Source organism: Budorcas taxicolor, chromosome 20 (assembly GCF_023091745.1).
Source record: "Budorcas taxicolor isolate Tak-1 chromosome 20, Takin1.1, whole genome shotgun sequence".
NCBI classification, from domain to species: domain Eukaryota; kingdom Metazoa; phylum Chordata; class Mammalia; order Artiodactyla; family Bovidae; genus Budorcas; species Budorcas taxicolor.
The window spans coordinates 18425611-18569789 of record NC_068929.1 but is presented as its reverse complement, the minus strand read 5'-3'; the positions used below and the strand labels follow the sequence as shown (position 1 = coordinate 18569789).

Sequence of the window (144179 nt, the reverse complement as noted above, 5' to 3'; positions counted from 1 at the left end):
AGATTAAATGAATATATCCAGAAGAATACAAAGTGATAAATTTGATAAAATAAAAATAAAACTTGAAAAACATAAGCGAACATTAAATAAATTGAAATGGTGGCCAAAGAAATCTCCTTCCAAAAAGATACAAGCCAAGAATATTTAACAGCTAAGTTATACAAAGGTGCTCAGCTAATTGCCTGAAGCTACTGTAATCATGATTCCATAACCAGGTAACAGTAGAAAAAGATAAACTTGTATACTATTCATATTATTTGTGAATGTGGATCTAAAATTACTTCAAGAAATAACTAACTCCAAAACTACATTTCAAAAAGACATCATTTTGATTTTATCCTAAGAATGCAAGGATGGTTTAGCATCAGCAAAATCTATTAGTGTAATTTACCACATTAATATATTAAAATATAAAACTGACATGTTCATGGCAAAAGATACAAAAAAAAAGTATTTGATAAAGTTAAGTCATATTTATTGTTAAAAGTTTAAGCAATAAAGGGACCTATCTCTGCTTGGTGAACCAACAGCAAAAAAGTGGTAAGCCAACTTTAAAAGTTTCCTGTAAGGTCATAAATAAGATAAAGCTGACTCTTATCACCACTACTAATTAACAGATTATTAAAGTTCCCAGAAAACACTATAAGAAAAATAAAAAGAGAAAGGAGCAAGAGAAGAAAGAGTGCAATGGAGAAAATAATGAATGTATTGTAATACGGTAGATTAGATGAATAAAGACAAAACTCACATGATCACCCCAGTTGACACAGAAAAAGCATTTTACAAAGTCCATTGCCCATTCTCAACAAATGAGAAATAGAAAAAAACTTCCTTAACTTGATAAAGGGAAACACTGTAAAGCTTACAGTTATTATTGTACTTCATGGTAAAAGTATAAATGCTTTCCCTGTAAGATTAGGAAAAGGCAAGATTATCTACTTTCATCATTTCTCTCCAACATTAAATTGAATGTTTTAGCCAGTACAAGCAAGTACAAAATATATATATATATATATATATCCAGATTGTAAGGAAAGAAATAAAACTCTCTTTATCGCAAATGAAACGATCCTGTATGTAGAAAATTCTCAAGCATCTATATACCAAAAAAAAATCATTTGAACTATTAAAGGCATTCTGCAAAATCATAGGTTCCAAGATCAATTTACAAAAATCAATCTTACATACTACCAATAATCAGTCTGAAATGAAATGAATACAGCTCCACTTGTAATAATATCAAAAGAAAAAAACATTTAGGGATAAATTTAACAGAAGTGGGAGCCTTGTACAGTAAAAATTACAAAACATTTTTGAGAAAAATTAAAGACCTTAATATAGGCATCTCCCAGTGTTTTCAAGAGATTGGTTCTAGGGCCTGGTTTCAGATACCAAAACTGGGTATACTCAAATCCCATATACAAAATGGTATAGTATTTGCATGTTCCCTTCTCCATGGGATCTTCCCTACCCAGGAATCGAACCTGGGTCTGCTACACTGCAGTTGGATTCATTAACAGCTGAGCCACCAGGGAAGCTCATAACCTACACACATCATCCCACATTCTTTAAATCATCTCTAGATTATTTATAATACCTAATACTATAAAAGCCTTTGTAAATAGTTGTAATCCAATTTAAAGACAATGTGAACAGTTACAGTTCCTGACAAATTCAAGTCTTGATTTTTAGAACTTTCTGAATTTTCTTTCATATATTTTCAAACCCCAGCTGGTTGAATTCATAGGTGCAGAACTCAAAGATTCAGAAGCACAAGTGTGAATGGAACGGGACATCCCATGTTCATAGATTTGAAGACTCAAAATTGATATCAAATTGATCTACAGTTTTTGTATAATTCCTATCAAAAAAACCTACAAGCTTTTTTGTAGAAATTGATAAACTAATTCTAAAATTTACGTGGAAATTGAAAGGATCAAAACTGCCAAACAAACAAACAAAAATGACCAAGAACATTTATTTTTAGTTCACTGGGCATATTTTCGTTTCATTCTGTGAATATATTTATAGTAGTTGCTTTGAAGTCTTGGTCTGCTAGGCCAACATCTGGACCCACTTGGAGTTGCTTTTTGTATTGACTTCTACTTTTTCTGAGTATGGGTCACACTTTCCTGCCTCTTTGCACATCTAGTAATATTTGGTTGGAAAATAGACCCTAAATAATCTATATAATAATATGTAGTGACTTAGAATTTTGTTGTGTTCATCTGCAGATTTTTATCTCTTTTATTCTCTTGGGTAATTCACTTGCCTAAATTCATATTGAACATTTAGTATGCTCTGACTTATTTAGCAATTGATATATCAGTTCTAGTCTTGTGGTGGTTCACAGTTACTCCTATGTTAGGTTGGGGCACACTCTGTGCCTGTATCACTTCAGTTCATCCAAGGATTTGGATAGATATTAGCCTTATATTTGAGGACTCACTCTAAAGTTTTCTTGTTTCCAGGAAACTCACACCCCCCCATTTCAAAATAATCTACAGTTCTCAGACTCTGTTCTCTAACATTTCAAATCCTAAATTTTCAACTTTATCTTGCCCAAACTGCACACAGTTGGGAAATGCATTTGATTAAAAAAAAAAAAAAGGGAAAAAAAAGACAGAAATTCACAACTCTTTTACCCTGTTAAGCTCTATTTTTTCAAGTTTCCCCCCCCCCCCCTTTTTTTTTTTTTTTTTTTGCTGTGTCCCCTGAACACCATACATGGGTTTAAGTCTCACCCAGGAATTTAGGGCTTCCCAGGTGGCATTAGCAGTAAAGAACTCACGTGCTAATGCAGGAGACGTGAGACCCATGTAAGAGACCCACATAAGAGATGCAGATTCAGTCTCCGGGTTGGGAGGATCCCTTAGAGGAGGGCATGGCAACACACTCCAGTATTCTTTCTTGGAGAATCCCATGGACAGAGGAGCCTAGTGGGCTACCGTCTGTAGGATCAGAGAGTTGGACATAACTGAAGCTACTTAGCACACACATAGGAATTTAGATTTGGGCTTTTACTCTTTATTATTGTCCCACTCAGACTATCTCCTTATATTTCCAGCTGCTTTTTCAACTCTGAAGTCTGATCTGGCACTTCAACTAGTAAGGCTGTGGTTTACATCTGTGATTTCCCAGCTCTATTGCTTTGGGGTTTAGGAGGAACCTTCAGGTTCTTTTAATTATGATACTTTATTTGTAGATTATATTTTAGGTTTTCTTCATACATAGAACAATTCCTTTCCAACCGTTGTATCTTTGGTTTCTTCTTACATTACCTTGCTGGCTGGGGTCTCTAATCCAGTGTTGAACACAAGCGGTGATGGCTGGCACTTTGTAGATTTTCTAATCTTAAAGGGACTGTTTTCAGGGCTTCCATAATTTTCCATTTCATAGATTGCTTGAGGACTGTTTATGTTGAATGACTGTGAAATTTTATCAAATAGTTTGATTTGTTAAAATCATGAATGATTTTTCTCCTTTAAGCTAATAATATGAAAAATTACACTTAGTGGTTTTCTTTTATTAAATCAACCTTTCATAGAAGGAATAAACCCAACTTGGTAATAATAAACTAACATTTTCATCCATAGATTTTGATAGCTACTATTTCATTTAGGGTTGTCCATATACATTAATGAGTGAGACTGACCTATAACTTTCCTTTCTTGTTCAATCCTTGTCAAAATTGTGGTAGTATCATATTATCAGGAATGATAATCTATATTCTATCTATATTCTAGAATAATTTCCTTAAGACTGGGATTATTTTTTGCTTAAATGTTTGATAAAACTTGCCTGTAAAACCATCTGGGACTTGTATTTTTCCCTTTATGAAGAGAATTTTATCTTAATTTCTTAACACAAGTTTTTCTAAGAATTTTTCTATGCCATCTAATTTTGGAGTGTGTTGGCATAAAGTTGTTCCTAAGAGCCTCTTACTGTCTTCTTCATGTCTGAAACATCTGTAGTAATAACCTCTTTTAAATTACTGATATTGTTTATATATGTCTCCTCTTTTATTCAAGTTGGCCAGAGGTTTGTGAAATATGTTCCTCTTTCAAAAAAACAACTTTTGTCTTGATCCTTTCTATTGTCAGTTTGTTTACCATTTCATTAATTACTATTTTTACCATTATTGTTTTCTGCCTAATATTTTCTGCGTGCTTCTTCTCTACTATTTTTTTTTTTAACACCTTGACTGGAATACTTAAGTCCCTCTTCTCTTCTAATATAAACAATTAAGGCCCTAAATCACCCTCTCGATACTACTTTAGATGAATCAAACAGTTTTAATAAATAAGACTTTCATCACCCAATGTCAACATTATTTTAAATTTCCATTATGATTTACTAGACACATTAGTTATTATAAATATTCTTTTACCAATTTCCAAACATATGGAATTTTCTAGTTATCTCGTTTGTGATTGCAAACCTAACTACAGTGTAGTCAAAGAATAAAGTCTTTCAGTCTTTAAAAGTTGTTGAAACTTGCTTTATGACCCAGTAGGGAGTTGATTTTCCTAAATGCATATATTCTGTGGTGGTAGAACCCTAGGCACATGTCACTTTACTGTCCTAAGGACCTATATTGCTACTGGATTTTTATCAGTTTGATCTATGAATTACTGAGAAAGCATCTTAAAATCTCCCATTATAGACTGTGGGTTTGATTAAGTCAAGCTTGGCTTTACATATATTGAGATTATGTTATCAGATAATTTCCTAATGAATTACAGTTTTTCCACCATGGAGTCACTCTCATTATCTCACATTCGTGCCTCTTATTTTAAAATCTACTTATTTCTGACAGCAACATATCCATTAACTTAATTTTTGTTATTATTTGCATGGACTATATTTTCTCAGCCTTTAACTTTTAGACTTTTCACTTTTCTATATATTTAAATGTCTCCAATAAGCAGCAACTTTTAAAGATTTTTACTTTGAAATTATTATAGATTTACAAAAAGTTTGAAAGGTATAGGCAGAATTGTGGATTTACAGAAAGTTGGAAAATTTCCTTTCACTCAGTCTCCCACAGTTCATTTACGTTTTAAATAACCATAGTACAGTAGCAAAACCAGGAAACTGACATTGGCACAATGAGTGTGCATAGATCCATCATTTTATCACATGAGTAGTTTTGTGAAACTACCACTGCAATCAAAACACAGAACTATCCCTTCATCACAAAGATGGAAACAACCAAAAGTGGCTCAGCCAGTTAGCGTTAGGCAGCCTTTGTCAGCGCTCCCCCACTCAACCCACCTCCGCAGTGTGATCAGGTCAGTTCAGTTCAGTCACTCAGTTGTGTCCAACTCTTTGCGACCCCATGGACTGCAGCGCACCAAGCTTCCCTGTCCATCACTAACTCCCGGAGCCTACTCAAACTCATGTCCATCGTGTCAGTGATGCCATCTAACCATCTTATCCTCTTTTGTCCCCTTCTCCTCCTGCCTTCAATCTTTCCCAGCATCAGGGTCTTTTCCAATGAGTCGGTTCCTCGCATCAGGTGGCCAAAGTATTGGAGTTTCAGCTTCAGCATCAGTATTCCAACATTGAATATTCCAATGAATACTCAGGACTGATTTCCTTTAGGATTGACTGCTTGGATTTCCTTGCAGTCCAAGGGACTCTCAAGAGTCTACTCCAACACCACAGTTCAAAAGCACCCATTCTTCGGCACTCAGCTTTGCTTATAGTCCAGCTCTCACATCCATACGTGACTACTGGAAAAACCATAGCTTCGACTAGACAGACCTCTGTTGGTGAAGCAATGGCTCTGCTTTTTCATAGCTGCCTAGGTTGGTCACAGCTTTTCTTCCAAGGAGCAAGCATCTTTTAATTTCATGGCTGCAATCACCATCTGCAGTGATTTTGGAGCTCAAAAAAACAAAGTCTCTCACTGTTTCCATTGTTTCTCCATCTATTTGCCATGGAGTGGTGGGACCAGTGGTGGGATTAGTTTTCTGAATGTTAAGCTTTAAGCTAACTTTTTCACTCTCCTTTTTCACTTTCATCAGGAGGCTCTTTAGTTCTTCTTCACTTTCTACCATAAGGGTGGTGTCATCTGCATATCTGAGGTTATTGATATTTCTCCCGGCAATCTTGATTCCAGCTTGGGCTTCATCCAGCCCAGCATCTCACATGATGTACTCTGCGTATAAGTTAATAAGCAGGGTAACAACATACAGCCTTGAAGTACTCCTTTCCTGATTTGGAACCAGTCTGTGGTTCCATGTCCAGTTCTAACTGTTGCTTCTTGACCTGCATACAGATTTCTCAGGAGGCAGGTAGGTGGTCTGATAATCCCATCTCTTGAAGAATTTTCCAGTTTGCTGTGATCCACACAGTCAAAGGCTTTGGCATAGTCAATAAAGCAGAAATAGATGTTTTTCTGGAACTCTCTTGCTTTTTCAATGATCTAACAGATGTTGGCAATTTGATCTCTGGTTCCTCTGCCTTTTCCAAATCCAGCTTGACCATCTGGAAGTTCACAGTTCATGTACTGTTGAAGCCTGGCTTGGAGAATTTTGAGCGTTACTTTGCTAGCATGTGAGATGAGTGCAATTTTGTGGTAGTTTGAACACTCTTTGGCATTGCCTTTCTTTGGGATTGGAATGAAAACCAACCTTTTCCAGTTCTGTGGCCACTGCTGAGTTTTCCAAATTTGCTGGCACTTTCACAGCATCATCTTTTAGGATTTGAAATATCTCAACTGGAATTTCATCACCTCCACCCGCTTTGTTCATAGTGAGACTTCCTAAGGCCCACTTGACTTCACATTCCAGGACATCTGGCTCTAGGTGAGTGATCACACCATTGTGATTATCTGGGTCATGAAGATCTTTTTTGTACAGTTCTGTGTATTCTTGCCACCTCTTCTCAATATCTTCTACTTCTGTTGGGTCCATACCATTTCTGTCCTTTATTGACCCATCTTTGCATGAAATGTTCCCTTGGTATTTCTAATTTTCTTGAAGAGATCGCTAGTCTTTCCCATTCTATTGTTTTCCTTTATTTCTTTGCATTGATCACTGAGGAAAGCTTTCTTATCTCTCCCTGCTATTCTTTGGAACTTTGCATTCAAATGGGTATATCTTTCCTTTTCTCCTTTGCCTTTAGTTTCTCTTCTTTTCACAGCTATTTGTAAGGCCTTCCCAGACAATGATTTTGCCTTTTTGCATTTTTTCTTGGGGATGGTCTTGATCCCTGCCTCCTGTACAATGTCATGAACCTCCATCCATAGTTCTTCAGGCACTCTGTCTATTAGATTTAATCCCTTGAGTCTATTTCTCAATTCCTCTGTATAATCATAAGGGATTTGTTAAGTCATACCTGAATGGTCTAGTGGTTTTTCCCTACTTGCTTCAATTTCAATCTGAATTTGGCAATAAGGAGTTCATGATCTGAGCCACAGTCAGCTCCCAGTCTTGTTTTTGCTGACTGTATAGAGCTTCTCCATTTTGGCTGCAAAGAACATAATCAATCTGATATTGGTATTGACCATCTAGCGATGTCCATGTATAGAGTCTTCTCTTGTGTTGTTGGAAGAGGTTGTTTGATATGACCAATGCGTTCTGTTGCAAAACTCTGTTAGCCTTTGCCCTGCTTCATTTTGTACTCCAAGGCCAAATTTGCCTGTTACTCCAGGTATCTCTTGACTTCCTACTTTTGCATTCCAGTCCCCTATAATGAAAAGGACATCTTTTTTGGGTGTTAGTTCTAGGAGGTCTTGTAGGTCTTCATAGAACCATTCAACTTCAGCTTCTTCAGCATTACTGGTCAGAGCATAGACTTGGACTATGCCCGGTGTGATATGATGGCATATAAATGAAGTGGTCATGTTAGCAGATATGTGGTAGGACTACATGCAAGAACTCCTTGTTCTAGGGATTAAAATGATGTCATTAGGACCATCTCTGCTTCCCTATGAGATGGCTTCATTGTCAGGCAGGCTTTCTTTATGTGGTGAAAGATAGGAAGCTTCTGGTCCTCATCATCCACACAGTTACAGAGAAAAGGGTCAGGCCTGCTTTGCCTTGGTCTACAGGCTAAATACTAAGAGGGCACTGGGTCATGTCCCTACCTTTGGACCAGTCACTATAATTAGAGGCTAGATGCTCTGATTGTCCATATTGGGTTGCAGGCTCTCCTTTATGATGGAGAAGATCCATCCCATAATTATCACCTTCCCCTGCCCACAAACAAAATCACAGGGAGAGAAGCAGAGACAGCTCCTAAAAGGAACAGAGGTTTTCTGTTAGCATAAGAGGGGGCAGGCAGAAACAACTGCTCCACTGCACCAGCAATTATAATGCATGGCCTGGGTGGAGAGTCAGTGTTCTACACATTTTCCTGGAGAATCATTTATCTCCAGGCTTAAACTTTCACTTCTATTAGGAGGATTCTCAGACATACAACTTAAACCATAATTTCTTTACTGAGTCTCAGGCCTGGCATTTATAATAACCTGTATTATTATCACCTCAGTTTTAACACATCTAAATCTAAGCTAAGTATTTGCACATGAAACTATCCTCTCCTCTGGAGTTTGAGGTTTCAGGTATGGTTTCATCATTATTCATCCTCCTAACTATAAAATTCTGGAGGCATTCTTAATACCTCCTATAAAGTCTTCCTTTGTAATGCCTGTTACAGCTCCTCATTCCTTTCCACCACTTCTATGGAATCCCAGGCTCCACTGTCTTAATGGCAACACTCTTTCACATTCTAACCTCTACTTTACGCATTCCATACACTGATACCAGATTAACCTTCTCAAAATATTGCTAAACTTCCACTCCAAACTGAAAAATAAAATCAATCTCCTCTATTGTTTATAGGATGCAGTCCAAAAAACTTAGCATGGTATTTCGGGTCTTTTACAATCTGGCTCCGACCCACTTTTCCAATCTACTTGATTATTATTTGCTTATACAAACCCTCTGATCCAGCCAAGCTGATGTGCTTATCATTCCCCATACATTCTATGTGCATTTGAACCCTTCTTGCGCTTTTGTTTATACCAATTCCCCTGCCTAGTATGCTTTCCCCATTTCTTCTCCCTATCTAAGCCCCATCCTTTTTCTTCAAGACTGCAAGATCTTAAATTTCATTTATTCCCCCAAATTTTCTTTACAAATTCAGCAGTCTGCTGGCTCCTTCCTCTATGGACAATTGGTCCCACTATTCTTTTAGTAATAAATTTGAGCACCCCTCTTCCCCAACTGTAGTCAAATTATGTGTGTCATGAACCAGCTCAGCTCTACTGCCAGCTTCCAAGACACTCCTGTCTAAGGCAGGTAGTACACAAGAAGTCTCCAGATCTAAAACGGTTTTGGCCCCGTACTCACTGCTATATTTAAAACAGATAACCAACAAGATCCTACTGTATAGTACAGGGAACTCAATATTACATGGCAGCCTGGATGGGAGGGGATTTTAGGGGGAAATGGATACATGTATATGTATGGCTGAGTCCCTTTGCTCTTCACTTGAAACTATTCCACAACATTGTTAATTGGCTATACTCCAATATAAAATAAAATGGTTAAAAAAGTAAAAAATAAAATCAGTCTTGGGACTTCCCTGGTGGTCCAGTGGTAAAGAATTCGTCTTCCAACGCAGGGGACTGTGTTTGACCTTTGTCTGGAAACTAAGATCCCACATGCTGTGGGGTAACTAGGCCCATGTGCTACAACTACTGAGCCCCCTGCCACAGCTGGAGAGACCAGGCACTATAACTAGAGAAGATTTCACGCCACAACAAAGAGCCTGAGCACTGCGATAAAGACCCATCACAGCCAAAAATTTAAAAATAATTTAAAAAATAAAATCAGTCTCATTGGCCAAGGCCAGATACCTGGCATCATCTGGGGGGAAAAAAATGTATAACCTAAAACTTGAGAGTTTTGTTTTACTCAGCAGACAAAACTGAAGACTTAAGCCCAGGACTCCGCATCTCCTATCACTCTGAAAGACTGTTCCAAAGAGGAAGCAGGAGGAGAGCCAGGGTATATGGGGGTTTTTACAATGAAGACCTAATACTTGGAAACAGATATCTCAAGGAATTTATCGCTTTTCTATAATATGAGAGATGCAAGAGTCTGGAATCACTGAAATCCTTCCTTTGACATGCCTCTCAGCTATCTGGGGCCAGGATCGTGTCCTTTCTCACCCTGGGCTTTCTCAGGGTGCTCTGACAGAAGTGGCTGTAGCAGACTGCCAGGTGGCAGGCATCCTACAGGGATGACTGTAATGTGATGACTTGATGGCTGCAACCTCCCTTGTTTGCTGATGCAGCAGGCAATATTTTTCATTCACCCTGGTGTGGATACTTTCATATACCAATGTGTTCATTGAATTACAGCCTTTGTCTGTGTCCAAGACTGTTGGCATCACCCATAGCACTGACCTTCTGCTACAAATTTTTCTTCAGCTCTCCAATTCCTTCTAGAAAATGGAATCTAGCTCTATATTTCAGCCCACTTCTGTATGATCTCCCAGGTTTTTGAGCTCTTGTCAGCCTCCTTCCGTGTTCCCTGTCTGCTGGGAGGCTCACTAACAACAGACTTCTTTCACAGATGGTTCTACCACCCTGTATATTATCATTTCCACTTCTGTTGTTATAAATTTCTCTTTGGCAGGGATTTGCCTTATTTGTCTTTGCATCCCCAGCAACTAGTAGGTACATCAGTCATATTTTTTAACATGACCCCCTAAAACCTCCACTAAGTTAGACCTCCATGAACACTTGGGCTAATACTAATTATACCAACTTTGTCCTGTCTCTTTGGACGCAATGTAATTAACAGATAGTTCCCCACCAAAGATCAGTTCTCCTGTTTCCAATTCCTGTCCAGACTTTCCTCTTCCTCTTCTCTGTCAGCCAATACTACCAGATTCCAGGAAGCCCTCGCTGTCAGGCATGAGATTTGATGTTTAGCACTTGCCATCTTAGATATATGTTTGGATGCCTCTGAGAGTCTAAAAACACCAGACATTCAGTAAGGTTTTGTTGATGATGCTTTCAGCTTATTGTACAAAGCTGAAATTCTCTGTTGTCTTTTAGTCTTATAATGAAGGATCATCTATCAATCATTCTCTACCAGTTTCTTCTTCCTCACTATACCCTTGACTATGCAGATTCAGACATTTCCTCCAGATGTGGAGTCCTTCCCAGTCTATTTATCTAAGAACTTTTTAGCAATTTTCATTGCAATTATAATTACAGATTCACAAGGAAGATGTGATTTATAAAAGAGAAGGAATCATTAGCTCCTTTTAATGCACATACAAAAAAAACAGTCGAACACTAAAATAAAGGTCTTTCAATATTTCTGGTTAACAACCTTTATTTCTGTCTTATCTATTTAATGCCTTTTTTTGGTGTGATTTAAAAGTCTATTGCTACAAATTTTCTCTTACTAATACCGTCATATAAGGTGAGAATGATTTCCTGTCATTTGGATCACATAGATTATTAAAGCAGTCATTTAATTTGAAAAGCAGTAGTTAGAGCCTCAATGTATTAGTTAGCTATAATATGAAGGTATAAGAAATGGCTTTTACTTTAAGCACACTATTATTAGAGGCCTTATTACAGAAATTAGTTTCAATTATTTTGAAGTTTAAAAAATGTTTGTATACATCTTTGAGGGGAGGACGCGGGGACTGAATTATTTTTGCCTGGAAGGAAAAAACCTGATAGGTGACCTGATATGACTCTTTAAGAAGGTAAGAGTTCCTGTAAAGAGGATGGCGGCCTCATCGTACCCTTGGTGGGGCAGCGAATCAGTAGAACTAGTGATGGAGTCTGCACTGGCAGCTTTGAATGAGCCAGAGGTACCGCGACTGCATATGCTGCCAGATTGGAAGTCAAACACTCTCTCCTCCTGCCAGACAATCAGAAGAGAGACATCAGATCCGTCCTTCCAACCTCCACAGAACCGGACCGAGGGCAGAACAAGCCAGGTGGGAGGGGCTGGAATCTACCCTAGTCTGATATAGAAACCTCCATCTTACCTTCCCTGGAAGCACCCTCTTATTCCCCAATTCCTTCAGGGAGGGAAAAACCCGAGATCTTCTATGCCTTGGAGTTAAGGGATGCTCTCTCAACCTAATTCTCTCCCCATTTCTGTCAGAGTCTAAAAGATTTAGCTACATCATCTCTTGGAAAAGGAGTTTTTATTTTAACTCATCCATCTTACTTCCAGTCTGGCACCAAATGCTCTGTATTTCCTATATTCACTAAGGAAATGGAATTAAATTGCTCCAGGAAAAAATTTAGAATATGCAGAAAGAACAACATCCTGACTGCAAAGTTTGTTGGTTGCTAGAACAGGGAATTGTAAGGAATTGTAGTATCTTCTTCCAGAACCAACCTTGGAGAAAAAAATACAAGTGAGATTTTGAGCTGGCCTTCCTAGTGGGAGACTCTGAATGTCCTTTACCACCCACTGATACATCAGAATTTCAGTAGTTAGATTGAAAATGCAAGAGTTCAAATGTCTCAATACTCAGAGCCATCTAATGGTGTTATTTTGTAGCCCTTTATTTATTCAAGAGATTATTTTATTAACCTATCCTAAGGACCTAAATACTTTAAACATGGATTTCATTTTCAGTGTTAAACTGAGATCAACAACACTGGAATTCCTATTAAAGACTCTAGGAAAGATTATCCACATTGTTTTCATTTGCAAAAAAACCAGTAGCTTTCCATTCCTTTGCATGGTAGACTACATTCTTCTCTCCTCTGATGCCTTTTTCTGTAATTATGTCTTTCTGTTAATGCAACTTTTATCTTTGCTTACCCACTGGTTTTACCTTTTTCTTCCAAAGTGAAAGTTGCTTAGTTGTGTCTGACTCTTTGCAACCTCATGGACTATACAGTCGATGGAATTCTCCAGGCCAGAATACTGGAGTGGGTAGCCTATCCCTTCTCCTGCAGATCTTCCCGACCCAGGAATCAAACTGGGGTCTCCTGCATTGCAGGTGAATTCTTTAACAACTGAGCTACCAGGGAAGCCTTTCCAAACATATCCTTTAAAAGGTAAGCACATACTTATCAGAATCTGCCATACTGTAACAACTGTCCTATCTCTGTCCTTCCCATTATACTTATGGTCCCTGCCTGCTTCTTCCACGTCTCACCCTCATTGCTCATTTACAATTTAGGTTTTGCTCCTTTTGTTCCTTAGATTTACACAACTTTCCACAATGACCTCTTCCAGCCAAAAAGTGTTTTTCTAAGTCCCTCTGGGACAACAGGCAGCTCACACCTTGACTCCGCCCTTCATGCTGTGACTCTGCATCCGGCGATTTCTCGCTGTCTTCCTGGCAGTCCCTTCTCCATCCCTCTGCTTTCTCTTTCCTGTATCCCGTCTCTTACCTGCTGACATGTCTTGAGATTTAATCATCCCTCTCCCTTTTTCTTTTTCTATACTTACCACTTCCTGGACACACATCATTCTCAAGACTTCCCTGACCTTTCTTTGCTTCTAACTTCTAAATTTTCATCTCTAGCCCTCATATCTTTAATTGTTCAGTTTTATCAGGAAAAGCTCCAGTTTACAGTTTCTCAGACTAGGAAATGTGAATTCATATTTTACTCTTTTCTCTCATTCCTGACCTGCCTATTTTCCCTAACAGTAAGCAATTTGGAAGCCCACCCTTCAGAGACAGACTGACCCACTCAGGGCTACTTGTGTGAGCAGGAGTCCTGGGACCATGATGGGTAGAAGGGTGATATATGAATGTGTGGAGGGAATCATAACCTGGCTATAGAGTGTCTGTCTACAGAGATTCTTTTCTAAGAGGGACTAAATCAGTGAAATCCTGGGAAGAGAGACGGAAGGTGGATAGGTAGGAATATAGCATCAAGAGAGAAAGTCAAATAGACACAAATTTAAAAGTTTAATGATATCAAACTGACCAGTTTGTGGGAAAGCAGGTACTTTAATAAATAGATAGCATAATATATAACTTGATATGGCCACTTTGGGAAGACATTTCAGAATGTCTCTTACAAATATAAATGCATATGTTCTATGACCCAGCAATTCTCTTCCTCATATAACTAATGAAATATTTACTCACACATGAAGAAGAGGGCTTGCTTACAATTTTATTGCAGCATTGTTAATATTAAAATATTAGAAATAATCTAAATGTTTCAACTAGGGAATGATTTTGTAAACTGTGATATTTCTATTATTCAGAACACCATGCAGAAGTTCAAGATTGAAGGAGAGGTGCACGAATATAGGAGCCTCTACAAAGACGTAATGTTGAATAGGAAAAAGAAAGGCATGTTGCAGAATGAGGCATACAACATATAATTTCTATAAAACACACACATATATAAACAACACTAAGATACTACAGTTTTTTCAGGCACATGTAAATATACAGTTGTGTGAAAGAAGATCTGCACAGCAAAATCATTAGAAGGATTATTTCTGGGGAGGAAGGAGAGAACTGAGGCTGGGATGGTAGACAAAGAGGACTTTATCCCTATCTGGATATGCATTATGTTTAGAAGAAGAAAAAGTCACGGTCATGTTAGTTGTGTGATTATTAGAGAGACAGGGAGAGATGGGAAGAGAGAATGAAAGAGAGAAAATGAGAGAGCAAAGAAGAACCAGAGAAGGAAGCAAAGTAGGAAATGGAATGGCCAGAAATGACCTGGGTCAAAGGACAGTTAAGGAACTGGTTCTGCAGACACAGCCTGTCCACTGCGGTGTCTCTCCAGAGCGTGTTTCAGCGTACTTGGCTGGCCCAGAAGTGTCCTTAAAAGAACCAAGTTGTGTTGGAAGGATTGGCCGCTGCAGACAAGATTGGAGGGACCAGAAACGCAGTGGCTGATTTAGCGTCTAGCTTTGGTAAGGTGCAGCTAAGATACAAGCCAGAGCCACGGAAAGAGGTCTAGTCAATGGGAAGGAGGTCCCAATAGAATCCATGGACAGTCTGGCCAGTGAGTACATGTCCTTTGTGCATGCAAAGCAGGAACAGCTCATAGAGTCACAGTTAGATACACATTTCAGGGATGACTGTCAGTGGGTTTGTTATTTCCATGAGATATTGAAATTCCTGTTTCTTTTTATGTTGAACAGATTCTATTACTTTCTAGTCAGTCCTTTTTTGAGGACTTACCTTAAAACAGTTTAAAGTTTCTTCCTGATTGTTACTGGCACACTCAGGCACCTTGTCCTTTCGTATTATGGTAATAGCCTAATAAATGGCTTCACTACCTCTTCATTCCAATGCATCCTACCGATCATTGCCAAATTAATTTTCTTAAAGCATCACTTGCCTCATATTATAATTCACATAATCAAGAAATGGCAGTGGTCCTCTTTTGTCCAAGATCTTATCCAACCAAGCATTAGGATGAAACTCCTCTTTTTTGCTCTAAAAGGTCTAAGTAATGTGAACCATTCCCTATTTAGCTAACACTAACTCCCACTCTGCCCATAATTTGCATCATCAATTCCTCAGAACAGTGGAGTTAACTTTTAAAGTCCACTCCTTTAAAAGTATAGGAAGGCAGTGGTAGGCATCAGATTTGTCCTTTGGTGTATCTGCTTCCCAACAGGGCCTCAAATCATGTACATTACTGTCATCCAAAGAAAACTGTTTGCTCTGCTTCTCACCTACCATCGTCCTTCTTCTCCTGAACTGAGTCATTTATCCTATTTCTGTAACCTCACGTATAGCACTTTTCATGTTAGCCTGTCTTCCTTCTTTTACATCCAGGTCAGGCTCTTCATGTACCTCATTCCTCTCTTGTGCCTTTCCTCTGCTACTAGCCTTGAAGAGCTCTCCCTGCTTCTTCATCTATCCAGATTCTGCTGCTGCTGCTGCTGCTGCTGCTAAGTCACTTCAGTCGTGTCCGACTCTGTGCGACCCCATAGACGGCAGCCCACCAGGCTCCCCCGTCCCTGGGATTTCTACATATCCCTAACTCAAGAAGCATCCCTATCATGTATAAGGGCCTTTGTGGCTCAGATAGTAAAGAATCTGCCCACAATGCAGGAGATCCAGGTTCAATCCCAGGGTTGGGAAGATCTCCTGGAGAAGGGAATGGCTACCCATTAGAGTATATGATAGAGATACATCCTGATGCATTACTATCAGGATGCATTTCTAACATAGAGCCTTTTCTAATAACTCCAGCCTATAGAGAGGTCGATCCCATCTCTTTATCCTATCCCTTGAAGTATTTATATACATCAGAAAATAACACTAGGCCTCTCTTGCCTTCCGAGATGGCCCACATTCTGTCTGTGGATTGTGTTTCTCTCTAAATAAATCGATTTCGATCACTTTGTCTCTCACTGAATTCTTTCTGTGCTGAGACACAAAGAACCCGAGCCTCAGTGAGTCCAGACAGGAGTAGTCCCTTGTTACCAAACCAAACTTGGATAGGCTCGCCAATCTACTGATACTGAGTTATAGTGAAGTAAGTTGACTGATTGTCAATAGCTAGAAACTGAGGGTTGGCTTCCCTTTCCAAAGGCAAAAAACACTGAAACCCACAGTGAGTGTGAGAAGTTAAGTATGCTTCCCCCAAGCACATAGAACCTAGACTGGCTGGAACCAGAATTTGATGATGCTGACTCCCACTTACCTTGCCATTAAGCAGTCAAAAGAATCCTTGAGTTGATCATGACCTCTTTGAACTATTACTATAAAATTCCGCACTACTCTCTCCAGGTTGGAATATAGTTTTTAGGGCATTATCCCACTCTGGCCTCTATCTCCGGGCAAAGCCATAAAGCTATTCTTTTCTATTTCACTCCCTCCTAAAAAGAAAACACTAATATATATCTTATTCTTCATGATTTCATGTGTGTGTGTTTAAGTACCATAGAAGGAATCATATCTTTTATTGTATTCTTTCTGGTCTTTAACATACCATCTTGCTCATAGTGAACACTAAGTATTAGATAATGAATTGATTTGATATATTTTCCACTTGTGCAAAATTATTCTTTATGTATCATATTAAGCAGGACTCTTTTGGTTGCAAATGGCAGTAACTCAAACTACCTAAATTTAAAAGGGATTTGATTCACCTAACTGAAATTGTAAGTATACTTTGACTTAAGGCAAAATCGGATCCATGCGCTGAAATAATATTGTTAAGGATCAATCTCTCTAAACTTGCATCAAAATAAAATAAATATAAATTATCTAGCAACAAATTTAACCAAAAAAGACCTGAAAGACCTATTTACACTGAAAACTGTAAAACACTGATGAAAAAAATTGAAGAAGACACAAATACATGGAAAGATATTTTGTACTCATAGATTGGAAGAATTTATATTGCTAAAGTTTTCTATTATCCAAAGCAATCTACAGATTCAATGCAATTGCTGTCAATATTCCAATGGCATTTTTCACAGAAATAGAACAGATAATCCTAAAATTTGTATAAAGCCATAAAAGACCTTGAATAACCAAAGAAACCTTGAGAAAGAAACAAAGCTGGAGGCATCATGTTCCCTGATTTCAAACTACATTGCAAAGCTGTAGTAATAAAAAAATATGGTATGGGCATAAAAACAGATGCAAAGATCAATAGAATAGAATAAAGAGCCCTGCAATAAATCTACACATTATATAGTAAATTAATTTATAAAAAAGCAGTCAAAAATACACTATGGGACCAGGACAATCTCTCTAAATTAAATATTGTTGAGAACACTGGACAGCAACATCCAAAAGAATGAAATTGGACCACTATTTTATACCATATCTAAAAATTAATTCAAAATTGATCAAAAATTTGAACTTAAGACCTGAAACCATAAAACCCCTAGAAGAAAACAAAGGCATCAATTCCTTGTTATCTATCTTGGCAATTATTTTTCAGGTTTGACAGCAAAACTGAAGCAAACGTAAATAAATAAATAGGTGCAACGATATAAGACTGAAAATCTTCTGCATGACAATGGAAACCATCAACAAAATGAAAAAGCAACCTACTGGATGGAAGAAAATATTTGTAAATGATATATCTAATAAGAGGTTAATATCCAAAATATATTAAGAAGTCATACAACTTATTAGCAAAAATAAATTGATTTTAAAAATCCAATTAAAAGTGTGAAGGAGACCTGAATAGACATTTTTCCAAAGAAGATATACAGATGGCCAGTAGTACATGGAAAGTTTTTTGGCATCATTAATCATCAGAGAAATCAAAAATGAGATAAAACCACAATGAGATATCACTTCATATCTATCAGAATGGCTGTTATGGAAATGACAAGAAATAACAAGAGACAGTGAGGATGTGGAGCAAATGGAACCTTTGTGCATTCTTGGTGAGAATGTAAACTGGTGCAGGCCTGTGGAAAACAGTATGGACGTTCCTCAAAAAATTCAAAATAGAACTACCATATGATCCAGCAATTCCACTTTTGGATATGTATCTGAAGAAAACAAAAACATTAGCTAGAAAAGATACATGCATCCCCATGCACATTGCAGCATTACTTAAGATAGTTGAGACATGGAACCTATGTATGTTCATCAATAGATGAAGGGTTAAAGAAATTGTGATATACACACACATAGACACACACACACAGGAATGCTATTCAGCCATAAAAAGGATGAAATCTTGCCATTTGCAACAACATGAGTGGACTTTGAGAGATAGATGCTAAGTGAAATAAATCAGACAGAAAAAGACAAATGCTATATAATCTCAGTTATATGTGGAATCTTAAAAAAAAAAAAAAAAGAAAGAAAAGAAAAAGCCCAGCTCATAGATATAGAGAACAGATTGGTGGTTACCAGAATTTGGGGAGTGGGGGGATGCACAAAATGGGTAAAGGAAGTCAAAAGGTCCAAATTTCCAGTAATAAGTAAGTCAAGGAGATATAATGTACAGCATGGTAGCCATACTTAATAATACTGTATTGCATATTTTAAAGTCATTAAGAGAATAAATCTTAAAAGTTTTCATCACAAGAAAAATTAATAGGTAACTATGTATGTTGATGGATGTTAACTATAGATTGTCCCTGACTTAAGATGGTTTGAAGGACAATTATTTTTTTACTCTTTCTAGGCTAGCTGATATACAGTATGATACTCACTTATGATGCCAGGCACCAGTAGCTTCTGGTTAGCCACACTACCACAAGGATAAAGAACCAGTATACTCACAACCACCCTGTACTCACACAATCATTCTGTTTTTCACTTTCAGTACAGTATGTGATAAATTACATGAGATAGTCAACAGTTTATTGTAAAATAGGCTATGTGTTAGAGGATTTTGCCCAACTGTAGGCTAATATAAGTGTTCTGAGCACATTTAAGGTAGGCTAGGCTAAGCTGTGATGTTCGGTAGGTTCAGCATATTAAATGCATTTTCACATGATATTTTCAATTGGGAGGTAACCTCATTGCAGTAAGCTGAGGAAGATCTGTAGACTTGTCAGTGATCATTTTGCAATATATATATATAAGTATTGAATCAGTATTTTGTACACGTGAAACCACTATGATGTTGGATGTCAATTATCCTCACCCACTCCCCCAGAAATCTGTCTTTCTCCATCTCTGCATTCTGATGTTCTCTGGGTTGGCTCTCCGGGAGTCTGTCGATCATAAGCAGCAAAAGCAGTCCCCAGAAGCTACAGGCTTTCATCCCATCACCCCAGCAGCCCCAGGGAAACTCTTAATATTATGTTGAAATATATAAAGTTGTCATTTACGTAGGTTGAAAATGGTTGAATAATGGTACTTTCATATGTTTCAAAATAATAGTTCTAGAAAAAGTCCCAAGATCTACAGTTCACTACTTCAGCTTAGATTTCATACCCATTGATAAACCAATTATTTGTGACCAGTAGAATGTAGTACTCTTCTTGATCAGGTTGGAGTCATATGCCCACCCAAGAGCCATGTGACAAAAAGTGAGAGAAGACTGGTTTTCTCAAAGGAAATTTAAGATGCTATTAGCAGAAAAAGGAAAATAAAATCAGACGAGGCAAAATACCAGATGCCCACTGTGCGTATAAGAAACAACAAATGTGGCAATTTACTACAAAGGGGTGTGTGTGTGCTCAGTTGCTAAGTCACATACATCTCTCTGTGACCCCATGCACTGTAGCCCTTCAGGCTTCACTTTCCATGGGATTTTCCAGGCAAGAATACTAGAGTGGATTGCCATTTCCTCCACCAGAGGATGTTCCCAACCCAGAGATCAAACCCAAGTCTCCAGCGTCTCCTGCATTGGTAGACAGATTCTTTACCACTGAGCCACCTGGGAAGCCCCTACTATGAAGGCAGCAAAGCCTAATTTCAGGGAACCTCAAATTGCACAGGCTCCTCCCAAGACCATATATCTAATTTTTATTTTTATTTTTTGAATTCCTTTTCTCAAAGAAGGCTCCCCAATTATATAAGCTTTAGGATCAATAAAACCTGGATCTGTACCTAATAAAAACACTCAAAAAATTTTGTGAAATTAGTAAATAAGTATTCCAATATATTGTACTTTCTCCTGATTTTAGTGGAAATAAACCATTTATTAAATAGTTTATTCACTGAATTCTTCAAAATAACATAATCTCTTTTGACCCTGATAGAAGATAGCTTGATCATTTCCTTCAGATCTTTTCAATTTCTCAGGGTTCAGTATTCAATATATTTTTCTTCACCTCTGTCACAGATCCACACCAAAAAGGTCCTTTTTCATCTTTGACCAGCCCAAGTTGAATGTGCATCTTTGGGTCTCAATGTGGTTTCTTTATAGCATCCATTTGAAGAAACTTACCAGTTGTTCAGGTGGTAAAGAATCCGCCTGCAATACAGGAAACCTGGGTTTGATCCCTGGGTTGGGAAGATCCCCTGGAGAAGGGAAACAGTAGAATGGAAAAGGCTATCCTCCAGTATTCTGGCCTGGAGAATTCCCTGGACTGTATAGTCCATGGGGTCGCAAAGAGTCAGACACAACTAAACGACTTTCACACACACACCAGCTGTTCATATTCACACTAACACTCATTTAAAAAAAAAATTCTCTATTCTAAATCAAAACAAATTCTGTAAAATTACCATAGAGAGAACATGAAACGTAAGATGGATCTTACATTGGAATGAATCTAGGATGTGAGTTAGATCAAAGCTAGATAGCTACTGAGGACCCATTATCAGGATTGTGCCAAAATTAGGTCTAGATAACTAGAAAATGTTCCCTTGTTTGTGGGATTTCCAACTGCACTCTACCCTTCTATCTGGCAGTCAGACAGCCCCAGGAATGTAAATTCATGCTGTTTTGAATGTGGGGGAAGGTGAGGGAACTAAGCATGCCTGCTGCTATTCTGATTACAGCATTTGTCCCCGGGAGAGACAGCTCTGGGATTGATGCTATTTTTCTTTCCTCTCAGGAAAGTGACTTGGGCTATGTATCTGAGAGGGCCAAGGGGCACCTACACATGACAATTTCTGTTAATCCCCCAGCAGGTTTTTGAATCTGTAGTCCTTCTGATGTGCCATAGAGTTTGACCCATTCATCCCTCCCCCCACCTCCAGCGAGAAAAACAGCATAGAAACAGGGCAGTGCAATTGTGTTGCCTTTTTTCTTTTAATTTGTTGAAATAGTCTCTAGGCAGAAGAAGCAGGGGGAGTAGAAACCAGATGGTTGTATCTGGAGTAGAAACCCACTATTGAGGAGCTTGGGGATGCTCTAATCTGGTGGCAGTATTTTCCTGCAGGGACAGGGAATGAAATAGCAGAGTGTGGCAAAAGATTTCCAGAAGACTCACCTCCAGTGTGCTTTTTTCTCTATCCAAGGTCCACACGCCTTAAAATGCAGTTCCTTTTTCTTTAATTCTTGAAATCACCACCAACCTTGGATTAGAATAGACTTTTCTTTAAGTTTGGGAGTGAGGAGAGAGGTAGTCAGTGGTAACACAAAGAGGAGAAAAGGAAAGATATATCCTTCTGAATGCAGAGTTCCAAAGAATAGCAAGGAGAGATAAGAAAGACTTCCTCAGTGATGAATGCAAATAAATAAAGGAAAACAATAGAATGAGAAAGACTAGAGATCTCTTCAAAAACATTCTGAGCAAAGAAGGGCACAATAAAGGACAGAAACCATATGGACCTAACAGAAGCAGAAGATATTAAGAAGAGGTGGCAAGAATACACAAAACTATATAAAAAAGATCTTAATGACCCAATTAACTATGATGGTGTGATCACTCACCTAGAGCCAGACATCCTGGAATGTGAAGCCAAGTGGGCCTTAGGAAGCATCACTGCAAACAAAGCTAGTAGAGGTGATGGAATTCCAGTTGAGTTATTCCAAATCCTAAAAGATGATGCTGTGAAAGTGCTGCACTCAATATGCCAGCAAATTTGGAAAACTCAGCAGTGGCCACAGAACTGGAAAAGGTCAGTTTTCATTCCAATCCCAAAGAAAGGCAATGCCAAAGAATATTCAAACTACTGCACAGTTGCACTCATCTCACACTAGCGAAGTAATGCTCAAAATTCTCCAAGCGAGGCTTCATTAGTATGTGAACCGAGAACTTGCAGATGTTCAAGTTGGATTTAGAAAAGGCAGAGGAGCCAGAGATCAAATTGCCAATATCCATTGGATCAAAGAAAAATCAAGAGAGTTCCAGAAAAATATCTACTTCTGCTTTGTTGACTATGCCAAAGCCTTTGACTGTGTTGTTTACTGGCTAGGTCATGTCTGACTCCAGCAATCCCATGGACTGTTTCCTGCCAGGCTCCTCTGTCCATGAGATTCTCCAGGCAAGAATACTGGAGTGGGTCGCCATTTCCTTCTCCAGGTTTGACTCTGTGGATCACAACAAACTGGAAAATTCTTCAAGAGATGGGAATACCAGGCCACCTGACCTGCCTTTGGAGAAATCTGTATGCAGGTCAAGAAGCAACAGTTAGAACTGGACATGGAACAATGGATTGGTTCCAAATTGGAAAATGAGTACATCAAGGCTGTATATTGTCACTCTGCTTATTTAACTTATATACAGAGTACATCATGTGAAATGCCGGGCTGGGTGAAGCCCAAGCTGGAACAATATTGCCGGAAGAAATATCAATAACGTCAGATATGCAGATGATACCACCCTTATGGCAGAAAGTGAAGAGGAACTAAAAAGCCTCTTGATGAAAGTCAAAGAGAAGAGTGAAAATGCTGGCTTAAAACTCAACATTCTAAAAACAAATATCATGGCATACGGTCCCATTGCTGCTGCTGCTGCTGCTAAGTCGCTTCAGTCGTGTCCGACTCTGTGCAACCCCATAGACGGCTCCCCCGTCCCTAGGATTCTCCAGCCAAGAACACTGGAGTGGGTTGCCATTTCCTTCTCCAATGCAAGAAAGTGAAAGTGAAGTCGCTCAGTGTCGGACTCTTCGCGACCCCATGGACTGCAGCCTACCAGGCTCCCCCGTCCACGGGATTTTCCAGGCAAGAGTACTGGAGTGGGGTGCCATCGCCTTCTCCATTACTTCATGACAAATAGATGAAGAAACAATGGAAACAGTGAGAGACTTTCTTTCCCTGGGCTCCCAAAACACTGCAGATAGTAGCTGCAGCCATGAAATTAAAAGACACTTGCTCCTCGGAAGAAAAGCCACGACCAACCTAGGCAGCATATTAAAAAGCAGAGACATCATTTTGCTGACAAATGTCCCTCTAGTCAAAGCTATGGTTTTTCTGATAGTCATGTATGGATGTGAGAGTTGGACCATAAAGAAAGCTGAGCACTTAAGAATTGATGTTTTTGAAGTGTAGTATTGGAGAAGACTCTTGAGAGTCCCTTGGATTGCAAGGAGATCAAATCAGTCCATCCTAAAGGAAATCAGTCCTGACTATTCATTGGAAGGACTGATGCTGAAAGCTAAAGCTCCAATACTCTGGCCACCTGATGCAAAGAACTAACTCATTGGAAAAGACCTTTATGCTGGGAAAGATTGAAGGCAGGAAGAGAAGGGGATGACAGAGGATGAGATGGTTGGATGGCATCACCAACTCGATGGACATGAGTTTGAGCAAGCTCCCAGAATTGGTGATGGACAGGGAAGCCTGGTGTGCTGCAGTCCATGGGGTCACAAAGAGTCAGACATGACCAAGCAACTGAACTGAACTAAATGAATTTACAAATGAATATTATCTATCCTTCTTTCACCTCCTTGTACCTTCCCTCAGCATCCCAACCACTCACCAGATCCCAGAAAATTTCACTAAACCCTCTAATGTGTTCTCCACTCCCTCCTCCCTACACACAGGAAAGAGAGAGAAAATTGAGACTGAGGGGCACAAGGAACAGTCAGAGTTGGCTAAAAGTTAATCTCTTTATCTTCCTATCTTTGTGGAGACTCATCCAAGAGGCGACCCCTTCACCCTGGTCTCTGGACCATCTAAACCCCTGGAAGACAGCTGCTGTACTTCAAAGTTTGGAGTGGAGGCTGGTGCTTCTCTCCTCAACTCTGCCTTAGGGAAAACTGATTTTAAATCTTTTGTGAAGACGGGAAGGACTGTTGCTAAAGCTCAATACTTTGGCCACTTAATGTGAAGTCAATTCATTGGAAAAGACTGTAATGATGGGAAAGATTGAAGACAAATTAGAGAGGGGCGGCAGAGAATAAGATGGTTAGATAGCATCACTGACTCAATGGACATGAATGTGAGCAAACTCAAGGAGAAGTGTAGGACAGAGGAGCCTGGAGTGCTGCAGTCCATGAGGTCTCAAAGAGTCGGACATGACTTAGTGACTTAATAACAATGCAAATGCAGCTGAATATCCATCCAGATATTCCCCGTGAGGGTTTTTTTCTCTCCAAACAAGTATGTGGATTCTTTTTCAACACTATTTCTCCAACTCTCCAAAAGCAACTGAGTGCTCTACAATTCAATACCCCAAGTTAGCAGCAGTTAACTTCTGTCCAACTTGGCTACTAATTCAAGAGTTCCCAAAAACCCCTCAGATTTGATAATTTGTTAGCATGACTCGCAGCACTTGGGAATGCACTTTACTTACCAGTTTATTATAAAGATCATGACTCAGAAAGAGATGTGTAGGGTAAGGTATGTAAGGTTTGGAGTGGGGAGGTGGAGATGCCATGCCCCTTCTAAGTATGCCACCCTCACAGCAACTCCATGTCTTCACCAACACAGAAGCTCCCTGAACCCCATCGTTTAGGGTTTTTAATGGACGTTTCACTATGTAGGCATAATTGATTCTCTTTGTGATTAAATCAGTCTCCAGCCTCTCTCCCTTCTGTGGAAGCTGGGAGATGGTGCTGAAAGTTCCAAATGCCTAATCAAAGCTTGGTCTTTCTGGTGACAAGGGGCTCCCATCACCCTTGCACGTATGCTAAGTCACTTCGGTCATGTCTAACTTTTTGTCGCCCTCTGGATCGTAGCCCACCAGGCTCCTTGTCCGTGGAATTCTCCAGGCAAGAATCCTGGAGTGGGTTGCCATTTCCTTCTTCAGAGGATCTTCCTGATCCAGGGATCAAACCCACGTCTTTTAGATCTCTTCTATTGCCAGGTGGATTTTTTACCACTAGTCCCACCTGGGAAGCCCCGTATCACCCTTATCATTGAGGAAATAACAAGAGTTTTAAGAGCTCTGCATCAGGAACTGAGGACAAAAAACACATATCTTTCTTATTATACTACCCTGTTATGTTTAACCATCCTGCAAAAAAAGCAATAATAATAATAATAATAATAATAATAATAATAATCTAGAAACGTCCTCTTAGGGTGTTAGCCTTTCTGGCTATTTCTGGCTCTCCCTCTCTGTATACCCTCTATAACCCCATAAAAGACTGACTAGAAACTTCCGTCTTGTTCTTCATTAGGTTTTTGAACACGTAACTAGTTCCCCTGTGACAGACTTCTTTATCTGTCCCCTCCAAACAAACCGTTCATGGGAACAAGCATTCTCAGAGCACTGGAGTTGAATGCCCACACTAGCTCTCTTCCTTCCAGAAGAATCTCAGGAAGTCAGTGGTAAGGGTGAACTTTAATGGCCAAGGAACTCGCTCCAGGGGCCCCCTTTCACGGGCCACCTCCTTTGGCCTCGGGGTCACTGAGATCCACAGAGGAGAACTGAGCCTTTCCAGTGTCCAGGGAGGCCTGTTGGCTCTTGTTCAGACCCCCACTGGGAAACTCTCAGAGCTGGGTACCCAGCCTCCGGAACGGAAGACCAGGAACTTCACTAGTTAGGATGGGATGGCATGGCTGGAGGACCAGTTTGACTGAAGGCCTCTTGCCTTCTGCTCCCGCCGCTGCTGGTTTCCCTCCCTGCATGTGCCGAACAAAGACAAAAACACAACAAAACCCAGGGAAACAAAACTATTTTAAAATACTGTTATCAAGAGATCTTCTTTCTGAGGTAAAAATCTCACTTCCTCTTCGTTGGGCTCCGCTCACCTGTGGCCCCAGAACGTCTCTGACGGCGAGGGCCTCAAGCCCAAACTGGTTGATCTGGAATTGGGTTTAGGTCCCAGCATGTGGCAATGTGCTCCACTCTGATGACACTTTTCGTTTCTAATAATAGAGCCGATGAAGTAATATTGCAATTGATGTTCCCGGGGATTTGATTGGATAAGTGCATAAGCCCTGGAGGGGGAAGGGGGTTGTATGGACGGATCACATTAGTATTCCCATCCTATCCATGCGCCGGGCCGCGAACCACGTCAGCCGGACTGATTCCCTGCGTCTGCCAGTCCCGCCACGGATTCATTTGGGATCCTCAAACAGGCGAGCCCCGTGGAGACGAGGGATCAAGACAGCGGATTAGAACCAATTGCCTGCTTGGGGACAGCCAGCCCTTCCAGGCCTGGTGTCTGGGGAGGGAGGGGAGCGCCGCCGCCGTGGGAAGACACCCGAAGCTAGAGCGACACTCTCCCTACTGCACCCCCACCCCCTGCCCCCCTCCACCTGGCAGCGCAGGCTTTTGAAAACTGTCCATCTGAATGGAAACTCGGAACCGCCGGGCGGCGTGTTCCTTCTCGCCCAGCCTTGCGATCCATGCCGAGCGGAAAGCGGTGCGAGCCCGCGCCAGCGCCCAGCTCCCGGGACAGGGCCGGCAGTGTTGCTGAGCAGAACTTGACCGAGCCCCTTCCTCGCTGCTAGTGGAAGCGATGCTGCACGGCACAGCCAGCGCTTCCCCGGCTCTCCTTCAAGCTGAAGGTTACCCACCCGCGCAGTCAGCCCCAACCCTGTGAGCGCCGCGCCTCGGTCCCAGCTCCGGCTGCTCGGCGGCGGCTCGCAGGGCAACGACCGGGCCGCCCGCGCCGGGGCGCACTGCACCAGCGGCTTCGGCTTGGTGGATGTGTATGCATGAGTTCTGCACCGAATGGGCGCAAAAAGCGCCCCAGCCGGTCCACCCGCTCCTCAATCTTCCAGATCAGCAAGCCCCCGCTGCAGAGCGGGGACTGGGAGCGCAGGGGCAGCGGCTCTGAGAGCGCCCACAAAAGCCAACGAGCCCTGGACGATTGCAAGATGGTAGGTGGAAAATGCGTCTCTTTTTTTTTCTTTCTTTTCTTTTCCCTTTGGAGATGCGGGGGAATCGTGTCCGTTAATCGTTCCCCTGAGTGCCAGCCACTCCGCCACCCTCATCTCCTCCATGCCGATCACGTGTACATGCACTATTTTTAAATCTGCAGTCCCCCAGATTCGGGGTGACACCTGGGTCGTCATGGACCCGCCAAGAATTGCCGCGGAGATTGTCTTGGGGGCAGCGGTTGTAGGTCATCCTTCTAACCCCTCGGAGCATGGCAGATACGAAAGACTCGGTGAACTGGCTGGCTCACCAGGGAGGGAGGGGTTAGGAAGGTAAGAGTGCTGAATTGTGGGGAGACAGGAGCAAACAAACCCAAACAGGACGCACAGGGCGCTGCGGAGGAGAGGAAGGTTCCAGCGCAGAGGCTGTGGCGGGTCTTCCTGTCAGACACCAGAGCCCTAACTGTTCAGTGGTCTGGCAGGAAGTGAACGGATTGCCTAATCCAACCCACCTTTGGCCTTTTGAAATCCACAGGCCAATTCAAATTCACATCCCAGCTGTAGTAGAGGGGAACATTCTATGCGAGAATTGCCAGCATTACTCTCTGGTGACCTGGGAGTGGCATGGTAGCTCTCCAAATATGCTCTTGATCGTCAGAAACTTGAGTCTGAACGGATGGGAGCAAGTAGGTCTGGAAATAGAACTCCCATGACCAGACTTAGGGATGAAAAATAAACACTTGCCTTGGACAAAGAGAACAACAATCTTTGTGTCCCAGTCTTTAAACACTCTGTAGGCTCTTTAGCAGGAGATTTGAGGTGGCTTGGGGGTCAGTGAAATCAGCCTCTGTTTACGTAGGAAAAAATAGCAAACTTTCTGTTGATAAATGTCTTATGAAAGAAACTCGCTTCTTTCCCAGCTTGTGCAAGAGTTCAACACGCAAGTGGCCCTGTACCGAGAATTGGTCATTTCCATTGGGGACGTCTCGGTCAGCTGCCCCTCTCTCCGGGCAGAAATGCACAAGACAAGAACCAAAGGCTGTGAAATGGCCCGCCAGGCACACCAAAAACTTGCTGCCATCTCGGGGTAGGAGCCTCTTGGCTTTATTTGGTAATTCATGTATATGATGTGTGAATGCTGGCACGCAATGGATATTTAGAGTGATCAAAGCCTCAGAGATGATCACTGCAAATGTGAGGTTTTAACCAATTACTCTGGGATCAGGATTGTCTAGAGAGCTATGAACAAACTATAGGCCAAGTTATAATCCAAAAGGTGTGTGATTTTTGTATATATATTGAATATTTGGGTCATTAAGTGTCTTTTTTTTTTCCCTTTCAAAATTAACTTTCAGTATGCTGGCCACATTTGGGAATTTGAGGCTTAAGGTGTTTTTGCACCAAAGTGAAGTTAAATCATCATGCCTCAAGATTATTTTGTCATCTGCTGCTAAACATGTACTGCACAAAAATCTTTGCTAAATCCCAGATTTACTATTTATACCATGAGTCAAATTCCTATGATACCATTTAAAATAAGATCCCTAAAATAAAGTCTTGGATATAAATTACTCTCTTCACTGTAGTGTATGAAAGGGAAGTTTGAACTTCAGAAAAACTTTTTCAGGATTGGGGAAATTCACAAATTTAACTAAATTTAAGCTGCTTTTGCTCCTTTCCCCAATTATTTTTAATTCTTTTTATCACATTTATGGATTCTCATGCCTATTTTAGGTGATAAGACAGTGAGTGAAAACTTCTCTCCTGAGACCACACTCACTTCCTCCTGATCTCTCAATAGTGGGAGAAAATTTAATTGTGGATTTTGTTAACAGTTCCTATTTCAGATAAGTACAAAGAGCAAGGAAACACAGGAATCTTTATGCAGGTACATTGATTTAAGTGTGATTCAGTCTGGATTTAGCCTTTATATGTTTGTCTTTATCAGTATGATTATATCACAGGAGAAGTTCTGCTTTGACTCTTGTGCTAATGTTGTAGTGAATCTGCGAGTGAATCTAGGCGTTTAAGGATTTGGGGGAGGAAATACAGCTGTGAAAAGTATCAGAGAAGAAGAGAGAAAAACAATCAGAAACATAAAAAGGAATCATGGTGGATTAAAGTCTATAAAGAAACAATGGTTCGGAAGGAAAAACAGGTTTAGAACAGAGTTTTATGCTCAGAGCTAAGGAACTGCATTTTTGTAAACTGTGTGTCTAACAGTTTATGATGGGTTTATATCCAGGATTCCTTTGAACGGGACCTCAAATTGAGATCATGTTCTAATCAGATAAGATGTACTGGAGAAATGAACAAGGAGGTCAGTTTATTATTCTGCTACACACGTGAAATTCAGTTTCTTCTAAAGGTTTAGGAAAGAAAGAGTCTGCAGCTATTGGGTGCCAGTTAAGTTTTGAGGCTTTGAGGTGAATTTTATTAACTCAGGGAATTATAGCCTTTCACTACTTGCTTACATGTTATTTGAGGAATGTTCCTGGGGCAGTTTTATAAGGATTCGTGGGAAAACGGGTTGTTCTTAGCCTTGCAAAAGTAAGGTTAACTCTATTGAATGTTCTGGTGTTGAAACATTTTCCTCCTTAAAATAATGAGATAGAGTTTAACCTTTCTGAAAAATGACAGCAAGATAATTGAGGAAAATCCCTTAAACCCATCGCCATCTGGACCCCATTAATGAAGGATGTGATTCCCTTGGGTGGAATTCTGTTCCTGATATTGCTGGTTATGCAGGCTCTCATTTCAGGCTTCCTGTGAAGGTTGGTAGGGAGGCTGAAGGATTCACTTTACAATTGGATGCAGGGGTAAGAAAAGCAATGATTCCTGGGGAATGTAGACAGAAAGACTAGATTTCTTGAGTGCCCATTGTCTGCTGGTACAATCCATTTAATTGACAGAATAATCCTCTGAGGGAAGGATTAGTATTTTTATTTGACAAATTGGTTTCAGGGAGGTTGAGCAAATTGCCCAGTCACACAACTAAAAAGTGGTACTTCAGTCTGGCCCCAGGTGTGCATGCTTCTGAAAACCATGATCTTCCCTCCGTATAATGCTGCTGTTCAAAAAGATGTCAGGGAGAAAGGAATGAAGTACTAAGACGTGCTCAAGAGATGAACTTCCAAAAGAGTACGTAAAATGAAAGAAGACAGTCAGAAAATAGCACATATGATTCTGTTTAAGTGAAATGCTCAGAGAAAGCAAATCTATAAGAAACAGAAAGCAGATAGTGGTTTCTAGGGTGGGAACAGAGAGTAAGTGCAAATGAGCTTGAGGTATCTTTGGGGGTGATGGAAATGATCCAAATTTGAATTAGGGTGATAGTTGTCAACTGTATGTTTTCTGAAAATCAATGACTTGCATACTTAGAATGAGTGAATTTTATGGTATGTAAAGGATACCGCAATAAGTGTTTTTAAAAAGGTGTGATCACTGTTACCATGATTAACACTTGCCTTTCATTGGGTTTATTCTTTTCAACATATGCAGCTTTTAGTGAGAGTGATATGAGATGGGACAAAGTAAAGCCTGGCTCTCCATGCATGCATCAAGATGCCTGCCTGATAGTGATCATCTAAGCACCAGTTTGTTTCTCTGGGGAGGAATATAGTTTGGGTTAAAAGTTAAAAAAAAAAAAAAGAATTAAGCCGCAAATGCTATATCGCTTCTACCCCTGACCAATTGAAGTCCCCAAGGAATGGTGACCACAAGAGAAGAAGATTCAGAGTGTGGTTCTCACTAGCTGGCCCTGGGTAAGCAGGCCTTCTTCACAGACACAAGGGAAACACTTTCTCAGATTGTATTTAGATCAGCAGACGTTTGGGTACCGCCTTTTCTTTCTTTACTGTACCTTCGCCATGCTGATCTCCTAGGTGTTAAAGCTAAGCGGGGCCCTGCTCGGTGTTTCTGTGTGTGTGTATGAGTGTGTGCATGCATGTATGCACAGGGGTAGCTGGCTTTCTGGGCCCTGTCTCCTTGAACTTCCTTCCAAAAATGACTTCTGAGATGCCTTTGAAGAATCCCTAGGGCTCCAAGGTACAGAGAGTACTGAGTTAGCAAAATATTCTCCCTTTATATTTGCAGAATCTGAGTTTTGGAGGATTTAAAGTGACTTTAGAAGCAACTTGGTCATACGAGTGTGTATGAGGATTTCATAGTCAGGCAGACCTGCTCTGAATACCATATTTGCTGCTCTTGATGGAATTACTTAACCCTCTGAATCTCAGTTCCCTCATTTGTAAGCTAGTTGTCATGCTTACTCCTGAGTTAGTTGAGAGGACTTAGGGAGCCAGCTGGGTGATGCCTACCCCGGCAGTGGCACTCTGCCCTTGCCAGGTTGCTCTAAGGATGCAACCCAGGCCTCATGCTCCGTGGTCTAGTGTCTGTTCCATCAACCACATTGTCTCCCGAGAGTGAAGACAGAAGAGCACGAGCTAGGAGGACCAGAGGAGACGATATCCTCTAGCAAACCCTCTAGTTCATGCTGTGGCTGGCAGGTTGGTGATTAGGAGTCCTTGTCCTATATTCTTCTATGGTGTCTATGTTGCTCTGGGTCTTCACACCACGACCTTCTGTTAGTGGCTGCTGATGAGAGTGAAAGCGAGGTTTGAGTATGCTACTATAAAAGGCAGTATAGCTGCCTTAGGAAAGAGCACTGACTCTAAATCAGATTGTATGATTAGTCACTCAGCCATGTCCGACTGTTTGCAACCCCATGGACTGTAGCCTCCCAGGCTTCTCTGTCCATGGGGGTTCTCTAGGCAAGAAGACTGGAGTGGGTTGTCATGCCCTCCTCCAGGGGATCTTCCTGACCCAGGGATCGACCCCAGGTCTCCTGATTGCAGACGGATTCTTTACCATCTGAGCCCGGATAAAATCCTGGCTTCACCACTTAACTAGGGATACATGCAAACTGATACACCAATTGCTTCACAGGGTGGTAAATGGCAGTCGGGTGTGGTGGCTAAGTACGTAGACTTTGGAGCAAGACTGCCATTGTTCAAATCTCAGCCTTACTACTCACAAATACTGTGACCTTGGGCAAAGATATTGTCTCTCTGCCTCAATTTCTTAATCAGCAAAATAGGGCTGATGAATAATGGGACCAAATCATACAGTATTTTGAGAACTGAGTAAAGTAACATACATCAAACACTTAGAAGACTGCCTGGCATCCAGCAAATGCTAGTATTAAGTTCATATTAGTGTTGCTGTAATTATTAACAAAACATTTAAAATTGAGGTAGTCAGATACATTTATATAAATATATATATTTATATATCCATCAAATAGTTTTCAAATAAATATTTCAGCTGGAATAAATTTTTGTTTACCTAGGCTTCTTACTTTATGTTCTGAAAAACTTTCTAGGCTGAAATTTCCCAGATGGTTATCGAAAGACCTCTTCTTTAATATGTTAAAAACACTATGGAGAGGTGAAGGTTCAGAAGTAGTTAGGTTTAAGATTATTTTCTTCATATAAATCAACCTAGATCCTTCATAAGTCGTAATAGTTACAAAACCTTTTAGCCTAACTCTGGTATAAGCTGTGTGACACTGGATGAGACTGTTAAATTCTCTGTACACCTCAAAAATGGAATTGAATGATTTCTGAGTCGTCTGGCTTTATCATTCTAGTGTTCTATGTTAATTCATGAAGAATCACATAGATTTTCTTTACAGAACTGAGCTATTAAAAAAAAAAAGCACATGCCAGAAGTTTGATGATTGAATTCCAGAAATAATGTTAGGATGTGAACACACTGTGATCACAAGAAGAATCTAAATCTCCTAATGGCTTCCGGGAACAATATAATGGCTATCCCAGGGGTCCATATTCACAGATTTTAGGGTTTTCCCTTCAGCGATTATTTTCCTGACCAGCCAGGCCTATGTTTTTCTCCTTGTATCTCTCCTCATGTCTTTTCTTCTTCTTTTGGTCTATTTTAGTTGTGTTTGATTCTTGTTTGACCTTCCTGCTGTTTTTTTCCAGTGTCCCGGTGGGTCCATTTCCTGTCTTGTTTGCTAGGATACTGAGATAGGAGAGGGAGAATCCACACTGCAGCTTAGTCAGGGTGCTTCCTTTCAGCACTTTGCCTGAGGGTGCAGCAATTACGTGGGGTGATGGAGAGCTGAAGGAGTGTTTGGTGAGAAAGCAGAAGGGGTGTTTGGTGACTATGGAGGCAGCTCACTCAGCTTTCTTTGATCCACATTATAGAGGAGGCCTGGGGTGAAGCCTAGTTTGTAGTCATGCCAGGTCACCCACACTGTCCTTTATGTTTTCTTCCTATTACCAATGCTGGGGTTTAAAATTTTTAACTCTCACTGGTCAGATAGTGAAACGTGAATTATTTCTGCACCAAAAGAATATGCTATCCATCTAAGATAATGACAATTCAGTGTTAGTTTTCTAGGACTATAGTAACAAAGTACCACAACCTGAGTAGCTTAAACTATGAAAAGTTCTTTTTTCACAGGACTGGAGGCCCAAGATCAAGGCAAGGCTAGTGCCCTGTGAAGACTGTTTCTTTATCTAGCTTCTAGTGATTTGCTGGCAATCTTTGGTGTTTCTTGGCTTGTTGAAATATCTCTGCCTCCGACTCCACACGATCTTCTCCATGTTTATGTACGTGTGTCCACATTTTCCTGTTTATAAGACATCAGTAATACTGAATTTGGGGCCCACTCTACTGTACTAGTATGACCTCAAGCTAACTTTACTAATTGCACCTGCACCAACATATTTCCAAATAAGGTCACATTCTGAGATCCGGGGTGTCAGGATTTCAACATATGAATTTGGGAGGAGGGGTGTGGACACAGAAGGGTAATTCAACCCACAGCAAATTTCCTTCCCCCATCTGCAGTTGAATGCATACTTTGGGTTGTTTTGCCTGGTGGGGATGGAGTTTTGGCGCAACACTATCTGCAAAGATAGTGGAGGACAGAGGAACCCGGTGTGCTGCAGTCCATGGGGTCACAGAGTCGGATCCAACTTAGTGACTGAACGACAGCAATCTGCATACTTTCTCAACACTTCTGCACTTCCCAGCACCCAGTGTTTTATCATTTGCAACACTCCAGCTCATATTGGGGTGCGATTTATGACCATGAAATAGGATACTTTTTGTATGAAATGGATGTATGTGTTCACAAAGAATTCCCAGTATGGTTAGCACTTTGCTCTAACCAATTCAATTACTGATGTCTGAAGGTGGAGCAAAATCAACTGCAGAAAAGAAAGAATATTAGGGGGAAGTAGTAATTAATACATCGAATATTAGGCACCTGACAGTCCACATATAGGATGCTCACTTTCTCAGATCTGCATGGCTGGGAGTAGGTGGTGGTCCTCAGTGGTATTGATACTGTACTCAGGAGCAAGTGCCAAAGGACTGACTCACACCCAATTAAAGAAGAGTGTTATTCTTACTAACCAAACCAAGTGTGATAGGGAATCTAGACACGTGTCTCCCATGGCCTATTGAGGTTTAGCCTTTTTATTTTTGTAATAAGTAAAAGTAAAGGTAAAGGTAAAAGTCAGATCTAATGACTTTTACCTTGTTAAAGCTTTCTAATAGATGTTTCAATTTAGAGAGAAAATTAAATCTAAAGCAAACGTTAGGAAAACTCCTCATCACTTTATTATTTATTCTGTGAAGTACAAGAGAGCAAGGCTGTGTTTAATTCATGCTTATACCAGGTGCCAAACTCATGAGGAAATGTGTACCTTGTTTGTTCCTTAAGCTTATTTGGTAGTTTTAAATCTATTCTTAAAAGACATTGTGTCACATACTTCAATTTAAAAATGAACTAAACTTTAATAAGAGGGAAGAAATTGTGTCTTGATACAGACTTTAGGAAAAAAAATGAGCAAATACATTAGCTTACATTTTATATTTCTATTATATTTGACTTTATTTTTAATGGTTTATAACTATAAAACCAATATGTTGGTTTTTAAATGAGAGGACTTGAAGAACACACTGAAGATCAATTTCTGAGGCATAGATGTTCATTCTCATAAGAAATTAGTGGGCAATGTGTATTTTAGAATTACTCAGAAGGTAATCATGTTTTAGGTTATTTGATAAATATCATCCTAACATCTATTTGGTCACTTTATGTTGAGTAGTTAAACAACCATTTTCTACTGAGATTATTTTTTAAAAACCATTTTTTAAACACTTAGCCCTTGACAGTTTAGATGTGTCTCATCCAAAAAGATACCTATATAAAGCAAACTCCGGAGCAGTAACTAAACCACCTCACAGTTCTTTCATTTCCTCTGCTCTAGAAGACATGACTTTTAAAAAAAAAGTAAAAACTTCCTGAAAAACATTTAATTGCTTGTCTATATACATATATACACATATGTATATTGCTTGTTCATACACATATTATATATACTTATAAATAAATACTAAAATGTATGAAATAGATTCCCGTTAGAATAATGTGTCTAAGCCTTTAAAAAGAAGTGCTGCTTTAACAAATAAAGTTTCTAATCCAATGGAAAACTCTAGTTACAATAGGTTAACAAAAATCAACTTAACATTTGCAGGTGTAGATAAATAGTACGCTAACAATCTACAGCTATTTAACTGAGTCTGAGCCAAAGTGTGTGTGTTGGAGGTGGGGGGATGCGTTAACCCAGAAGGCATCAAACCCCTAGCATATTCTTCAGTTACTAAAAACAAGTATCTCAAAGTCTCCCACAGTCTTATTCTGTCAGATACTAAGTCCTGTGCTGTTTTCTCTTTTCCAACATCTGTTGTATCTCTTTTTCACCCCATTTCTGTGGCCACCCACTTAGTTCAGAATCGAGTCCCCTCAGGCCATCAGCTCTTCCAGTTGGTCTCCTCACCATTAGCCTCTCACCTCTTCCTTCCAGTCTCTCACTAGGTCCAGACTAATCCTGCTAAAACTCTCCTCTGATCTTGTCACTTCTTTGCTTTAAAACTTTCAAAGATGCTCCATTGCCTAAAGCAGTGTTTCTTTAAATGGGAGTCATGCATTAACCTGTCTCAGAATCATGTGGGGTGCCCTCGGACTGACAGAACCAAAGTTCTAGGGAACGAGGCCTGGAAATCCAACTTTTTTAACAAGCACCACCCCACCCCCGAGGAGATTCTTGAACATGCTGAAAATAAGGCCTGTCAGCCTGAAGCAGTGATTTTCAACCTGGGCTGCACACTGTAGTCACCTGGGAAGCTTTAAAAAATTGCTGATGCTTGAATTCCATCCCTAGAGTTTCTGATTTAGATGATCTTGGAGGCAGCCTAGGCATTGGGATATTTTTTAAAGCTTGCTATGTGAGCATTTGTATAAAAATGGATTACATTTGGTTATACTGAACACAAAAATTCAAAGTAGCAGTTGCTTAAAGACACCAGGGTTTATTCTGCCACAGAAAAGAAGCCCTAGAATGGCCAGTTTGGAACTGGTATGCTGGCTCACAGGTGAGCATTTCTGCTGCCTGTTGTTCATGCTTCCATCAATTTCACTTTATGCTGTGAGATTGCAACCGGAGCTCCAGCCATGAGTCCCAGTTCCAGACCAGAAGAAGGGTGGAAGGCGGGTTCCCAGCTGGGTCCTCTCTTTTTCAGCAGACCCAAACAGAACTTCTTCCAGAACTGCATCATTTGGCCACATCTCACTGTGAGGGAGACAAGGAAAAAGTATTCTCTTATCCCTGCCACCTTAAATAAAAGAAGGACCTTAACACTAAGGCAAAGAGAGAGAGCAAATATGGGGAAACAACACATGACCTTTGTCCCCAGTCTGTATTCCTGGACTTAACTTTTACCATTTAACTGGTACATACTTTGCTTACTCAGACTAGTCTGCTTTTTAGTCCTTAAGGGTGTGTAGCGGGATGGCCCCATTCTATCAAGTCTACATCTATGGTTTCTAGATGAAAAATCCCATTCCATCTATTAAAAGAAATAATTTACTCTCCTAAATGTCAAGGTCTTGCTTGCAGTCTCATTGTCTGCCATGCTCCTTGCACAGAAATTCAGAGTGGATTAGAGGGTCCCAAAGTGAATAAGAATATTTTTTTCTGCCTTTAAATGGACCCATGAAAAAGATTAAAGGTTCAGGAACCACTTGGGAGGATAGGAAGTTAGGCAAGGTGCCTTTGAAAGGGTTTGAGTATAATTTTCACACAGCAGGATGTGAAATAGAATAAGGCCTACAAGGAGGATAAGTAGTGACATTCAAGAAATCAATTTTTTAAAATCTACCAGAAATGGAGTGGGTTTAAAAAAAAATAGATCTAAATTTTATGTTTTAAATTTATTCTTAATTGGAGGATCATTGCTTTACAATATTGTATTAGTTTCTGCTATACAAAAACATGAATCAGCTATAAGTATACATATATCCTCTCCCTCTTGAGCCTCCCCCACCCCCAAGCCAGCATTCTAGGTCAACATAGAGCACTGGGCTGAGTTCCCTGCACTATACAGCTGCTTCTCACAAGCTGTTTTACACATGGTAGTGTATATATGTCAGTGCGACTGTCTCAATTCATCCTACTTTCTAAACTTTATTTTAAATCAAAGAAAAAAATTCCATCACTGAGCAAAAATCTGATGAGCTATATTAGGAATAAAAGGTAGGGAGGCAGGGTTTTCTGGATATGGGTATAAGCTTCACGATGATCTATGATCAACATTGTGAGTTCTTTAAGAGAGACTGAACTTGAAACTCATTATCTCATGTAAATGGTGTTATATACAGCATTCGGGACATAAATGGTATTTAACCCATAATTTCCTAAACTGTAAACCTATTCAACACATGTGACAGTATCTTCGGTGAGGAAACATTCATTTCCAACTCTGGAAGTCATCTTCCTTTCTGGAGACCTATTCATAGAGCATCCATATGCCACGTGCTTTTCTAGGTGCCAGAAATACAGCAGTTCTGAAAAAATAGAGAAGGTCCCTGCATTCATGGTAGGGATGATCAAGAAGAGCTATAGTCTAAAATTTTGTGTCCCCACAAAATTTGTTATGTTGAAATTCTGATGCCCAGTGTGATGACACTGGTAGGTGGGTCCTTGAAAGGTACTGAAGCCATCGGATGGAGCCGTCATGTATGGGATTAGTGTGCTAATAAAGAAGGCTCCAGAAATACCCCTCACCCCTTCCACCAGTGAGAACACACGGAGAGGGCACTGGCTGTGAGCCAGGAAGAAGGCTCTCACCAAACAGGACCTTTTTGTGCCTTGATCTCATATTTCCCATCTCCAAAACTGTGAGCCAGGAAGAAGGCTCACACCAAACAAGACCTTTTTGTGCCTTGATCTCATATTTCCCATCTCCAAAACTCCAATACAGAAATGTATTTCACAGTGAAATGGCAGCCCACTCCAGTACTCTGGCCTGGAAAATCCCATGGATGGAGGTGCCTGGTGGGCTGCAGCCCATGGGGTCGCTAAGAGTTGGACAGGACTGAGCGACTTCACTTTCTTCCTTTGTTTCTAAGCCACCCAGTCTGTGGTATTTTGTTATAGCAGCCTGAATGGACGAAAACAAAAGGAAACAAGGAAAGGAGAGAGCATTTCAGAGAGTGATAAAAGCAGTGGAAAAAATAAAATAGGAAGATATTATTAAAGAATGATGGATGTGGTAACATCTGAGAAGGTGACATTCTAACTTGATATCTGACTTTGAGGAGTCATGTGATGAGCTAAGAGAAAAACATTTCAGGCAGAAGGAATAGCAAGTGTAAAGGTTCTAAAATGAACTGACCTTGGCATGTCTGAGGGAAAGAAAGACTAGATGATCAGTTTGGAATTGACTTCAGCTGCAAGTAACATAGGCTGAATTTCAGTGACTTTCATAGATACAGGTTTATTTTCTTGCATAATTATAAACCCAGTGATAGGGGATAGCACACATTGGTTCATGATTTAAAGGTATCAGGCCTGAGATTTTTATAATCCGGCCTTTTCCTCTAAGTGCCAAGATTGGTGCTTCAGCTCCAGAAATTCTCTCCATGCTTCCAAGTAGGAAGGACAGAGAGCAAAAGGCAAAGACATAGACAATTGTGTCTGTTAAAAGAGCTTTTTCAGGGGACTTCCCTGGTGGTCCAGTGTCTAAGACTCCGCACTCCCAATGCAGGGGGTCCGGGTTCAATCCAAGGTCAAGGAGCTAGATCCCACCTGCTGCAACTAAGAGTTCACAAACCACAACTAAACATTCCACTAGCCGAAACAAAAGAAAAAGATTCTATATGCTGCAACTAAAGATCCCACATGCCCAGCACAGCCAAATAAATAATTAATTAAAAATAAATAAATAAATAGCAAGCTTTGTCAAAAGTCTCACATAACAACTTCCATGAACATCCTGTTGGCCAGGAATAAATCATATGACTCTCATGCTGTGACCTATATACATCTCTGTCCATATTAGCTGTCTAGTGAGGACAAAAGTTTCCCAATCTGTAAGCCAAAGTGATGCTTCCTGAGGCCCAGGATAGGGGAACTTTAGCAAGACTAGGGAGACAGGAGGAAGGGTAGGGCGCTTGGATGTGAGAAGTGAGGAAAGGGGTGTTGGAGGGGGAGAAAGTAGTGGGAGGAGATCCCCTAGCATCTACCCCTCCTTCCTGCCCATTTCCTTCTTGGCTTATTAGTCCTTCCATTTCTTCCTTAAATATTGAACACCTACTATGGGCTGGCCACTGTTCAAGGCTCTGGAGATAAGAAAAGAAATACAACACATTCCCTGCCCTTCAAGGAGCTTATTGCCTAGCATCTGTGTAAACAAGCAGACATGTAAACAAATCATTGCAGAACAGTGGGATCACTGCTATAATAGAAATGTGTAGATAGTAGGAGAGGCACAAAGGAGGTGGCAGTCAGCTCAGCTTGGGTGGGTGTAGCCAGGAAAGACTACTTGATTAAGGGCGGGATGTCACCTGGACAGAGCTTTGGATGCAAGGAGTAAAGCCCTTCCTCTTTTCGTGTGTCTTTGAGGTTTCTGCTGTGAGTAAACTTGAAAAGACACCGTTTGTGTGTCTTGAACCAAGGAGAAACAGAAATGGGAGTTTCACTGTGCTGAGAACCAACTGTGTGCTGTACCCCTTTGCCTGTGTTATTTCATGATTAAATGAGTTCATCTGAAATAATATTTACTTAGAACCCAGTGAGATAATATCTTAAAGGGAGCTATTTTGGCTAAGAAATGCTTGTACCCATGAGTAGCAGAGACCAGCCTAATCATAGAGCCTACTGTGAATTAGGTAGGTGGGAGCTGGGATTCTTTCACAAGGTCAAGCATGTCAGAACAGTGGTCCTGGTGATTCTTGTGGTTCAAGTGACTTGGCCCTTGTGGGTCCAAGATTGTGGTCCCATTCATAGCCAATAAGACACCAAGGCTGACTCTTGAGATTAGACCAGCAGTCCCCAACATTTTTGGCACCAGGGATCTGTTCTGTGGAAGGTGATTTTTTCATGGACCCTGGGGTCAGGGGGAAGGATAGTTTCTGGATGGTTCTCATAAGGAGTTTACAACCTAGACCCCCGACATGCACGGTTCACAGTAGGGTTTGAATTCCTATAAGAAACCTAATGCTGCCACTGATCTAAAAGGAGGCGAGCTCAGGGGTGATGCGAGTGACGGGGAGTAGCTGTAAATACTGATGAAGCTTCACTTGCTCACCCACCACTCACCTGCTGCTGTGCAGCCTGGTTCCTAACACAGGAGTGGGGGACCCCTGTGCTAGAGCTTCCACACTTCATCTGGAAGCTCCCCAGAGCACCCATAATGCTAAATATTTTTAGAATTTCCTTTTGGTAGTACATTTAGTTCAACAAGTTGAGGTATTTGGTCAAGATTTGGGGCAGGGTTGGGGTTTGAACATAGGTCTTTCTAGTGCCTGAGTCTTTATTTTGACACTACATGGGGCTGTTTTGTTTCCCCAGGCAGCCCCTTTCTTTCTCCAAGTGCCCCCAGGATTGGCCGACCTTGCCTTCCTTCCCTTCCACTGTTATAAAGTGTTATTTCCACTTAGAGTCTCTCTGCTTCCCTGGACTCACTTCAGCACAAGGACCTCTTCAGCCAGCACACAGCTGACTTGAGGGTTTTTAAGGTTTCCTCAACTAGTAAGAGAAGAAAACAGGCAGGCAGGGAAAAAATAACAAAATTATGGCCTTGCTGAAGCCGCCAGTGGAATGTGAATGGATCTCAGCTCTGCATTCTCCAGGCCTCAGCATTTCTCTCTGGGCTCCAAATTTTTCAGACTTCCTCTCTCCATACTGGGTCTACCTCAAATTGCTCCATCTTTGGGCACCCCTTTTCTGGTCTGTTTCCCTACTCAAGTCCTAGAAATATTGGATCAGGTCGAGGCAGGCTGAATTCTGGATTTCAAGAAACCACCTACTTCTTCTCCGCAGAGCACACTGGAGGAGGGGACGCTCTATTATCGCAGTGACACAGGCCGCCCAGCTCCACGCCAGCACCTGAGTGAGCACAGGCGTGGGAAGAGAACTGCAGATAAGGGTGGGGAGTGGTGCCCACTCAGCACTTTGGAGGAGAGGCGCAAGAAAGAGCTTCCCACTGGGTGATGGATGATAGGACCACTCAGGAAAGTAACATGGAGGCTGGGCAAAAAGATGGGAAGGACTCATAGATGACAAGAATGGGAAGAGATTACCAGATCAGTCTCAAAACATCACTTCTTAAAATACCCAAATCCTTTGTCAATTAACCAAAAGAGCTCCTGCTTTCCCCACAAATGAAGTTTAAAATAGGAATACCCAGTAATTATCTAAATCGGCCCCTTAATGGGATTTCCAGATTTCCACCAGACTGATAACTTCTTAGAGCTTCAGGCTCTAAGTTTTAGGCCCTGTTATTCCCTTACTGGGTCTCATTTTGAAGCATCAAATTTGGCTTGGAAGTTTTCTCCCTTTTTGTATGCAGACATACCTCATTTTGGTATACTTAACAGATACTGCATTTTTTAAAGAAATTCATGATTTGTGTCAACCCTGCATGAACAAGTCCATGGCTTGGAATTCTTATTTCCGTTCTTGCCATCCACTCCCTGAGCTCAGGAATTATGTGAAACTGATAGTTTTTTCCTCTCTCAGATATTCATTATCAGTAAATAGACAATTTCTGATTTTTTAATCTTCAATATCATATTCCTATTATTCCATTACTATGAAAATTCCTACTTGTCTTAGAATCAAAGAGTGAATGATTCCCCCTCACCCTCACCAAAATATTTCTGATGTAGGAAACATTTAGGTAGAAAACAGATTAATTCCTAAAATTACCTCTGGTATATAATCATGTATAATTCATGTTTCTTAAGTCAGACATTTCAAACATTTGGGGGTTTAGTCATTATTTCTGTTCGGGGGGGGGGGGCGGTATTTGAAAAAAACCCACTGTTGTAAGAAGAAAATGTGGTAAGAAGTGAGTTTTGGGGAAGTGAGTCAAGGATAAGTCATCTTGAGACTCATGTTCTTGTTCTTACTAGTACTTTTATAAAAATCTATTGGTTTTGGTTTTGTGATGGTCCTCATTTGGGTCCTGCTCAAAAATAGGAAGACCTTCCATCTGAGGACCACAACTGAGTGTTCATTCCTGCAGGCACCAGATGAGGCAAATGGTGGTAATGGTCAGGATCTTTCTGTGGTTGTGATTTGGGGATGTGTAGCTTGGATGAGCACAAATATGCTCACAGTGGAAGAGAGAAACACTCACCCTACTGAGAAGTGAGTGCCAGATCTCTCCCTAGTGTGGGGCACATTAGGATTCTCCAGAAAACCAGAAACAATCAGGTGTGGGGCTGGGGTGGGGGTGGGAGGTAATATAAAATGAGAAATTGGCTCACACAATTATGGAGGCAGAGCAGTCCCACAGTTTTCCATCTGTAAGCTGGAGACCCAGGAAAGTGGTGGTCTAATCCACTCAGAGTCCAAAGACCCGAGAAGCAGGGGAACCAATGATGTGAGTCCTAGTCTGAGGGCAGGAGGGGACTAATATCCTAGCTCAGCATTCAGACAGACAGAGAATTCAACCTTCTTTCACCGCTTTGTTCTGTTTGGACCCTCAGGGGGTTGAATGGTGCCCACCCACTCCTGCTTTACTCTGTGCCAATGCAAATGCTAATCTCTTCCAGAAACAGGGTTTCACCACATGCCTGGGCATCCTGTGGTCGAGTCAAGTTGACACATAAAGGTCAGCATTATACTGGGTCAGCTGCCTTCACCATAGCAGAGGGCTGAAAGCCCCAGAATTCATAATTCTCCAAGAGAAGCTGTGGGCGGATCACCTGTGGACATCTGAGGAGGCTTCTCTCTGTGCACAGTCAGAGGGGCGAGTTGAGGTGGTCCCTGTCCTTCAGCACGTGGTCAGGATCAGGACCCAGCCACCCCTCACCTCAGAGTCACTACATGGAGGATGACAGGGTTTAAAGGAGATGGCTGTATCTTCCAAGCTGGGTGACTTTCATGAACGTTTTTTGCCATAAACCTTGTTTTCTTGCTATCTGAAGTTTGAGCTCAAATGGCTGCATCTGTTTGCATACTGTACCATCATTGAATAATGAGGAAACTGCTCAGATTATTTTAGGCCACAGCATGCACCATAATGCAAAATCACTCAGCAAATGTTCCCTCCAGAAAACAAGCCCTCTCAACTGTTTTTATATTCATGGATTCAATCTTTTTGTTTTCTGAGGATGAAATATGTTTTAAGCTACCAAGTCTGTTCAGAGTAGCTTTGAATGATTCTCAAAATTTTCCTATTAGGTTATTGTACAGGCACCATCGTGGATCTGATGTGAAAATGTGAAACAAGTTAAAATGTCTGTTTAGGTGTAATCTTTCCGAAAGACAAGTCATCCCAGTTCATTTGGGGAAAGTCTTGCTTTTCATGCTTCACCGTTATAAAGGCAGTCTCCAACTTCAGAGAAAGAAAGTCTGTGGGATGTGAGGGGGAAAGAGGCAAGAAAGGAGAATGATTCAGCTGGAAAAGAGGAAAGAAAATGAGGAAGGAGGAAGTAATTAGTTCTTTGGGAGCTGTGCTGATTAAGGAGCTGGCACTGCCGAGGGATAAAAGGATGAAGCTGGAGGGAAAAGAAAAGGGAACATGCAGTTGTAAGGTTGGAGGCAGTTGTGCAAATCAACTCTCCAAACTCAGATCCATCAGGGACCAGGAGGCGATGTGAAAAAGTAAAGTGGTGGGGGAAGGGGGAGGGGGCTGCTGGAGTGTCCACACCTGTGGGTCTAAGGCAGGCTGCCACCAGGCTCCACTGATAACTGATTCCCATGCAGAAAGGTGGGCCAAATGTGCCATATTTGTGGCTTTTTAAAAAGAGAATCCATGAATTCATGTTTGTGTGTGAGCTATCACAATTTTTAAATGTTGGCGAACAGAAAAGTCTGCTGAGTGAAAGTGGCCCTCAGCCATTAGTGGCTACTAGCTCAGAATATTTACAGAAGGCTGGATATGAACAATTAGAGAGATGCCAGGATGTGTGACCATTTTGTATTTGTGTTAGTAACTGTATCACCTTCTTAACTTCTTGGTTGCTTTCTGTCTGGAGTATTAAAACTCACTAATATCTGTCACCTCATTAAACAAAATGAAACGTAAAAAAAACCCTAGCAAATATAGGAAGAACAGAGATGTATATTTTGGCCTTGAATTGTTAGTTAATGAAGGTCAAACATATTTAATTAGCCTTAGGAATATGTTAAACATTTTTAGAATTCAACCTAAGGAAAGAAATTATAATATTTGTACATGTATCCTGAAGTCAAATTGCCTGAAAGATGCTCTCTCTTGCCAAGACAATTATTTACATTATCATCTAGCTCACACCATTACTCTTTTGTATCAAACAGGAGCCATTGATCTTATTAGGATCAAGATCAAGACAAATAGCCTGTCAGATATCTAGCAGACTCTGAGTTCCACATGAAAGCTAAATATAGGACATACATATTTTACTTTAGCTAAATGAGATCCTAAGGGGGGGGGGGGGATACTCTCTTAACCTGATTTCCTATTACTTATATGATTTAGTAGCTATTCGGATTTAACTGAAAAAGGATGCCATATACAAATACAGACAAATGTCAGTTTGCACGAAAGAGTCAAGGCCATTTCTAGACAGCTATTCCTGAATTCCTAGCAAAGGGTGTAATTCTCTGATCAGTTTTCTCTGCTTAAGAGTGTGGAACCTACATCAGGTATTTTCTTTTACTCAACAACATGTCCCTTCCAGACTTAAGATTTAAGGTAGCCTCGGTAGATCATCCATGCTTCTCTTGCCCTTCCCCCTACCCATCCCTCCCCTCCTTCAAGCAATTGGAAGAACAGCTAGTGGGACTTCCAAGTAGTCTTATGAAGACAGTTCCCCTCTCTACCACTGCAGGGGTTCTTTGGGCCTCTGCCTTTAGAGCTAAAGTGGGTGCTGTCTAACATTCCTTGATTTCGTGGAGCTCTAGTGGCCCCTGCGAGGTGCACTCATCCTTCACTGAATAAATAGAAGCCCTGGCAGCACGGATATCTGCTGCTTTGCAGGATGCAAAGTGCTGCCACAAATATTAAGTCACTTAATCCTTTTTATACCTTTGTGAGCTGGAAATATTATCCCTGTTTTATACATAAGGAAATTAAAGCTCTGAGAGGTGAAGTGACTGGTCGTTGACCACACAGCCTGTGAGTGCCAGGGGTAAACTGAGAAGCCGGGTCTTCTGCCTTCTAGCCCCTGATCCTGTCCACTGCCCCCAGGCACCACTCCCCAGCCATCCTGTTGTCTGTCTCTAAGGAACTTCTGGATAACCAGACCTGAGACCAGGCAGATTCCTTTCTCTTATGAACGGACCTGCATGTGCTCCATTTGCATGTCCTCCGTTCCTTTCAGTTGGTGTTCTGATGTATTAAACAGATCTGAGGAACCCACATCATAGCCAGGACAGCGGGGAGGCCCCAGGAACAAATCTACCACAAGAAAGAAGGAATCCGGCACTTTTCTGTAATTTCTAAGAGTAGTATTCTATGTATACCGTGCTCCCTGCACACTTTCCCTCCCAGGCCTTGGGACAGAACCTGTGGCTGTGAACCGAAAGCTAAATCAGTAAATGCTAGAGCTGTGCAGCTCAACTGACTTTGCTTCCAGGTGTTTCTTCGAATAAACATGAGACATAGTGAGCAGTCTTTTCCTAACTTTTCAGTCTCTGACCTGGAGGAGGGAGGTGAGCTTCACTTTCCCCAACCTCAGGTTACAGTCAGTTTCCAACTCCACTGCCACCAGGAAGAGGCAATGGCAGTGGTGGCCAGTTCTCATTCAGTTGGCACCTGTATGGGACAGTTGGGACCTGGGGCAGCAAAGTCTCAGGCCAGCTTACTATGCGAATGAATAGCTTTAATGGTGCGGTTTAAACACTCTACCAGTAGTTTCCAGAAACACCACCCCAGAGTTTCTGGAGATGCCGGGGGATGCAACCAAACAACAAGGCAGGTGAAGGAATCAGAGCCTTTGTGATCTTGGGGCTAATGCTAAAGGGCCTTGTAGCTCTGAGTGCACGTGGTAAAAAGCCAAAGACACTCAGATTTCCCTCCAGCTGCAGCTGCTCATTTGCCTTTCCCCTGTACTGGCTCTAAAACAAACATTCAAAGCCCTCTAAAATCTGAGCAGTGATAAGAGTATGCACTGGTCTTTCAGCTCTCAAGACCAAATATCCCATGAAAATTGACTAAGAAGTCACCAGAGTAACACTCGAGTGCTATTAGCTCAAGAAAGAATAATTAATCGTAGGAGTGTTCATGTTCCCCCTTTAACGGGCAGGACTGAGTGCCGAGAGGATTCCAGGACACCTGACTGTGTGCTCTTGATTCCGGAAGCCCCGTGGTTCTGAGCAGGGGATCAGACTCTGCGGCACGTTAGACTTCCTAGAGGAGTTTTCGAAAATACCGATAGCTGGATTCCACACCCCAGATTGATTACATCAGAATGTCTGGAGGTGAAGCCCAAACATAATATTTTTAAATTTTTCTGCAGGGTTGAGAACCTCTGATATAGAGGAATGAGGTCCATACTGGTAATCAATTTCAGCCAAGCTTTCAACTGAGTAATTTTGATCAATCCCTTGACTACTCCAGACTGTGGTTTTTATATCATTTCTAAGTTTCCTTTGGGCTTCCCTTGTGGCTCAGACAGTAAAGAATCCGCCTGTAATGCTGGAGAGGCAGATTCAATCCCTGGTCGGGAAGATCTCCTGGAGAAGAGGATGACAACCCACTCCCGTATTTTTGCCTAGGAAATCTCATGGACAGAGGAGCCTGGTGGGCTACAGTCCATGGGGTCTCAAAGAGTCAGACATGACTGAGAGACTAACACTTTCACTTTCTTTTTCTTTCAAGTTTCCTTTAAGCTGCAAAAATGTGTGTCTGTACATTATAGAATTACTTGTCATGGTTAAAAAATAGGAGTGATCTAAATATTCAGTAGAAGATTAATTAAATAAATAACACTATACCTAGAGGCTAGAATACTGTGCAAACCTTGAAAATGACAGTAAGTGGAAAAAACAGATTATAAAACAGTTTTACAGTATGACCCATATTTGAAAAAGAAAAGAAAATTATATAGCTAGGGACTTCCCTGGTGGTTCAGTGGCTAAGACTCTATACTCTCAATGCAGGGAGTCCAGGTTTGACCCCTGGTCAGGGAAGTATTAATAGATCCCACAGGACACAGCTGAACATCCTGCATGTTGCACCGAAGATCTCCAGTGCTACAACTAAGACCTGGAGCAGCCAAAGAAATATTTTTTAAAAATTATACAGCTAGATGTAATTGCAAAGATATGCACCAAAATTTTATAATTTTTCCTTTCTGGGTAAATTATTTTCATTTTCTTTTTTATACATATGTGTGTATTTTCTAAATATCCTGTATTAAACATTAACGGGGGAAAACTGACTCATATGTCGTCTTGAATATACACCTTGATCATACTTGTAGAATAATCTCAAAAACAAGCATATTTGTCTATGTGGTGGTTCTTCTAGTCACTGGGCAGCTAGAGGCAAAAAAAAAAAAAAAAAACACAACACCTGAAGCTTTGCTTGTCCTCTAGGTTACCTTCAAAACTGCTTTAGACTCGTTCATTTTCCTGATTTGGAACTACTGATCTAGAGAGAAAAAGTAGGAGAAAACATTTCTCCAGCAGTATTTGTTCTGTGTCCTGGCGGGACTGCCCCCGTTTCACTGGAAAGAATAATTAGAGAGGAAGCAGGGGCGAGAAAGTCGGGAGGAGAGACAGCCAGGAGGCTTTTGATCTGTGCTTCTTCCCTAGAGCATCCTGTCATATTTTTTGCCTGTATGTCAGTGGTTATAAAGATAAAATGAGAGACATCAGTGCAAGGACTTAGTGCACCTTTTGCACACAATTGCTCTATAAATTTCTGTTCATTCACACATGCCTCTGTGAAGAAAATAACTTAGGTACTTACTAAGTGTGTGATGTGACCTCACAGCATCCTCGTCCCCTGTGTGCCTCAGTTTCCACTTCTGCAAAAAGTAAGAGTTATAATATCTGTTAGAATTAAATGATGTGACGAAGGTAAAACACTAAGCAAAACGTCGAATACCTCATAAGTACCAGCTATTATTATTATTATTCCTTTTTCCAAAATCCCTTAACCAAAAACTCCTTGTGATATTGGTAGGACTTTCGTGGCAATCCAGAAAAATAGAATTGTACAAGCTTATAGCTTTAACAGTTTGGGAGGGGAATGATAAAAATAGTTTGGAAGATTATATTTTGATTAGAAAATGTATTTTTTCTGCCATTTCAGTACTAAAAAAAGAGTATTATTTCAAGCACTCAGGAATAATTCCTCTGTGATTTGACACCAAGAATAGAGTATTTCATTTCAGAAAAAAATGCCTTAGAGAAATGATGAGCCACTGATAAACGCAGTCACATTAGAAAATGACTTTGGGTTTAAGGCAAGTATTTTTCTATTATAAAAGTCATTAGGCTTTTAGAAATGTTTTCAATACAAAACAATATATATGCATAAAATGTAATGAGTGTACCTGGAGCATAAAATATAGAGTGTACCTGGACCTTTGCTGTCAGACAAGTTCACGAGAACTAAGAATAGGAGAGGAATGGGGAAAAAGAAACTTTGACATTGATGGTTGCAATTCACAAGCTTTATTAACATAAACAGGATCTGAGAACAACATAGGCCAGTGGTTCCCACACTGGATTCCAGTGTTGCCAACTGGAATCACCTGGGAAACTTCAAAATATATTAGGGATTGGGTCTCATCCTCAACGGTTCTGATTTAAGGGTAGAGGGGATGGCCTGGGCTCCAGAATTTATTAAATATCCCCAGGTGATTCAGATGCATAGGTAAGTTTGACAACCACTGGCATAGACAAAGGGTTCACCAAGCAAACAAAAGGCGTCTCCCTTCCTTTTTCCTCAAGGGGATGTTCCCAGGCTTTGGCAATGGGGGGAGCCCCAACATGGGACCCTCTCTTCTTCCCCTCTTTTTCCTGCCCTCACCTGGAAGAGTTACATCAGCGGCCCAGAAACAATTTCTGTTACATCATCTAAGACCAATGACCAGATTTCAGACTGTAATCCTTGCTAGGCCAGCATCACGCCACCTCCCTTTTTCTGCCTCAGTTTCTACAGTCTTCCTTTAGCTGTGCCTGCATTACTTGACCAGAAAGCTGGTTCAGACAGTAAAGCGTCTGTCTACAATGAGGGAGACTTGGGTTCGATCCCTGGGTCGGGAAGATCCCCTGCAGAAGGAAATGGCAATCCACTCCAGTACTATTGCCTGGAAAATCCCATGGACAGAGGAGCTTGGTAGGCTACAGTCCATGGAGTCGCAAAGAGTTGGACACGACTGACTTCACTAAGAGCTTCCATGGGCAGGACTTTAATTCTATACTAAATGACATCAAGAAACTGGGAAAACATGTTTCAGTCACAAATTTTAGGTAGAAGCCAAAGTTTGAACGGTAGCTTTGAAGGATGTGGTGATCAATAGGCAAACAAACTATGGTTTGAGCTCTGCTCTGTATGTCTTTCAGTAGGGGAGTGGCCTCAGTTGGGTCAAATATAAACTCAGCTGTTGAACTAAGAAACAAGGAAATCATCCACTCATATTTTTAACTTAGTTTACGCTTTATTGCTTACACTGGAAATAATAATATAAAGTACTTTTTGAACAAGAATTTGAAGCCAAAGAAGAAACTAGGAAATATGTAATAGATGTGGATTATGAACAGGAGTTGATGATGGGCAGGGAACCCTGGCATGCTGCAGTCCATGGGGTCACAAGGAGTCAGACACAACTGAGCAACTGAACTGAGCTGGTGGACAAGATGAGACTCTATAGAAGAGATTTTGTTGGCCTGGAGTGATAAAAATAGCTTTAAGATTTAAGACTCCTTTAATGATAAAAATAGTCTCCCATTGTCCTTAGAACATACCTCTGTGATGGATTTATTCTTGTGCTGTAGGTGAGGAAATGGAGATTCTTAGAGATTAAGTGTTTTACCCAAGATCACATAGTAAATGGCAAGGTCAGTTCTTGAACTCATGACCTCTTGGCTCACGGGCCACTAGACTTCCTCTGGTGCCACCATTGGAAGAACATAAATAATATCTGAATGTGGTTCAAATTAACTTGATAATTTATCATTTTTGCTTCCCCCTTCATTTTTTAATAACTGCCAGGAACTGTTCTGTTATTGGTCAGTAATTATATCAATTTGGGTTTTTGTTGCAAGCAAGAGCAGCTTGCTCTGGACATCATAAGCAAATAGAAGGATATTTTGGAAGGTTGATGGGGAGATCATACAATCAAATGGGGCAGTGTGAGGGAGGGCGTGGAAAATAGATGTAAACCGAGGAGACTATATGGGCTACATATCAAAAACAGGCCGGCCAGGATGTTGCCCTGGCTAATCCCACTGATGGACACTGCTGCCCCAAATGAGTCCTAATCACCCCTTCCTCTTGGGTCACACTTGAGTTTCAGAGGCCTGGAAGGATTGCCCAACTGGTCATGTGTGGCTAGCACCCTGGCTGCAGGGAGTAAAGAGAGAGTGACTGCCCTGCATCAGCTTCCATAATGGGAAGCAGGACATTGTGACCCCTCAGCACCACTGATAATGGGGAATCTCTTAATAGGTAAGACAGGCTGAATGTTGAACAGTGAAAGAAAGCACTAATGTCTCCTGCAAAACAACAGTGGTTTAAAAGATGTATCTGTATTTTTCTATTTTCCTGCAGTGTTAGGAAAAAAAACCTCATAAGACAGGTTTCTAAGGAAATTACAAGCTATTTTAAAAATACATATATTCATTTTTTTAATTTAAAAATGACTCAAAAGTCATTGGAGACATCAATTTGAGAAGAATGAGAAGAAAGCAAAACTGCACCTGGGGAGTTTGTTATCTGCCATCTCCCAAGTTTGGAGGTCTGAGGGTTTACACTCTCCTTAGTGTTCCAGTCCAGCTCCACTGCATAAAGAGTCACCCCAAGCAGCAGGGTCACAGCTGCTGTCAGCCAGACTCTGGAAATGCCCTCCTTGTTCATTCAGTTATTCTGCCTATATTTATCATGCACTTCTGTGTGTGCTAGGCACTGAGGCTTCTAGTACCCCGTTCTGGGATTTCAAAATTAAAGATTCATACACCCTTTAAAAATAGATCTTGTTTGTCCCTGTGTGTGATGGGCCTGTTCTTGCATGTATGAATTTGAGTCCCTGTGTCATAAGTATGTTTCAATGTAAGAATTAGAGATAGTCTCATTTTTCAAACCACATAAGGGATGTAGGTAATTTACAGAATCCCTGTAGTGATAACACTGGGGTAGTAAAGAGACTAATATGAGACAGTGTTTAAAATGTGCATCGTCTTGGAAATTCACCTCCTGTTCTATCCTCTGGTTTCCTACCTGCTATGTTTCTGCTCCCCCCACCACCCCTTTTCTTGCTATGTACATATCCACACAGCTAAAGTATAAAAATTCCTTACTGGTAAGTGCTGTTTTTAGAGAGAAACTTAGGTCTTGAAAAATTTTGTTTCATAAATCTTTTGGGCACACTCACTGCCTTTCAGAAAAATTAAAGAAAGGAGCTCACCCAAGACAAGTTTATACTAAAAGTCAGGCTAATTTTGATGAGAAAAATGGAGCTGGAGCCATAAATGGAAAGAGCTGTATAATGACTTAATGTTATCATTGTTAAAATCTTTATCTAAACCATGCAAGCACTACCACAATTTGTTGCAATATCCTTTTTTCCTGAAGCTGAACCTAGGTTGTATCAGCCCCATGTCTGTTTTTTATAAACCAAAACAGAAAGCACTCCCTAGAACAAGGAGGCTTCATCTGTAAAGCAGAGAGAGGCAGAATGGGCTTTATAAAGAGCATTTACTCTTAGAAGAAATTGTGTAAATACCTTTTCAAGTGTCAAAATAATAACCTTTTGTTTCAGGAAGTTGAATTGTTAGAGCATCTGTGTTTGCTTTCCTAAGTATTCAGTAGGCCATTTCCATTTAAAAACAATGAGTAAAAAGAGTGATGATCTAGTCTCCTACTTCACAAAATAAAAGCATCAGCTGCTCAAATACCTCTAGAAATAATGAAACAAAATTTCTCTATTCTTCGGTCCCAGGGGCACTGCTGTTACCTTTGGTCCACATCCGACCTTCTCTGAGGAGTCTGATCCTCCCAGGCCCTACACACTTCCTTCCCAGGCCATTCTGCTCTGGTACGTTTGGGTAGCTGGGGGTTTGTCTCACATGTGCTATTCCATCAGCGTCTGCTGCAGCCTGAATCACTGATTTTATCAGACAACCCCCCCCTCCCCCCACCCACCGCCCTTCCAGGATTGTTCTTGGCTCTCGTGTCTCTGAATCTCTTTTCTCATAGCTTCATCCTATACACATACTGATTGAAACAGAGACCACTGCTCTTATGTTGTTTCCCCAAGACACCACTAACACGATACTGCTGTTACCAGGTTATCTCTCCTCCTGCCAGAGTATCCCCTGGTTGTCATCCTTGAGAACTCTTCCATCAGTTGAAATGGTCCAAGAGATAATCATACCAATTTCTCCATTGAGCCACATATGTAACCCCTTCATTTCTTATCTTTTGAGTGGAACATCATCTCCTACCTGAATTCAGTTCTCTTCTTACTGCTTCTGAAATGCATTCAGTCTTTTTTGTTGCCTTCTCAGCTTTAGGAAGACTGCTGTCATTGGTGATACTGAAACTCAACCAGGATAAAATAGGCATTTTCTACCGTGTTTGTATTAATGAATAAGAAGCTGTGGAAACCTAACATACTAGATTCTAAGACAAACGGCTCTATTTTTCAGATTTCATGGGCTTTGGAAAAACATTTCATGAGGTCCAAAAATATCTCCTAGAACAAGGATTCTCAACTTTGGTCACGTACTAGAATCACCTGGAAAGCTTTTAATAACCACTGATACTTAGGCTACAACACACATCCATAATATCAGCATCTCTATGCGTGAGACTCAAGCCAGCCAGGTGATTCCAGCAGGCAACCAATGTTGAGAACCACAAATCTTAAAAGTGGCAGGTTAAGGAGTTACATAAGGAGATCATCACCTGAAATTTTCTTTTATAAATGAAATTATATACCTTCAAGAGGTCTGGATTTTAAGAAAAATCTCATACCCATTCAAAGCTTTATGCCTCTTTGTAATTTGACGCATTGCAGTAAAACTGCCCCAAGTAAGAGCTGGAGGTTACTCCAATCTGTTTCTCACACCTATTTCTGAACTACGGTTACTCTTTCAACAAAGATTTATTGAGCACCTGTGTATCAGGCAGTGGGGATACCTCAGGAAATAAAGTAAATGTGATACAGTGCTACACCCTCATGGAATTTATAGAGGAGACTTGTGACAAATAAGATAACAGGCAAGGTAGTTACAAAAGTGGTACCTGTACAAAGATGATAATATAAAAGGATAACAGGACAAGCGTGTCACATCCAGAGCAAGGAGAAGGCAGCTAGTTTGGGTGGTCAGGGAAGTCCTCTCTGTGGGGGTGATATTTGAGATGAGACTTGAATAGTAAGAGGAACTAGCCCTGCAAAGATCTGGGGCAGAGCGTTTCGGGCAGAAGGAGAAGAAAGTGCCAAGACCCTGAGGCAAGAACAAGCTTGGTGAGTTCTAGAATCTGACAGACTGGAGAGGGTGGAAAAGCAGGGCCAGATAAGGTCAAGGAGGGAGCTAGAAGCTAACCCAACCAGACCTCATGAGGTAACGGATAAGAGTGGATTTGATTCAAAACTGCAGTGAAAAGCCACTGGAGAATGAGATTTGTGTTTTTAAATATGTGGGAGAAGACTTTAGAGGGCGAGAGAGAAATCAGTTGCTCAAGTAGGACTGGCTTATTTTAGAGGTGAAGGCAGAAGGATTTCCAGATGGGCTGAAGGTTGGAGAGGGTGACATGGAGGTGGGAGATGAAAGACAGAGTCAAACAGGAGTCCTTTGTCTTTGGCCTGAGCATCTGACCGGACAGTAACGCCTTGACAGGAAACAAGGAGGTCTAGGTGAGGCACACTTTGGGGAATGAGAGAGCAAAAAATGAAAAGCTCTATTTGAACATAATAACTTTGAGATTTCTTTAGGCATCCATTAATATCCATTAGAAGCTAATGTCCATTGGAACAAGCCTGGAGCTCAGAGGAAAGGTCAGGGCTATAAATTTAAATTTGGAAATCATTGGCATGGAGGTGGTATTTAAAACTTTGGGACTGAATGAGTTCACTTAGAGAGCTAATGTAAATAGACAACAGAAGAGAACTCCGGGCTGAGCATGTTTAGAAAGAAAGGAGAGACCCAGGCAACACGGCTGAGGAGGAGCCAGGAATTTAGGGTTGGAGTGCCCTGGAAGTCGAGATAAAAAGTGTCTCAAAATGGAAGGTATGGGGACTTTCCTGCTGGTCCAGTGGCTAAGACTCTGCACTCTCAATGCAGGGGGCCCAGGTTCGATCCCTAGTTGGAGAAGTAGATCCCACATGCCCCAACTAAGAGTTTGCATGTTGAGACTAAAGATTCGCCTGCTGCGTCTAAGTCCCAGCACAGCCAAGTAAATACATAAATAAATATATTTTTTTAAAAAGATGGAAGATGTGATTGTTGTGTCAAATGCTACTGAAATGTCAAGTAAGAGAAGCAGGGGATTTTGTGCAAGAGAGGTTCTTGGTGACCTTGATGTGAGCAGCTGGCAGAGTGGTAGGGACAGAAGTCCAGATTGGAGAGTTGAAGAGGAAACAGGAGGTGGGGAAATGGAAACAGTAGCTATTGACACAGGTGCCAAGAAGTTTTGCTGTCCCTTAGAAGCATGTATTTATCCCCATCCTGATTTAGACCATAAAGAAACCCACTCCAGTGTGCACATTCCTCCTGTCAGGTAGGTGAGTACATCAGATGCCTGACCCCAGTCTCAGTGTCATATACTCAGTGCATCCCCTGGTGGGCACAACGCTGCGAAAAAACCTGAATGAACACTTGGGATAGGATTGATTCTGCTCTCACCCCAAGAGTGAATAACTTCTGAAGAGATGCTTCCTACCAGGCTCATCTCTCCAGCTCACCATCATAATCAAAGAGCAAAACACATGGTCAGCTTAAGAGCTATAAATAAAAGCTGATCATTAAATGACAAAAAAGCTAATATAACTTAGATATTAAATAACACAAAGTAAGACATCCTCAAATTCCTATTCATTTCCGTCTAAAACTGAACTAGATGTTTCACCCTCCTTCTCTAGCAGATAGGAATTAATGCTTCTTCTTTTATGCAGATTAAATGGTCTTGCCAACACCAATATCACTTTTTTAAAAGGTGGAAATCTAGTCTTCTGGAAGAAAGTCTCAGAATCAAAATGTATAACATGAAGAAGACCCAGAAACTTAGTTGCCTGGGGTATCCATATAGACAAGCCTTTGGGGTACAGTCGTAATTGAAAAAAATACTGTGGAGATACCAATTTAAGTCTATAATTTGCAGAAAAGGATAATGTGTAACTCTCAAAATCAAAATAGTCTTGCCCTGTGTAGCAGGCTTTCAGAATTGGAGTCCTAATATCCTCTTCATGTAGGGAATATCCTCATTAAATATCAAGGCACAGCCAAAAGGAAGCTCATAATCTTGGAACAGGGCCGCATTTAAAGACAGAAACCTATAGTCATAGCAGTAAAAACAAGGTATTTCTGATTTCTGCGGGCAAACCTCAAGTGGGAGCAGGAAGTGATGATCACAGTGAGGGAATAGAGAAATAAGAAAATTCTTGGAGGGACCTTGTGAGCGTTAGATATCTTCAGAGAGGAGAACATGAAAAAAAAAATTGTGTTAACCAGGATGATTATGTTCCTTCTGGTGTTTATTGCCATGTACATTCACAGTTGTAAAAAAAAATCCAAATAGGTTGTAGTAGTAGTATGAAAATCTTAAACCTGTTTGTACTTCTTCCTGCAATTTATCTTTGTTCAGAGAGGGGTTGATTTTTCATCAAAGCAAGGAATATATATAAGACACTTCACATTTCAAAACAAAATGTATATAAAGCATACATGTTATCTGTCAACCAACAACACAGAACATCTACATCTCAGCTACTATTGGTATCCTTTCAGCTGACCTTCACTTTCTTAAGCCTGCTGGATTAAGAGAAGCTCTCCATTTCTTCTGTAAAACCTCCTAATGCCCACACTGTTATTGTTTAGTCTCTAAGTCATGTCTGACTCTTTCGTGACCTCATGGACTGTAGCTCTGGACTGGATTGCCATGTCCTATTCCAGAGGGTCTTGAACCAGGGGTCTAAACCATGTTTCCTGTGTCTCCTGCATTGGCAGGCAGAGTCTTTACCACTGAGCCACCTGGGAAGCCCAAAATGCTCACATTGGAAACCATCTAATACATGCTATGGACTTCTGCACACCACCATCCAGTTGAGTTATATGCTTACCAAGAGTCAGTTATGTTGGTTTCCAAACATGTTTATGCTATAATTTTAACTATGTAAACTGGTGAGATAGGAGGGGCAAAAGAGACCTGTTAACATACAAATTAAGTAGTTGTATACCTTAGAAAGGGACCATAAAAGTGAGCTGGTGAGAAAAAATTACTATCACAGTAGGTGTGGACAAGATAACTGTAAAACACTAGGTGCAATAATCATAAAATTTTAGAAGGATTTTGCACTTGGTGTGAATCACAAGTATTTAAGTTCTTGCTGCACTTAAAAGAAATTGAAAGTAGAAATTGGAGATGATTATTATGGGTGTGGGGTTTTGTCAGATGGAGAACACTGATCACATTCAAAAAGAAAACCTTTGCCTTTCATCAGCAAACTGGTGGGTGACCATAAATGTATGTCTCAGCTTAAAATAACAATTTAAGATACAGAGTTAGAGCTGACTTACTGGTCCCCCAATTACCAGTCTCAGCAACTCTGGATAAGAGAGCTTCTACTGTACCTGCTAGGGATGTTCATTCTAGAGTCTCTGAGCTGTGCTTCTCACTAGAAGCTTGACTAAATTATTTATATTCAAGAGAGATATCCTAGAAGTAGGTTAGCCATGAATTTCTCTCAGTTCTATCCCTGGGTCAAGTCAAATCCCCAGAAAAGCTACCATTTTGATCTAGATTATGATGGATATTCCCTCATAGAAATATTTCAGCGTTAGACTCTTGACTTTTATCAAGAATCCATAAAAGAGATGATCATATAAATACTATCTCTGCCTGGTCTGTCAAACTGCTATTCTAAGCTTTCTGATAGACTGTTCAAAGCCTGGTATGTGAAGACCCACAGGAAAGTCTCACTCAGTGTTAAATGCCTGACGGCAGCCACATGGGAAGAGTGAGAGATGAAGGAAAGGGAGGGAAATCACAGCCTTGGACATAACTGTCTCAACTGATTAATTATAAAGCTCCTCTTTCCTTCTGCTTTAACATGTTTTCATGTCAATTTATGAATTTTAAGGGTTGATAAACCTAATTAACATGCATTATTTAACCTCAACCATACATATAGCTAATTTTAATTTATATCAGTTTTAATAAAAAAACAAATTTTTTCAGCTTCAACACTTAACATTTTCCAAACATTTCCACTTTATTGCCCTGACTTTATTTTTATCTTTTGAAAATTTATTTAGCTTCAGTTCAGTCGCTCAGTTGTGTCCGACTCTGCGACCTCATGAATCACAGTATGCCAGGCCTCCCTGTCCATCACCAACTCCCGGAGTTGACTCAAACTCATATCCATCGAGTTGGTGATCCATCCAGCCATCTCATCCTCTGTCGTCCCCTTCACCTCCTGCCCCCAATCCCTCCCAGCAAGAGGGTCTTTTCCAATGAGTCAACTCTTCACATGAGGTGGCCAAAGTATTGGAATTTCAGCTTCAGCATCAGTCCTTCCAATGAACACCCAGGACTGATCTCCTTTAGGATGGACTGGCTGGATCTCCTTGCAGCCCAAGGGACTCTCAAGAGTCTTCTCCAATACCACAGTGAGTAAAATTTGCCTTTTTGTTGCACATTTTTATAAGTTTTGACAAATGCAGACAGTTATTCAAGCACCACCACCCTCAAGATGCAGAAGAGCTGGGACTTCCCTGGTGGTCCAGTTGGCTAGGATTCTGCGTTCTCAACGCAAGGGTCCCGGGTTCGATCCCTGGTCAGGAAACTAGATCCTGCATGCTGCAACTAAGACCTGGTGCAGCCAAATAAATAAATAAAGTTTCTTTAAAGATACAGAAGCGTTCCATCACTCCAAAACATTCTCTCATGCTACCTTTCACAGTCAGTTCTTCTGGGAATCCCCAGCCCCTTGGCAAACGCTGATCTGTCCTTTGTCCCACTATTATTGCCTTCATCAAATGTCATATAAGTAGAATCACATAGCATGTAATCTTTTAACTCTGGCTTCTTTCACTCCTCTGAGATTCCACTTGATTCTACTTGAACATTGTCCATGTCATTGAATGGTCATTCGTTTTTATCACTCAGTAGTGTTCCATCGTACAGATATACCACCTTTTATTTATCAATCAACTAAGTGAAGAACATTTGGGTTATTTCCAGTTTGGGTGATTCTGAATAAAACTGCTGCAATCATTCACATACACGTTCTGGGGAAAACATAATTTTCATTTACTTGCAGTAAATACCAAGGAGTAGAGTGTCTGGGTCACATGACAATGATGTATTATGTATTTAGCTTTGTAAGACGCTGCCAAACTGTTTTCCCAAATGACTGTACTATTTTGCACTCCAGCCAGTATGAATAGGAATTTCTGTGCATCCTTGCCAGCATGTAGTACTGTTAGCTTTTATTTGTTTTAGCCATTCTAAAAGCATATAGAGGTATTTCATGTTTTCAATTTGAATTTCCCTTTGGCCACCTCATGCGAAGAGTTGACTCATTGGAAAAGACTTTGATGCTGGGAGGGATTGGGGGCAGGAGGAGAAAGGGACGACAGAGGATGAGATGGCCGGATGGCATCACTGACTCGATGGATGAGAATCTGAGTGAACTCTGGGAGTTGGTGATGGACAAGGAGGCCTGGCGTGCTGCAATTCATGGGGTCGCAAAGAGTCGGACACGACTGAACGACTGAACTGAACTGAACTGAACTGAATGACTAAGGATATTGAGCATCTTTTTATGTGTTTATTTTTCATCCATATATCATCTTCAGGGAAGTGTCTGGTTAACTGTTTTGCTTAATTTTTGTTATTTAGTCATTTGTTTTCCAAATGTTGAGTTTTGAGTTCTTTGTATTTTCTGAATAAGTGTCTCTTGTCAGGTGCATAATTTGAAAACATTTTTTCTAGTCTGAGGTTTGTATTTTCAATTTCTTAACAGTGTCTTTCTGGAGAAGGCAATGGCACCCCACTCCAGTCCTCTTGCCTGGAAAATCCTGCGGACGGAGGAGCCTGGTGGGCTGCAGTCCATGGGGTTGCGAAGAGTCAGACACAATTGAGCAACTTCACTTTCACTTTTCACTTTCATGCATTGGAGAAGGAAATGGCAACCCACTCCAGTGTTCTTGCCTGGAGAATCCCAGGGACGGGGGAGCCTGGTGGGCTACCTCTGTGGGGTTGCACAGTATTGGACATGACTGAGCGACTTAGCAGCAGCAGCAGCAATAGTGTCTTTCACAGAACAATTTAAAAAAATTATTGATGAGCTTCACTTTATCAATCTTTTATGAATCATGATGTTGCCTTGTTTAAAACCTCTTTGTCTAATCCAGAAGAACAAGGACTTTCTCCTGTGTTTTCTTTTAAAACTTTTGCAGTTTTTTGTTTTATATATAGGTCTGTGATCCATCTTGAGCTAAGTTTTGTAGAAAGTATGATGAATAGGCCCAGTTTATATTTTTGAACACAGATGTCTAATTGTTCAAGCTCCATTTTAAGTTGATTTGCATTGTTTTAAAAAATCAGTCAAATCTAATTTTAATGATGATTATTTATAATATTAGAAAATTTGAAAAATTCAGGAGAGTAAAGAAGAAATAAAATCACTCAAATATCATCAAAGAATAACTGCTAATTATATTTTAATATTCTTCTTGTTTTCTAAATGCCTATAACTGTACTATATAAGTTAAATAATAAGTATTTTTACCATAATATGTTCATTGCAGAATTTAGAAATTAAAGAAAAAAGAACAAATATATTCTTGAATATATACGTTGTTCTTTTGTCTACATATTTAATAAAATTTTACCACTTATAAATTTTTTTACATTAACAAGTCTAATAAGTTATATCCCATATCTTTAAAGTTAAGACCATGTATACCATTTTATAGGATATAATGTATCCAATCCTTTACGATTAGTTTATTTTTCCTTTTTTGCCAATTATACTGTCAAATAATCCATCATAAAATTTACAAATATATCTCTTAATTTCCTTAGTGTCAATTTCTAGAGGTGAACTGTGGGTCAAAGAGTATTACTATAATGACTTCCAGAAAGACTGTACTAATTGATTTTCTTCAGATTGTCTAGGAAGCACCTAAATGAAGTTAGATATTTATTGGCAAAGACATTTGTGAAGGGTTAAGTGTTCTTGCCTGGAGAATCCCAGGGATGGGGGAGCCTGGTGGGCTGCCATCTATGGGTCACACAGAGTCGGACACGACTGAAGTGACTTAGCAGCAGTAGCAGCAAGGGGAGTGAGGGGGTTCCCAGGTGGTGCTAGTCTGCCAATGTAGGAGACATAAGAGATGCAGTTTGATCCCTGGGTCCAGAAGACCCCCTGGAGGAAGGCATGGCAACCCACCCCAGTAGTCTTTCCTGGAGAATCCCCATGAACAAAGGAGCTTAGTTGGCTACGGTCCATGAGGTCGCAAAGAGTTGGACACGACTCAGCGACTAACACACACACACAAGGGGAGTGAGAGCAGAAATACAAAGGAAAAGATTTCAGCAGGACTGACACCTATGAAAGAAGTGTGGAGGGAAGTAGGAATGGGTGAACAGAGCCTCAGACTGCAGTGCAGCACTGGAAAAGCCTTAGCCAGGTCCATGAGCAGCCCCTGAGCGAAGGAGTCCTGCATTGGAAGGAGTGGCCAGGGTCTAGTGGCCCACTGTGCTCAGTCACCAGCAGGGAGCTCTGCAGAATGTGGCACTGGCATGCACACCTGGGCAGAACCTGTAAGTAGAGCAGCCGGAGGCCCTGAGCTTGCTGCACTGCTCACAGCACATTCTCTCCCGGGGGGCTGCCATAGTTACTTCCCACCATAAGGATGTTAACATTACTTTTAAAGCATGCCCAGTGTATCTCATTTGAAAACAGTATCTCATTTTTTTTTTTCAGTTTTCTTAGTAAGTAATATATTTGTACTTATGTTCATTAACACTTTATATTTTTACATTTGGTCATTCCTTATTTATCATCTTTGCCCTTTTCCTACAGTGGTATTAATTTTTTCAGTACTTTTAAACTCAATATACTAAATCTACATTTATTCTTTGTCTGTCAATCTTTTCTCTGCTAGTTCATCTTTTTATTTTTCTATATTTTTGCTTAGAAAGAGCTTTCCTAAGTCAAAATCAGAAATACTGTTTATTCTATTTTTAAATGATTTTTTTCCTTTTTACTTCTTGTTCTAGTATATAATCTATAGTAGGCATCCATTTATTTCTAAATGTTAGCCAATTTTCAAAGCACTATTTTTATAAACAATCTATACTCTTTCTCTCTTCTAAAATGCCACATTCATCAGCAGCTTCTTATGTCTTGTATTCACATGCTATGTTAGCCAAAGAGTTGAAAGGTCAGAGTGAAACCCCTGTGTATCACACATCTTACCCAAAGCCAAGCTTTACAAGTTATACAAAGGGTTCTGTCAAAAACCCATCACAGATGATGCCTATTCACTTTTGGAAAAGCCTGAGTCCATCAGATACAGCTTCCCAGAACTGCCCCTTTTTCCCGCATTAGGATATGTTTTGGTTTCAGATTAACAACTGAGTTCTGAACAATTTATGTGAACATGCTGTTCTTATACACACACACACACACACACACACACACACACACACACACACACACACAAAACCATTATCTTGATTTTGGGGTTCTCAGTTTTACATTTTTTTAGTTAGACAGAAAATGCTCGTATGACTACTTCCCAATCTCTAGCGAGCCATGCCTCCATCAAGACATAAACTGCTGGTTTATTTATAATACACAGTCTAGACAGCCCAGGTCTATGCTGCCAAAAAATGTTAGTATTTTAGATAGGGACTCTTGGGTGTCTTTCTACTAATAAATACCATTAGCCTGTTTATAAGTACCTCTGGCTGAGGTCAATCGCTTTCCCCTAGTAAGGAGGGCAGGAATCCCAGACCCACTGTTAACTCTTTACTTCCCATGTGAGCATCACTTGATTTACCACTAAAAGGTAATATACACAATTACTTTTGTATCCAATTTACATGTTTCTTCCAGCACCATGAATTGAATACTCTGAATTTTACCATTAGAATTCATCAGCATCTATAACATCACAGTTTCATCACAAAAAAATTAATGAGTGGGACACTATAAAAGCAGTGCTAAGAGGAAAGTTCATAGCAATACAGGCATACCTCAAGAAACAAGAAAAAAGTCAAATAAATAACCTAACTCTACAACTAAAGCAACTAGAAAAGGAAGAATTGGAGAACCCCAGAGTTAGTAGAAGGAAAGAAATCTTAAAAATTAGGGCAGAAATAAATGCAAAAGAAACAAAAGAGACCATAGCAAAAATCAACAAAGCCAAAAGCTGGTTCTTTGAAAGGATAAATAAAATTGACAAACCATTAGCCAGACTCATTAAGAAGCAAAGAGAGAAAAATCAAATCAATAAAATTAGAAATGAAAATGGAGAGATCACAACAGACAACACAGAAATACAAAGGATCATAAGAGACTACTATCAGCAGTTGTATGCCAGTAAAATGGACAACGTGGAAGAAATGGACAAATTCTTAGAAAAGTACAATTTTCCAAAACTGAACCAGGAAGAAATAGAAAATCTTAACAGACCCATCACAAGCACGGAAATTGAAACTGTAATCAGAAATCTTCCAGCAAACAAAAGCCCAGGTCCAGATGGCTTCACAGCTGAATTCTACCAAAAATTTAGAGAAGAGCTAACACCTATCCTACTCAAACTCTTCCAGAAAATTGCAGAGGAAGGTAAACTTCAAAACTCATTCTATGAGGCCACCATCACCCTAATACCCAAACCTGACAAAGATGTCACAAAAAAATAAAACTACAGGCCAATATCACTGATGAACATAGATGCAAAAATCCTCAACAAAATTCTAGCAATCAGAATCCAACAACACATTAAAAAGATCATACACCATGACCAAGTGGGCTTTATCCCAGGGATGCAAGGATTCTTCAATATCCGCAAATCAATCAATGTAATTCACCACATTAACAAATTGAAAAATAAAAACTATATGATTATCTCAATAGATGCAGAGAAGGCCTTTGACAAAATTCAACATCCATTTATGATAAAAACTCTCCAGAAAGCAGGAACAGAAGGAACATACCTCAACATAATAAAAGCTATATATGATAAACCCACAGCAAACATTATTCTCAATGGTGAAAAATTGAAAGCATTTCCCCTAAAGTCAGGAAGAAGACAAGGGTGTCCACTTTCACCGCTACTGTTCAACATAGTTCTGGAAGTGTTGGCCACAGCAATCAGAGCAGAAAAAGAAATAAAAGGAATCCAAATTGGAAAAGAAGAAGTAAAACTCTCACTGTTTGCAGATGACATGATCCTCTACATAGAAAACCCTAAAGACTCCACCAGAAAATTACTAGAGCTCATCAATGAATATAGTAAAGTTGCAGGATATAAAATCAACACACAGAAATCCCTTGCATTCCTATATACTAATAATGAGAAAGTAGAAAAAGAAATTAAGGAAACAATTCCATTCACCATTGCAACAAAAAGAATAAAATACTTAGGAATATATCTACCTAAAGAAACTAAAGACCTATATATAGAAAACTATAAAACACTGATGAAAGAAATCAAAGAGGATGCTAATAGATGGAGAAATATACCATGTTCATGGATCAGAAGAATCAATATAGTGAAAATGAGTATACTACCCAAAGCAATTTACAAATTCAATGCAATCCCTATCAAGCTACCAGCCATAGTTTTTACAGAACTAGAACAAATAATTTCAAGATTTGTATGGAAATACAAAAAACCTCGAATTGCCAAAGCAATCTTGAGAAATAAGAATGGAACTGGAGGAATCAACTTGCCTGACTTCAGGCTCTACTACAAAGCCACAGTCATCAAAACAGTATGGTACTGGCACAAAGACAGACATATAGATCAATGGAACAAACTAGAAAGCCCAGAGATAAATCCACACACATATGGACACCTTATCTTTGACAAAGGAGGCAAGATTATACAATGGAGTAAAGACAATCTCTTTAACAAGTGGTGCTGGGAAAACTGGTCAACCACTTGTAAAAGAATGAAACTAGATCACTTTCTAACACTGCACCCAAAAATAAACTCAAGGATTAAAGATCTAAATGTAAGACCAGAAACTATAAAACTCCTAGAGGAGAACATAGGCAAAACACTCTCAGACATAAATCACAGCAGGATCCTCTATGATCCACCTCCCAGAATTCTGGAAATAAAAGCAAAAATAAATAAATGGGATCTAATTAAAATTAAAAGCTTCTGCACAACAAAGGAAAATATAAGCAAGGTGAAAAGACAGCCTTGGGAATGGGAGAAAATAATAGCAAATGAAGCAACTGACAAACAACTAATCTCAAAAATATACAAGCAACTTATGCAGCTCAACTCCAGAAAAATAAATGACCCAATCAAAAAATGGGCCAAACAACTAAATAGACATTTCTCCAAAGAAGACATTCGGATGGCTAACAAACACATGAAAAGATACTCAACATCACTCATTATCAGAGAAATGCAAATCAAAACCACAATGAGGTACCACTTCACACCAGTCAGAATGGCTGCGATCCAAAAATCTGCAAGCAATAAATGCTGGAGAGGGTGTGGAGAAAAGGGAACCCTCCTACACTGTTGGTGGGAATGCAAACTAGTACAGCCACTTTGGAGAACAGTGTGGAGATTCCTTAAAAAATTGCAAATAGAACTACCTTATGACCCAGCAATCCCACTGCTGGGCATACACACCGAGGAAACCAGAATTGAAAGAGACACATGCACCCCAATGTTCATCGCAGCACTGTTTATAATAGCCAGGACATGGAAACAACCTAGATGTCTATCAGCAGATGAATGGATAAGAAAGCTGTGGTACATATACACAATGGAGTATTACTCAGCTGTTAAAAAGAATTCATTTGAATCAGTTCTGATGAGATGGATGAAACTGGAGCCGATTATACAGGGTGAGGTAAGCCAGAAAGAAAAACACCAATACAGTATACTAACACATATATATGGAATTTAGAAAGATGGCAATGACAACCCTGTATGCAAGACAGCAAAAAAGACACAGATGTGTATAATGGACTTTTGGACTCAGAGGGAGAGGGAGAGGGTGGGATGATTTTGGAGAATGGCATTCTAACATGTATACTATCATGTAAGAATTGAATTGCCAGTCTATGTCTAATGCAGGATACAGCATGCTTGGGGCTGGTGCATGGGGATGACCCAGAGAGATGTTATGGGGAGGGAGGTGGGAGGGGGGTTCATGTTTGGGAACACATGTAAGAATTAAAGATTTTAAAATTAAAAAAATAAAAAACTATAAAATTAAAAAAAAAAAAGAAAAGAAAGCACAAATGCAAAAAGGAACATGATCTTAATGGAACCTATAATACAGAGCTAATGGAAAGGATTGTATATTTAATGCCACTGAAATTGCTATTGTATTCATTTTTAATAATTTGAAAATGTGATAAAACAAGTATCCATATACATAAAAACATGGTTGTTACTTTAAAAAAAAATAAATTTAAAAAATAAATAAATAAATAAAATTTTAAAAATAAAAAACTAAAAAAAAAAAAAAAACTATGAGATATCACTTCACAACAGTCAGAATGGTCGTCATCAAAAAGCCTACAAACAATAAATGCTGGAGAGAATGTAGAGAAAAGACAGCTCTCCTACAGTGTTGGTGGGAATGTAAACTGGTGCAGCTACTATGGAGAACAGTATGGAGGTTCCTTAAGAAACTAAAAATAGAGCTACCATATCATCCAGCAATCCCACTCCTGGGCATGTACCTGGAGAAAATCATAATTCAAAAAAGATACATGCACCCTAGTGTTCATAGAAGCACTATTTACAGTAGCCAAGACATCAAGCAACCTACATGTCCATCAACAGATGAGTGGATAAAGAATATGTGGCATATATATAAATGGTATATACAATGGAACATTAGTCAGCCTTTAAAAAGGATAAAATCATGCCATTTGCAGCAAAATGGATGGACCTGAAGATTATCATCTATCAAGTGAAGAAAGTCAGACAGGGATAAACAAACCTCATATGATATCATTTATATGCAGAATCTAAAAAAAATTGTACAAATGAACTTATTTACAAAACAGAAACAGACTCACAGACTTAGAGAACAAAGTTATGGGTTACCAGGAGGGAAGGGTGGCAGGGAGGGACAGATTGGGAGTTTGGGATCGACATGTACACACTGCTATATTTAAAATATATTTAAAATAGATAAGCAACAGTTCAGTTCAGTCGATCAGTCATGTCCAACTCTTTGCGATCCCATGAAATGCAGCACTCCAGGCCTCCCTGTCCATCACCAACTCCCGGAGTTCACTCAGATTCACGTCCATTGAGTCAGTGATGCCATCCAGCCATCTCATCCTCTGTCGTCCCCTTCTCCTCCTGCCCCCAATCCCTCCCAGCATCAGAGTCTTTTCCAATGAGTCAACTCTTCACATGAGGTGGCCAAAGTACTGGAGTTTCAGCTTTAGCATCATTCCTTCAAAGAATACAGAGGACTGATCTCCTTCAGAATGGACTGGTTGGATCTCCTTGCAGTCCAAGGGACTCTCAAGAGTCTTCTCCAACACCACAGTTCAAAAGCTTCAATTCTTCGGTGCTCAGCCTTCTTCACAGTCCAACTCTCACATCTATACATGACCCCTGGAAAAACCATAGCCTTAACTAGACAGATCTTAGTCGGCAAAGTAATGTCTCTGCTTTTGAATATGCTGTCTAGGTTGGTCATAACTTTTCTTCCAAGGAGTAAGCGTCTTTTCATTTCATGGCTGCAGTCACCATCTGCAGTGATTTTGGAGCCCCCAAAATAAAGTCTGACAGGGACTGCTGCTCAGTACTCTGTGATAACTTAAATGGGAAACAAATTTGACAAAGAATAGATGCATTTATATGTATAAGTGAATCACTTTGCTGCACACCCGAAAGTAACACAACATTGTTAATAAACTATAATATAAAAAAGGAACTGAAAAAATAAACACAAATTTATTAAGCATGTGATGCTTCTCTCTTGGACATGCCCATCCCCGTATGGCCTCATACAGCTCTGAAGTCAGTGTTTGGGGAGAATTACTGTATCTCATTCCAGACATCTCCTTCCATGTGGAAGTCCTTTCACTAAGGTCCCATTTCTGATCCATAACAGGAGGTATATCCCCACATTGGAATGTCATAATAGTTAAATGGAAAATGCTTTGAGTACATATGATATATCTAGAAAAATATAACTCTTGCAAGAGAACATGTCTTAAAACATAGAAAGTCTACTTAAGTGTGGCCAAATACTCAAAGACCTTTATAAGTGTAAGCAAAGGACTTTCCATCATATTTACTTTCGTAAAAAGCTTTAGTATAAAAGTACTAGACAACTGAGGAGAATTAACATATAGCAGAAAAACACATTGAAAATAATCATCATTTTAGAGCCAAAAATAGGGCAATGACAAGAATTTTTCACAAAGGGTCATCCTCTGGACAAGTAAAATGGAGGAGGAGTCACTCTGTGGGCATGTGCACAATACAAGGTTTATTCTAGGAAAAACATCTGCTGGTAGAATAGAACCGTGTTATCTATAGTTTGTGTATTGATTACCTAGCCAGATTATGAGATGTTTGGGGAGCTTTCTTGTGGTAGTTTCATCAAAGATAGAAACATTTCACTGTAAATCAGACAAAATTCTTTCAACTACAAGGGACAGAAACCAGCACTAGACTGCTGCTGCTGCTAAGTCGCTTCAGTTGTGTCCAACTCTGTGCGACCCCATAGACGGCAGCCCACCAGACAGCTCCCCCGTCCCTGGGATTGTCCAGGCAAGAACACTGGAGTGGGTTGCCATTTCCTTCTCCAATGCATGAAAGTGAAAAGTGAAAGTGAAATTGCTCAGTCATGTCCAACTGTTGGCGACCCCATGGACTTCAGCCTACCAGGCTCCTCCATCCATGGGATTTTCCAGGGAAGAGTACTGGAGCGGGGTGCTACTGTCTTCTCTGAGCACTAGACTAGTTTAGGCCAAAAAGAAAATTAATTGGTGCAATAACTCTATGAAAGAGTTGAAGTCAGATGTAGGAAGGATAGGGAGGTCCCTCTCCATTCAAGAATAACTTTCAGAATAATTGGATCCAGAACTTAAACACCATGAGGAGTTCATCCCCTCACTCAAGACCAGCTCCCTCTAACTGGAGAGAAAGTGTAAAAGAAAAAATCCCAGAGAAAGAACAGACTTGCTCTCATCTCTCAGTTAATCAGTTGGGGGCAAGCAATGGGTTCTCTGATGAAACAACTTAAGTCTGCTGTCCACCTCTGTTAATTACTGTGTCTAGGGAAGCAGGGTCATGAAGGAAAATGCCAGATCTGTAGGATCGGCACAGGTGGAGCAAGGAGAGGAATTGTTGCCAGGAGATCTGTGCTCAACAAACATGGCGGGTGTGGAGGGTGGAGAAAAGGGTTCCCCCTCTACGCCTCCTGTCAAGAACAGAGAAGAGGGGAGGGCAGAGGCCTTTAAGTCATGGTCTTCAATCTCTATTTGTAAGTTCTGAGTTTAATTTCTGTAGACAAAGTCTTTGGTATCTCTGTACAACAAGTAGACATTGAGTATGTAAAAAAAAGTTTGAATATGGCTCCCCTTTCAGAAATGTGAAAAAGATAATGCTTCAGACACCCCTGACTCTCTACTACTTCCGTTAGTACACAATTATGTGTATACACTGATAATGTTTAATATGTAGTACTTTTTAAATGGTTGACTTATCCTTCGTTTAACAAGTACAAAGCCAATGTGTCAGGCACTATGTCAGGCACTGGGGCACAGAAGTGAACAGGTCAGAGCCCCTGCCTCCATCAGGCTTACACTGCAGTGGGAGATGGAGAGCAGCTAACAGGTGATGATATTTCAGTAACACACATGTCATCTGAGGGATAAACATAGAGTGAATTGTATCTCACAGGGATGGATAGCACTTAATGCAAGTTAGGGATTTTAGGGAGAATCTGCCAAAGAAAATTATGTTGCTATCTGAGACTTTAAGTAAGTATAGGAGTTGGAGAGGATAAATGAATTGAGAAAAGTGTGGCAGCCAGTGGAAGAGCATGTGCAAAGACCCTGAGATGGAAGAAATGATGCCTCATCTTAGAACTGAAAGTAGTTTTAACATAAGGCTGTAGTATAGTAATCGATGAGCAGAAGAGAGATTAGACTGAAAAGGTAATTTAGAACCATGTTGTAAGCCATATAAGCGGTTGAATTTTATCCTAAAGGTAATGGGGAGCCATTGAAGAGTTTTAAGTAAGGAATAATAAAATCACTGCAGATGGTGACTGCAGCCATGAAATGAAAAGACGCTTACTCCTTGGAAGAAAAGTTATGACCAACCTAGACAGCATATTCAAAAGCAGAGACATTACTTTGCCAACTAAGGTCCGTCTAGTCAAGGCTATGGTTTTTCCTGTGGTCATGTATGGATGTGAGAGTTGGACTGTGAAGAAGGCTGAGCACCGAAGAATTGATGCTTTTGAACTGTGGTGTTGGAGAAGACTCTTGAGAGTCCTTTGGACTGCAAGGAGATCCAACCAGTCCATTCTGAAGGAGATCAGCCCTGGGATTTCTTTGGAAGGAATGATGCTAAAGCTGAAACTCCAGTACTTTGGCCACCTCATGCGAAGAGTTGACTCATTGGAAAAGACTCTGATGCTGGGAGGGATTGGGGGCAGGAGGAGAAGGGGACGACAGAGGATGAGATGGCTGGATGGCATCACGGACTCAATGGACGTGAATCTGAGTGAACTCCAGGAGATGGTGATGGACAGGGAGGCCCGGCGTGCTGCGATTCATAGGGTTGCAAAGAGTCAAACACGACTGAGCAACTAAACTGAACTGAACTGAATATGATCAAGTTGGCATTTTAGAAAGTTTACTCTGGGGGTAGGGGGCTGGATCAATATGTAGAAGAATGTGGAGCTCATCCCCTCTCATGAATCTGTCAATTATATATATATATATAGAACAGTTCTCACAGAGTACCTGTGGAAAGTTCACTTTGGCCCTACTGTGGAGAATAACTCGTAAGGGGGTCTAAATTTAGGAAGATGTTAGTGTGGTTTGTGTAGCGATGTTAAACTGAACTCTGTTAATGTAGTGAAAATGGAAATAAGCAGAGGAAACTGAGTATAACTCAGAAGGTAGAATCAAAGTGGTTAACTGCATCTGAGGAAAGAAAGTGGGGTACATTAAGAATAATCCATAAAATTCTGGCTTGGTCATATGATTGATCAGGGGTATCATTCATTGAGGTAGGGAATACAGGAGGAAAAGATTTTAGGGCAGGGTAGTAACATTGAACTGGGAGCACCTTTGGGAAATCAAAATGGAAATGCCTAATGCCTGTTAGATAAGTGGACCTGGACTTCAGTAAGTGGGCTGGGCTGAAAGTAAACGTAACAAGCATAAAGGAAGGCAGTGGGAACAGGTAAGGTGGGTCATGGAGAGTGTATACATATCACAGATATAATGTATCTGAGAGTGTATACATATCACTCATATAATGTGAGGTGATGAGTGCCAGGCAGGATCTTGAGGAACATCAAAATTAAGGACAGACAGATAGGAGAGCCAGAACAAGGACTAACAAGCAAGACCCCGAGAGGCAGGAGTGAAACCAAGTAAAACAGCTTAACAGGAGCAAGGATGAGGATGTCAAGGGAAAGGAAACCAACAATGGGGAATGCTCCAGAGAGGTCATAAAATCATGAAAAATGGTCCATTCGATTTGACAGCAGGAATAATAAGGACCTTGGAAAGGGTTTCAGGGGAAAAGGAGGAGAGAGATTGAATCAAGTGGTTGAGAGAGTAGAAATAAAGTGAATACACACATCTTTGAAGGAACTTTGACTGTAAAGGGAAGGACAGAGAGAGGCAGGTACTGGAAGGGGACACAGGATGAAGGATTCTTTTAAGCTGGAAGAGCCTTCAATATATTTATTCTAACTTTCATACAGTAACAACAGATTTTTTTTCGTATGAGGTGGAACAGTGAGTTAATACACTCACGTTAAGTGTATAGTTTATGCAATTCCTACATGTGAATACACCTATGAACCACCATCTACATTGACATGTAGACATTCCCAGCACCCCAAGTATTCCCCTCATATCTTTTCTCACTCAACCTCATTCCCAAAAGCTAAATAACCACTATTATAGGTATCACCATGGATTACTTTTATCAGTTCTTAAAGTTCATGCATGAAATCATACAGCATATCTGTGATATGTATCCATGTGTTGCATGTAGGACGAATTTCTTACATTGAGTATAATATTACATGGTAGAAATGTACCACAGTTTATCCATTTTCCAGTGTGGGGCTATTATGAATAAAGCTGCTATGAATATTCTTGTATATGTTTTGGTAGACATACATTTTCCATTCTCTTAGGGAAATGCTGAGGAGTAAATGCTAGATCATAGACTAAGTGTGTATTTAGCTTGAGTAAATAGAGCCATGTATTTTTTTGCAAGAGGGTAGTACCAATTACACTCCCAAGATCAACATATAGAAATTCCTCTCACCAAAGCTAGGTATTGGCTGTCTTTTTAATTTTAGCTTTCTGGTGAGCAGATATTTGAAAGTCAGGTTTCCTGAGGTTACAAACCACAGCTTCTCAGCTGGTACTCATAAAAATTTCAAAGCATTTTATCTTAAGTATTTCCCATCATTGGCTACTGCCCTTCAGTAAACCAAATCTAATATTAAAAACATGTAAACATAAGTCAGGATGTTTCATAAGAAAAAGGTAATTTAATTCTCCTTTAAAGTTAGCTAAATTATAACATAATGATCAGGAAAATCCTGTCAGAAAGAATCTCAGCCCTAATTATGAAGATATTGGAAATATTGCCATCCAATGTACTAGTAAGAACAGAGTGGTTTATATGATGATAGAAATTATTCACTGATACATCAATTCCAATTTACATTCTGTATAAGTAGTAAGTTTGGAGATAATGGCTCTGTTTCCTCATTTTCATTTAAATGAACTGTATTTGAAATCATCACTCACTATGATCAGAATTATACACCCTGCTATTTTGAAGAATACTAGTGAGTCTTTTGGGGGGGAAATAATGAAATAGAATAAATGGTGGACATAAAATTGAATATTGATTATTTTGTAATCACAATCTTTCCCTCTCTTTGATGCAGTTTCTATTTGATTCAATATCTGAAACCTGACCAAAAAATAAGTATATGATACTAAAATAACATTACCTGTATGATTTATGGTTGCTTTACATAAAAGCTTGTTCCTGTTAATATTACACACAGGATTGGTTGTCAATATCATCACCTAATAATTTACTTAATTCTCTCAAGTGTCATGGTAAATCTATTAAGGAATCTGTTCAAAATTTTACCAAAATAAGAAGGGTTATATATTTAAGTGTAAAAATACATTTTCATATAATTGTAATGGGAAAGGCCTTTCTAAAAATGACACAAAAGCCAAGACCATACATAAAATGCTTGACACATTTAAAAATTTTAAAGTTTTAAATTTGTACATGTGAGTAAAATAATATCACATAGTAATAGATTCAGAACGTGAAACATTTTACTGGACAACTGTTCTGGTCTGTTAAAAAATGTCAGTGTCGTGGGAGAAAAAAGATAAGGGACTGTTGCAGATTAAAAAGAGATGAAAAAGACCTAACCTGTATGATGAGCCCTTACTTATTCCTGGTTTAAATTTTTTTTAAGTTTTTAAAAAACTATTGACAAAATTTGAAAACATTGTTAGATACTATTAAGAATGCTTTGTATAAAGTTAATTTCTTAATTTTTGTAGCTGTTTATTTTGCAATTAAAGGGAAAACATACTAAGAAAAATATATTGAAGAAAATATTTTCAACAAATGTTTTTGAAATAAGATAATAACTTACTTTTATGACTTTAACAAATTAGTAAAAAATATAAACACTTTGTGAATAAACTAAGCAAAGGATGCAAAACTGCAAATAGTTAAAAAAGAAATGAAGTGATCAGAACACTTACAGAAACATTTTCTAATTTCTTGGTAATCAAAGAAATGCAAATTAGATTGTTAAGATCAAAAAATTATAAATCTATATTATAAATAACTGGTAGAGAACATGAATCAATTTAAAGTTGATGGATGTCTATTTAGCAACACTTATTAAAAGCCTTAAAAGTATTCCTGCCTTTCATATAGTGCCTTTTGGCCATTTGTATGTCTCTTTTTGGGAAATGTCTCAGCATTATTTTTCATCAGAGAAAGATAAATCAGAATCATGATGAGATATCACTTTACATCTCTTACTATGGCTAGTATCAAGAGACATGGAAATAATCTAATTATCTATGGATGCATGAACAGATAAAGAAAATGTGACATGTAACATTTATTTATCATATGTACACATACGGGACTTCCCCAGTGGCTCAGACGGTAAAGAATCTGCCTACAACACGGGAGGCCTGGGTTTGATTCCTGGGTTGGAAAGATCCCCTAAAGAAGGAAATGGCAACCCACTCCAGAATTCTTGCCTGGAGAATTCCATGGACAGAGGAGCCTGGTGGGCTACAGTTCATGGGGTCACAAAGAGTCAGACATGACTGAGCAACTAACACTTAGTATACACACACACAAAAAGGAATATTATTCAGCGTCAAGAAAGAAAGAAGGAAATTCTGCCATTTGCAACAACACTGATGAACCTAGAGGACATTATGTTAAGTAAAATAAGCCGGCCAGTATTCTTGACTGGAGAATGCCATGGACACAGGAGCCTGGTGGGCTGTATAGTCCATAGGATCTGAAAGAGCCAGGCACGACTAAGTGACTAACACTTCCACTAACAGTCAGACCATAATTTGAACATTCCTCATTTTATAAAACACACACACTTTTAAATGTATTAAACATGAAGCGGTCTAAACCTATCAAAATAATATTTTCCAATGCAATTAGATGAGAGTAAAATCATATCAGCAATTTCTCAAACCAAATGCTCACTGAAATAATGTTTTATTTTGTTGAAACCCCAGTCATTACCATCTAGTCTCTGTATTGAGCTTTCCATTTGTCACTCTTATTCTAGAACGTGCTCCCTTTGGCCAAAATAGTAGTAAAATGTATTTAATCTGACATCCTCATATTAAGTTTATTACTGTGCTCAAGCAGTATCAAGTTAGCTTACCATCTCCATGTCTGATATATTACAAACGATCTTTTCTCTTGACTCAGAATCTGAATATGGACCTTTGTCAAGTATTTTGTCTTTTAGTCAAAGCATCTCTTCATCTCTTATCTACAGAATTCATTTTCCTTATTTTAAACTATGTCTTAAAGCAAATTACCTCCACACACTATAAACTATACTTTTGATGATCACAAAATATTGATATTGTGGCCTGATATAAAACGTGTACTCCCTAAATAGAAGTTCCCCAGATTATATTTTAATATATACATATCAGAAAATTTCTTTTTTATTTTTAACTCCCTTTTTTCCATCAATTCTGATTACTTTTCCTAAGCAATATTTTCTGAATAGCCTTCCAAAATTAATTCAGTTTTAAGCCTATATTAGCTATCGATATTCCTGACATTTTTGGACTATTTGGCCTTTCATGTAGAATGCATTTTACTGCATTCCAGGAGATGGGGTGGGGGTCCTTTTTCTTTTCCTTTTTTAAAAAAAATCTTCCCTCCTGCCCTTATTTTTTGTCTTTGCATTAATTTCTCAAAGAAGCGGGATTTTTCTTTGCTTTTGCAAAATGAACATTTTAAAATATAATTGGCCTAATATTCTTCATTTTTAATTTTTTCTTCACATGAAGCAGTTATGTGACCTGACTCAACATAATCAGGAATCAGAATTTCTGATTATTAAGTTTAAATTTCTTCACTATTAATTTCTTCTATGCATGAGGCAGCTATGTGACCTGATTCAACATAATTAGGAATCAGAATTTCTTCTCTGTGCTCTACATCAACTTCTTTCACTTGAGTCTGAATTTAAACTGAGGATTTTTCTAGACTTTTAAATGTTGCTTTTTTTCTTTTAAGGTGTCTGTTGACTATTTTATTTGGAGCCTTTTAATTCTGTTTTGAAGTAACATGGTAATGGTACTCAGATAATTTTAAATCAGAGTATTTTTGTTTCAAGTCTCATTATTCAAAGAGAAATAAATGATCAGGATTCACTGTTTTTACTCTCTTAATGATGGATTCCATGGAAGAATCAATGTCAAATTCAAACCTGTAAACATAACACTTTAGTGCTAGTTCTTATATTAATGACTCTCTGACACTCTATTTTTTTTTTTTTTTGGTCTTCTCTTTTTGGAGCTTCACAGTTAATCTTACAGATGACCTAGTATTAGCTGAATTTATAAACCTTCCTCCCTTCCTCTATCTTTCCCACCTTCCCTTCTTTTCTTCCTGTTTTCAAAACAGAAGCCACACAGCTTGCCTATATTCAGTGTTTCCTGTCTTAGAAAGAGCCTGGATTTTGGAGGCAGTGTTCTAGTCTGAAGTTTAGTAGTTCTGTGACCCCTGAGAAAGTAACCCAAACTTGGTTTCTTCATCTTTAAAATGTTAATAATGACAGAGAATATATATAAGATTGGGTGAGATAATTTGTGTCTTCTGTGTTAGAAAACAAAGTTTCTCACACAGGGCTAGACAACTCTAAAACTTCAGATAAGATGTTTAAAATATGACAAACACCCTTTTAAATGTCTGAGATCACAAGAAAGTCAGAGAGATCTCCAGGATCAAAAAATGAAGAAAAAATTACAAGTGGGGTGGTAGGTAGCATGGACTGATCTGATGGGTTTCCTGGGGGAGTTTGCTAGTTTCATTATCAAGGAGCTTGCACTTGGATGGTTTTATGGGGACAAGAATTAGAAATGAGATATCCACCTAGAGAGTCGTGAGCTGAAAGTCTACTCTTTGATCCTCCAGATTCACTCTTTTCCACCCTATATCACTGGGCTCCCTGGCTCTGTGTCTTCTAGTTGAGCTTAGTCAACAGGGAACCCTGGCAAAAACCTGGAGAAAGGTGAAATCAAGGTATCTATTCTCCTGTTTCTCTCCCTATGAGGTCCTTTTGAACTGGCTGTGTCCCGTAAAATCAAGTCACCTGTTCTATCCAAGGAAGCTGCACTATACCACTGTCTCCTCTCAAGTCCCAAGAGCCTCTCTCTCCTCCCATGACTTAGTGCCGATGAGCGGTGCTCTGCAGTCAGCCTTAAGTTCCCATTTACCACCCACACCTTTTTATTTTAATCAATTCTATGTAAAGAAATGCTTCTCAAACCATCCTTTTGCTTCCTATTGAGATTCTGATAAAAACCAAAATATTCGAAGGGCTACATGTTTAGTGAAAAGATAGTTCAGGGAAATTTACCACCAAAACAAGAAGATAACTGGGATGTTTACTTGACTTGTTCTCCTAAGAAATTGTAACCATATTTTATACTACTATTGTAGTCCAAAAGCAATATTTCTCAGGAATCTACAAAGTCCTGTGGAAAATGAGATCACAGGTTTCAGTCGTAAGACACAAAGACCCTCACAAAGGTGAGAGTAACATGCAAAATAAATAGTAGGATTTTAACTCTCCAAGAACTTTAGTTAATAGCATTATCTGATAATGACTTCGAGTAAGCATGTCTTAAATCATTAAAGGTACAAAAAGAAATTAAAAACATGGGACAAAAGAGGGTATGTAGAAAGACCGAGTATATTTGGAAAAAAAAAATCATTCCAGAAATGAAAAATATGATCCTCAAAATGAAAACCTAATGGATAGGTGATATACAGCTTAAAAGAGATAAGCAGAGAGGATCTAAGGAAAATGACAAGAATGCAACACAGAAAAGTACAGAAAATATAAAAAAGTGTTAAGAAGATATTAAGGCTAGAATGAGATGGCCCAATATATTTCTAGTAGAAGTAATAGGAAGAGGAAATAGATTGGAATGATAGCATAGGATCTCATGGAAAAAGGAAAACCTTAAGAGCAACCAGCAAGAGAAGACATTACCTACAGAGGAACTACAATTAAGCTGAAACAGGTTTCTCCACAACAAAAATTGAGGCCAGATGCTAATGAAATAAAATGTATAGCAGATAATAGACACTTAGCAAATAAGCAAAAAAATTTTGCTACACCTCTCAGTGGATTGTTTCCTAATGAACTGAATGAGCTTTGTATTTTATACAAACATAGTTGTCTTTTGGCTAAGTGCAATCAGTGTTTGCATCTTTCTTTGTTTTAATACTAGTTTTATACAGTCGAATCTGTTAATTTTAACTAAAGTTGTGTTAAACCTCAAACAAGAAACTGTAAGTAAAAATGCAGAAATATTTTAATGCTTATTTAAAAATATAATGGAAAAATTGTACTGAAATTCTAGGAGATACAAACTAGAAATAAAAAAAAAAAGAATATATAAATTTAGTAGGAACTGTGGCCAGAAGAATTGAAACATATTGCATGGGATTTATAGCAGAGACTTCAGCCAAAAATGGGCAAAAGGCATAAACACAAAATTGCAATAAGCAAAAACAAAGGAAAATATTCAACTCTGCTAATATAATATTTGAAAAAGCACATGGTAAAATGATATATAGAGTTTTGCACACTGTAAATTAACAAAATGTCCAAAGATGATTACATCCAGTTTTGGTAGTTCAGTGGTGAAATTGGTATGCTTATAATAATGCTGGAGGCATAGAAGTTTAGATTTACAAAATTAAAATTAAAAATTCAGGAAGGGTTGGGAGTTCGGGATTAGCAGATGTCAACTATTGTGTATAGGATGGATAAACAACAAGGTCCTAATGCATAGCACAGGGAACTGTATTCTATATCCTGTGATAAACCATAGTGGAAAAGAATATGAAAAGAATGTATATGTGGTATAATTGAATCACTTTGCTATAGAGCGGAAATTAATACAACAGTGTAAATCAATTATGCATCAATAGCATTTTTAAAAAATTCAGTTCCTGGGCCGCACTAGTCTACTTCAGGGGCTCAGCAGCTGCATGAACTGACTGGCTACCACACCATTCAGCGCAGAAGACTATTTCCATCATTGCAGGAAGTTCTACAGAACAATGCCACTCTAGAAGACAGACATAGGAGGAGAATTGATGGTTGGTTGAATATGTAACACTTTCCTTGTACTTGATGCCGAATTGTTCTCCAATGAGTCTCCCATTGCTTCTTGCTACATTGCTCCAATTCCTCTTAAACACTTGGTATTTTCAGACTTTTATTTTTCTATCCAATGGGTATAAATTAACAGAGCTCACTGATTTAAATTAGCATTTTCCTGATTACTAATGAGGTTGAGGACTTTTAAAGGATTTATTGTACTTTTGTATTTCCTCTTCTGTCCTACTCAATTTTTTCCCTCATTACTGTGTTGAAATTATTTAACATGAGAAAATATTTATGATAAAATGATAAGTTTAAAAAAAAGAAAGGAACACAAAATTGGCCTATGATTATTTTAAATGAGTAAAAGCAAAAATCTAGATAGTCAAAGTTTGAAAAATTTGTCACAAAAGTTGTTAGATACAGTAAGATGTGGGATTTGAGAATAATCTGTTTTTCATCTAAAAATGATTTTAACATTGTCATAATACTGTTTTCTCATTTTCAAAGAGCAAACAAATGTAATATTGCTTGATGCTTGGGGAAATTGCCAGACAACTTCTGACTGTTTTCTAAATTTTCGTCTTGGCTCTATGTAGACTGAGTGATTCTTTTTCTTTGTTCTTGCTATTATTTTTGACCTTGTTCCTTTCTGGTAGAACACTGCATGCCTGACCTGAAAACTCTGTGTGTGCCTGTGTGTGTGTAAGAAGCAAGGATAGAATGGTGAAAAAACATAAACATTTCAAGATTTGTATCCTTAATTAGACAACATGTTTAAACTGCAGCAGAAATTGCCTTTCATAATTCACAGTAAAAGGAGATGAATGTGTATATCACTCAGAGACTTCACATATTCATGTTTAGAAATGTAACTTAAGCACACGCTAGTCAAAGATATCAACTTGGGAAGGGAATAACATTCTTTACAAAGAGGACCAGCAGTGTCTATAAAAAGCAAAAACAAGACAGAGAGAAATGGTCATGTAAAAATTAAGTAGAAGTTAGTTCTTGTCCACCCAAACCCCTGGGAAAGAATGGACTGTATTCCATGTTTCACTGCTGCTTTAACTGCCAACACGCATAACCTTCCACCAGTGAAAGGTAGTTAAGTCTCCAAACAGAGTTGTCCCCACCGGCCCTTTCCCTCTGTCTTCATGTCAGCTAGGCTTCTATTATTCTTCCATTTCCTGCCTGGATTTCCGGTTTCCCTGTTACACTCCACTGAGGAATGTTCCCCAACCTCATGCAAGTGCTCTTTGCAGTGGGTCCAGAGAACACAACCAGGATTTTTACCTTTCGTGAGGACAGATAGGAGCTGTATTTTTACTTCCTACTGAGACTGCAGGCCCCAGTCCATGCTGCAGCTTCCTGTCTTTCAGGCAGTTTTCATCAGCCATAGGCAGGTTGGGTTTCTGTTATGAATCTCTGGGATATTAGTAATGTGAGCTGGAACGTACTTTTGTGTGTTCCCTACCTTTCCCACTAGCTTCCAAATGAGCAAGAGGCAGAGGTTATCCTCCTTGCCTTTGCTCAGAATTGTGGCACTTTCCAGTCGTCTCAGCATTTGAGTGCTTCACTAACTCATACACTAATTTGTAAAGTCGCTGCATTTCCTTTGATTTGCAATAAAATGTCAGTTCATATTAAGAGTGTTGAAACGTGAGTTCAAAGATAAGAAATGAAAGAAGGCCAAAATGAAGCCAAACTTTTAAAACAGGATGTTTTAAAAATTAGGATAAAACCTTGCCCAGTAAAACCTGGAGAGCCAACCAAATAGGATTTGCAACTTGAATGCACACCCTCCAGGAGGCCTCTCAGAAGAATCTGCCAAGCCATGTTTGGCTTCTCAGGGGTGCTTGCCATGTGGGGTGCTGTAACACTGCAGTCCTGGGACCTCCCATGGTCTTCCATCTGCTTAACTTTGAGCTAAGGTGTGGATTTGGATTCCTTAATGTGTATCTGGAATATTATCTGAAAACATTTTTCTTTCTGTGGGCTTGGAATGTACTTGGATATTTATTGAAGCTACTCTTTGGCTTAATGGAATCAGCTCCATGGCTGAGTGTTATGATTTGGGGGTACCCTATAGGGTCATCTACTTTAAATATCAGCCTTACCATTGGCCAGCATCATTACTGCTTTTCTTTGGACACTGGATACCTTCCCTAAGGAGTCAGGCTGCCTTAGGTTAACTTGTTGCTTCTCAAAGTGTGTTTCCTGGATCAGCTGGGAACTTATTAGAAATCAAGTGATCAGGCCCCAACCCAGCCTCTAGGGATGAAGCCCAGCTTTCTGTGGTTTAATAAGCCTTTCAAGTGATTCAAATGCACATTAAAGTTTGAGAACCTCTGGGCTTACCCTCTGGGCTTCAAAGTGTATGCTAGATGATCTGAAGGAAAATATTATAACTTTATATTTTATGATCTCTTTTTCTAATCTCTATTTCTTTATATTTTAATATACCCAATACATTAATATCATTATCTATGTACCATTTATCAACAAATGTATGTACAGTAAGAGTGCATGCTTAATTTTTTTATAGCTAGGGATTCATGATATGCAAAGTGTGAAGACTGCTTGTCTAAGTATAACATTTTAAATTATTATGGTCTAAGTCAACTGAGCCACTAGCCACCAACAATGTCATATATTTTCATTAATATATTTATCTCACTGCTCACTTCTGAAATGCTTTGCAAATAATTTATAGTGTTCATTTCTCCTCCTGTGCAGAGAGTTCTCACATTTCCAGTAATGTGGTAAAAAGAGGCCTCTGAGTTGCATGCTGGAGCCTTTTTCCTTCTCCATGAGCAAAATAAGAGACTAGTGATGGCCCCTGAACAGCATCAAGGGCATCTCCCACCACCCCACCCCACCCCTGCCAGTCCATCCATTTTTGTGCATCAGAAAAGAGTACAGGAATCCAGAAAGAGGATTCTATATGCAATATTTAACATGCCCTTTCCCCACTCTCATTGCTCTGCTTAGATGGAGTGACCCCTGGGGGTTAGGGGACACACAGCACTCCCTGGAGGTTTCCCCCGCTCCCCCACATATACCAGCTCGCACTAGCCTGGCTTTCCTCCTGTGTTGTACACTTAGGCTGCTATTATGTTATGCATTTCTGTGAGCAAAGCAGAAAATATCATGGTGCATTTATTATAAATGGAAAAACTGAAGAACTAGGAGTAGAACCAACTTAAGTTACAACAATTTAGGGGCCGAACAAAGAAAATGTAGGAAAAAATTATTTCACTCCTAGCATAATATTTTACATAAAGTATGATCTCTATAACAATGCGTGAGACCAGTGACAAAGATATAAATACAGTTTGGTTCCTGAGCACTCAGTGCTGGTAATATGAAGCAGTTAAAAGCATAAATATAGGTTTGAGTCTTACCACTCTGTTTACTAATTATGTGACCTTGAGCAAGTTCCTTAACCTCTCTTAAGCCTCATTTCCTTCTATTGGTAAATTAAGGATAAGGACACAGTAAATACTTCATAGACTATTGGGAGAATTCAATGAGATCTAAGTGCTTGGCATGATATCGGGCACCCAGTAACCCCCCAGTAAATATTCCATTTTACTGCACTTTGTAATCAAATGCCAAGAAATAATAAAGTGAATTCCTACCCTGTGACAGTGAAGACCACAACCCAGTGTTTTTTCCTAGCTAAAGGCTAATGATCTTATGTAATTCATACTATTTTGAAAATTAAAAGTAATGCCTCTATTGGAGAGACTGACCTAAAGATTTGTTAATCACTCTCTCCTCCTGCCCATATGTCTGTCTGCCTGGAAGAGCTATTTCTGTTCTTGAGCTAACTATTGGCAGGGGTGCAGAGTCCTTTTCTTCTGTTTCACCTAATGGCACATTATACTTCATCATTAAGAAAGAAAAAAAATTATATCTAGATCTCCGCCACGGAGCCATTAAGTTGAAAACTCGATGGCAATAAAATGATACCACATCAAGGAAGAAATAAAAGACTGCAGGTTTTCTGTCACTGTTCAGAGAAATTAATGTGTCTTAGAGGAGACTTCACAGTATGTTATCATCAAATAAAAACACCATAGGATAATAATGGGGGTTTCTATGAACTCTTTTTAAATAAGGAATCCTTTTTTTTTTCCAGATCCACCTTTTGTTAATAGAAGGAAGTGGATAAATATTATTTGAATTAATAATAGGGAAAAAGCCTGTAACAAAATTGTAAAGATGTCTAGGCAGTATGTGCAGAACTGCTTCCCTGGAATACTTCCCTTGTTTATCATTACTTGCTATGGCCGTATAACTCCCATATATTGTTTCACTTAAATCTTTTCAATAATGCTGTGGATTAGGTGTGTTAGTCGCTCTCTTGTGTCCGACTCTTTGGGACCCCATGGACTGTAGCCTGTCAGGCTCGTCTGTCCAGGTGATTTTCCAGGCAAGAACACTGGAGTGAGCTGCCATTTCCTCCTCCAGAGGATCTTCCCGACCCAGGGACTGAACCCAGGTCTCCTGCATTGCAGGCAGATTCGTTACTGTTTGAGCCACAATTAGGTATTACCGTCCTAATTCAGTTTTTGAAGCACTGAGAGGTTCAGAAAGTTGCCCAAGATCACATAGTTATAAGTAATGAAATCAGGATCTAAACCCAGAACTGTTTGATGCAGGACCACTTATGCTTTATATGGAGGCTGGATTGTGGCCTTTATGTTAATATTTTTCCTTCTTTAAAAAAACTTGAACTACTGTAATAAAGTGAACTCTACTCCTCTGACTACAGAGTCCACTTTATTACAGTAGTTTTACTACCAATATTCTCCTTCACTGACTTGACCACTCTGAAATTATTAGCCTTGCCCCTGTGAGAACACCTCAGGTAGCACATGGACTCCCATGGTCAGCCTCCAGCATTCAGTTTGATTCGTATCAACAAACATGGATTGAGAGCTGTGAATAAGCCAGGCACTCTGCTATGTGCTTACTTGTTTGTTTTGCAACCCCATGAACCATAGCCCGCCAGGATCCTCTGTCCATGGGGTTTCCCAGGCAAGAATACTGTGGTGGGTTGCCAGTATCTTCCCCAGTGAATCTTCCTGACCCAGGGATCAAGCCCGCATCTCCTGCACTGCAGGCAGAGTCTTTACCACTGAGCCACCAGGGAAGCCCATTAGGTGCTTGACAAAGGGAAATAATGGATAAGACGGCTCTTAGGGATATTAATCTGGAAGGAAATATACCAAAACATTAATAATGGATACCTCTGGTATTAGTATAAGTCATCTTTTCCTTTTTTACTTAGCTACATAAAATGTGTGTTAAAATGTATTAAAGACAGCTTAAAGGAAAAAAGAAGGCTGCAAGACAAGAAATTCTGAAGCAAATGATCTCTAATTGTGAAATGAAGCTGGTGATGGCGAATGAGTGCTGAAATTCCAGCCTTCAGCTTCTTATCATCTAGGTGCTACTTTTTGAAACTGCCTTGGGGTACTGTTTAATTGAGAACTTACTATGTTCCTGACAATCTGTTAAGTGCTGGAAGATATAAAGATAAAGAAGATAGACTTTCTGGCCTCAAGGAATTTATAGTCCAGTGGGGGAAAAACTCATAATGGAATGTGAGCTTTTTCTGTGTGTATAGATACTGGTCTCTTCTGTTTGCATAAAGCTTTTGCCTTTTTGTAGAAAATAGCTGTTACATCTGTCTTAGAGATGCACATTTCCATATTGGCATGAAGTGTCATCTTTTGAGAGTTCTGCAAAAAATACAAGTTATCATTGCGTGCCAATGGAAAGGCAGAATAACATGACAGAATCCCATTAGGTATAGTATTTAAAGAACCTCTAGCATTGGGTAGGAGTCTGAAGTTGGACAAGTAGACTGCAAAATGCTAAAAAAGTTCTAACTCTTCTCAAAATCCTTCATGCAAGCTGAAAAATGAGCCAGAGAGCTAAACTGGCAGCACCGAAGCTCTGGCACAAACAAGAAACTCTATGTATTTGCCATTGTTATTTGTATGATAAACAGACATCATCTTTCTACCCTTTTCCTAAACCTTCCCCAAAGAGTCTTCCTGGTTTAATCATTTTGCGAGACAAAAAAAAGAAGAAAAAAAAAAAAAAAAAAGGATTTCAGTCCTGTGTGGACTGTAGTTTGGACTCTCGTGACCTTTTGTCACCCCTCAGGCCATCACTCTATATAAATAGTCTCTCACACAAAGAGGAGGCCAAGCCACAATGGACTTATTAACTCTGTAGACACATTAGTATATGTAACTATGCTGAATTGTCATCATTAGATATTAAAGTATTGATTAACATTTTGTGCTGTCCAGTTAAATAAGATGGGGAGATTTCTCTTTTTTTTAATCAAAAACTCTCTTTTGGATTAACTGAATGAGGTAAACTTGCCCATCCCAGTTATCTTAGGTTGTTTTAAAGTCATATCATTGTTTTGGCGATACTCATGAAGCCTATAATTTTAGCTAAAAAGAAATGTAGCTTCACCTAGGTTAATGACCGGAGAAGGCAATGGCAGCCCACTCCAATACTCTTGCCTGGAAAATCCCATGGATGGAGGAGCCTGGTAGGCTGCAGTCCATGGGGTCGCTAAGAGTCAGACACGACTGAGTGACTTCACTTTCACTTTTCATTTTCATGCTTTGGGGAAGGAAATGGCAACCCACTCCAGTGTTCTTGCCTGGAGAATCCCAGGGATGCGGGAGCCTGGTGGGCTGCCATCTATGGGGTCGCACAGAGTCGAACACGACTGAAGTGACTTAGCAGGTTAATGACATAACTAAGAATGAAGGGCTAAATGTCATTTAGATAAACCAACAGTTTAGTATGTTGAACTCTAAAATTCCAGTGGATAAAGGCAGGAATTAACCACTTGCAGCAATTACTGACCCAGACTTTGAATATAATGAAAATTAATGAGCTGAATTCTTTCCAGTATAACACATGATCACTGAATGATAACTGACCTTTGAAGATCATTGCTATCATGTGAAAATAGTAAGCATTAAAGGTTGAAAATCTTGATTTTGATGCAAAAATAGTATTTTCTAATTAAAGTGTAAAAGCATATATATGTTTCCTTAATTTAAATATAAATGTGATTATGAGAGCCAAAATTGATGCTTTGAATTGTGGTGCTGGAGAAGATTCTTGAGAGTCCTTTGGACAGCAAGGAGATCAAAAAAGTCAATCCTAAAGGAAATCAACACTGAGTATTCATTGGAAGGACTGATGCTAAAGCTCCAATACTTTGGCCACCTGATGTAAACAGCCAACTCTTTAGAAAAGATCCTGGTTCTGGGAAAGATTGAAGGCAAAAGGAGAAGGGGGCAGCAGAGGATGAGATGGTTGAATAGCATCACTGATCCAGTGGACATGAACTTGGGCAAACTCCAGGAGATAGTGAGGGACAGAGAGGCCTGGCATGCTGCAGTCCCTGGGGTCACAGAGTCAGACATGACTTAGTGACTGACCAATAGCAAATACTATGTGTATATGTGTGTGCCTTTATTGTTCAGTCGCTAAGTTGTGTCCAACGCGCCAGGCTCCTCTGTCCATGGGCTTCCCCAGGCAAGAATACTGGAGTGGGTTGCCATTTTATTCCCCAGGACATGTGTGTGTGTGTATGTGTGTGTGTATAAAATAAACTGATCCTTGCCATAGTCAGTGGGATAGGGATGGTTGTAGCCATGTAACCCATGGTGCTGATTATCATCTCAGCAAAGATTCAAGAATCTAAAACTCAGACCCCACCAACCACAGGCTTCTATCTGGTAACTGTAAGAACCACAAGACCTGGTGAGCCAAGGCCTAAAGAGCTGTTTGCAGACCCCACATGTCTCCCAACTAGAGATCTTAAAGAAGAAAAACACTGAAAGACTCAGAGGGAAAATGGAAAGATCAAAAGACTCTCAAACCAAAAAGATAGAAGGGTGGGAAAAGAGGCCAAGACAGAATAAGATATTTTATTCTGAAAATGGAACGAACAGTGCCTTGTAAATGTCAGTTTTCTCTGATCAATAAGCATGAGTTTCAAGTATCAAGAAAAAAAAGGTATCATGTTCAGCCCATTAACTCCTTCAACCTCAGATGCCCTGGGACATGCCCAGAAAGGCCTTTCAGCATGACCACAAAGGTCACCACCTATTCCCAACTCTTCTCCGTAATGCCTTAAACAGTACCATTTAAGATAAATAAAAGATGATTTACAATTCAATAGTAGTATTTTTAGTCTTATTTCATTTTAAGTATCACAATGTCAGAAAAATGATGGCTCTCAATTTTTTTATATGTTTTTAAATATAAGTTTTATTCTTTAAATGGAAAAAATGAACAAGCTGCTTGGTAATGCTACTCACTATTTATCAATCTCTCAACTGGGTCATGGGGAGATGTCAAAGGTCCTGCCAGAGGGTAAACCAAAAACAACAGGGAGATGAAGACCAGAATACAGCGCTAAATCATAAAAAGTGCTGCCCCTCTGAAACCCGTTGCTTTGCATACAGTACTCAAAGCAGCTACCAGAAGATAATTCTGTTGCACTACAAGTTTTAACCTTGCTTTTAAAAGTCAAGTTTCCTTTCTGACTGAACCTGTATAGCTCCAGGGCAAAGTCTGATCCAGATTTGTGTTCAGTGGTGAGGAAGTCCCGGAGCCATATGTTCCCATGAAATTAACATGCTGAGAAGCAAGGGAATTACCACAATTACTTCTTCAAAGGCTTCTGGGCCGGGGGAGAACCAAACTTGCTGACTCTCTATGAAGAAAATACAGGGGATTGTCACCTAAAGCACAAGTTTCAAAAAAAAAAAAAAAAATCACTAAAGGAAGATTATGAGAAAAATGGAGACAATAGGGAGAGTCAACTATTACATATAGAGATACTTGAAAAATGTCTTGTTCCTGTTCTTCTGACTCACTGGGCTCCTCTTTCTATTGCAGGGCTTATTTTGGTGTGAAAGACTATAGTCATTTAGTAGGTACATGCCATCTGTTCTGTTGATGAACTTGCATAGATCCTATAATTATGTTTAAGAATTTGAAACCCAAACTAAAAACTAGGTCACACACACACACATATACACCAATATATATACCCTTGTGCCCTCTCTGCCCTCTGACTGTTCATTGATTATGTTAACTCATGGAGCCACCTTGAGAAGTGTCCTTCACGAAGAGAAGGAGTAAGTGTACAAAGGCTGGCCTCTGAAACCATCACTGAATTTGGCACAGCATTAGGATATATCCTTGTTAAGTGGAATCTATCTGAGAGGATACCATTGCAGGTATTTTGAGATCAGTATCCTAGGGTAAGCTAGTTAATCCCTTTCCTCCTTAATTATTTGCTCTGAAAAATAAACCGAAGATTATCATCCCTTTCCCTCATCCCATTTGGCTTCCTGAGTCTTTCCTTGCCATTTGAATTAATAGCCAACAACAAAGTTGACTCTGAGAACGACTGTGATATATTTGCTGCATCCTCCTTAATTATTTGCTCTGAAAAATAAACCGAAGATTATCATCCCTTTCCCTCATCCCATTTGGCTTCCTGAGTCTTTCCTTGCCATTTGAATTAATAGCCAACAACAAAGTTGACTCTGAGAACGACTGTGATATATTTGCTGCAACAGCAGTTCTGGTTTCCATCTCTGCTACCTGACAAACTCCAAGTGTGTATCTGTCATCACCAAAGTCTGTGAAATGCTGAGGGATTGTCAGTGGGGTCACACCTTTCTTTCTCAGCCTAATGGCATGTTTATTTAACCAAAGTCTCCTTCAGTTCCATGTTTGGGAGCTGTAAACAAAGAAAGAATGTTGTTGAATGGCAGAGAAGTTTTAATATCAAAGACTATACACAAGCATAAGACTAAGTAGACAAATTTGATGTGTTTAGATGGATTGCAGCCAACTTCTAACAGTCCTTCACAGTTTTTACTTATTTTCCCACCATGATCTCATTTGATCCTTGCACCAGCCTTAAGATACTTCAATCATAAGTAGCTATGCTTCCCTGGTGGCTCAGATGGTAAAGAATCCGTCTGCAATGCAGGAGATCTGGGTTCGATCCCTGGGCTGGGAAGATCCCCTGGAGGAGGGCATGGCAACCCACTCCAGCATTCTTACCTGGAGAATTCCATGGACAGAGGAATCTGGCAGGCTATAGTCCATGGGGCCACAAAGAGTCAGACACCGCTGAACAACTCAGCACAAGCACATATGCCTATTTCACAGCTAAGGAGACTGAGTATTGAAGAACTTAAAGTGATTTTCCTACGATCACAATTCTAAATAATGAAGTCTATATTTAGAATTGTTTTCTGACTCCAGAATCCATTTTCCTTTTATTATGTCTTGCTGCCTTCATCTATTGATAAATATATAAACCACTGAATTAGACACAGACTTTTAAAATAACAAATTTTGTTGGTTATTTAAGATGCTATTAGCAGCTGCGCAGAACACCAAAGTCTGGCAAAAGAGCAGACAGATGCAGAGTCAAGTCATTTCATAACCACAGTCCCCAGTGTGCTAACTCCTGAACTTGACCTTACTAGTTATAAAGCTTCCCAGTTGTTTTGTTCAGTTTACGCCAGGTAACTATTAGGGGAACTGTAAATCCTTGAACGTCAAGTAAATGCCCATCATCCAGATTCTACAGTTAAGTTGTACTTGTTTACCATACATCTGTCTGTATATTCATTCGTCCATCCATAATCTATATTTTTTTCTGAAGTTGCAGACATCAGAAAGCTTTACACCTAAATGCTTCAGCATGCTTACTATTAAGTGGGGTTCAATATTTGCCTATGGTTCTATTTTTTATTTCGTTTATTAACTAAGCATCAATTGAAAGGGTTGAAAAAGACAAAAGAGTAGAAGTACATGCTTCCCTTGTGGCTCAGCTGGTAAAGAATCTACCTGCAATGCGAGAGACCTGCATTCAATCCCTGGGTTGAGAAGATAACCTGGAGAAGGGAAAGACTACCCATTCCAGTATTCTGGCCTGGAGAATTCCATGGACTTTATAGTCCATGGGGTCTCAAAGAGTTGGACACGATTGAGCAACTTTCACAATGCGTAAAAGAGTGCTTATAACTTAAAGTCATCTTAATAACAACTTTTGTGTCAAATCTGTATGCAGGTCAGGAAGCAACATTTAGAACTGGACATGGAACAACAGACTGGTTCCAAATAGGAAAAGGAGTGCATCAAGGCTGTATATTGTCATCACCCTGCTTGTTTAACTCCTATGCAGAGTACATCATGAGAAATGCTGAACTGGAAGAAACACAAGTTGGAATCAAGATTGCTGAGAGAAATATCAGTCACCTCAGATATGCAGATGACACCACCCTTATGGCAGAAAGTGAAGAATAACTAAAGAGTCTCTTGATGAAAGTGAAATGTTGGCTTAAAGCTCAACATTCAGAAAACGAAGATCATGGCATCTGGTCCCATCACTTCATGGGAAATAGATGGGGAAGCAGTGGAAACAGTGTCAGACTTTATTTTTTTGGGCTCCAAAATCACTGCAGATGGTGACTGCAGCCATGAAATTAAAAGACACTTAACTCCTTGGAAGAAAAGTTATGACCAACCTAGACAGCATATTCAAAAGCAGAGATATTACTTTGCTGACTAAGTCCATCTAGTCAAGGCTATGGTTTTTCCTATGGTCATGTATGGATGTGAGAGCTGGACTGTGAAGAAGGCTGAGCGCCGAAGAATTGATGCTTTTGAACTGTGGTGTTGACGAAGACTCTTGAGAGTCCCTTGGACTGCAAGGAGATCCAACCAGTCCATTCTGAAGGAGATCAACCCTGGGATTTCTTTGGAAGGAATGATGCTAAAGCTGAAACTCCAGTACTTTGGCCACCTCATGCGAAGAGTTGACTCATTGGAAAAGATCCTCATGCTGGGAGGGATTGGGGGCAAGAGGAGAAGGGGACGACAGAGGATGAGATGGCTGGATGGCATCACGGACTTGATGGACGTGAGTCTGAGTGAACTCCGGGAGTTGGTGATGGACAGGGAGGCCTGGCGTGCTGCGATTCATGGGGTCGCAAAGAGTTGGACACGACTGAGCGACTGAACTGAACTGAACTGATGCTTTAAAACATCTTTATACACAATTAAGAAAAAAATGTTTTTTAATATACTGAAAAAATTAAGGAATAAATGTTTTCTAATATACTGAAAATCTGACTATGATTTTCTTATTCTTTACACTTAAGTCATACTTTCCATGTACATGTTACAAAAGCTTCAGGACAAATTTAAACTCATCTTTACTCTCTTTTGGAGAAGGCAGTAGCACCCCACTCCAGTACTCTTGCCTGGAAAATCCCATGGACGGAGGAGCCTAGTAGGCTGCAGTCCATGGGGTCGCGAAGAGTTGGACACAACTGAGTGACTCCACTTTCACTTTTCACTTTCATGCATTGGAGAAGGAAATGGCAAACCATTCCAGTGTTCTTGCCTGGAGAATCCCAGGGACAGGGGAGCCTGGTGGGCTGCCGTCTACGGGGTCGCACAGAGTCAGACACAACTGAAGTGACTTAGCATATTCTCTTTTATGAAATATCATTGCCTATAGTTCTTTTTAAAAATTTGCATATGATCAAATAAATGCCCAAATCTCAAGTGTACCATTCAATAAGTTTTGTCAAATGTGTTGTTGTTGTTGTTCAGTCTCTAAGTCATGCCTAACTCTTTGTGACCCCATAAACTGCAGCAGCCAGGCTCCTTTGTCCATCACTATCTCCCTGAGTTTGCTCAAACTCATGTCCTTTGAGTTAGTGATGCCATCCAACCATCTCATCCTCTGTCATCCCCTTTTCCTCTTGCCCTCAATCTTACCCAGCCTCAGGGTCTTTTCTAATGAGTCAGCTCTTCACATCAGATGGCCAAAGTATTAGAGCTTCAGCTTCAGCATCAGTCCTTCCAATGAATATTCAGGACTGATTTCCTTTAGGATGGACTGTTTGATCTTGCAGTGCAAGGGACTCTCAAGAATCTTCTTCAGCACCACAGTTCAAAAGGATCAATTCTTCAGCACTCAGCCTTCTTTATGGTCCAGCTCTCACATCCATACATGACTACTGGAAGAACCATAGCTTTGACTAGAGGGACGTTTGTCGGCAAAGTGATGTCTCTGCTTTTTAAAACACTGTCTAGATTTGATATATTTATTCTTCCAAGGAGCCAGCATCTTTTAATTTCATGGCTGCAGTCACTGTCCACATTGATTTTGGAGCCCAAGAAAATGAAATCTGACACTGTTTCTGCATTTTCCCCATCTATTTGCCATGAAGTGATAGGACCAGATGCCATGATCCTAATTTTTTGAATGTTGAGTTTTAAGCCAGCTTTTTCACTCTCTCACTTTCATCAAGAGGCTCTTTAGTTCCTCTTCATTTTCTGCAATTAAAGTGGTATCATCTTCAAATCTGGAGAAGGCAATGGCACCCCACTCCAGTATTCTTGCCTGGAAAATCCCATGGACGGAGGAGCCTGGTAGGCTGCAGTCCATGGGGTCACTAAAAGTTGGACACAGCTGAGCGACTTCACTTTCACTTTTCACTTTCATGCATTGGAGAAGGAAATGGCAACCCACTCCAGTGTTCTTGCCTGGAGAATCCCAGGGACAGGGGAGCCTGGTGGGCTGACATCCATGGGGTCGCACAGAGTCGGACACGACTAAAGCAACTTAGCAGCAGCAGCGTCTGCAAATCTGAGGTTGTTGGTATTTCTCCTGGCAGTCTTGATTCCAGCTTGTGATTCATCTAGCCCAGCATTTCACATGATGTATTCTGCACAGAAGTTAAATAAGCAGGGTGACAATATATAGCCTTGATGTGCTCCTTTCCCAATTTTGAACCAGTCCATTTTTCCATGTCAGGTTCTAACTGTTGCTTCTTGTCCTGCATAGAAGTTTCTCAGGAGGCAGGAAAAGTAGTCTGGTATTCCAGAATCTCTTCAAGAATATTCCACAGTTTGTTGTGATCCACAAAGTCAAAGGCTTTAGCAAAATCAATGAATTAAAGTAGATGTGTTTTTGGAATTCCCTTGCTTTTACTGTGATCCAGCCTATGTTGGCAATTTGATCTCTGGTTCCTCTGCCAAATGTATATACCCATATAACTCAAACTTTCATCTATATATGAAATATTACACTCACTCTAGAAAGTTCCCTCTCTTATGCCCATTCCCAGACAATATCCTCTCCACCATGGTTCTAATACCTATTACTATGGATCAGTTTTACCTGTTCTAGAACTTCATATAAATGGAGTCATGCAGTATTTACTCTTTTGTATAAGGATTTTCTCACTCAAAATTGTGTTTGACATAATTGAAAAACACACATGTACCCCAGTGTTCACTGCAACACTATTTACGATAGCTAGGACATGGAAGCAACCTAGATGTCCATGAAAAAATGAATGGATAAAGAAGCTGTGGTACATATATACTATGGAATATTACTTAGCCATAAAAAGGAACGCATTTGAGTCAGTTCTAATGTGGTAGATGAGTCTGGAGCCTATTATATAGACTGAAGTAAGACAGAAAGGGAACAGCAAATATCATATATTAACGCATATATATATATATGGAATCTAGGAAGATAGTGCTGGTGAACCTATTTGCAAGGAAGCAGTGAATATGCAGGCATAGAAAACAAACTTCTGGACACAGTCCGAGAAGGAGAGGGTGGAACGAATTGAGAGAGAAGCACAGAAACATATATATTACCATATGTAAAATAGATATCCAGTGGGAATTTGCTGTATGACACAGGAATCTCAAACCCGTGCTCTGTGGCAACCTGGAGGGGTGGGATATGGTAGAAGGCGGTAGGGAGGTTCAAGATGGAAGGGACATATGTATACCTATGGTTGATTTATGTTGACATATGGCAAAAAGCAACAAAATATTGTAAAACAGTTATCCTCCAATTAAAAATTAACATTTTTAAAGTGAAAAAACAAATTATGTGTTTGAGATTCATCTGTGTTGTTTTGTGTATCAGGAATTTACTCCTCTTAATTAGCAAGTATTAGTCTACTGTAGGAATATTCTTTTTTTTTTTTTTTAAGTGAAGTATAGTTGATGTATGAGAGTCTAGGTTCTTTATCCACTTTCCTCTTGACAGACACCCAGGCTATTTCTAGTATTTAGTTATTTTAAATAAAACTACTCTGAACACTCTTAAAAGGATCTTTTTGTGAATAGGTTTTCATTTCTCTTGGGTAAATACCTAGAAGTGGAATTATCAGGTCATAGGAAGGTATATGTTTAGTTTTTTAAGAAAATTCCATAACTCTTTTCAAAATTTTAACTCCTACTAATAATGTACGAGATTTGGTATTGTCAGTCTTAATAATTTTAACCATACAAACAGGTGTTCATCATATTACTTTTGAGTTATAAAACAAGAATATCCATAATAGAGAGCATTTCCACAATCAACGGGTGACTTAGGCAATGTCTATATTCTTGTCTGCCTATTACTACACCAGTCCAGTTCTCTTAAGTCCTAATATTAAGATGCTAAATCCTGATTCTCAAGCTGATTGAAGTTTCATAAATTGGTGGTTATTTTTAAAGTTTTTTGATTCAACTTGAGCTCTAAATCACTGAATATCATTTAAGTTCATTTTAGAGTGGTTTTCTATTAATACTTAGGCTTTCAAATTAATCAAAATAAGGTTAGTTCTTGATTTATGCTCAGTAGAAAAATAATCACACCTTATAAAATTTCTTTCACAATTAAATGTGCATCAGAGTGACTCTCATAGACTTAAACTTGAATAACCTGAGTAAATAGTTTTAGACTGAGCATCAACCACATGTGGTAAAGTTACCCGTAAGTTATGTCAGTTCCTAGAGGAAGTACGTAGGTCTAATTTTGTTTCATGTAAAGTTCTCTATGGGCCGTCTAATATATTCCTAGTGAGTTTCAAGCCTTTACATTGCTATCTTCTTGACTTTTCTTCCATTTTCAAGTTCTAATTCTTGCTCACTTGTTACAAAAATAACCTAAATACTCTTAATGTTTCCCAAAAATGAATTTCAGTCCACTGATCATATTGGACATATTATTATAACCCATTTGACAATTTTTCTTTTAATGAACTTTCATAATCAATAGCAGCAACACAGCTTAGAGCTCTAAAGTAGGAGAAATAGGGTTTCCTGGTGGCTCAGTGGTAAAGAACCCACTTGCCAATGCAGAAGACACTGGTTTAATCCCTGGTCCAGGAGGACCCATGTGCCGTGGAGCAACTAAGCCCATGTGCCACAACTATTGAGCCTGTGCTCTAGAGCCCGGGAACTGCAACTACTGAGCCCACGTGCCACAACCACTGAGGCCCGAGCATGCTAGAGCCCACGCTCTGCAACAGGACAAGCCACCATGAAGAGAAGTCTATGTGCCGCAACTAGAGAAAAGCTCCCAAAGCAACGAAGACCCAGCATATCCAAAAATAAATAAAAATAAATAGACAAAGTAGGAGAAATAAACTCTACAAGACCTGAGGCTAATGTAGTCTAGTCAAAGCATTGGGAAACACTAACATAAAAGATAAATTGTCCACTGTTCTTTGACTATTTTTTTTCTTTATACTTCAGTTATCAAGATATTAAAGGATGATCTATGAGCATACGTAAGAATTTTTAAGCAGGAAGTTTATAATGCAACTTTAGTATCAATTAATTTTTGTTAGGCTGGCTATATTTCTGGTAGCAACCATTCAGTTTCTTCCCATAACATTTAGGAAGGGCAAAATGGTTTTGAGACTCTCCATTCATTACAGAGACCATTAGGAAGCTTGCATCCAAGGAAACGATATGAATTAGGCATTTTAATCTCTATTCTGACGTCTTTTTTTTCAGAACCACTTGATACATTGTCTCTCACCATCTAGCTGTAAAATAATAAAACTTATTGGCTCTTAAGATATGCTAATACAGTAATCATTTGTTTAAATTACATAAAACATCATCTATATATGAAGTTGGCATATTTTTAGAATGAAGCCACAAAGCACATATTTTGTACTTTTTATATATAAATTTATTTATTTTAATTGGAGGTTAATTACTTTACAGTATTGTATTGGTTTTGTCATACATCAACATGAATCTGCCACAGGTATACACGTTTTCCCCATCCTGAACCTCCCTCCCACCCCCCTCCCTGTACCATCCCTCTGGGTCGTCCCAGTGCACCAGCCCCAAGCATCCAGAATCATGCATCGAAACTGGACTGGCGATTCATTTCATATATGATATTATACATGTTTCAATGCCATTCTCCCAAATCATCCCACCCTCTCCCTCTCCCACAGAGTCCAAAAGACTGTTCTATACATCTGTGTCTCTTTTGCTGTCTTGTATACAGGGTTATCGTTACCATCTTTGTAAATTCCATATATACGCGTTAGTATACTGTATTGGTGTTTTTCTTTCTGGCTTACTTCACTCTGTATAATAGGCTCCAGTTTCATCCACCTCATTAGAACTGATTCAAATGTATTCTTTTTAATGGCTGAGTAATACTCCATTGTGTATATGTACCACAGCTTTCTTATCCATTCATCTGCTGATGGACATCCAGCTTGCTTCCATATCCTGGCTATTATAAACAGTGCTGCGATGAACATTGGGGTACACTTGAAAATAACAATATTCTTTGGCTTGTAATAATACTGTACTGTTAATTTCCCCATTCATCAAGTGTATAATACATACCACACACTCATTGCAGTTTTTTTTTAAATCTACATACAAGCCACCAGGGCCAACGTTATGCATAGGTGAAAACAAGCAGCTATAATTGAAATGATGAAGCAGAACAGAAAAGACCTACCTGCCATAAAATATTTTTGCTCTAGCGTCTCTTTGGGATAAGACATTATCTTCAAATTTTTCTATCAAAATTAGTGTATTAGCAGGTAATATACCAGGATCACTTTCTATTATATGAACCTTGATGCCCATTATTCCTTCAGAGTCTAGCAGGGCCATAAGGGGAGGGGAGGGGACACAGACATTTAAAAAGGCTGGAGTTAATATGAAATAATGAGGTGGTGTGTGTGTGTGTGGGGGGTGGTGGGTGGATGGGTATGGGTGTGTGTATGTGTGTGTCGCGATGGGGGAAAGCTCCAGGAAGCAGAAGGACAGCTTGAGGGTAGAAAGCACCTGTGGGAAGAAGCTCTGCAAGAAAATCTGGGACTTTTGCCAGAAATACACTTGCTTCCAATGTTGGCCTAGGGCTGGACCCATGAGACACAAATGAGAAAGTAATGTAAGCTCATATTTTTCAGATAAAGCCAAATTTTGCATGTAAGCTTTTATGAAGTCCTTTGTTCTGACACAGGAAACACATAGAATAATTTTGCAGGCACCGTTCATACTCAGGCAAAGGATTTTGCGTTTTTCTGTGTTACATAAGCCATATAGTTAGATAAATGCTGGCTCATCTACTAAATAAATATTGAAAATGAAAACTTATTATTACGGTAAATTGCTGTATAAATACAAATTCTATTTAGTGTGATTCCAGAACTTATATAAAAATGAAGTCACCTTTTTTTTTCCTGATAATTGCCCCTGCTATTTTGCCACTGACCACTTTACAAAGGAATCAAATCCAAATGCTGCATTGCTTAGTCAGATTTCATTCATTTTAAGTGAATGGAGATAGAAGTAAAGATACCCTAGGGTATTTGACAGAGTTCACTTTTAGGCTTTACCATTTATAATCTAGCTCTAAACTGTATCCCTTTGATTTAGTTTGCTTTATTCAATACATGCTATTTTAGTAACATATAAAATAGTGTCCTATCCACAACTAGTTTCTGTCTGTCCTCTCAAAAAATAAAAGTGATCACTTCATGTTTTATCATATTCACATTTGTATATTTTACCATAGTTAATAGAGAAAGGCTCAAGGCTTCAAATAAATTTGAGAGCATAAATTTAGTATTTATTTAGAATTAGATCATGAAGCAAAATTATTAGAATTTTACTACATTTCATTTTCCATAAATTTTTCATTTTTTCCAATAAAACACTTAGCCTTTCATAAATTAACCATAGCAAACAATAAAGGGATGTCCTTTAGACTGAGACAAAAGACCTTGATAAAAATAATTTCTATCTTGGCTCTCTAACCATATTATCCTAGGGCCTTAATATTAAAGAGTTATCTTCTAACTGGTAATTGAATAGCTCTTCGTTAGTTTCTCCAAAAATAAGAGTTTTTAATCTAGTCTTACAGATTAAGATAGTCTTATGGTTTAAATATATTTTGGAAATTTGTTCCAATACTTAAATTGAAAATGTCTGATATTTTCAATTGCATAAAACATTTATGATTTTAAGCTCCTAGCAGAAATCTGCTGCTGAAGGGGAAAAATATTAAGAGCTGTTAGTCAGAAAGACACTTATGTAAGAACTGTGACATTGGTTATTGATTTGAAAGCAAAAAGTCCTATACTTTAGACTCAAGCCTTTAGAAATCTTTAGTGAGCATTTTCCCCTCTCAGAAGTGAGACAAATGGCTGATGAGTGAAATCTTGAGAATGTTCACAGCTTTTCTCCTTCATTCTGTTGCAGCCCAGAAGATGGTGAGATCCATCCAGAAATCTGTCGGCTCTACATTCAGCTGCAATGCTGCTTAGAAATGTACACAACAGAAATGCTAAAATCTATATGCCTGCTGGGGTCTCTTCAATTTCATCGAAAAGGTATCTACATTTATTATATTGCCATAAACAGTGAGAAATGTTAAACCAAAACTTCTATTTTGCAAAGACCAATGTGTACCATACGTTTGAAAAGTGGAAAGTGCAAGTGAAGTCGCTCAGTCGTGTCCTACTCTTTGCGACCCCGTGGAATGTAGCCTACCACACTCCTCCATCCTTGGGATTTTCCAGGCAAGAATACTGGAGTGGGTTGCCATTTCCTTCTCCTGGGGATCTTCCTGACCCAGGGCTTAAACCTGGGTCTCCCGCATTGTAGGCAGATGCTGCCTACACACAATTAAAATATGTTCAGGAAATAATTGAAATAAATAAAAGAAGTCTGTATCAGTACTATCAAAATGCATAACAACCCTGATTATCTTGAACAGAAATTGTGGTAGAAACAGTTCTCAGATTTATTATTTTACCACTCGTGAACATGATTTTGGCTAGAATCAGTGTGGGCAGCAAAACTATATAATGATCTTACTAGGGTGGTAAATGCTATCCAAAATTGCTGCTATGTCCCTAAATGTATTTGATTGCAAGATGACAAATCACAAATTGTGCCCCAAAGATTTAAAAATAGGGGGAACTCAATAAACAATAGAGAGGCATATTAGTGACTGAAAAATCTCATCCTGTGGTTTAAACTTATAAAGAGACTATATAGGCCTAAAGGACTGAAACCTCCAGAGACGGCAGTGGTTTCAGCATGGTTTGATCAGACTTCTGAATTCCATTCTGAGCGATGCTCTGCCTTCTCCTGGGTGTTGGTGTTAACCCTCAAGCTGCCTTCCCCCACATTCAGAAACTGATTCCAACAGTTTCAGTCATCACATATGCATAGAGAGAATTTCTCCCACTGCAGATTAGCTCCCTTCGCTTCCCATCCCATCCCTCTGGGTTGTTCCCATGTACTGGCTTTGAGTGTCCTGCTTCATACATAGAACTTGGAATATCATCTATTTCATATATGGTAACATACAAGTTTCAATGCTAGTCTCTAAAATCATCCCACCCTCGCCTTCTCCCAGAGAGTCCAAAAGTCTGTTCTTTATACCTGTGTCTCTTTTGCTGTCTTGCACGTAGGGTCGTTACCATCTTTCTAAATTCCATATATGTGTTAATATATTGTATTGGTGTTTTTCTTTCTGACTTACTTCACTCTGTATAATAGGCTCCAGTTTCATCTACCTCATTAGAACTGATTCAAATGTGTTCTTTTTAATAGCTGAGTAATATTCCATTGTGTATATGTACCACAATTTTCTTATCCATTTGTCTGCCTATGGACATCTGGGTTGCTTCCATGTCCTAACTATTGTAAACAGTGCTGTGATGAACATTGGGGTACATGTGTCTCTTTCAACTCTGGTTTCCTCAGTGTGTATGCCCAGCAGTGGGATTGCTGGATCATATGGCAGTTCTATTTCCAATTTTTTAAGGAATCTCCACACTGTTCTCGGAGAAGGAAATGGCAACCTACTCCAGTATTCTTGCCTGGAGAATCCCATAGACAGAGGTGTCTGGTGGGCTACAGTCCATGGGGTCACAAAGATTCAGACACAACTGAGCAACTAACACACTCACACACACTGTTCTCCATTGTGGCTATACTAGATTGCATTCCCACCACCAGTGTAAAAGGGTTCCCTTTTCTCCACACTCTCTCCAGGATGTATTGTTTATAGACTTTTTGATCACAGCCATTCTGACCATTGTGAGATGGTACCTCATTGTGCTTTTGATTTGCATTTCTCTGATAATGAGTAATGTTGAGCATCTTTTCATGTGTTTGTTAGCCATCTGTATGTCTTCTTTGGAGAAATGTCTGTTTAGTTCTTTGACCCATTTTTTGATTGGGTCATTTATTTTTCTGGAATTGAGCTGCATGAGCTGCTTGTATATTTTTGAGATTAATTCTTTGTCAGTTGCTTCATTTGCTATTATTTCCTCCCATTCTGAAGACTGTATTTTCACCTTGCTTATAGTTTCCTTCATTGTACAAAAGCTTTAAAGTTTAATTAGGTCTCATTTGCTTATTTTTGCTTTTATTTCCATTACTGAGAGGTGGGTCATAGAGGATCTCACTGTGATTTATGTCAGAGAGTGCTCTGCCTATGTTTTCCTCTAGGAGTTTTATAGTTTCTGGTCTTACATTTAGATCTTTAATCCATTTTGAGTTTATTTTTCTGTATGGTATTAGAAAGTGTTCTAGTTTCATTCTATACAGGTGGTTGACCAGTTTTCCCAGCACCACTTGTTAAAGAGATTATCTTTTCTCCATTGTATATTTTTGCCTCCTTTGTCAAAGATAAGGCATCCATAGGTATGTAGATTTATCTCTGGGCTTTCTATTTTGTTCCATTGATCTATTTTTCTGTCTTGTACCAGTACCATACTGTCTTGATGAGTGTAGCTTTGTAGTATAGTCTGAAGTCAGGCAGGTTGATTCCTCCAGTTCCATTCTTCTTTCTCAATATTGCTTTGGCTATTTGAGATTTTCTGTATTTCCATACAAATTGTAAAATTATTTGTTCTAGTTCTGTGAAAAATACTATTGGTAGCTTGATAGGGATTGCATTGAAGCTATAGGTTGCTTTGGGTAGTATACTCATTTTCACTATATTTATTCTCCCAATCCATGAACATGGTATATTTCTCCATCTATTTGTGTCATCTTTGATTTCTTTCATCGGTGGTTTATAGTTTTCTATATATAGGTCTCTTGTTTCTTTAGGTAGATTTATTCCTTAGTATTTTATTCTTTTCATTGAAATAGTGAATGGGATTGTTTCCTTAATTTCTCTTTCTGTTTTCTCATTGTTAATGTATGTTAATTTTATATCCTGAAACTTTACTATATTCATTGATTAGCTCTAGTAATTTTCTGGTGGTGTCTTTAGGGTTTTCTTTGTAGTAAATCATGTCATCTGCAAACAGTGAGACTCTTACTTCTTCTTTTCCAATCTGGATTCCTTTTATTTCTTTTTCTTCTGTGATTGCTGTGGCTAAAACTTCCAAAAGTGTGTTGAATAGTAGTGGTGAGAGTGGACACACCCTTGTCTTGTTCCTGATTTTAGGGGATATGCTTTCAATTTTTTCCCATTTAGGATAATGTTTGCTATGGGTTTATCACATATGGCTTTTATTATGTTAAGGTATGTTGCTTCTATGCCTGCTTTCTGGAGAGTTTTTATCATAATGGGTGTTGAAACTTGTCAAAGGCTTTTTCTGCATCTATTGAGATAATCATATGGTTTTTATCTTTCAATTTGTTATTGTGGTGTATTACATTGATTGATTTGCAGATATTAAAGAATTTCCTTGCATCCCTGGGATAAAGCCCACTTGACCGTGATGTATGATTTTTTTAATATGTTGTTGGATTCTGTTTGCTAGAATTTTGTTGAGGATTTTTACATCCATATTCATCAGTGATATTGGCCTATAGTTTCCTTTATTTGTGGGATCTTTGTGTGGTTTTGGTATTGATGGTGGCCTCATAGAATTAATTTGGGAGTTTACCTTCCTCTACAATTTTCTGGAAGAGTTTGAGTAGGATATGTGTTAGCTCTTCTCTAAATTTTTGGTAGAATTCACCTGTGAAGCCATCTGGTCCTGGGCTTTTGTTTGTTGGAAGATTTTTTATTAAAATTTCGATTTCCGTGCTTGTGATGGGTCTGTTAAGATTTTCTGTTTCTTTCTGGTTCAGGTTTGGAGGGTTATATTTTTCTAAGAATTGATCCATTTCTTCCAAGTTGTCCATTTTATTGGCATATATATGCTGATAGTAGTCTCTTATGATCCTTTGTATTTCTATTTGTCTGTTGTGATTTCTCCATTTTCATTTCTAATTTTGTTGATTTGATTCTTCTCCCTTTTTTTCTTGATGAGTCTGGCTAATGGTTTGTCTATTTTATTTATCTTCTCAAAGAACCAGATTTTAGTTTTGTTTATTTTTGTTATAGTCTCTTTTGTTTCTTTTTCACTTATTTCTGCTCTGATTTTTATTGTTTCTTTCATTCTACTAACTTTGGGGTTCTTCATTTCTCTTTTTCTAGATTCTTTATGTGTAAAGTTACATTATTTGATTTTTCTCTTGTTTCTTGAGGTAAGCTTACATTGCTATGAACCTTCCTCTTAGCACTGCTTTTACTGAATCCCATAGGTTTTGGGTTGTCATATTTTCATTTGTTACTATGCATATTTTGATTTCCTTTTTTATTTCTTCCATAATAATAAAAAACACATAGATTCTTAACTGATCATTTCATCTGACCTGTACTGCCTCCTGTCTTCACTGTCAGTCTCTGATTGGTGCCCTTCTCTGCTTCTTCCTTTAAAAATATAAGCCCCTGCTCCCTGCTCTAGCATCTTACCATCTAAGTAAAACGCTTAAAAGAGTATACCTAAGAGCATCTTTGATTTCTCCTCTTTGTAGGATTAAGTCTCCATTTGGATTTCTAAAGTAATCCTAAAGTAGTACTTTAGGAGTAGTACTACTCCTAAGTAGTACTCCTAAAGTACTACTTAGAATATAAATCCTTTGAAAATGTGCTACAAAATTATCCAGGATAAACATGGAGATGCACGGATCCTGTCCAGGACCCACTGAATCAGAATCTGGGGGCACTCCAGGTGATTCTGAAACACAGTGAAGATGGATAACCATTTAGTTACCCTTTAAAACAAAAGGAAATAACCCAATTGTATGTATAAAGATGGAAACTTCCAAACTCTTACCCGGCTATTCTTACTCATCGAAGTACATACATGTTGTATGCTTTCTTCTTTATCAACACTAGAAAGAAATTTGTCCACCAAGATTTAAGATGCCAGAAAATACACTCTTTATCCAAATAGTTATAGCTCTAGTGTGGCCTTGGGCTAGGAAGGGTCTAGGCGATCTCACAAAGTCCCTTCCTGAAATAAAATACATCCGACCCTTCCGGATTCAAACAATGGCAGATCATGCACTATGCTTACAATCTGTGGCTGTTTGAATCCATGGATGTGGAACCACAGATACAGATGACTGACTATGGGACTTGAGCATCCATGAATTTTGGTGTCCTGGGTATGTCCTGAAACCAACCACCCCATCTCCCCACACATACAGATACTGAGGGATGAGTGTAGTCCTCAGAATCTTAGGGGAATGGTGATTGCCATTCTAGTCTATAACATTCAGTCTCTTTCTGCTTAGAATCTCTTTCTGGTATGTTTCTTTTAATGCTATAGTAAAAATTTGTATTTTAACTATTAGGTTAGCTAATTTCTTCTTCCTGCTAATTTCTTATTACAGGTTGGCCACTTCTCTTATTTACTCTATTTCATAAAGGGGGGAAAAAGGGAAATTGCAATTGAGTCATTATTTTGGCTCTATATGATAGTTTCTGGTCAATTTTTTTGTTGTGATTAGATTCTGAAGCCAAATTATTTTGCAGTTATCTATACTTTTAATTTATTTTTGTTTATAATTACCTCCCTGACTGCTACCAGAAGTCCAGAAAGGACTGTATATCACATTTAGTTTTACTATTGTATTGAGTAGTCATGTGTTTACTCTTTGGAGGAAAAGGGCACACAAGGTTACTGCAGGGGTGAGGAGTACAGTTTGTTTCTGGGAAAAACAAAGCCTCAAATCATTTTAAAGTTTCTGCAGGGAGCTTGAATTTAATAATGAAGATTGTCCTTCTCTCTCAATTAAGCAAATTATAAGTATCCTTCATTAACAATATATTCAGTGGCTCTTCATGCTTTCTGCATACCCCATGTTTCTGAATTTTTGCTGTCTCATAAGTCTGATTGGTACAATCTACTTGGAAATCTTTTATACTTATAAGATCACGCTATTGCCAAAAATGAAGACAAACAGTACTAAGATGATTGTCCTATTTCATGGCCAACAAAATTAAAGTAAATTACAGAAATATGAGGTAAAAACACACATTTAATAAAGGCTATTAGATTATGCTATACAAGTGTGGTTCTGAAAAACTGTTATGAGAATATGACAAATAGTAATAATTTTAGGCCTCATATTCTAACAGTTTTAAGTTGTAGATTGCACTATTATTTGACAAAGTCTAATTTCTATGTTTATAGTGAAAAATAATTGCTCTCACTTCTTTACAGTTAATTATGTAGGAAATCTTTTCCCACAACTGAATCCATGTATCACGTTGACCATTAATGCCTGTTTCCTGACATCAGATAAAATGAGACCTCAGGATTCATTCACTCCAGTGGCAGAAAGTGAAGCCAGGTTTCTAAGAGAATTCAACAATTCTACTATTTTGCCCACAGCTTTCCTCTCTCCTGTTCTACTCCCAGTTAGTCAGTTTTTACAACATTCCCATTCTGGAAGAAGCAGAGATGAGAGAACACTCCAGTGCAAACTCCCTTTACATGTGAACTTGCTCTTTCCGTTCTTATGCTCATTTCTTCTCACTCTGTCAAGTACTTTCTCTGTCTCTGCTCCAACCCTCTGCCATCGCTTACAGTCAGATTTTCCCCAGGTCCTTTGAGGTATACCACCCTCCCTTCCTCCTCTTAAGATCTAAGATGAGATGGATTCTTCCCCTGTATTGTGCCATTAGGATATATACAGATAGAAAAAATGCAGAGGAAATGTAATCACAAAAAGGAAAAGAAGACAGAAATGTTGAAAGTTAAAAATTCTTAATTAGAAATCTAGTGGGAGTTGAGAGATCAAGATGCTCTAATAAGAAATTAATGAACAGCCATCCATCCAGCAAAAACAGGATAAGCTCAAGACAAAGCATAGCATATGAGCAACAAAGACTCCTGGGTATTCCATCTCCTATTAAGGAATGTAAAGAAAATGACCCACACCAATAAAACAAACAAGCAACATAAAGACAGAAATAGAATAGACCTGCAAGCCTTACTTTCCAATGTAATGAGGCAGTTGATACTGAAATAGAGCATTAGGTTAGAAGAAATAAAGCGGGATAAATCTTAAAATAGATTATGATTCAAATTATGGGTAGACACATGCATTTGTCCTTTGAACAAATATTTATTGAGCACCTATCATATGCAAGGTACTGGGAGACTGAAATTATCAGGACTACAGAGATAGATCTGTGTTCTTGTTGAGTATATAGTCTCGTGGAGAGAAATAGGAGGGGAAGAAAGTTCTAAAAATCCCAAACACTAATAATTACAATGTCAATAATTAAAATAGAATAGGTAATGTAATAGAAAGTGACCATGACTGGGTGACTATTGTAGAAGGGGTGATCAAAACTCTCTGAGGAGACAGAACTTAATCTGAGATTTAATGACAAGAAGGACACAATTTCATAAACATTTGTATCTAATGCAAAGGACCCAAGACCAGAACAAGTTTATACTATTTGAAGAACATAAATATAAACAACTTCTGGAATCTAAGGGCAGTCTAACACCATTTATTATTCCGTCTCCTTGTCTTAAATACCAAACAGGGAGCAGGACACCATATTCATCACCTTTAGTCAAAGTAGATGTCAGCTGAGGACTAGGAAAATAACAATGGTCACAGCTTCCGCTTGTTATGTACCTTCTACTTGCCAGGTGCTTTATCCATGCCATCTTATTTTGTACTCAAATATTGTTTTTCCCACTCTACAGATGGAGAAGCTGAGGCTCAAAGAGGTAACATGTCCAGGGTCATCTAACACATTCATCCCCTCCACAAAGTTTGTGATTGTTCTACCACACAAAACCGTTGCCCACTAAGCTACCTTGGAGAAAGGCAGGAAAACATATCAAATGGAGAAGTGAAAAATACTAGCCTAGCACCATGAGCTGAATTTATTCTCAGATCTGACTTAATGATTGGTGTGCATATTTCAAGACACGTTTAATGAACTGCTAAAATTCATTGTGCATTTTATTTCTTACCAAAAGAAGTTCAGAGAGTTACTTCTAAGATGGGAGGGAAAGTGAACTCCATCAATCACTTAATAATTTACAAAATATTTTGATTTGGGTAAAGAAGTTTAATTCTGCCTAGGAAATGCTTATATTTAGGAAAATCAAATGCAGCTTTCATGTGATACAAAGGGAGCATGATTTTAGCTATGATACTCATTCTGAGAAAGTTGAAGTCAATTAACTACACAGTTGATACCTCCTGAACATTGTTCTGCTCTACCTTAGGGGCTGGAAATGGAGCAATGAAAGCCTCACAGGGACCTCCCTCAAACATGTTTCTATTGTCTCCAGTGTCCTGTTATTCTGCTTCCTCCATGCAGCTAGGAGAACCACCAAGATGACTACTACTCTGGGGGCATTACTACTGTAGTGTCGTAAGAAGTACAGAGGACAGAGGGAAGTGGGAGGGGCTGGGAAGAGGGAGGTAGCTCTGTCTCTTCTCTCAATTGGAAAATGTTAATTTCCCAGTGTATGGGCAAGAAAAGAGCTCTGTTTATGGTATAAGTATTATTTTTCCACTATATGTTTTATGGCACTATGAATATCTCACCACAATGTAGAAGAGCCTTTGAAACTATTTTTTTAATACAGGTAAACAACTAACTGAATTAATATAACTTATTTTTATTTAAATTACATGCTTTTTGGAAATGCAAGGATAAAAGTGAATTACTTAACAGCCTACATTTCCCCACTCCTTTTCACAGTGCATGGAGTTACAAAGCTTCTACCATTTATGAAAATGCATGAGAACAAGCATAACCATGTGGATAAGCTTCCACACATTTCCTGTAAGCTGTGTTCATTTAGTTGCTCACAGTCAGTACAAAAACCATCCCAGGAGCCTTCCCTAGATACAGTATCATAGCAGATAATGTGTCTGGAGCACAGAGGACATGAGAAACTTGCCCCTGCCATCAGGGAAATGATAGTGTGGTGATATAATATTTGCTCAGAGAAGATTAGTTTGGTTTGTTTTGATTCCTAGGGACATTCATACAAATGAATAAAGTTGACTATGGTGGATATCAGAGGCCAAACTCAGGGCCTCCAAGGGGATGCTATGGCAGTGCTCTCTACTGTCACTCTAGGCTGAAGAAGGAGTGGCAGCAAGAAGGAGGGGAGGTGAAGGAAGAGAGAAAAATAGTAAGAGAAGAAAGAATGGGAGAAGTGAGATCAGCAGTAGGAAAGAGGTCTCCAGAGTGGAGGGTGAAAAAGGGGCCACCACTCTAAATAAAAGACCCCAGCCCAGTCTGCTGGGGCTAGTGAAGTCCTAGGACTTTGGAGGTGGAAGGAGCTCTGTGGGACTTTTCAGGCTGCCCCCCAATCAGATGTTTTTGTTCCTCCTCAACAACTGACCATTTCTCACGAATATAAGAATAACCAGCCTTCCAAACTGGTATGTGCTTCATGGGTGGCTTCCTTTAACTTTTTCTCAAACATGCCTGTTATAGTATCCATAAACAGGCTAAAAATACATGGAAATCCCAAAGGAGCTGAAGGCCAAAAGCTTTGCACAGCCCTGAGGAAAGTGGCCAACTTTTTGATGTCTTGGTTCTCGACAGGGTGAAGCCAGCTTAGTGTGATTTTAAGGTGCTCTAAAGGCTCTCCTTCTCCCCTCGCTCCATCTCCTCCCTGAGAAAATACTTGTTCACTGAGGCCTGAAATTGATTTTTCAGGGGACAGAGTTTTTCATTTCATAATAAAAAAAAATGATTTTAAATGCATAGTCACTCTTGGGCAAAGTAAAACTTTGACTTGAAGTTACTGTCTGGAAGCAGCCTGACCCTTTTCCTGAGAGGAGTGCAGACACCATCTGAGGTGCTCCTTCCAAGGATCCCTGGTCAACGGGGGGAAGCTGGGGATGCAGAACTCAGATCTGCCACTGTCCAGGTGTGTGGGGCACTCCCCTGCTGACTTTCTGATGGGGCTCAAAAGAACATCTAGCCTCTCCAACCTCGTCTCTAATCAGCCACCCCAGCCCACCTGCCCCCCAAACCCTGCTGGCCACACTCAAGGAATCTTGAACTACTTTGAGGAACCTGAATTTGGAAGTTCTTTCCAGTTGCTCCCTCTGCCTATAACATATTGTCCACCCCACCCTATCCCACCACCACCCTTTCACACAGTCTGCCCCTTCGCTTTCTTTGAGTTGAAACTTAGATGGGACTTCCCTGCAGAGAGCTCTCCCTGGCTTTCCATGGCTGGACCTAGGCCTACCCAGTGTGCTCCCCAGGCATATGTTAAATAGAGGGATAGACATCTGACCTGTTGTCTGTTGTCCTCTCTAGAATTGATCACCTTGAGTGTGTTCACCATTACTTTCAGTTAATAATTATTGAATAAGCAAAAGGAATTTGCTTTCACTCTGTTGTTGAAAGAGAGGGAGTATACCTGGAGAAAAAGAAGCTTGTCCAGAGATGTTGGACTGAATTAGTACCAGCAAAAGATAAAATGAACAGAGTAAATCCATATTAGTTCTTGTATTTGTCAGGATAGGGTACCAACTGTATGAAACAACACCAAATCTCAACGGATTAGAACAAAACAGTTCACTACTTATGTCAGAGTCCAACCCCAGAGCTGGGGTGGGCTGGGCCCTTTTGTTCTTTCGATTCCCCACATCCATCCAATGGTCAGGGGAGAAAAGAAAGCATAAGGGTTTCTACGGGAGGATTTTTAGAAGCTCATCTGGAAGAAGCATACATCATTCTTACTCAGAATTCATTTGCCAAAACTCTGTCACACAGGAGAGAAAAAAAAAGGGAGGAAGAGGAAAAAAAATAGAGGTCGGCAAACACAAAACAGTCTCCTGTGGCCCTGAAAAACAAGGAAGGATGATTTCAACAAACCAGAATTGAGGAATTTCTCAAAGCTCAAAAGCAATGGAGATTGGATTGGTGGATATAAATGAAAAAAGGAAGCCAGAGCCGATAAGAAACTCAAGGAGAAACAAAAGAAATTCATGCAGGAGAAAAATACTACAAAAATAAAATTGATTCCAGAGATACTTCAACCTAAGAGTCAACAAATGCAAATCACAGGAAAGATTTCTGGAAACGCTGTCCGGGAAATCAATGTTCAAAATTGCATTCAGGAAGAGCTGGACTACCCCACACTGAGTAACTGAGATAGGCATTGCTTGCCCCAGGAGGATACCTGCTGTGAGTGTCGGGTCTGGGCAGCAAAGCAGAACAGAGGGTGAAATAACTGGGATCCTCCATGAGGGCAGCTGCAGAACAGGAAAGGGAGCACAAGAGTGCAGTGTTTTTTCTCAGGCTAAATTGTTCCACCTATCTCTTTGGAGTAGAACTTGTAAACAAGAAACTCCAAGCAAACATGGGACCCAAGAAATAAGATGTGTACCCAGGTCAGCTTATCAGTGGAGATGAGAAGCACCCAGAAGACAAGCTGTAGACAGGCATTGTCCAGCCAAACACCTGCTCCTTTTCCAGTCACCAGAAGAAAGATGCTCATCAGAATGATAGGCCAACAGAAAAACCCACACCCTGAAAGGGATGTACCAAATGGCAATATGCAAACAGCTAATGCTTGATGAACAGATTTTAAGTAGAAACAGATGAAGAATTTAAAATATAAATGTAATTCATAGTCTCAGAGAGATTTGTTTTAGGTCTGTCACAGCTCAGAAACAGTCATTACAGCAGTAAGGATCTATCAGTTTTGTTGGAAAGGAAAGTGTTATCTATCAAATAAAAATTTCAGTAGATGGTTTAATTAGTGTTGGGAGACAGTTTTTCAGTCTCTTGCATGTCTGCATATCTTACATAGTGAGATACTGACTGCCTTTGTTTCACACTATCTTTTCAAGGATGTTTATTTAGTAAATGTCTTGAAAAAGAGAGACTGTGTCTCCCTCCAGAGCAAGGCATGCTTACAATTCAGTATAATGAAAATATTTCCCTCTGAAGCAAAGGGCAGACATGCCTTCTTACCGAAGGCATGTCTCTTCTATAAAGTCTTCTTATAGAAGTCTTTGGATCCTTAATTTCAGGGCTCTTATCTCCTGTGTGTGTGGAGGTATGAGACACCCTTCTGGGGTCTCAAGAAATTCACACAAATGCTGCTACTCTATTCCTGTTTTGTGCACAAAGTTGTCTTTGTCTCTACCCTTGGGTCTCTTTCCAGTACCCATGAGAATGTGGCAGGTTAACACACATAGAGGAAATTCAGACCCTTCACAGTTCTTAACAATTATTATAATGGAAATACTGAGAGCTTAAAATAGGGACTCGTAGTTAAGACTTTGGGCTTCCAATGCAGGGAGTGCTGGTTTGGTCCCTGGTCAGGAAACGAAAACCCACATGCTTTGCAGTGCAGCCAAAACAAACAGAAACCCATAAAATAGCTACCTGAAAGGTCAAGTCAAGTTGCTCTCCCAGAACTCAGTCCCCACGGTGAATTTAGAATATAGGGGATAAATACGATCCAGAGACTCTAACATGAAATAGGAATTCTGATAGAACTGAGAAAATATAAATAGATAACCAACAAATAGAAAAGCTTTCCCCAAACCTAATGGAAGAAATATGTTAATTGAGAAGGCTATAACATCTCAATAAATCACTCCACATATTACTTAATAATTACAAAGGGAAAAGGATTCCTCCACCTATAAATGCTGGAAGAAATCACCTTAACTGTGCTATCAGTACTTAACTAACCTCATTAATAATGGAACAAACACTTGTGTGCTTTCTAATGCAAGGCACTAAAAAGGACACAGTATTGCTTCTATAATATTCTCGCTAAAAATGTTTACTCTGAATCTAGACTTATGGAAATAATCAGACAATTCTATATTTAAAGACATTCTTTAAAACAACTGGTCTGGACCCTCTGTTCAAAAATATCAACATCATGAAGGATGAAAAAAGACCGGGAGTCTGTTCTAGATTAAAAGAGAATAAAGAAACATGACAGATAAATGTGGTGTATAATCCTTAATTGAATCCTTCAATGTAAAAAGAAAGCTATAAATGACATTACTGGGAAAACTGGATATTGTGGAATATTTGGAAAACTGGAAAATTTAGATATATATATTAAATAATAAAGTAAAAGTGTTAGTTGCTCATTGTGTCTGACTCTTTGTGACCCCATGGGCAGTAGCCTGCCAGGCTCCTCTGTCCATGGAATTTTCCAGGCAAGAATGGTAGAATGGGTTGCCATTTCCTTCTCCAGGGGGTCTTCCCGACCCAGGGATCCCACTGGGATCTCCTGCGTTGCAAGCAGATTCTTTACCATCTGAACCACTAAGGAAGCCCATCCATTAAATAATAGTATTGCATCAAATTGAATTGAATCACGAATTTAATTAAAGTTAAACAAAGTTTTTCATGTGATAATGGTTTTAAGATTCTATAGGAAAATGTTCTTTAGGAGATATATGTTGAAGTATTTGGGATGAAATATCATTAATGTCTGTAACTTTTACATGGCCCATCAAAAATTATAAACCTTGTACATATATATAAATTATATACATAATCTTATCTGTGAAATCCATATATGTGCCTATATGTATATATACACACACACACACACACAGAGGGAGAGAGACAAAAGAAAAATATGGTTAAACCAACAACACTGTAAAGCAATTTTCCTCCAATTAAAAAATAAGTTAAAAAAAGGAAAATAGGTCTAAATATTAACAATTGGTAAAACTAGAATATTTGGGGTGTTCATTGAATTATTCTGGAAGTCTGCTCTAGGTCTGAAAATTTTCAATATAAAATAACTGGAGAAAATAGACTGCAAATGCAAGTCAAATGCCAAAAAAAGAGTAATGTATAAAGTACTCATATCTAGACATATTTAGGAACCATTTCATAACTCAATTGTTTAAAAATAAAAAAATTTCAGAAGGCCATAAACAGTCTACATACATAGCATCCTTGGATATATATAGAAGAAAGAGAACAATATCAGCCAAGTTCTGAAAGAAACTTAGAACATAGATTTTTATATCCAGCCAATTAGAATTTAAGTGCGAGTACAGAGAGAGAAGCAAAAAGTATTTTCAGTAATATGAAGACTAAGAAATTATGTATTCAAAGATCTCCTCTGAAATAGTCAAAGATATATTCTAGAAAAATTAAAATGAATCCAGGAAAGAGGAAGATACGAAATCCAAGAAGCAGTGGTATACAAAGAAATTGTCAGCCATCAATATGCAGCATTAGAGATTAGAAACAGTTACAATAGAAAACTATACTATTAAAAATGTAATTAGCGAATGATTTTCAAGGACAAATAAATTACCAGACTCAAGGAAAGCAAAATCTTTTCATAAACCATGAAACCTAGACAGTACTGAAAAAGTAATCAATGAGTCATCTTTTGCTAAAGTTCCAAGTTTCAGATGCTAGTAATTTATAGTTTCACTTGCAGTGGAAATTATCATTAACTATCATGGAGATAAAACTCTTTCAAATCAGCAAGACAGCCGAAGTGATATGAACAGAAAATGTACAGAAGGAATGAATACAGGTAGCCAATTAACTTACAAAAAAATATTAAATTTAATCTCAGTCCAGTTCAGTTGCTCAGTTGTGTCCAACTGTTTGCAATCCCATGGATTGCAGCACGCCAGGCCTCCCTGTCTATCACCAACTCCCAGAGTTCACTCAAACTCGTGTCCACTGAGTCGGTGATGCCATGCAACCATCTCATCCTCTGTCATCCCCTTCTCCTCCCACCTTCAATCTTTCCCAGCATCAGGGTCTTTTCAAATGAGTCAGCTCTTCACATTAGGTGGCCAGAGTACTGGAGTTTCTTCACCACCAGTCCTTCCAATGAATATTCAGGACTGATTTCCTTTAGGATGGACTGGTTGGATCTCCTTGCAGTCCAAGGGAGTCTCAAGAGTCTTCTCCAACACCACAGTTCAAAAGCATCAATTCTTCGGCACTCAGCTTTCTTTATAGTCCAACTGTCACATCCATACATGACCACTGGAAAAACCATAGCCTTGACTAGACGGACCTTTGTTGGCAAAGGCACATTACTTTTTAATATACTCTCTAGGTTGGTCATAACTTTTCTCCCAAGGAGTAAGCATCTTTTAATTTCATGGCTGCAGTCACCATCTGCAGTGATTTTGCAGCCCAAGAAAAGAAAGTCAGCCACTGTTTCCACTGTTTCCCCATCTATTTGTCATGAAGTGGTGGGGCTGGATGCCATGATCTTAGTTTTCTGAATGTTGAGCTTTAAGCCAACTTTTTCACTCTCCTCTTTCACTTTCATCAAGAGACTCTTTAGTTATTCTTCACTTTCTGCCATAAGGGTGGTGTCATCTGCATATCTGAGGTTACTGATATTTCTCCTGGCAATCTTGATTCCAGCTTGTGCTTCATCCAGCCTAGCATTTCTCATGATGTACTCTGCATATAAGTTAAATTAGCATGGTGACAATATATAGCTTTGACATACTCCTTCCCCGATTTGGAACCAGTCTGTTGTTCCAGTTCTAATTGTTGCTTCCTGACCTGCATACAGATTTCTCAAGAGGCAGCTCAGGTGGTCTGGTAGTCCCATCTCTTTCAGAATTTTCCACAGTTTGTTGTGGTCCACACAGTCAAAGGCTTTGGCGTAGTCAGTAAAGCAGAAGTAGATATTTTTCTGGAACTCTCTTGCTTTTTCAATGATCCAAATTTAATCTCAGTAGTAATAAAAGAAAGGGAAAAAGAACTTCAATGAAAGATTCTATTTTCCCCCATCAAATAAGCAAAAATTAAATATTGATAATTAAAGTTCTGGGAAAAGTGTATGGAAATGGATTCTCTCATTCAGAGTTGGTGGAAGCGAAATGTAAATTAGCATAGCCTGCAACTTCCCTGGTAGGCCATGGTAAAGACTCTGCCTTCCAGTTTAGGCGATGCAGGTTCAAACCTTGGTTGGGGAACTAAGATCCCACGTGCTATGGGACAGCAAAGCCCATCCTTCACAACAGGAAAACCTGCGCACCACAGCAAAGACCCAACACCCCCGCCAAAAAAAAATTAGCATAGCCTTTTCAGAGGCCAGTGTGGCAATATGTATTAAAGTACCAAATGTGAATACGTGTATTTTGTCCCAGTTTTCTATATTAAAGGATCTGTCCTATACAAATACTGGCATATGGTAAAGAAAGGGAAGAATGACAATGTCAATTCCTTACTGGGGAATACTATGCATCCATTAAAAAGCATGAAATAAATGAGAATGCACTAATATGAAAGTATCTCTAACCATGATGACATGGTGAAGAAAGTTGTATAACATATATAATTACCTTTTTTAATGCCATACATCTATCTATTGAAATTGTCCAATGTGTAAGACTTCACCCTTGGTACTGGACTTACAGAACTAAAGAAAAGAGATAAATTCCTGGCCTTACAGACTTTACATATCCAATTTGGAGATGAGTGATTAGAGTAGGGTTGGGGCAAGCAAATAATAAGCTGGTTAGCAAATAGATAACATACTTTCTAACAGTGGTAAGTTCTATGCAGGCAATACATAGGGACTGCAGTGGGAAAGATGCCCAGTGTCAAGTCAGTGCTCTCAGAAAATGAAGGCAGTTTTGATCTGAATACATGTTCTGAAATTGAAAACCACTCCAGTTTCCTGTCTTTTATGATGCGCCAGCCAGAGAAGATATAGTATGATCAAAATTCTGCAGAGATTTCGTGAGCTGACAGAAAGCACCAAACTGCAGGTCCAGCATCTAGGTTTTCCATTCTTGTTCATCTGCATTAGCAGAATTAGACCTAAGCTCTGAAAAATGAGGGAAAGGAGGGCATACTTGGCATTGCAAGCTCCTAGGCCTGTTTCAGGAAAACATGAGTAGTTATGTTACTTTGAAAAAGTTATAGAATGTAGTTGCCTTATTAAGTAGAATTAGCACAGGCAGTAAGAGTAAACAGTCACTGTGGGCTGGAGTCCATCTAAGCCTTCATGTGTAAGAGGTGAATATATGAAGGAAGTAGAGGGAGGACTTTAAGTCTGAACATCACACTGCCTTGAGTTCTCCCTTGTTCCCACGAAGGAAAGCTTTGGGCTCTCTAGTCCTGACCACAGGACAAGGCCTACAGTGGTCCCACGCCAAGCAGAGCCCATAAAGCAGAGAATTTGTGTGCATCTTCTGGGTCTCCAATTTGCTGCCCAAACCATACTCCATTCTCCACAGATTTCAGCACCAAAGGAGCAGAACAGGAGCCATGCGTGCTTTCAGATGGGCCTCTCCTTTAGAGCTTTGGGCTGTTTTAGGGGGGACACACCCTGTTTTGTCTCTTACACAAATATTAGCCACCACTGCTCAGATTCACATCCCAAGGCTGAATGCTCAGAAGTAGGTGCCACATGGACTGCACTTGTGCACTCTACCAGGAGATGAGTGCAAATGCCAAGAAGCCAGTGCCTTCCAACTGGGAAATGGGAGTATGCTAAATCATGTACCTGATTAATCTCTACCAACAGAAATACCATAAAACTGGAAAAGGCAATTAAATCACCCAGGATCAGTGTGCATAAAGTATACACAAAAGGAACAAAAATTTCAGCAGTAAACTTGTGTTTGTGCTTTGGCTGAATATTCAGAGGTCCATTTCTACTATAGGCTGATGAATGGTACACAATTACCAGTTAATTGCTTGTTTCTTTCTCCTTGTGTTGCTACCTCATGGATTAGAAATGACAGGGATAAAATTTTTGCTAGACCCCTTCAAATCAGGAACCCAAGGGAAAAGATTCCCATTAGATTTTACCATAACAGCCTGCTTTTTCTTAAGTGTTTTTATATTTTGTTTTTTAACGTGCAAAAACAATTACATGATGATTAAGAAAACTGAGCTAAGAGGTAACCAGGTGGAGCTGCTATCTCATGAACATTCAATGATACAGGCTATAACTATTTCTTGACAACCAGTCTAGAGCTGTAGTTACATAATACAAATAAAACTCGTTGAAAGAGTGAAACAATATAGCTACCCACTTTTTACCAGATTACATCATATTATACAACAGCTTTGTAATTATTTGTAAGTTTTTTAAATTGTCTATCTCCAGCACTTTGAGTTCCTTGAGGCAAAGACTATGTCTTTCTCTCACTTCTGTATCTCTAGCATCAAGCCCAGTACCTGATACTTAGCGGACACTCAGGAAACATTTGTGAGTGAATGAATGAATAACTGAACAACTGTAAAGGCCAGGTTTCAAATCCTGTTCTTAAGCCTCACAGGCCCTTCTCATGATAGCAAGATATCTCCTTGCAGATACACAGATGTTCAAGGTAGAATAAAAGGCATTAACAGAGGACACCTGGGCCACAGACTATATACCTCCCATATAATTTCATAGGAATTTATGGCTTAACCAATTTGGAGATTTGTTTCCAGAAAGCATTTGATTTATTCCCTTAAGATCAGTCGCGGTGAGTACAAGTCTTAGTGCATTGGCAATGCACTGCTATGGACAGCTTCTCAGTGCAAGGTGCTTCGGCTGATGACACTGATGGTCTCAACAGAGCGTGGCCGGATCCTGAGACTGGGCTCTTCCCTCACAGAAGGATACACTGGAGGAGGCTAGAGAGCCAACGGAACGGAAGGCAGGTCCTTAATCTCTGCTGCTTCCCTCAGGCCCCCAGGGCTGGTGTCAGAATTAGAGAGAGCACCAGGAGCTCCTGTTCCTCCTGCGGGGTGTCACCGGCTTCTGGCCCTGCATCTGAGGACGAAAGAGCAGCATGACCTGGCAGGCTAACTCCCCTTCTCCCGAGCCAACCTGATTCCACTCACCAATACTCCCTCAAAAGCAGGGCCCTTACTACAGGTTGAATTGACCTCCAGACACCTGTCCCAGAATGTTGTGAAAATATGCTCCTCACATACACACACAACTCACTTTAGTGTTCAGAAAGTCTTTAGGGGCTGCCCTGGTGATCCAGCTGTTAAAAATCCTCCTGCCAATGCAAGGGACACAGGTTTAATCCCTGCTCCAAGAAGATTCCACATGCCACAGAGCAGCTAAGCCTGTGTGCCCCAACTTCTGAAGCCAGCGAGCCTAGAGCCCATCCTTAACAAACTGAAACAACCACAATGAAAAGCCTGCGCACTGCAACGAAGAGTAGCCCCTGCCAGCCACAACTAGAGAAAATCCATGTGTAGCAACAAAGACCCAGCACAGCCAAAATAAATAAATAATAATAATAATAAATATTAATAAAATAAAGATTAATAAAAGCTTTTAGGGTTAATGGAGCATTTGGCTCAAAGCATAGCCAAAGTCTGCAATGATACCTTGGGTATAGGATTTGCATTTATGATTTCTTATCCCCTTCTCTTTACTAACACCCACTCCGTTAGGAAAGGAGCCTGGAGGGGGAAGCAAGAGTCTGGATTGCAAAATTGAGGAGTGTGCTGAAACACCTGCTCTCGAGGACTCCTCGTCATCCCCTGTAGATATTCAGCAACATTCCTGGCAGGTTTCCACAGACATTGAGAACACTGAAAGGTAAGTGGGAAGTTACCCTAAATAGATTGCCAGTCCTCCTCCAATTAATACTTAGGGGCTACAGAGGGTTGACATTATTTTTCTTTCAGATTCAGAAAACAGAGCTCTCAGTAAACCGAGATGAGAGACAGTAAGGAGTCCAAATCCATCTACAGAGTGGCAGCAGAACTGCCAGGAGACGTGGGCTCCCAGCCTCTGCTTATCCCACTCCATCAGCCTTGCATCTCCATGGAGATGCAAGCCGAGTGCTTCCTTGGGAAGCAAGAAAGTCGAATCTATATACCCATCACTGCTCACTCACCAGGCTGGGTCCCAAAATTTCCATTTGTTTAAGGGAGAATAACTCAAAATCGTGCAAAGATGCCTCCAGGAGATCTTCAGATTTCAGGTGTGTGGGATGGCCTATTTAGTGGCCAGTCGGGAGCTGAGGCATCTATCTAGTTCACAGTTTTCTGAAGAGCTGTCTTCTCTACCTCTCCTGGGATTTAGCTGATGGCCCCTTAGTGGTCAAAGCGTGTTAATGCATTTGTCTTTACAAGCGGTAGCTCAAGGCCAGAGACAGTTTCTTTCTTGGGAAGAAGAGATTCTACAGTGATTCTATTTCACTTGGGAAACGGAAGCAATAACAATACAACCATAATCACATCTTGATGCTAAAAATTCCATTCTTTGAGACAGAGAGGCATCAGCCCCTTGTTTGTTGGCCTTCACACTGCTTTCTTGTCCTTTGCTACTAATGTCCCCAGAGCCAACGTGGAGCAGCTGAATGGACGCTGGGCAATTCCACCGAGAGCTCTGTGTGTGTGGGGTTGAGTCATTGACAAGATAATCAACATTTTATTTTTTTATTTTTAGAAATGTAACACACAGTGGCATTTATAGCCATTGTGGTTTTACTTTCAGATTGTAATATAATTCTAAAGCTAATTACCAAATTTCTGTGTTTATAGAAAATTGAAGCATGTGGTAATTATGTGCTATTAATAAAACTTGGACTTTGTATAAGCTTGGAAATCCAACAATTCAAACAATAAAGCTGGTTGGCACGATTTGACAGAACTATAGACAAATGATGAGGGAGTGATTTCTCTTAATTTATAAAGTAGAAAATGCTTTGCTCTATTCCCAGGAAGAAAAACCTGCCATGGTCAGGCTATAGTCCATCAGCAAAGCCATTTTCGTTTTCAGAAACCTTGAACAAAAGCACTAATCAAGTCTTGTAAGCTTGTCAGACAGCAAGCTATGGCGGATAATAATAATAGGAGAGTCCACCCCTCAGCACTGGCAGTGTTTCATTTCAGCCTCAAAATCCAGATTCTGGTCAAAGGAGATGGGAGCGAGTGGGAGAAGTAGGCACGGTAGACCTGTTACGGGAGAGGGCTTCCTTGCTTCTCCCTATCACGTTGCCCTAAGAGATCTGTGGGTTTCAAACTGGCCTGCACTTTAAAATTACTGGGAGGGCTTTTTAAGAATATTCCAAGTCAATTTAATGTGTTGACCCTTGGAAATGCTTAACACCTGTGTTCCTCTGACTCTCAGTCGAGTAATGAGAGGCGACGGAGTGAACGCACAGCGAGGACGGCACTGGGACCACATGAGAACAGCATTGCCCAGCCTCAACTCCGCCCAGGGCACTCCTGATGCCCTAGTTGCGTGTCCTTCACCTGGCCTTGGAAACTGAAGTACTGTCCTCGTTACCAGAGGCTCGTCTCTCATCTCAGCCAGGTCCAGCTAACAGCAGAGATGGAGGGCTCCTACTAGCAGAATGCCCTGTGGAAATGTTTGTCAGAGTAGTTCTCATTCCTTCAGAGCCAACCCAACGCAGCTTTTTTATTTCTTCTTCTTATAAAAGCAAAATAAATGCAATTATTTGCCTACTGGAGGCTTGAACTGGTACACTTAGGCACAGACTTTGTCCTTCAGTTGTGTCATAGAACAGATGGTTGGAGATTGCGTTTCCAAAATGTACAGCTGATTATTTTTTCTTTTTATCAATTTTACAGAGACATGCGAGAAATGAAAAACCTTTTAAGCAAACTCAGGGAAACTATGCCTTTACCACTGAAAAATCAAGGTGAGTCTTGTCATTCCTTCTTGAGGCAGAGGATGTTTTTCACACGATAACCTTGGGTCTTGTTTCTTGAGAAATGAAAGCAAGTGTTTTTTACACAAACAATAGAAGGCACTGAGCATACATTTGTCTTTCCTTGAGAAGATATGAGAGAATAGTTTATCAGGTGAAAGCAGTTTTGTTCTGAGGGGCGCAGAGAAACACAACTGATAACAGACACCTCCTTCTCTGGCCCTGTCAGTCGAGAGCATGTATTCATTGTTACCTTGTTACACCGTGTGTGGCAAACACAGAAGGGCTGAAGACTTGACCCTTGTCTTTAAGAAGTTCACAGCCAGCTTCCCCAGTGGCTCAGTGGTAAAGAATTCGCCTGCCAATGCAGGAGACCGGGTTCCATCCCTGGTCAGGGAGGACCCCACTTGCTGCAGAGCAACTAAGCCTATACTAAGTCAAAACTGCAGAGCCTATATTCTAGAACCCAAGAGTGGCAACTACTGAGCCTACGTGCCCTAGAGCCTTTGCTCGGCAACAGAAGATGCTGTGACACTGCAAAAAGCCTGTGTACCACAAGGGAAAGTAGCCCCCACTTGCCACTGCAGCAACTGCAAAGACCCAGTCAAAATAAAAAAAATTTCTTTATAGTGGAAGAGACTTAAGAGCACCTCGGAAGGAAATGCTCTGCCATCCACATGTTATCTAAACAAACTAACAGTAATAACTAACATATCTTGCCACTGTGATTTTGTATCCAGTTCCAATGTGTGGGGGTGTTTTCTACATCAGCAAGCAGTTATCAGACACTACTTGGGTGTCCTGCAGCTCAACTGATTTCTGACACTTACTAGAGATAGCATCAGATTCCACAGGTGAAGGGTTCAGTAGTCCTAAAAAACTGTCTCCCCCCGCCCCCAAGTTTAGACCCCAGGCCCAAGCCCAGGTTGTCATCTGAGCTTCTGTACTTCTAGCTAGATTGGAGGGTCCATCATTGGACCCACCATAGGTTCAATTAGTTCACTAATTGAGCAGCTCACAGAACTCAGAGAGAGATTTTACCTACCAGTTTGCTGACTTATTACAAGATATTAACTCAGGAGCAGCCAGATGGCAGAAGTGTGGGCGAGATGTGGGGAAAGGGTGCAGAAATTCCATGCCCCCTTCAGGAGGGCCATCTTCCCAGTCTCAGAAGCTCTCCAAACCCTTTCCTTTTTGGTTTTTCTGGCTACTTCCTAAACTTCCAATGATTGATTAAATCATTGGCCATTGGCAATTGGTTCAACCTCCAACCCCTCCCCCTACCTAAAAGTCAGAGATGGGATTGAAGGAGAAGGCAATGGCACCCCACTCCAGTACTCTTGCTTGGAAAATCCCATGGACGGAGGAGCCTGGTGGGCTACAGTCCATGGGGTCGCTAAGAGTCGGAGACGACTGAGCGACTTCACTTTCACTTTTCACTTTCATGCATTGGAGAAGGAAATGGCAACCCCCTCCAGTGTTCTTGCCTGGAGAATCCCATGTATGGAGGAGCCTGGTGGGCTACAGTCCATGGGGTCGCTGAGTCGGAGACGACTGAGCGACTTCACTTTCACTTTTCACTTTCCTGCATTGGAGAAGAAAATGGCAACCCACTCCAGTATTCTTGCCTGGAGAATCCCAGGGACGGCAGAGCCTGGTGGGCTGCCATCTATGGGGTCGCACAGAGTTGGACACGACTGAAGCAACTTAGTAGTAGTAGTAATCCTCCAATCACAGAGTTGGTTCTCCTAGCAGGTGTTTTCCCCAAATCACATTATTAACCTAACAAAAGACATCTTTATGGCTCTCTAAGGACATTCCAAGAGTTTTAGTAGCTCTATGCCAGGAATAGGTCAAAGATCAAATATATATAAATTACAGTGTCACAGCGACTAGTCTAAATACCTTAGATGTATTAACTGTATTAACTTCTTTAATTCTAATAACACCTTTGAGGGAAATGCTATTCACGTTTCCCAATTTACAGGAAATTGAGACACAGGCCAGCTAACTTGGCCAAGGCCAAACAGACTATAAGTAGGAAGTCTGGGATGTGATCCCAGGCAGCATGTCTCTAGAACTATCCTATGGGAGTATACACTCTAACACAGAGAGGGAAAGGGGATATTCACTAGGATGTAAGTTCTGTGAGGGAAGGGTCTCTGTATGCTTCCATTAACTGTTTTGTCTTCAGTACCTAGAGAAATGCTTGGAACACAGTAGAGTAACAGCCGGCACAAACAGTAAATGTTTGTTCAACCTGCACCCAACTTTGCAGCCCCAAAGTCTGAAGATAGGTACAAAGGGTTAGTCTTAACCACTTTCACTAAGACATGTGGCCAAGAGCAGTCTTAAGTGAAGCATCCGCTTCAGAGAGTGGTACATGCAGGGTGGGGAAAGAGTTTGTAGGAGAAGGAAAGATCCCCCTCCTGTTCTCGCTGAGCACAGCCTCAGCAGGAGGGAGGGCAGGTTGCCTCTGAGCGAGGAGGGAGAGGATTTGGCGGCAGAGCTGGAGCGCAGCTTGGCTCAGGGAGCCGTGTGGCAGAAGGTGGAGAGGTGGAGGTGAGAACACAGAAAAATGTGGTGTGACCCGAGCTGCAGGGGAGGGGGGGCGGGTGTTGGAAAATAAGAGGCAGGAGATGCGGTGCATCAGGTAGCTGCAAGGACCCCCGAAGGGCCTGCTGACCCAGGCTTACTGCCTTGGGCTGTGGGTTATGTTTGAGAGGCCTTGTAGGGTTTTCAGGAAGTGGTGTTTTACTCCAACTCATGGTGGTGACGAGGGCCCTGTGGACACAGCATGCAAGTTTGCTGCTAGAGGTCAGCATGGTTACAGCTAGCCTTGGGTTACCATGCTGGCTCTGCCATTTTCCTGGAAGAAGTTGTTTCCCTTCTGAACATGTACGTTTCCTCATCCATGAAAAAGAGATCAGGTGACCTACTTCAGAGAGTTGTTGTGAAGATTCAATGAAAAAACGCAGATCGCATGCCTGCTACTAACTTACAGAGAGGAAGTGCTCAACCAGTGCAGTATATTGTTATTATTATTATTTTTATTTACCAGCTGGCCCACCAACCTAGCTCAGGAAAACTCCAAATCATCATCAAATAGAATCCCTGCTTCTGTTCACTCTGAAGCCACTGTGTGTAACGTCCATGAAAAGTTGACCTTGAGCCCATGAAAAGTTGACCTTGAGCCCATGAAAAGTTGACCTTGAAACTGCTCTCCAGAATATTGATCCCAGAGACTGGATTTGGGGCTCAACTCTGAGCTTCTTAATATCCTCAGCTTCTTAATATGTAGACAAGTACCCCCACCAAGAGCACATGGGCCTCCTCTTGTACTTGCTTAGAAAGATGACAACCCAAGGCCCCCCCCAGGCTGAATTTCATGGATTCCATGTAACCTATATCTGAAACATTCCTCCTACAATTAATAAAAGTTCATCCAAAAGTTTTTGCTTTAGGCATTATTGGAAGAACAGATATTTTATTTATTTAGGACATTTTTATAATCATAAAAGTATAATATAATAGAAATCTTTTCTATAACTTTATTACTTTTATAAGCAGAAAAAATAACTACAATTTTAAAAACATAATAATAGTAGTGAATGATTGATATTATCAGCGAAAAGGAAAAAAAAATCTGAACAAGGGACACCCAGGACTTGAATCCTAAATCCATTTGGGACATGAAAAGGAAAAAGCTAGGAGATAGAAGGTCTTCTTCAGGAGGGAGTAATGCTGTATGATTTTAAAATAATTTTTTCCCAACTTTAAACTTTTAATTTTGATTTGGAGTATAGCCAATTGACAGTGTTGTGGTAGTTTCAGGTGAACAGTGAAGGGACTCAGTCATACATGTACTAAAATAATTTTTAAAATTCAGTGAAGTCTTATGGGAAATTAAGGTTACTTCATTTGGGGGAGAAAAGGGAACCCTTAGCACATGAAGATGCATCTCTATTCTGGGCATGTTTAATCGGTCCTTACAGTATGATGGAGGGCTCATTAAACACACCCAGAACAGAGATCAGTGGTTCAGATGGTAAAGACTGTGCCTGCAGTGCAGGAGACCCATGTTCGATCCCTGGGTCGGGAAGATCCCCTGGAGAAGGGAATGGCTACCCACTCCAGTATTCTTGCCTGGAGAATTCCAAGGACAGAGGAACCTGGTGGGCTACAGTTCATGGAATTGCAGAGAGCAGGACTTGACTGACCACACTGGGAGTGAACAGTGGAGAAGCAGGGATGTGAGTCTCCACCAGGGGTCTGAGAAGGCCTAAAGGAAGGAGAGAAGGTATCTGGGAGTCACTCTGGGAACATGCTTTAGCAGAGGCATAGGGCACCATTTTAATGAGCAAATCAGCCAGATTCCTCGCTCTGACTGCATACACCAAGGTAGAGCACAGGGGCTGTCCCATTATCTTCCTGGAACTCTGTTCAGACAATCTTTTTATTATCCAGGTCTCATCTAAGCAGAAAGTGGTGTGGGATGACATGTGGAAAAATGTATTCCAGTTCTTTTCTGTAGGACCTTATTTTCACAACATAATTCTAACTGGATGAAAAGCATTATAGAAAGCCATCTGTTTTCCTTCTGCCTGTGTCTTTTCTCTTTTTATTCCATTTACATGTGTGTTTGAAGCAGAGAGAAAAAGGAATAAGATACTGCCCCGTTTCCCTACTCAAATCCTGACCATGTAGAAATCCCGCTAGGCAAGTATGTGGGGACCCACCCTGGAACTTCTTTGATTGCCCTGCTCTCCAAACTCCGTGTGTGTGTGTGTGTGTGTGTGTGTGTGTGTGTGTGTGTGTGTGTGTGTTAGCTGCTCAGGTGTGTCCAACTCTTTGCAACCCCATGGACCATAACCCGCCAGGCTGCTCTGTCCATGGGATTCTCCAGGCAGAATACTGGAGTAGGTAGCCATTACCTTCTCCGATTTTCCTGACCCAGGGATGGAACCCAGGTCTCCTGCCTTGCAGGCAGATTCTTTATCATTTGAGCCACCAGGGAAGCCCTTCCAGACTCTATCCTGTCCCTCAACTTAGAAACTCTTCCTGTTGATTTTAACATTTCAAGATTTAATCCTATCATCTCTCCTTCCCACCACAATCAAAACTTGATTTAACAACAATATGCTATAAATTGACTTTCAGTGACAAGCAAAAGTGGCCAAGAGCAGGAATTGTAATGGTTAATGATTATGCCTTCATTTGAGATGGGGCCTTTACCTTCCCATATTTTGTTTAAGACTGGAGACAAATGTGTGCAGAAGAAGAGGGAGCCTGCCTTGCTCTGCCCCAGCTCCTCGCAGCCTCCCCGTTTCCTGGCTCTCAACCCGCTGTCCTTTCCTCTGCTTCAGCGCCTCTCCTGTCCTACATTCTGGGTCACTGGCAGTTCTGTAGGGAGCTTCATTAATTATGAGAGTCTTGCTGTGTCAAATGGATTACAAATGGAACCACCTGTGGAGAGCCCACAAGGTTACTGACAAAGGCTAAAAGGAGACGGGAAAGTGAAGGACAAGCATCTTCTAAGTGCAGGCTGTAATCAAACAAAGCATCGCAGAAGTAAATTAAGCCTGAAAGACAGTTTCACCTTTTCCAAAATTCTGACTTCACGAATCCTGTGCGGCGTTGTCAGCACATTCACTTTTGCCTAAAATTCGGTTGGTGGTGCCACGCATTCGAGTCCGTCTCGAGTGGATCAGTCAGGACTTGCAGCTGTTCTAGAATGGGTCCTCTCCAGCAGCCGTGTGTGTGTGTGTGTGTGCGCACTTGAACGCACATGCCTGCATGCACTCAGTCCCTCAATCATGTCCGACTCTTTGTGACCCCGTGGGCTGTAGCCTGCCAGACTCTCCTGTCTGTGAAATTTTCCAGGCATATACTATAGCAGGTCACCATTTTCTATCCAAGGGATCCTCCCAACCCAGGGATCAAACCAGCATCTCTTGTGTCTTCTACATTGCCAGGCAGTTTCTTTACCATTGCACCACCTGTGGACAGTCCTGCTCCAGACTAAACCAGGTCCAGGAACAGTTCCCCCATTCTCTACAGCCCTGCTCCACTCCGGCGTGAATATGCATAACTGGAACCCACCTAGCCACGGTTGAGTTCTCTGGCATGGGGCTGAAGGACATTGAGCTGTTATGCCACCTGCTAGCCTAGAGATGACCTTGTTGGCCCTTTCCCAGGGCCTCATTTAAAGACTTTCTGTGCTTCAAACTGAATATCACTCTGGGCAGTTTTACCAGTTATCCCAGATTCTTTGCAATCTGTACAACATTTTGCCCAGGATTCAGTGTGACGTATGCTATGCCCCTCTCTCTCTCCTCCAATCTAATCCACTCATCACTGATCATACATCAGTTTCTTAGTACATTACTCTAATTATGTTGAGCCTCTACTCACAAATTTTAAGTGTCTACACATTGTCGAAGAAAAAATAGATTTATCACCTCAGCATTCTTTGTCCCCACCATCATCCAACATGTGATGGTCACCCGTGATGTGCCAGGTGCTGGGGATCTCTCTATCCCTAAAGCAGGGGCCCCTAACCTCTGGGATCTAATGCCTGGTGATTTGAGGTGGAGCTGATGTAATAATAATAGAAACAAAGTGTGCAATAGATGTAATGCTCTTGAATCTTCCTGAAACTATTCCACCCTAGGCTGTGGAAAAAGTGTCTTCCACGAACTGGTCCCTGGTGCCAAAAAGATTGGGCACCACTGCCCTAGAGGCTCTCCATCTCAACAGGACAGAATGGGAATGAGAATCACCTGGGAAGCTTTTTCAAATGACATAGCCATCCCTTGCAGAGATTGTGATAGAGCCCTCAGGGCATGGCACGTGAATTCTGGAAACACACACACTATTGGAAAGACCAAAAAAAAAAAAGTGTTTAGATGCAACAGTGCCATAATAGTTAGTAAAGGATGCTACAAGGGCAAATTGGATTCTCACCTAGTCAGATTTTAGTTACAAATTGGGGTGGAAGAGATGGGAGTAATTGAGAATTGCTTTTTGCAAAGTGTGTGAGCTGAGATTTTTTATGATAGACCAGAATTAGCCAAAGAAAGAGATGGAAAGAAGACAGTCTAGGCAGAAAATTCTAAATGTGTGAAGGCATCTGGGAAGATGACAGAGCAGGGGATTTTGATGAACTACAAGCACTTCATTAATTGGGAAAGTGGTTAGAAAAGAGCCTTCAGAGAGAGACTAGAGAGGTAGGGGGGCTATGTTATTAAGACCACTCTATTTCATATTAAGATGTTTGGGCTTTATCCTGGTTACTGGAAGGGTTCAGTTAGTAGGCAAGTATGATAAGCCAGGTAAGAAATGCTTACGATCTGACCTAAAGCCAGGGGCTTGGAGAAGAGGATATGGCCAGTTGGCTGAAATATGTTAGCAAAGCAGAATCAATGATGAAAACTGAGTTCAGATTTGGAAAGCAGAGTGAATGATGGTACCCATCACTAAGGTAGAACAGAGCGGTACCAGCAGAGATAGAGCCCAGGACAGATGGAGTTCTGATTGTGGGGACACTCCAAGACCAGTGCTCAGAGCTTGTGGTGGATGTACATGCCTTCTGTTGGTGTGAGACATGGGAGCTGGAAGGGCAGGAAATTCAGGTGTTAACACAAGCAGCATGTAGGTAACTGAAGCCCTGAAAATACTTGAGACCACCCCCAGAGAGTATACAGAGAAGAGCTCTGAAATACCAAAATTTAAGGTTAGAGGGAAAAAAAGAAGAGTTTATAAAAAATTGATATGAAGCTCAGCATACTGGAATAAGAACGTTGCAAGGAAAAAATGGCTCATAGTGTGGGGCAATTCAGCTAAATAAGAACTGAAATTACCCATAGGATTTAGCAACAAAGGAGTCATTGGTGAGGTGGCCAGAATCAGCTTTCTTGGAATTGGGGGCAGGCACAGAGCTTAGTTAAGGAGGGTTGAGGAGTGAGTGAGTGATGAAGAGTTGAACAGCAAGGGTAAATTTATTGTCTCATAAAGAGTTGCTTATAGAATTGTGGATGCACAGGGTTGGAAACAGACAACGTTCCAAGGGCTATGAAGGTGAAAGTGAAAGTCACTCAGTCATGTCCGACTCTTTGCAACACCATGGACAGTCCATGGAATTCTCCAGACCAGGATACTGGAGTGGGTAGCTTTTCCCTTCTCCAGGGTATCTTTCCAACCCAGGGACTGAACCCAGGTCTTCTGCATTGCAGGCAAATTCTTTACCAGCTGAGCCACAAGGGAAGCCCAAGAATACTGGAGTGGGTAGCCTTTCCCTTCTCCAGGGGATCTTCCCAACCCAGGTTTCGAACCCAGGTCTTCCACACCGCAGGTGGGTTCTTTACCAACTGAGCTATCAGGGAAGCCCAAGGGCTATAGCAATTGTTTATAGAATGAATGCAGGCATGAAGGTAGAGGCACAGAGCAATCAGAAAAGACTTTTCTGGATAGAAGGAGATGGCATATGTGAAGTCAGGGAGGCGAGAGAAGGTATATGGCCTTATTCAGGGAATTCTCAGTAGTTTTGTTTTACACTAACCCTTCTTCATATGCCTTTCATTCCAGCTGGACTGGACTGTTTACTTAGACCCAGTTCAGGCTCCCTTGACCTCCACATCTTTGTTCACACTGCTCTCTTCATCCAGAACGCCTGCCCCCTGCTTCACCAAATGTCCAAGTTCTCCCCATCCCTTTTGCCCTAGCATGAACACCAAGGCCCCGGGAATCTTCCACAAATGTTCTCTTTACAGATGGGAGTAATTTCCCTCTGAGAATTCTCACAGCATTCTATTTGTATCTCTTCAGTGGCATTTCTAATGAAGCCTCCTAGTTACTCAAACCAAGATCCCTGAGGCCAAGGGTCACCTTTCTCTTAGGACCCATCTGGTGTTGCCCTCAGCACCTGACATAGAGACTTGCAGTTTATAGGCCTTTGATTAATTCAGTGGTTCTCAAAGTGTGGTCTCAGGACCAGAAGTATCAGCAGGTATGGGAACTTGTAAGAAATGCAGATTGTCTGGCCCCACCCCAGACCTACTGACTCAGAAACTCTGGAGGTGGGGCCGGCAATCTGTGCTTTAACAAGCCCTCAGATGAAACTGATGCTGCCCATGTTTGGGAACCCTGGAATTAGATGAAGATCTCTTTTTTTTTTTTCTAGAATAGAAGTTTCCAACTGCAGTTTCATCATAAGCACTCCTCTTGACTTAGAGAACATAGCTTTAAACTCAAACCTGTTTATTATTTGCAAACCTCATTTTCATGCCCTCTGTTTCTAACACATCATTTATGCAAAAAATCTTTTACTGGCAAAAGCAATTTAAAATGGTGTTATTGTACCTTATAGGGGACTTCAGTGTTCCTGGCTCTAATAGCACCCAAAAATTAAACATCAAATGACTGGATTTTGAATTTACTGATGACTGAATACCCTACTCTCCTTTTCTTTCACTTTCTGCTGTGCTTTCCTCCTTCCTCTTCCCTTTCTCACTTTTTATTTTCAAATTTAAAACTGTCCTAGGTTATAGTTCTTTGAGAGTATGCACTTTGGAAAAAAGACACCATAAAAGTCTCAAACATTAGCAATAAAAATAAAAGATTTCCCAAGTTCAGATGGATTAGCCCAGAAAGTTTAGAATAAATGGGGAAACACCCATTTTGCTCACATTCTTTTGACAGCCCCTCACTTCGAAGTCAGGATTTCAGTCAATGTGGAAAGACATCTTTCCTTGGCATTGAATTCATTTCAAACCATTCCAGGCAGACTTACTGCTCGGTGAATTTCAGCATTTACTTGCAGGTGTCAGCTTCCCACAGTGTAGAAAGCTGCTCTGAATTTCTGCCAAGAATTTTTTAAGCTTTGGTGTCACCTCAGCCCTAGGTGATGATCAGACAAGCTCTGGGCTATGCAAAGGTGTCACAAATGCTCAACAAAGATACCCCAAACCAGCAGTCATCCTTTAGGTAGCTGGTCCTTTGTTTAACATCTGAGCACTTCCTCATCAATTCTAGCACATCCTATTCACTTGTGTATGCTATATCAGTATGTGTGTGTGTGTGTGTATATAGAGCACTCACAAGTGAATGTTTTATATATATATATATATATATATATATATGAAAAGAAGGGTGAATGAGGAGAATTTCAGTAGCACAGAGGTTTTTTGATTCACTGTAATGAATGCACAGATACAAAGGTCAGTCTTGATACAAATCTCATAATCCCTGTGTATAATAGCTGTGTGCTTTTAATACATAAAAAAGAGGAAATGAAAGCAAATACACCACCATAGCACACACATGCCACAGCACACGCATGCACACTTTCTTTGTAAATACAACATACCAATGTGTGTAGACATTTCCCTATGTAATGGGAATGATGTATATCAAGAATTGCATTTTATAATATATAAATACCAGTGAGATCACTCCCAAATCTCTTAAATGTTTGGAGAAAGGCAAACATATAGGAAATTCAGGAAATAAATGGGAATTCAGAAAATAGATCTCTGAAGTCTCAAAGAAATAAAAATAAAACTTTCCTTTCCTATCAGTATCTTCATAGTTTTGGTGCATCTATTCCAAGGAAGTGTTGACTTTCAGTTGAACTTGAGTTTCAGGAAGCGTGGTCAGCATTCAAAGAGATACCGAAACCTTCAGGGTCTGCTGTATCTTTGCCATATCCGATTAGGTTAAGTTCACTGATCATTTGGTGGCTAAAGAAGTGAGAGCCCTAAAAATGATGAGAGAATATGGTTATCATTTCTTTCTGCTCCAGATATATCATGATTCATCTCTGAGAGATTCTGCTGAGAAATTAGGCTTATATATAGGATTTGACATTGCTTTCAGCGTCTTAAACTATTTGGGGCAAGTTTAACTGTTTTTAAAAAAAGAGATGTCCCATTTTTAGTCTCAAAATGTTGACATCCAGATTATAGTGAATTATTTTTCACTCTGAAAAAAGACAAAGAAAGTCCTGTTTTTCTCCACATTAGCAGAGTGTGGGTTTTAAGAGAGGACTGTAATCTGTGGAGATTGTGCGGAGAAGGCTGTGTTTAATTAATCTGATGTGCCCAGCTGGGACGCCTGTCTTCTTTCCTGCCTCCAACTTGCTACCCGAGTTCCATCTAAATGTGTAACATAGTGCAGCATTCCAAGGAACACTGTCAGCTCGGTGGGTGATGCTAATTTACAAACAAGCATGACACATGGGAGCCTTGGGGGCTGGGGAGAGAAAAGCCAGGGCACTTGGATGACAATTTATGTAAGAGGACCAGGAAGCCAGGACTCATTTTTGTTCCTGACAGTTTCCTGAGTGTCTTCTTGTTTTTGTTCAATCACTCAGTCATGTCCAACTCTTTGCGACCCCATAGACTGCAGCACACCAGGCTGAGTTATCAAGAAAACCAACTGTCATCTACAAGCCAGTTTTATTCAACTGGGGCACATTCTTCACTATATCCATCTCTTCATCTCACTCCCAATTCTGAGCTCTTTCCCAGGGCCCTGCCTCTTCAAGATTAGCATGGGGATAGGAGGGGAACATCTTAGCTTTGTTCTTGGAGAGCAGTGTAAGTGGTCCTGACAAAGCTTAGGTTTAAAAAAGTTCCAGAGGGCCTACCCTGTTGGTTCAGTGGTTAAGAATTCACCTTGCAATGCAGAAGACGTGGGTTCAATCCCTGGTCAGGGAACTAGGATCCCACTGCCATGGAGGAACTAAGCCCACACGCCACAACTAGCCAGTCCATGTGCCGCAACAAAGATCCTGTGTGGTGCAGCGAAGACCCGGCATGCAACAACGAAGACTCAATACAGCCAAATAAGTTTTTAAAAATGTTTCCCAGAGCCAACCAGCCATTTTGTTGTCCCTAATTCCATTCTGACCATATCCTAGCACTTCCCTAGTTGACAATTTACAGGCTATTTCCTTGTGGTCCTTCTCCAGCCTCTGGGACTCATACTGGCCAGTTCCACTCCAACAGGCTGTTTCTACGCACTCTCTCTGTTGAATTGCACTATTTCCCCAAAATCCAACTCATTAAACTGGATTTGATTTACAGGTTTGTTTCTTTGTTTCTCTACTTGTCATTGTACTAAAAATTTCAGGCCAGAACTGGTGAATTTAACAGCTGATAACCTTCTCCAAAAGCCTTTGTATTCAGATGCCTGGCTGTAAAAAGTGCTAGGGAAACTCTCAACAAGAAATATTTGAAACCTCTTCCTGAGGCATAAAATGAGTGAACTGAGGTAAAACAAGGTCCTATGTAAAGGAAAAATAGTTAATCATAGCTATATTATTATTAATAATGTCTCTTCTCTATGCTAGGCACCAAGGTCATCAACCAAGCTAAATGTTTTAATAGATTATTTCATTTAGCTCTCACCTAGGGTAAGTATTATTCAACTGTATTTTACATATAGGGAAAATGAAGCTTAATGAGCTTAAGCGACATGTTCAAAGTCACAGGACTAGTAAGCAGTAAACTATAGAAAATAAGCCAATTTTATTCCAAAGCACAGGCTCTTTCTCAGAAGGATACATTGCCCAGGTGAAAAACTGCCTCTAGGCAGTTTAACTCTAAGCAGTGGTTCTCAACTGTGGCCATTTGCTTCACTTTCGCCCCCACCCCAGGAGCACGTGGCTGTATCTGGGGACATTTGCAGTTGCCACAATTGGTAGGGAAGTGCTGCTGGCATCTAGTGAGTAGAGGCCAGAGATATCGCTGGATATCCTACAATGCTCAGGACAGCCCCCAACAATAAAGGATGATCTGGTCCAAAAAGTCAATGATGCTGAAGTTGGGAAACCTGGATTTGGAGGACGGTGGATTTTTAAGGCCAATCCTTAAAAAACAGTTGTTTTGTCTGTACCTCATTCAGCCTGTACATTCTATCCCATCACAGATGACAGCAGCCTTCTAAATCTAACTCCCTACCCCCTGGTTAGAAGACGGAAGAGAAGGTTCTTTGGGCTGTGCTGTCTCGTCTCAAGCTAGGCAGTTCCTCCCGGAAGCCACCACTGGGAAGACCTGAAAATATCACTGAACCTGAGGACCTCCAGACAGCTGAACCACAGTCATTGGCTTTTGACTATATTTTCTAAGCTTCCTTATTACTTTTATCCACCTCTCGCTGTCCTTTTAAATGATTTTACATTTGAAAGCAGCTGCTGTCAAGGAAAAAAAAAAAAAACAGATTCAAAAAGCAGTCTGTTTTTAAAAGGATTTTTAAAGCTGACATTGCACATGTCTGCTCCAAGCCACACCATGACAGATGCAAGAATTATGATTTTTAAATTATTTAAAGAATTTTTAAGTGTATTATACAGAGAAAAATTATTTCACGTATAATAGTATATCTGTAGCTCTTGCTGATCTATGTAAACAACTGATCACATATGAGAGTCTTTAAACATAGAAATCTATTTAAAACTGCAAAACTGTTCAAAATCCAACCAATATTAGAAATAATATTATAATCAAATATATACCACCTCAACCTATTGCTTTCTCTGCACTCATTTATGTTTAGTCTTCCATTCTGTCAGACTAAGCTTCAACAGAAAAATGTCTTAATTTACAATGTAACAAAAACCATATATGAAAAGTATTTAAATTTTGTAAATACACGATAATCCTGATACTTTCATACAGTGCATATGGGCAACTAATTTCCTTTCGATCCAATGGTGTCTTTTTCAGCTTCTTGGAGAATGAAGTAATCCAGTTAGGAAATGGTGTAGTAACATATACAATTACCCTCCAATGTAAAATTGAATATTATCACATTTTGTTCTAATTGAAATTGAAGCATGATGTCTGCATATCAGCATAGTGTTAAATCTTATAGGGCATGCTGGATTTAGCTCAGATCGTAAAAATACTTAACATTTTACATTGTTAATAAAATCTTTTTAGTTAAGCTAAGCTTGTCTCATTTTAGATAACTATGCAGATAAGACTTTTCCAACATGTACTTGGTGTCTTGTCTTATGCTTAGAAACTTACAAGCAGGACACAATAAGCAATACTCTATTCTAGAAAGAAGGAAGCCACATGCTTTGTTTTTCTGCTCACAGCTTTGTTGTGCTCTTCCTCCACTAAACTTGTAACATGGTACAGATTTTGTTATATTTTCCCTTGTTCTTCCTTTGGCCCATTTCCCAGACAGAATTTCCCATGGGTTGAAAGATCAAGCCTTTGAACTTCTTTTCTTGTTTACCATAGTCTTAAAATTCCTAAGGTCAGACAAGAGGCCCAGAATCCAGCACAATAAAAGGATGAGCTATCCATGGTTTATCCAAGACACGAATTTAATACCAACCCTATAATTTCTCAGCATTTATGTGCACAGGCATTTATATATCTACCAACATTTTGACCTAAAAAACTAAATATACCCAAGTTTTTAGTAGCTTCAGTGAAGAAGGAGAGAGGTAGAGACAAACTACTGGAATAATTATCATATTAGGTTGAATTATATGAAATTGCTGATATTTGACTGTTTTTGACCTAAAATGGCAACTGCATATAGTTCAACCTAGTATCTGCTGTTGTGGAAATTATCCTTGGAATTGTCTTCTAGTTTTTTTGATTGAAAGTGAAAGGATTGAAGAGTTGGAAGAGATCTCAAAAGACTACGCACATCTCTATTTAGATCACACCAGCTGGCTATTGGCCTTATTCTTGGAGTCCAGAGATGTGTTCCAATGACTTGGCAACTGATACATGGTTACAAGTATGACTAGCTTCATGTCAAGACATACCCTTGAAAGTTATACAAGAAAAATCACAATTTTCTAAATCAAATACTTATAAAACAGTTGTCAGAATATGCTATTGAAAGACTCCTAGGGTGACTGCTCCTTTGCAAAACAGGTAACCACTCCCAAATTTACATGGTCTGCAAGCCCCAATTTTCACACATCTGGTTTGATTCCCCCCTTTCCTGAATGTGGCTCTTTTTCACCTTCTGAAGTTTAATTCACTTCAGGTCCATTGTTTTAGAAATTACGAAGGAACCTACTCTGGCATGCTCTTCTGCCATCTCTTCCCTCTCCCACCTTCTACCATATTGAACCGTTAGCTTCAATCTAGTTCCTACTAATCCATGTACAGTTATTAACAGATAAGCCCAGTCTTGGTGTTCAGCACCTTCTTCTAAATGCCTGACCTAAATCACTTCTGCTTGGTGAATTTGTGCTCACTCTCGCCTTAGTCTCAGTGTGAAAGTAACACCTTCCGTGCAATTGTCCTTTGTACAACTGAAGACTGTTAATAAATTCAGGTCTCACCTCCATGTCTGGGGAGGGCTATAGTCGCTATTCATGGAGATGGGGATTTGTCTAATTCCCCAGCTAGGCTTTCCATATCTAAGATAAATAAATTCAGCCACCTTATCTTTTATTCATAGTGCCTGTTTCCCAGCCTTGGATCAGTTTTGTAGTTCCTGTGGACATACTCCAAGATTTATAGATCTTCTTTCACTATAGCAGGTCCTAAAATTAAATTTAGTGCTCAGAGTCCCTATAACCTACCCTGGCTCAGAGTTGCAATGGGTAATCACCATCCCCTATTAGGAATGCAGTGCATCTTGTTAGGAGCTGACCCCACTCCCCTGTTACCTACCAAAGGACTTTCTCAGGTGTAGTTCCATGAGATAACTGACTGTTTCCTGCTGGTAATTTGCTTTCAGATTAGCAATAACACTGAGCTGATCTCTAGGGATAAGGAGAGCCCATTGAACTCATTTTGTTTCATGTGCACATATGCTTGAAACAAAAAAGGATATAAAGTTTCTCTGGCATACAACCACCCATTTCACCACCCTATTTTTAATACCCTGTGTTGGTTTTCTGTTTTTTTCTTTTAGATTACAGACAATGCATGTTCTTTGTGGGAAATCTGAAAAAATACCACCAAATACAAAGAAAATAAAAATCACTTGATTCCCACCACAATCACGTTGTTTAAAACCACATTTTCAGGCTTTGAATCAGTCATTGGCTGGGCCCAAAGGCACTTTTGGTTGAGGTGTGTGAAGAAGGGCCCGCAGTAGGCGCCACTTTTAAAAATCAGTCCACTCCTGTTTCTTGCATGCGTCTAGGAGCAGATTCAGTGCACACTTCTGATTGTGCCATTGTTCAAGTGTACAAGAAGACTTTAAAAGTAGCACAGCCCCGATGCCTCCTCTAATGAAAGCTCTTGGGGGAATTCTAAAATCCTGCCAGATCATTTTGTTCCTCAGTGCGCCTGCAAGTTTGGATACTTACTGTTTGGCAATACTGCCACCTACTGGAATCTAAGCTTTATACAGACCATAAAAGCACCTAATTAATTTTAGACAGCCAGCAAATTGGCCAGATTAACAATGATCCCATGTGGGATTTCAGCCTCTGGAAGTCTCAAAATTGAAAGAATTAAGGATATCCATCCATAATAACTTCTCACCCACCTACACACATACCTTAGCAATGTCTACCATTTCTTTGTGTTCTAGAACATCACCAAATGCAGAATGCTCAACTTTCAGGTAACTACAGAAAGAATGAGAAATGGTCCAGAATAAACCATTAATATTAAATATAAGCCAAGTTATAAACCCTAGAACATAAAAGAACTGAGTACATTACAAAGATGTCATTTCAAATCTATGAGAAAAGGTTGGTTTTTAAGTACATCATACTGGGAGAAATGGCTTGCCATTTGTTGAGAGATATATTAGATCCATACCTGAAAACTGTCATCAAAATAAATTCTAAGTGAAGTAAATATTTAAATATTAAAGCACATAAACTGGCAGTATTGATGAATATGATGTAATTTTAGTGTATGTGGGGTGGTAGGAGGGGAGCTTTTCTAAGCATTATAATGAAGCAAGAAACACCAAAGGAAAAGATGGATGGGTTTGACCAATTAAAAATGCAAAATTCCTATAAAGTAAAAAAAAAATCAGATTAAGAGAAAGCAAAATTTTAAATATATGCAACAAAGAGTACAGATGTCTAATAGATATCAAGAGCTTAAATTCCACTACCTTTGGCAAGTTTTCATGATCTACAACTCCCTCCCCAGCCAAGTGTTCCCATTTTTTTCTTTTCCTTATTATACTTTTTTCATTATTGCTTGTTTAATTGTCTGTCCCCACTAAACTGAAGTTCCAGAAGGCAGCAACCATGTCTATTTTGCTTATTCTTATATCCTCAGCACAGTGCTAAACACAAAAGCAAATAGTGAAAACATATTTATGGAATGAGTGAATAATGAATGCATGAATAAATGACATTTTATGACTCAAAAAGAATCAAACTTTCCAGTAGAAAATTGAGCCAAGCATACAAACTGGCAATGTACCATAAATTAAAATAATGCACTAATAATATGAAAATATTTGAATAGACTAGTAATCAAAAATGTAAGCTATTATGATATACTCTTTTTTAATGCATCAGAAAGGCAGGAATATAAAGAATGAATGTTTCCAGGGATAGCAAGGAAATCTGGAAGTGAACATCCTGTTATAGAGCAACATGTATGTAAACTGATTCCACCTTTCTGGAAAATAATTAGACAATATATTTTTCACCTATACCAAGTAATTCCACTGTAGGGAAATTATCCTGAAAAAGTTCAGAAAACAATGACCGAAGATGTAGTCATTTATTATTCAAAAAAAAATGCAAGAAAGAATACTTATTTGGAAGAATGGGAAAAATTGTAAATAAACCCACAAAATAAGATTGATTAAATATGGTATATCCTATCAGTGGAATACTGTACACCAATTAAGCACCATACATATATTTATGGAATTATACTGTTAAATGAAAACAGAGAAGAATATCTATAGCATCATCCCATTTAAAAAATGTACTTACATATATATGTGCATTAAAGAGTCTGGAAAGATATTTGCTAAAATGTTAACAGCATTTATCTCTGGGAGGTGAGATCTGGAGCAACTATATATTTTTTTTTTGCATATCTGTAATTTCTGACTTTTTCACAATGAGCATGTAGTAACTGTATAATTTTTTCAGGGAATAAATAATAATGTTCACAATATATATTAAATTGAAAACATATTCTAAAACAGTGTGTATAGTATGACACAATATTTGTAAAAAAAAGAAAATATATATAAATATATCTATGTATGTATATATATTGATATATATGCATAAAAAGCTAGAAGGACATACACTAAAATGTTAATAGTAGTTATTTATGGGTAGTGGGATTATGGGTGATTATTTTTTCTTTTCGCTTTTCTGTGTTTTCTAATTTTTCTACAATGAATATGTATTACTTGTGTAATAAAAACTAATAATTAAAGTTTAAAAAAAAAAGAATGAAAAAGTGAGAGACTTTGTGATTCATCACTTGCAGCGATCCTACCCACCCCCTCACCCCACCCCCTTGACATGTTCCTGTCATCAAAATGTTGGCAGTGGAGACATGGAGAGGAAATAACAGGGGACCGTAACCTTTGAAGAGAAAAGAGAGAGAGAGGCAGACAAAGTGGGGTGGGCAGGAAAGAGAGAAGAAGACGAAAAGAACAGAAGCGGGAGTGGGGGGAATTAAGTGAAAGTGAGTTAAATAATTTTATTTTCTAATAAAAGGAGATGATACACATCTGAAGTTCTTCAAAAGGCAAACTATTGAGTTCAGCTAGTTGTCAAAGATTGTGCAGGATATCCTAGAGTTATAGACTTTTGTCTGAATATCAGATAGGCTGCAACAAAGTACCCCCACCTATGGCTAGCAGTTCCAAAACCTGTTTTCTAGAGATCCCAAATTTCAGGAAGACACTGGCCACTTAAATACTTTATTTCCCAGGCTCCCTTGGTTATGGGTGTGGCAGTACAACTGAATTTTGGCCAATAGCTTCTGAATGAAATTGTGCAGTTCTCTAGGCCAGAATACTGGAGTGGATAGCCTTTCCCTTCTCCAGGGTGTCTTCCCAACCCAGGGATCAAACCCAGGTCTCCCACATTGCAGGCGGATTCTTTACCAGCTGAACCACAAGGGAAGCCCCAAAATACCAGAGTGGGTAGCCTATCATTTCTCCAGTGGATCTTCCTGACCCAGGAATTGAACCGGAATCTCCTGCATTGCAGGCGGATTCTTTAGCAACTGAGTTATCAGGGAAGCCAATTTAAAGGTAACATTCCTAAGATAAGGGGCATGTCTCCCTTCCCACTAAGCTGTGAGGAAAGCATGAGGGTGGGAGCTGAAACAACTGTCTTGGATCCAGAGTTGGACACCACATGATAATGACAGAAGAGCTTTAGCAGAGATTACCTATCTCACACTGTTATCTGCTTAACTAATTAATTTCTATCTCATTGAAGGCATTAATAATGGGAATCTTTGCCTAGAAGAACTTGCTCACTAAATTAGTTATCTTCTGTAAGCCTCAGTTTCCTGAGAGTGAAATAGAAATAAGATATCAGTATTACAAAAGCTTCAACCAAACAACTGTCCAATTATTTTCTTAGAACTAAAGCTCTTTTATGAGAAAAGTCAAACCAAACAAACATTGCATGATACTGTGTTGCAGAACAGCAAAGGGAAATCTTTGAAATAAATAGTGCTTTTCAGCCAAATGGTCAATTGATTTCCATTTGCAAAAAAATTAAACTTCACTCTTACCTCATTCCAAGTTGATTATTGATATAAAAGTAAAGGACTCTGTAACAACTTGGAGAGGTGGGATGCAGAGAGAAATAGGAGGGAGGTTCAGGAGGGAGGAGACATATGTAAACTTATGTCTGATTCATGTTGATGTTTGTCAGAAAACAACAAAATCCTGTAAAGCAATTATCCTTCAATTAAAAAATAAATTAATTTAAAAAAAACAGGGGGTGGTCCTAAGATGGCAGAGGAATAGGACGGGGAGACCACTTTCTCCCCCACAAATTCATCAAAAGAACATTTCAACGCTGAGTAAATTCCACAAAACAACTTCTGAATGCCAGCAGAGGACATCAGGCACCCAGAAAAGCAGCTCATTGTCTTCAAAAACAGGTAGGAAAAAATATAAAAGAGAAGAAAAGAGACAAAAGAGGTAGGGAGGGAGCTCCGTCATGGGAAGGAAGTCTTAAAAAGAGAGAAGTTTCCAAACACCAGGAAACACTCTCACTGCCGAGTCTGTGGCGAGGCTTGGAAGCACAGGGGGCAACATAACAGGGAGGAAAAATAAATAAATAATTAAAGCCCACAGATTACGAGCCCAACGATAACTCCCCCAGCGGAGAAGCAGCACTGATGACTGCATCTGCCACTAGCAAGCGGGGGCTGAGCAGGGAGGTGCGGGCTGCATTGATTTTTAAAGATCGGGCCTGAAGACCCCAAGGGTAACCAGAGCAAACTAACTTGGGCTAGCATACCAGACCGTGGGATAGCTACCGCACGAAAAGCTCTACCATAAGACACCGCCAGGACCTCACACAGAACAAAGGACAGAACAGAATTAGCCAGCTGCAGACCATCCCCCTCCAGTGACAGGCAGCCAGAGCCGGAAGGGCCAGAAGGGGGCAATAGCAGCCCCAGAGAGACATTCACTACCAAACTGCAAACAGGCTTTTTTGCTAACTAAGACTTCTTGGGGTTCTGGACAGTCATCATCTGCCTGAGAAGGTGAGCCAGTTGTACACCCAGAAAACTGAGCAGCAGGGATGGGAGAAGCGATAAGTCGCAGCAACAGTGCTCGCCAAACACCCGAGCTACTCGGACCTGGGAAGGGCACAAAACGCAGGCCCAACTGAGTCTGCGCCTCTGAGGACTACCTGAGTGCCTGAGCCTGAGCGGCTTAGACCTGGGAGGCGCATGCAGCCCAGGGCCGGACTCAGACGGCTCCTGGCTGAGCAACCTAGAGCCTGAGCTGCGTGCACCATGAGCAGGGGCAGGCCCAACGGAGCTGAGACACTGCGAGCACACACCAGTGTTATTTGTTTGCAGCATCCCTCCCTCCCCACAGCGCGACTGAACAAGTGAGCTTAAAAAAAGTGTCCCGCACCGGCCCCTTGTGTCAGGGCAGAAATCAGACACTGAAGAGACCAGCAAACAGAAGAAGCTAAAACAGAGGGAACTGCCTTGGAAATGACAGGTGCAATAGATTAAAACCCTGTAGTTAGTACCGACTACATAGGAAGGGGCCTATAGATCTTGGGAAATATAAGCCGGACCAAAGAACTATCCGAAAATGAACTGACCCCACACTGCCGACAACAACACCAGAGAAAGTCCTAGATATATCTTCACTATTTTTACGATCATTCTTTTTTTTGTTTGTTTGTTTTTTCTTCTTTTCTTTTTCTTCTTTTTTTTTAACATTTTTAAATTTTTAAGTCCTCTATTTCTCCTTTAATTTTCATTTTTATAACCTACTATTACTTTTCCAAAAAAAAGACCCTATTTTGAAAGCAAACTTCATATATATATATTTTTTTTAATAATTCTTTTGACTTTGTTTTTTTTTCTTCTTCTCCTTTTCTTTAATATTGTATTTTTGAATATCCAACCTCTACTCTAGACTTTTAATCTTTGCTTTTTGGTATTAGTTATAAATTTTATACCTTCAAAAACCCAATCTTCAGTACCCATTTTTACTTGGGAGTGAGATTCCTGGTTTGACTGCTCTCTCCTCCTTTGGACTCTCCTTTCTCTCCACCAGGTCGCCTCTGTCTCCTCCCTCCCCCCTTCTCTTCTCTACCCAACTCTGTGAATCTCTGTGTGTTCCAGACGGTGGAGAACACTTAGGGAACTGATTACTGGCTGGATCTGTCTCTCTCTTTTTCATTCCCCTCTTTTATCCTCCTGGCCACCTCTGTCTCCTTCCTCCCTCTCCTCTTCTCTGTATAACTCCGTGAACATCTCTGAGTGGTCCAGACTGTGAAGCACACATAAGGAAGTGATTACTGACTAGCTTGCTCTCCTCTTTTGATTCCACCTCATCTCATTCAGGTCACCTCTAACTCCCCCCTCCCTCTTCTTTTTCCACGTAACTGTGAAACTCTGGGTGTCTCTCAATGTGGAGAAACTTTTCATCTCTAACCTAGGTGTTTTATCAACGGTGCAGTATAGAAGGAGAACTCTTGAGACTACTCTAAAAATAAAACTGAAAACCAGCAGCAGGAGGCTTAAGTCCAAATCCTGAGAACATCAGAGAACTCCTGACTCCAGGGAACATTAATCGATAGGAGCTCATCAAACACCTCCATACCTACACTGAAACAAAGCACCACCCAAGGGCCAACAAGTTCCAGAGCAAGACATACCAGGCAAAGTCTCCAGCAACACAGGAACACAGCCCTGAGCTTCAATATACAGGTAGCTCAAAGTTACTCCAAAACCATTGACATCTCATAACCCATTACTGGACACTTCATTGCACTCCAGAGAGAAGAAATCCAGCTCCACCCACCAGAACACCGACACAAGCTTCCCTAACCAAGAAACATTGACAAACCACTGATACAACCCCACCCAAAGTGAGGAAACTCCATAATAAAGAGAACTCCACAAACTGCCAGAATACAGAAAGGCCACCCCAAACGCAGCAAAATAAACAAGATGAAGAGACAGAGGAATACCCAGCAGGTAAAGGAACAGGATAAATGCCCACCAAACCAAACAAAAGAGGAAGAGATAGGGAATCTACTTGATAAAGAATTCTGAATAATCATAGTGAAAATGATCCAAAATCTTGAAATAAAAATGGAATCACAGACAAATAGCCTGGTGACAAGGATTGAGAAGATGCAAGAAAGGTTTAACAAGGACCTAGAAGAAATAAAAAAGAGTCAATATATAATGAATAATGCAATAAATGAGATCAGAAACACTCTGGAGGCAACAAATAGAATAATGGAGGCAGAAGATAGGATTAGTGAAATAGAAGATAGAATGGTAGAAATAAGTGAATCAGAGAGGAAAAAAAAAACCGAATTAAAAGA

General features: G+C 39.9%; 1 protein-coding gene and 1 non-coding gene across 2 annotated transcripts; both read left to right on the top strand.

Annotated features, from left to right (window-relative positions):
• The first annotated feature begins 27373 nt into the window (after positions 1–27373).
• On the top strand, positions 27374–134217 carry RGS7BP (regulator of G protein signaling 7 binding protein). Its single transcript, XM_052659154.1, has 6 exons — positions 27374–27538; positions 28456–28622; positions 99515–99645; positions 118965–119112; positions 121116–121186; positions 134126–134217. The coding sequence occupies exons 1-6, from the start codon at positions 27374–27376 to the stop codon at positions 134215–134217; spliced, it is 774 nt and encodes a 257-aa protein (XP_052515114.1).
• On the top strand, positions 59236–59309 carry TRNAE-CUC (transfer RNA glutamic acid (anticodon CUC)). The gene has a single exon. It is a non-coding gene; the product is annotated as a tRNA-Glu (tRNA).
• Positions 134218–144179: the final 9962 nt, after the last annotated feature.

Excerpts from the sequence above, each read along its gene's own strand:
- RGS7BP (XM_052659154.1), top strand. The coding sequence starts at position 27,374 with ATGAGTTCTGCACCGAATGGGCGCAAAAAGCGCCCCAGCCGGTCCACC. Across the intron at positions 27,539-28,455 it reads CCCTGGACGATTGCAAGATG|CTTGTGCAAGAGTTCAACAC; the intron begins GTAGGTGGAAAA and ends CTTCTTTCCCAG. Across the intron at positions 28,623-99,514 it reads AAACTTGCTGCCATCTCGGG|CCCAGAAGATGGTGAGATCC; the intron begins GTAGGAGCCTCT and ends ATTCTGTTGCAG.